This window comes from Aythya marila (genome assembly GCF_965140915.1).
Source record: "Aythya marila genome assembly, chromosome: 1".
NCBI classification, from domain to species: domain Eukaryota; kingdom Metazoa; phylum Chordata; class Aves; order Anseriformes; family Anatidae; genus Aythya; species Aythya marila.
The window spans coordinates 194,589,344-194,711,239 of NC_139042.1; the positions used below are offsets into that span (position 1 = coordinate 194,589,344).

General features: G+C 39.7%; 2 protein-coding genes across 4 annotated transcripts in view; one reads left to right on the forward strand and one right to left on the reverse strand.

The window, feature by feature from the left end:
- Positions 1-5,070, reverse strand: part of GSAP (gamma-secretase activating protein) — a 48,600-nt gene extending 43,530 nt beyond the window's left edge. For all 3 annotated transcript variants that reach the window (XM_082762089.1, XM_082762088.1, XM_082762087.1), the window contains exons 1-2: positions 4,352-5,070; positions 1,094-1,167 (exon numbers count right to left, since the gene is read on the reverse strand). In XM_082762089.1, coding sequence (XP_082618215.1) covers positions 1,094-1,167; positions 4,352-4,436 — 159 coding nt within the window. In that variant the 5' untranslated portion in view covers positions 4,437-5,070. The remainder of the gene's footprint in view (positions 1-1,093; positions 1,168-4,351) is intronic.
- Positions 5,071-41,782: 36,712 nt separating this feature from the next.
- On the forward strand, positions 41,783-119,967 carry PTPN12 (protein tyrosine phosphatase non-receptor type 12). Its single transcript, XM_082784906.1, has 18 exons — positions 41,783-41,979; positions 73,965-74,073; positions 77,601-77,677; positions 78,677-78,772; positions 79,569-79,607; positions 80,376-80,447; positions 84,368-84,427; positions 88,122-88,264; positions 89,592-89,658; positions 90,309-90,386; positions 90,468-90,566; positions 99,798-99,883; positions 108,602-109,569; positions 111,320-111,397; positions 112,601-112,689; positions 113,688-113,718; positions 115,738-115,854; positions 116,467-119,967. The coding sequence occupies exons 1-18, from the start codon at positions 41,881-41,883 to the stop codon at positions 116,526-116,528; spliced, it is 2,370 nt and encodes a 789-aa protein (XP_082641032.1). The 5' UTR covers positions 41,783-41,880; the 3' UTR covers positions 116,529-119,967.
- Positions 119,968-121,896: the final 1,929 nt, after the last annotated feature.

A 121,896-nucleotide genomic window follows, 5' to 3' on the forward strand; every position in this document is an offset into this window, starting at 1 on the left:
GCTCGGTGTGATATTCCACAGGTGCTGGACAGCAGCGACATCACCCATACATAGATCTCCTTTAAGGAGCTAGGTAGATTGTCTTTATTAAATCTTTAGAGATTTGAGTAATATTAAAAGAAATGACACTTTGTTGAGCGCTGTTTTTATGACTCCTGTTGCCTCACAGTCTCCCCTCCCCTCGCTGTACCAAAGGAAACATCCACCCACAGCTGAAGCACACTATACCTTGCTGAAGGCCTCACCTCTTCCCTTAACCCTAGTGAAGCTGGAGAGTTTTAGCGTTGTTGAGCCAGAGGGGAATGCAGGACAGCCCTATCCTACTGGAGCCTGCTGTCTGCAGTCATATTTCCCAAGAACCAAGACCCTCCAGAATCCAGCTAGGTTTCCAGATTTCTCTGAGCTGCACAGAGAAGAACCACAGCTTGTCCCCTCAAGGGGAAGCCATCCCAAACCATTTAGAAAAGCCTTGGTACTACATGAATTTCAATCTAAAAGCCATATATATGCCATGAGAGCAGAACCCTATATTAAAAAGGACAGCGCTACATACTTCAAAACATCAAATAAACTAAGATTACTTCCTAGTACTTGCAATGAAGTGCTACAGATGTATCTTAAAGTAACAAAGAAGAAAAACAGAAGCAGAGTTAGTGTTACATATATGGTATCTTAACATAGTTATTGGCAGGATTAAACCTTTAACTGAAGCAGTGCACCTGATTTTAAGAGTCAGACCTCCCTAAGAAACTCCCAGGGAGAAAGAACATGCTGCTTATGAAGAGTTTATCTGTTAAAGAAATGTTTTTTTCATGCAGGGTGAGATTCTGGCCCCAAAAAAATCAACAGCAAAAACCCTATGACCTGATCGGGTCAGTCAGTACTTTACTCTCTGTTTCATCACTCTTAACCTTTGTCTGAAGTGGAGATGGGTATTTTCCCATCGCCCAAACCTCCAAGTAACCAGTCAAGTTTTCATGTTTTAACCCCTCCAACCCCCCAAAAAATTAAGATGCAGAGACTCAAGTAAACGTAGGCACACACACAGTGATATTCTCAGGAATATTTTCATTAAGCTCCAAGAGAGATTTACCTTCCAGGTATAAATAATTTTTCCATTTCTTTCAACATTTACAACGCGGAGTGCTGATGAGTTCTCAGAAGTATCTGAAATAAGTATCAAAAGGCACAAGATTTTCACTTGAGCATGTATATCATACATATGCACAATTTATGCAAAGGTACTAAGTACATTTTTACATATAAATGCTTATTTGTACATGCCAGAATTACCACCTTCTTTAAAGACAGACAGAATATTTCTTAGACTGTGATTTAAACCTCATAAACTTCAAAACAAAATAGGTACAGTTTCAAAGCACACAGAAAGTAATTACATTTCTAAATTCCTAATGCCTTATTACAATTGTGATCCAAAATTGCCACAATCCTTTCTGATGAAAATAGAATGTGATTACTCAGTGGTTTACACTCCCAGAAAACTAAAATTGCATTTATCCATTATACACATGATTCAAACAGTTAAGTTGCACTCAGAGCAGTACAGGGAGATAAAACTAAGCATGAGAAAAAGCATCACTTGTCCAATCCGCCCCCTCAGCCCCCAAAGGAATACGTGGAAATAAACCATGTCTTCAGAGATTAGCTCTACAGCAACAAGACCCACAAGATCAAACAAAACATATATGCAATATATTTACAGCTACAAGGGAATTAAGCAATGCAGGTAGGACAAGAAAACATTGGGGGGTTGGGAGGAAGGAAAATATTATACTCCACATGCCAGAAACGTATCTTGTCCCCATTCTGCATTCTGTTTTCTAATCACAGGCACTACATACGTATTGATCCCAGATGAAACTCTTATTAGAAGAAGGAATTTTGCTCTTAATAAGCTTGAGAGATGTATGATTGGCTCTAGTTTTAAGATACAGGTCGCCTGTATTTCAGTAAGCATGATCAAGAACTCTCCACAACTCCTGGCATGTATTTAGTCAAGTTCAATGCTACTTCAGTTATCACTGTGCCTTGATAGGAGTAAGCAGCATGAAAGTTAGCTTCAGGAGCCTGATACTATGAATTAGCTCATACAGCTTGTGGTGACAAGAAAAATAGTGTTTAGAAATATTGTCAGAGGCAAATAATTTAATTGTGAGAGGACCAAAAAAATCCTTACATGCATAAAACACATCACCTTCTCCTAGTTTCAGATCACTCGAAGTACACAATGCCACTATGCTAAGGTCAGCCAGTGACAACTGAGAAAGTCTCAGCTAACCATACATTCCACTCTTCTTTTAGCAGAAGCTTCCCAGAATTTAGCAACCACCACAAACTTTTCAAGGTTACAACATCCTCTAGGCAAATCACGCCTCTCTCACAAAATACTTTCTCAGAATAAAATTTAGCTAGAAAAGAAGGTCCACAATAAATCTCTGTGCCAATTAATCTAAGATCTCTATGTTGGAAAATCAAGAAAGATGTTGAAGAAGTTCTGCTTTGGAAACAAATTTAATGTCACTGAACATTGTTGGTGGGAATACGCAGCCAAAGAAGAAGTGGCAACCATCCCTGCCCTTGGGAAATCCTGCAGGAGAACTTTGCATGCAGAATTAACACTTCTTCCTCATCTCCACAGCTTAGACTAGCAGATGAAGGGCTGAAAAAAAAAAAAAAAAAAAAAAAAAAACCAACCCAACCTGCCTGCCCAGCAAACAACTCTTATCAACATACTCAGGAGAATGCAGTTTGATTTCCTGAAGGCCATTATACGCAGCTTGTACAAAAATAAATGGAATAGAGAACAAGGCTGGTTCTCTTCACTTACCACTCCCCTCCCTTGATCACAGCTACTCCCAGCTCCCAGGCCATTAGAAATTCTCACACACTACACCAAGGGGTTTTCAAGTCCACAGCAAATAAAATAATAAATATGAATAACTATAGCACCTGAAATTACTCACAGAGAAGTGTCAGAACTCCTAAAAATTAGTTGCTTTCTGTGAATAGGTATTCCTTTGATGGTTAAATGAATCTTTACAAATTCCCACCTCTCACCTGCACGTTCCTAAAAAAATGAGCATCACACTAGGGGAGGGAAAAAGTCTTTATACAGAAAACTTAAAACACAATACGGAAAAGTCAGTCCTGGCTCAGATGCATCTTCCAATCTAAACTCTGTATTATCAGGTGTAATTACTGACCAACACGTCTGCATTGCATTTTAGAAAGCCTGAAACCATTGTCCCTCCCCCAAACACAAGTCAGCACCTTTCTGATATCTTTATGACACAGATGCATAGGTGAATTGATTACGTTCCAAGATTTTCAGAGTTTTACCTCAAAACCCTTCAGGGGATAGCGCACTGACTGTTTGTCAGTAAACTGCCTTGTATCCGTGAAATAACTTTTAACGGATTTTGTCATAGACAGCCTGGCCATTAACTTTGTTTTTATAAAATCAAAAAAATATATATGTAATTTCTGATTTACAACAAAGAAGCTCTGAAGAAGTATTTGATCACAGCCCCCTAACACGTGAGGCAAGTTAGCTAATGCAACCGAAGGACTTGAGGTTTGGAGTTCCCGACACGGCGCATCAACCACCATCTATTTCTATTGAAGCAATTGTTACGGGGTTGCAATTCTCTCTTTTAGACTACAGTTTCCATCAGTTTTTGAGATAAGAGAAAAAAAAAAAAAAAAGAAAAAAAATCAGCGCTGAAACGACATGCCTACAGACGAATGAGAACAAACACAAGTGAAAAACCACAGGGCCCAGAATACAGTGGGGTCATTCTTGTTTTTTGTTGTTTTTTTTCCAACCACCACACCAAGCGCTCGCTAATTTCGCTACTGCGCTATGGCGTGACAACCAACGCTACCTAATTTTAATTAGCGCTCCTTCACCGCGCAGACGAAAGTGTTGTTTTTTATTATTTATTTTTGGCTGGGGGGAGGTGGCGGGGGTTTCTCTGCTCAGAAAGGGTAGGAGGGTGGGAGAAGCGGGCATAATAATAATAAAAAAAATACTTTTTGAGAAAACGAAAAAGAGTCGAGGAAGAAGAAACTCGCTGTGAGGTGCAGAAGAGCTTTGGGGGTGTAAAAAGCGCCCTGAAGCCCCCATAATTGTCGCCCCCCTCCCCTTCCCCCGGCTGCACGGACCCGCGGGCGGAGCCCCCCTCAGCGAGGCTGGGCTCTCGCCCTGCCCCGGCTGGGGGCAGCCCAACGCCGCCGCCATTACCCGCGGCGCCGAGGGGAAGGGGAGGGGAAGAAGGAGGGAAAGGGGAAATGCCGGGGCTCTCCTCGGCGCCCCCCGCCGCGGCGTTACCTAGAGCCGCAGCCCAACCCCGCTCGGCCAGCCAGGGCCCCACATCCCTCTGCAGGTCGAACTCGGCCGCCAGGTGCAGCAACATGGCGGCGCCGCCTCCTCACGCCGCCATCGGGCAGCCCCGTTCTCCCCCCTCCCTTCCTCGCTCCGGCCTCGCCGCTGCCCGCTTCCCCCCAGCCGGCTCCTCGCGGGGCGGCCGCCGCCACGGGCCGGCCCCTCGGGGCAGCTCGGAGCGCATTGGGCCCGCCTGGTGTCGCTCAGCCGCCGGCCCGCCTCGCTCCGGCCCCCGCCGGGGAGCGGAGATGCGGAGCTTGTTCCCGAGTGGGTGTGGGAGCAGGGGGAGCCGCAGGCTGTGGGTTGTGTGTCGGAGCTGTGGAGCTGGAGTCAGTGCTCCTCCGTGGTGTATCTCTGCTGTTCATAAGCTCGGCTGACTCACAGCGCCGTGAGGAATTGCCTGTGGAGTCAGTGTCAAAGTGGAGTCAGCTGGTGGCCGCTGGTTAAAAGGCTCTGGTCACCCGCTACCAGTCTCACATTTAGCTCAGAAGTGTTAGGCGTTTCCCATTAACAGTCCCTGTTTTGCCAGGTTGCACATTACAGTTGTTCCTCAGTCAAGCTGAATCTCTACAAACAGCATTTGCAGCCCAGCTCGGACCTCAGGCTGTCCTCTCAGGCCTCTCTGGCATGATCCTGCTGTTCATCCACCTTGAAATCGTGGAAGAGCAAAGGAGGTAAAGCCTAGTGTGAACTTCAGGACTTCATTCTTTTTTAAGCGTTTGAAAATACTCACAGTGCTGATAAGATGCTTCTTCGTGGCTATCTATAGCACGCCTGTAATTACCATTTCCCTTCTGATGCTGTCTGATGTCAGCGGCTAAAAGTGGCAGAAAAAGTGGATAGGCTGTAATAGCACACACCAAACTACCGTACTGCAAGTACAGAACAGCTTGAACCAGTTCTAAGAGGTAATCCAGTACCAAGCTTTTTCCTTCCTTGCTAAGCTTTATAAAGGCCGGATCAGACTCTGGTACAACTGCAAAATCCAGATGAGAGGCAAGTTGACAATCAGCTGCAAAGCAAAAGTGCTTTCTCTCAAATTCCCTTGGCTACTTTTACAAGTTTATCATAACTTTCATAATCATCATTTTTCTTAGAGCTCATTGGATCAAGTGATTGCGCAAGAATCTGGAATTTTTATTTTAGAGACAGAAAACAGAGATAGGATCCCAAATGGGTGCATTTTGTAAGAGATGAGGTAGGGATAATTCATGATTATGAGTATTTGGAGTTGACTCAAAAAGATTTGGAGTTGATTCAAAAAGAGAAGCAAGCAAAGGAGGGAAGCCAAGCCAAAGAAATGACTGATTCTCTAACTATGTGCAAAAAGGGAAGTTTTCACATGGAGAAAATCTCCTGTGCCCAGAGCTACAGAGTTCAGTTAAGGCCAGGATGAGGCCAACTGGCAGATTTTACATTGGCCTACCGTAAAGCAAAAAATGTGGAGGTGCGTACCTATAACAAATTTTGTTCTCCAAATGCAAAGGAAAAAGAAAAAAAAATATATAGCTGCCCAGTCTGATGGTCTTTCACTGAAAGAAGAAAAAAAAAAAAAAAAACCTGTCACAGTTCTCTTGTTTCAAAATCAGCTGTGTCACTTAGCACAGTTCTTGAAAGACAGCCCACATAGCTGATGGATGAATTATTCTCTAATGTTTACAGACAGAATCATATGATGATGCTGTTCTTCTAAGAAGAGTATCTTGTGCAATATGTGAAAGGCCTTTCAGTAGGAGTTAACCAGAGTAACTGCTGGCTCTGCCATGGGACTTAAGCTGGTCAACGCAATTAAAAGAAAATGAAAATGTTCTCATATGATGTAAGCTGGTGAGTAGCTATACAGATGAGTGGGTGTGGAGGAGAGCTGTTCGCTCTTGGCCTGTGCATAGCATTTGTTCCACAGTCCTTACTCAGGAAAATTGCTGTAAAAGTTTGTACAAGTAAAGGCTTCATAGTCAGGTGTGTAAAAATCTGAAATAAAGGAAAGACCTTTCTTGTTGAGAAAATACTTAAGAACAAAATTTTCTCTGAGACTGTATTTTCATTGCAAAGGGCCTGCTGTTCATTATTTTTGTATGACCAATATATTTGTGTTATCTCCCTAAAGTTAATACATACTCTTTTTCAGACTCCTGGGATAGAGTGGGACCTCACCTCTATTGTGCTCTCCTGAGAACTTGGAAGATTCTCTGATATTTGTCCCTGAAACCAAGGCAAGAGCTCTGAGAAGTTTCCCTGTCTTTTCAGTGAGAAGAAGGAGGAAGTGGTAGCTTGATGGATGAAAAGATTTGAGAAACAGGACAGGATGAGGTGATACATGACTGTCAGGGTTCAGAGACACAGAAACATGAGAAAAGCAACCAAGTAGAGCTGGGGGAGACATTACCAACAGGAGCTGAAGGAATTGATAGGAGCACAGATCCAGAACAGAAGGGACAGGAAATCTGGAAAGACAAGACAAAGGTTTATAACCTGTGTAGAAATGAAGACAGTCTTCCCAGAACTGAAGCTGTGATTCCTGAGCTTCTCTGTTGTCCAGCAAATTATTTAAAATCTACTGTTCTCCAGTGGCTTATCCCTATAAAAAGATATTACCTCTGCTCATTTTTTTTGGTTCCAGTGATAAAGGTATGTGACTCTTAAATGCCCAACAGTGCTGATGACTCTTGGAAAGTGCTTGGGAATTTCATTTGGATTCCATTAAGTAATTAACTGCACTTTTTGTTCTTCCTCAAAAAAATTACACACACTTATACGAAAAAAAAAAAATAATAATAATAAAACCACTTTTGGTTCAAATAACAGTCTCATTTGTTATATCTCCTTTCAGTTCTAAAACATGATCCACCCTATGAACCAAATAAAAGTGAAATATTAAGGAACAAGAGTTGCATACTACAAGATGAATGATATTTCAAAGACAGCTATCTAGGATGAACAGTGTATTAGGCAATTTCTAATTTCTGAGAGCTTAACTTTGTCATTATAATTTACAGTCATGATGTAAGTTAGGAATACCTACATCTGCATTCAGCTCCTGAAAATATATTTAATAAATAACAAATGTTTTGCCTGCCTGTGTGTTTGTCTAATACAGAAATACTTCCAATCAAATAAATGAGCTTTACAGTAAATGCAGAAAGTGATGCAATTTCTGAATTTAATTTTACAGTAATTTTTATTTTTAATTATCATAGGAAAGATTATAAAATGTTGAAAACTGGTGTCAGCATTAATCTTAAAGTGAAACTCAGAGTGCCTATTTTATTGACATGTACAAGTCACCCCATCTTTTAAAAAACAACAGATAATAGCAGATTTGGGGTTTCACAGTCTAACACTTAAGGTGCGGCAGAGCAAACAAACTGTCCTGCGTGAGAATTTGCAATGACACAAAGGAAACTTAATCTGCTCCTGCTCTTTCTCCTCAAGATATTCACTAAGTGTTTGCTACAGCAGCTGTCACCTGAATAGTGCCAAATACTTCTAACTGGGACGGTGTTTCTTCTTTCTCTTCCTGTGTTCCCATTGTTACCTGCTGTTTTTATTTTCGCACTTCCACCTTTAATGTTCAATGCAAATACCCATTTCCTTCACAACTGCAAAAAAAATAATTCACAGATTTAGATCTCATTCGATAAAGCTCATGATTCCCTGAACTGTCAGTCTGGCTCTACATGTTATAGGCCGTGTCTGCAGAACCAAATATCCAGTCTGAATTCCTAGAAGCACAACACATTCCTCAGAAACCACAAAACTGACTCATTCGGCATACTTCATGTAATAGTGCAGTTTAAAATATCACCTCGATCTACATACAGAAAATTAAAAGCTTGATGAAAATTCTTAAACATCTTAAAAACAAACAAACAAACAAACAAAAACCCTCAGCAGGTTTTGAATTAAGACATAGGTCCTGATGTAGTCTTGATAATATCTGTCAGCTTTGCTAGATGGAGAAAGATCTTGGTTTGCAAAAACAAACAAACAAACAAACAAACAAAAAACACCAATACTCATCTGTGCCGAGTGAAATCAGTGTTATAAGCCATTTCTGATTTTTGCTTCCTTTTTGCTTACATCATGAAAGCAAATCATGAATTTCACTTTCTATTTATATTTTTTTCCCTTTCTGATGATCATAGTTTAGGTTTGAGACTAAAGCTGTGTGTAGGCACAGGAGCCAATCCTGATGCAGCAACTTGCGGTATAGGGATGTGAAAATAAAGCTCTTAGAAAAAAAAAGACTCATTAAATTTTTCTAACTTTTTATTTTAAATCAGGAATCTGTTCCTATCTTATTAACAGGAGGATCTCCATGGAATTTTTAGCTGAAGTGGATCTTGAACAGAGTCAGGATTAATAAGCATACCCCCAGCAAGGGATAGTGGCCCTACTGATCATATTGTAACCAACATCGGGATATTCTGCCACAGACAAAAGTTGTTGTGCTAATTGCATATGTACCTATCTTTATTTTACAAAAAGTTAATCTGGCAGGAATTACAAAATCATAACTTTAAGCAAGCATGAGGCTACTGTGGCATTGACTGCCAACTTGGCATTAACCCATGCAACATACTTTTCAGCTCTCGACAGAATAAAGGTTCGTTCATGGTGAGAAGAGAAGGAAAAAGCTATATAAAGAGCCATAAATCATCGATGTGTTCCGCATCAGAAAATTATGCTTAAGACTTCTTATCTTAGTGGGAACCACCAGAACGTATATCTCAAATAATTATTTAAACTCGTGACAGCCTGGCAAACAGCTCATAACTGCTTTTGAAAGCGTTGCTTACCAAGGACAACCTCTTTTCCCACCACTCTAGCAACAGAGGATTTATTGTGATCTTGTCTAGACAGTTGTTTCCTTGAAGAATGTTTTCAACCAGTTGAACACAGAAAATATAAATAAGTTGCTTTCCTGATGGAGGTGGTCAATATGTTTATTAAACACAAATAAGATGCAATTAGAAAACAGAATTTTTACAGTAAAAATAAAGGCCATAATTCAATGGTGGTATAGTAAAATATCTTTATTTCAGTGTAAGAATCACATCTTATTCAGTATCTTTAATCAAAGAATATCAACATAAATCAGAGTAGTTCCTCTGAAGTCAATCAGCATCCAGTACAGACCCAACGCTTCATGGACATGTCTTTTCTATGCTTTGTTTAATAATTAATCATAGGATATAGTCTTTTAACTACTAATGAAAAAAAGATCTGTCTTGCTGTTCATGCTCATACTGAACTGTACCTTATTCTTTAAATAGTTTCATTGAAGTCAATAACACTCTCAAGCCAGTAACACCTTTCAAGTTGAGGAGACTTCAAAAACAATTAAGGTATTCCTCAAAGTGAGGGAGGGAAACAGACCAGGGCCAAACGCAATCTGTGGCCATATCCCAAGTGGCCTTTTTGTTTCCGCCAGTTCTGTCTTCATGGCCCGGGCTCTAAGGCTCCTTTGTTCTTTTCACAGAATAACCCCTACTAGCTCTGATGAAAGCTCTGCGAACACACATGGTCTCAACAGCTGTTGAAGGAACTCTTTGCTCTGTGTTTATTCTTCCAGCTACAGCCTCATTAGGACTAGTCAGTAGTGTTTTGAAACTTGCTCTTTTTTCCTTTATGATCTTTCAGTTTTGACTTCATTTTGCATTGTAAATGGACACTGTCAATACTCTTTAACAGATTCACTACTGTTTAAAAGGAACAGATATAATAATGTGTTTATCAGCAGATAATTCCAATTCATTTTTAGATGTGCTGTTTTCATTTTCATTTTCAGTGTTGTGTTTATTTAAAAAAATTAAAGATATATTTAACACAAATGCATTCTTTCAAAATGCAAGGCTACAGAGTGGTATAGTGGAGACTACAGCCAGAGACAGCACAGGATGAATGCATTGGTTGAATTTCATCTTATTGAGCTTCAACAGTCTTGAAAACAGGGTTCTAGTATGACTTCTTTGTCTAGGCTCCTGCTAGTTAATGAAAAAATATAAGAACCCCAGAGGGCAATGGAAAGGTTGGACGTGGTGCTTAGGGACATAGTTTAGTGGGTGACATTGGTGGTAGGGTGATGGTTGGACCAGATGATCTAGGAGGTCTTTTCCAACCTTAATGATTCCATGATACAGCCTAAGTTTGGCACTTATTTTAAGGCTCATTTTACAAATCCAACCCAATTGCGGTTGCTGGGCCTTGCCTCCCCTCCCATCTGCAGTCATGCAGATGTGCAGCTGGAGGCCTGGAGGAAAGTGGGACCGTCCCTTCCAGTGTCTGCCTGCAATTAGATCTCATATAGCGTGCTATGAGAAGGGGCCCTGACGGTGTGATTTGATGAGCAGCTGATCTAACAACTCCTGACCATTGAGAGGATGATGTCAGATCTTCCCTAGTTTGATTTTTTTTCTCCTCTCCTCATCCCCAGGTCATCCCATCTCCATGTTTGCCAGCTCTGCTGCACATCTGACACCTGTGATCCAGCTCTACTCATGAGCCCACATAAAATCTACTGACTTTTAAAAAAATGATTTTATTTTCTGTCAGGTGATTAAGACAGAATCACAGAATCACAGAATTTCTAGGTTGGAAGAGACCTCAAGATCATCGAGTCCAACCTCTGACCTAACGCTAACAGTCCCCACTAAACCATATCCCTAAGCTCTACATCTAAACGTCTTTTCAAGACTTCCAGGGATGGTGACTCCACCACTTCCCTGGGCAGCCTGTTCCAATGCCTAACAACCCTTTCGGTAAAGAAGTTCTTCCTAACATCCAACCTAAAACTCCCCTGGCGCAACTTAAGCCCATTCCCCCTTGTCCTGTCACCAGGCATGTGGGAGAACAGACCAACCCCCACCTCGCTACAGCCTCCTTTAAGGTATCTGTGAAGAGCAATAAGGTCACCCCTGAGCTTCCTTTTCTCCAGGCTGAACAAGCCCAGCTCCCTCAGCCTCTCCTCGTAGGACTTGTTCTCCAGGCCCCTCACCAGCTTCGTTGCCCTTCTCTGCACCCGCTCAAGCACCTCGATGTCCTTCTTGTAGCGAGGGGCCCAAAACTGAACACAGTACTCAAGGTGCGGCCTCACCAGAGCCGAGTACAGGGGGACGATCACCTCCCTAGCCCTGCTGGTCACACTGTTTCTTATGCAAGCCAGGATGCCGTTGGCCTTCTTGGCCACCTGAGCACACTGCTGGCTCATATTCAGCCGACTATCCACCATCACTCCCAGGTCCTTCTCCGCCTGGCAGCTCTCCAACCACTCATCTCCCAGCCTGTAGCTCTGCTTGGGGTTATTGCACCCCAGGTGGAGGACCCGGCACTTGGCCTTGTTAAACTTCATGCAGTTGACCTCAGACGTCTCAGGTCACAGAAGGTTTTTACAAGTGCTAGAGCCATTGCAAAAGGAAGTAGCGGTAACGTGGTGCTGGCAACAGGAAGGGAAACAGAACTGAAGACTTCCCTGTACTGGCAGCTTGTGAGGTGTTAGACCTGCACAGCTCATTCAGAGCCTTTGCTCTAGTCTGACAAACATTTTCCTCTAGCTCTCTGGTTGAACAAAACAGTCATTTTTCCGCAGTACTGCTCTTCTCCATTGCCCATCCACCACAGGCATAGTTTCCAGACCAGAGAGGTGATCCCACTGAAAAACAACCCTGAGGAGAGAAAGCAGGCGTTAGGAGGGACTGGTTTCAGTAAAATCACCTACCCACCAAGTATACTGAACCCTTACACCCACAAAAATGAGGATACCATACAGAGGTGGCAACAAACCACACATGGTGGGCAAAGGCCCTGGGGGACCCTGCTCTTCCCAGTGTTGGGGCACAGTCAGGCCTGCTTCAGCTTCTGCCGGCCTGATTGTGGGGTTATCTGCAGAGGTACCTGCTTCTCTTCACTTACAGTAAGAGGAGTCTTATATCAGCTCTGAGCTGATATAAGTCAGGTGTGAAAATCCCATTCTTAGAGTCATTTGCCTGATTTCCTGTTTCCGCTGGAATCCACAGAAACCACTAGTTTTTAATACCTTATTTGTATGTTGCAACAACCTTTCCTTTGATAAAGTACAAGTACTCTAAATACATTCAAATTGTTCTCTCAAAATCTGAATACATTTCCCTGGTACGTCCTAAAAATATATTTTATTTATTGTACACATTAGTTCCAAACAAATGTCACATTAATAAATAGAGAGAGTTAGGGAGGTGTACTTCGTTAGTCACCCAGTAGTTTTGTTTTGTTTTGTTTTGTTTTTCCAAAATACTTTCAGAATTCAATCTGACTCCTTTCGACAATGAACTATATATAGGATCTATAAGGGCCTTATCCTCCAGCCCTGACTCAGCCAAAACTCACCACTGACCTTGACCTCCCGCAGTCTATTCTTATAGCCTTGCTCATGTGAGGAGCTTTTATTCACTGACCTGACTTGGGGAGTGTATTCTCATCAGTATGATGGTGCAGGCTTTACGCCAGCTCAGTTGGACTTGGTATAAATGTCACAGAATCAAGTCCTGAGGATGCATGTATTGTTTTTACAATGTTATAAATGCAAAGACAAGAGAAAAAACATGCAGCTTAGTTCTGCTTCTGGTGCCACAATAAACTGAGTGCACTTATATTAGGTTTTTACATCTACAAGTGCAACCACTGAATTCTCCTTATTTTGGGAGAAAGTTCGTTTGTTTTTGGAAGAAAGCAGTCACCAAGTTTCTGAATCATAAGAATTATTACTAAAGAAAGTAATTGTTTTTTCTCAACAAGACATAATCATTTTTAAGTTGAATACTGATGCCCAGTTAGGTGACTACTCTAGCTCAATATGACAATAGCAAACTGTGTTATTTGATGTCATAGTTATGTCAGTATTGCTACCCATTGGGAAGAGCCAAATCTTCTGGAAAATTAATTTAAATTATGAACATTCATAATAGCATACGATTATAACTCTTTTAAAGTGCTGTGCAGTCATGACATAACCAGTCAATCACAAACAACATTGTTGGAACATTTCTGTCATACTGCATTAGCTCAGTTATCTAGCTATATCGGTATCATAGACCTGGTATTGTTAGATGTTAAAGGAAAAGATGCAAAAAATCCTTAAAATACAGAAATAAAAACTCTTGATCTATAACTAGTATTGTTGTCCCTAACATTTTTTTTTTCTTTCTGATACAGATCGATACCTTTTTGGAAGCAATTTTTTTGTCATTAGTGGAGCTGGGTAGCAAGGTGGGTCTGTATCAAAAACACTTTCATCAGTCTACTATCTTTCAGTTTGTTTGAATGACTCTTCCATTTATAAAGATGCTAAATAGATAAAGTCGATGCGTCCTCTTTCCAAAATATATTATGTTACATATCTCTTTCATTTCCTTATTTTCTCCTTTTAAAGTAGAAGACTCCAACTTTTCAGGTGCTTTTGTAAGTCTAAGGTACTTTTTTTTCACTCACATCTGAAATATTTATTTCTATTTTCCTATATTTTATTATACTCATGGCAAATGTGCAATTATTATCTACTTGAATCATCAGTATATTATATGATGGTCTTTTGTAGCTCCTGTGTTGTATTTGTTCTTTTGAATATGAGTGGACCATAAATGGGTGTCTTCAGCTAGCTGTCTATTATAGTGCCAAGACCTTTTTCTTGAGTGGTTATGGTAAAGGTAGAACCCCTTATGTTTATGAGGAGTGGAAGGACTTCCTTCCAATCACCACAGTCATGCATTTATCAGCATTTGACTTTGCCTGTTAATATTGCCTGTTGTGCTAGTTTCACCATCTTTTTCTCTTTTTCTATAGTTCTAATCAACCTGTTTTGAAAAACAGGTCATCTGCAAATGTTGCCAATTTAGAACATGCTTGTTTTTCTGGGTATACATGTTTCCTTTATTTTGAAGGCCCACTAACAGTAAGGACATGGTCAGAAAGGACCACGTCAGATATTTTGGAAGCTGAGCTTCAGCTTTTTTTTCTTCCGAGAGCAGGCCATGGCCATGATGGAAAGCAGCCCATGTCTGCCCCCATTACTGGGATCAGAGGAGAAGGCTCCCTTACTGTACCCCAAGACAGTTCTTGTCAGCCAATATTTAGCAAGTTTTATACTCCCAAGCAGTATCTACAAAGGGACTTGCTATCTTACCAGTAGTATGAAGGCTCCATGTCAATAAACACTAATTTTAGAACTGGATTAGCTCTTCTACTCATTCCAGCTCCCTTATGTAGTCCTCAGGTACAATAGCAAACACCATTGAATCCAACATCCTAGAAGTAGTAGTCTTCTTGCCTTGTCATTTCCTTTCTTTTTTATTTATTTACTTACTTATTTATTTACTTACTTACTTATTTATTTATCTATTTTTAGTTTCTCTCCCTTCATTCCAGGACACTGCTTCCATAGATGTCTGTGCCAAGTTCCCTACAAGCACAAACTGGCCAGCCTCCTCTCTCATCTATTCTCCTGCACTCCGTTCCTTGTTCTTTCAGAAGCAGTCAGCTCCAACAGTGTCAGGGAAAGGTGCAAGAAGCCCTGCGGTTGTCAACTAAAGATATTCTGCACTTGCTTTAGAAGTTCGGTTTCATCCTGATCTCAAAATAGTCAGAGACAGATTTATGGCTCAAAGTTGAACATTTAATATTGCAAAGTATTCGGATTAATTAGAACTCAGTATCTTCATATAATCCATAAAAATGTTTAATTCCTTTTTAAATTTTGGCCTCAGTGATCTTTTTTATCCACAGTCTAATTAGTGAGTACATGTGAAGTAAGGGAGAAGTAAGAAAGAGAATTATTTAAGAAACTACCATCATTTAATTTCTTTGAATTAAATTCAAACTCCTGCCCTATCTTTCCTATGGTACTTTTTAGTCTTCTGTGTTCTTTTCTTTTCTAAGTTAAACACAATCAATCTTTTCAATTTGTCTTCTGACAAGATGCTTTCATGCTCTGGATCATTCTTATAGCCTTTCCTGGATAACTTCTGAAGAAAGACTTCAAAAAATTTTCTGTAAAAAACAGAAATAAGGTATATGCATGTGTTTTTCCATTTCATCATCACTCTCAGATGATAAGGAGCATGGTTTTCCTTCAGATAGCCAGAGCTGTTTGTCCTATCATGCCACGGGTAGGCCTTTTATAAGTCTGTCATTAGACAGTGTCTAACACCTGACCTTGTCATAAAGACTCTCATTGTATCCTAGAAATCTTTGTTAGTGTTAATATTGTAAATACATACACATGCTGCACTACAGGCTGGTAAAACTATTAGATAATTAGACAATTTAAATGAGAAAGATTGTATGTTAACTCGTGAACTTTTTCATTCTTAAAGTGCATTTGGATATATCCTGCTGGTTTCCAATTTAAAATTTATCAGCTTATAATAACATCTATGTTATTTATTCTGTATTCCTCCCAGTGTTGCCTTATTTTTATTTCAAGTAAAAGTGTTTCTATCCAATGTTCTCTACTGGGAAAAAAAGGCTAAATGGGGGTGATTATTTGAAACTTCAGATTAACCGTGACTGTGTGATCAAAGGTCCATCTAACCAGCATCTTGCCTCTTGACAGTAGCCAGTCTGAGATGCTAAGAGAAAGCATATATAACAACATAAAAGGTTTTTTTTTTCTTCTGTTGTAACTCTCAGATTAGAAAAAATGGGGAACAAAACGTTTCACTGGAACAGGCTGCCCAGGGAAGTGGTGGAGTCACCATCCCTGGAAGTCTTCAAAAGACGTTTAGATGTAGAGCTTAGGGATATGGTTTAGTGGAGGGCTGTTAGCGTTAGGTTGGAGGTTGGACTCGATGACCTTGAGGTCTCTTCCAACCTAGGAAATTCTGTGATTCTGTGATTCTGTGAAAACAATCTGAAAGTTACTGATTCTTTTAGCACCCAGAAAATCCTGTGACAATTAGTTTCACGGTGGGGTAAATGTGAAAAAGTACATCTGTGTTTTCAATTCTCCTGCCCCATAATTCTGCTTGCTGTACTCTAGTTTTTACTTTAAGAAAAACAGAGCATAGTCACACTCTAATCAGGATTTTATACGTATTTATCATGTTTACCTTCCCTACCATCTTTCTTTTAAAGCAAGGAGTCTGTTTAATGTCTCCATAGGAAACCTATCCTCTACCTCATATCATCCTTATTTTGCCTTTCTATGCTTTTCTCTGACTGCATATTATACAGACTCTTTATTCTTTGTAATTGTTTTTTATTTTGCTGGGAGGGTCATGGATTCATAATTTGTTTCTTTAATATTGTAATAAGATTCCCTGTAATTTGTCTTATGGCACTACTTATTTGCTTGTCAAATTCCTTTGCTTTTCTAATTTTCATTTTCTACTTTACTTTTCATAAGTATCTCTTATGAAGGCATGTAAACGAGTGGCTTGCTTTTCATAGGCACAAAACCCACCTAAGGTTAATTATCAATTGCAGATCCCATGTTGCTTTTGTGCTGCAGTTCCTGTGTTTGTCAGGAACTGACAGGAACTGAAAGGTAGCGCTTGTCTAGGACAGCAAACTGGTGGGGACAGCAACATCACTAGAGAAGCAGACTGCACTTGGTGCCCTCCACACAGATCGGGCTGGGCTCATGCAGCCAAGAGGTGATCTGAGGAGCAGAGTTTGTAGCTTTCAAATGAGCAAGAAGCTAATAATCATGGGTATTGCATTTCAGCCTTTTATTCTGTGTCATTATATCTAGAGAAGGGATCCCCAGGGCATCACGTTCCCCAGGCCACAGAGATCCTTCCAGTGCTTTGTTCTAGATGGGATGTCTGGAACACCCGCCCTTCTCCAGAAGCATCCCTGAGATTTACGGGGATGAGTGTGAGGAGGGAGGCTTTATCTTCTCCAGTGGAGACTACAAAGGAAATTTTAAAAACAAAGCCAACTTGGTTGAAAACATCCAGTCAGTTGAGAATTACCTAAGAAACTAAACTTCTGAAACCATTAAGTCAATGGAGGGGGAAAGGAAAGATTTGTTCTTTCACAGGGGCTTTTTAAACCACTTGTCCTGTAACACAAGGCCATGCAGGCAATGTGAGTGAATAATGAACTAGCAATACAATTACAACCACATGTGGGGCCTGCTGCTGAACTAAATTGGGCTCAGTAGGCTGCTGGGGGAACAGTGTGTGGTGGTTTTACTACTGGGCCCAAGAGATATAACTGCAAATTTTAGCACCGACATGCATGTGTAAGGCATGTATCATTTTTGCTTAAAACAGGGTGGTTTTGAACAGTAAGAGGTAGATATATTAGGATCCACAAATACCACAGTATCTTCTATTCTTGTTTGTCTAACGGTGTAGACAAAGTGATAGCAACTTATCTTATTGATCTCAGGCTGTCTCAGATGTTATTACCCCACAAATACATGTAGTTGAACTTACAAGGAGTTACATTTTACAGCATACATTTTAAATACCATAATCAGATCTTTTGGTAGATTTTCATCTCTCCCAACCCATCTAGAATACAAGAGAAATGCAAAGTGAATTAGAGGCAAGTGTTAAAGACTTGGAAATAGTCAATGAACAAGTCAGCAATGTGCCCTTGTGGCCATGAAGGCCAGCGGTGTCCTGGGGTGCATTCGGAAGAGCATTGCCAGCAGGCCAAGGGAGGTGATCCTCCCGCTCTGCTCAGCCCTGGTGAGGCCACACCTGGAGTATTGTGTCCAGTTATGGGCTCAAAAGGGACAAAAAGGACATGGAGCTGTAGGAGTGAGTCCAGAGGAGGGCTACGAAATGATCAGGGACTGGAGCACCTGTCAGGAGGGCAGATGAGGAGAGGCTGAGAGTGGTGGGCCTGTTTAACTCAGAGAAGAGAAGACTGAGGGGAGATCTAATTAATGTGTATAAATAGCTGAAGGGAGGGTGTTGAGAGGATGGGGCCAGACTTTTCAGTGGTGCCCAGTGACAAGACAAGAGGCAATGGGCACAAACACAGGAGGTTCCAGCTAAGTATGAGAAAACACTTTATTGTGAGGGTGACAGAGCACTGGCACAGGCTGTCCAGAGGGGTTGTGGAGTCTCCTTCTCTGGAGATATTCAAAACCCACCTTGATGTCATTCTGTGCAACATGCTCTTGGTGACCCTGCTTGGCAGGGGGGTTGGACTAGATGATCTCCAGAGGTCCCTTCCAACCTCAACCATCCTGTGATTCTGTGAAATAAAACTAATAAATATAAAAGCTGAGAAAAAAGATGATGTGCAACAAAAATAAATTAACATGATTAGTGTAGCATCTTTAAACTGTTTTAACTGAAACAATGCAAGAATTAAAGTCACTTAAGGCTTGTCTTCAGGCCAGGCTGACTGGAAAATGTTTCAACTTCAATAAACCACTGTTTGGTTTAGTCTAAAACTGGTAAGACGTGAAAAACTTCAACAAAACCTCATTTAAATATAGTAATGTCCAATTTCGGTAATGTAACATGTATAAACAAGATGTCCATCAATTTAGTTGGCAATTTTGAAAGATTTCCACTAAATAGTCTGCAATCCTCTGAAGCATTTGAGAACCACAAATACTGTGCACTTATTTTGTCTACTGTCTACTACTTAGAGAATAAATGTAGCTTACTTTCTGCTTTTTTTTTTTTTTTTTTATGCTAGTGTTTTTTATCCTTGCTTCAGTGTGGTTAGTGCAGCACTTTTGCTGAGAGCTCAGCTATAGACTTTCATGCTCTTGGCTACTGTTTGTGCCTTTGACCTGTGCTGGGGATCTACTGGTGTGAAACTGGAATGTAATTTGGTTTTGGTGTGGACCAGAATTTTACGTAATGTTTGTAATTTTTTGCATCCTATTTGCATATTTTCAGACTATACTTATGTGGAAAGTCTGGATGCACATTTAAAAATCTGCTGTTAGCTCTCCAGAGTCTAGCTGGACAGGCAATTTTACGTGTGGGAATAAAATCAGGATTTTAGGGGAACTTTCATGAAGTTTATCTGCTGCTTTTTGTTGTTGTCATTTCCTCTAAACTAGAATAGCTGAGTATTTTCAAATGTGTCATTCCAGCTTTCAGTTTCTAATTTTACAACATGAAGTGGTCAATACTGTATTCAACTCCAGAGTCTGGAGTTTTACAGGTGGTCGTAATTTGTGCCATGAAAAATACATGTGAAAGCTATAGCTGCAAATTTGCAAAAGCTGAAGAAAGCTAAAGTTGGGTTTATACACATCAAAGGAGTAGCACCACTGGGGCTGAGCTGTGGCTAGTCAAAAGGCTTTGACCTGTCTAAAGGGGTGATAAGACAAAATGGCTGCAAAGAGGCAGCTGTTCTCGGTTTTGTTCATTTAGACCATTTATTTACCGGAACTGTAGGCAGTTAGCCATAAGGGTGGACAAAACAGGAATGTATTGTTCAAATGTTTATACAATCAAACAAAACAAGCAGAAACCCTTCAGCTGTTCTGTCCCACTTTGTAAAACTGCCCATAAGTCCTGTAAAGACAGGCTGGTGTGAAATATGTTGAATTTACAATAAAATGTTCCCAGAGAAAATTCTGAGGGCATAAGCCACATTTCTGAAAATTGCAATGACTCAAATGACCTCTTGTTCTGACAACTGCAATTTTAAGCCTCTGCTGCTCAGGTCTGTAATCAAGATAGGGGAAAAAGAAACAGTGATGTGGGTAAAACAGACAGGACTGGATTGCATCAGAATATGGCATTTGTTTTTTTGGTTGACCCAATATAATATGCAACTTGGAGATAAAGGTTAGGAATAAAACTGTAGGGGCATTTCCTTTCCCTTAAGTTTATTCACTTGTATAATTGTTTCAAGTTAGTCATTTATTTCCAGGATCATTTGCACTGCACCAGTCTACAGACTGTCCTGCTCCTGAGGATTCACAGCACAGAAAAGCTGGGTGGGACTTCAAGGATCAGTGGTCCCCAACCTGTTCCTCCCCACCCCCCCGCCCCATGCTAAGCTGTCCTAGATGACCTTCAATAAAAGTAAGCCCAACTGTTCTTAAAATTTGCCGGTTCTTAAAAACTTTCTCATCTATAACTGTCTGACCTATCCTGTTTTGGTGCTTAACAATCCTTTAGGCTAGAATTATTTTGCTAATGTCTATACTAAATCTCCCATCCTATAAATTAAGCCAGTTATTTCTTGTTTTTCCTTTTGTAGCCATGAATAAGAATTAACCATCTGTTTTTCATTTAAGGAGAGGTTGTTTCATTAAAAATATACATATATTTGCAGTTATTTAAATATATATTTTATATGATAAAATGCAATAATAGTGGTAGGATGAGGAGTTGCTGTACTGGACCCAGCTAGTGCTCTGTAGGCTCAAAATGTGTGAGTTTGTTGCATGTGTCAGTTTTATCCCACACGGTAGCCCCTTACACAAGACTAACCTCAAAATGAGAGCCTGACATCTTGACTAACCTCGAAATGAGAGCCTGCCACTGGTTGAAACTATGGAATCCTGTAAGACCACAGCAATGGCTTTGCAGATCAGGACAGAATTTGATTCAAGGTTTTAACCTCTTTAAAATATTTGTAAGGACTGAAAGCTGTGTTGTGTTATCATGCCAAGCTGGAGAAACTGAGCTCTGCTGAGCTAATCCTAAGGAACACCACTGCCTGCAAAAACGATTTTGACCAGAAATATGAAATGCTGTCTAAATGGTAGGTATTAATGGTATATTGATTCCTCTACGTGATGTGGATATTTTCTGGTGGTGGCAAAAAGTTTTACTCCAGCACCCAAGATCTTGTCTCAACGCAAGTTACAAACAGTGGCTCTGCCCCATGGCCATAGTCATGATGCTCTTTGTCATGGGGATCTGGTACAGGTGTTCGGAAGAGGAAAAGCTTAAGAGCAGCTCAGCAGAAGCAAAGTTTGTATATTTCTGCCTTCCTTTCTGTCGCCTGACAATAACACCTTTACACCACTTCAGCAGCAGTATCGTATACGTGTTTAAATGGTGGCCTTGACCACCACATACACCCTTCCCTGGTATTACCTGAGATGTGACTAAAGCAGGCACAAAGGGCAGACTTGCAAAATCTGCAGCTCCAGACCTCCCTGATGAGATGTGACATTGTATTCCTGGACATGAACTGATGATGGTACCTTCCCTGAAGGCAACTAGGCAAACAATCTTATTCATCGCTTTCATACAGTTTTGTACAAATCGAAGTATTCTGTTTATAATTCAGTGGGATTTTTCCAGAAAATTCAAAGTAAGCATGTATTTCCATGTGGGTTGGAAGAACAGAAACAAAACAAAAATGTAAATAACTCCACATCTTGCAGTCAGTACTCTAATGGAAAACCCAGGTCCTCTGTTTCCCAGTAAAATTTCTCAGTGCTAATTTTCCTGCAAATAAATTACTGCTTAAAGTACTAATGTGTCTTTTGCTATGACCTGTGAGACATGTTCTACTGTTTTACAATGCTCTTTTGTAGGTGCAATAACAAACTATTCCATACATAAGATTACATTTCCAAAATGGAGACTTTCTTTTTTTGCTTTATGTGTCATTGTTTCTGCAATTTGAACTACATACAAAAATTAGAATGAAATTTTGTATTGTAAATTGTCTTTTAATGTACAAATTATAGTGCATACATAAACGTTTACAGTCTAAACATTGGGAAAATAAACACCTAAGATGCATTTTTTGAATGAACTGATAGGGAGTTATGCGGAATAGGCAAAAATATGTAAGGGTAGATAAAATGTCAGCTTTGACATTTTTGTCATTGCTCATTTACATTTTTCAAACATGAAATGAAGTTCAATAAAATGCCAGGTCAGCTTTTCTTTTCCTTACTCTGAAGCAGCATTTTTAATACTTAAGCAACATTTTTAGTAGTTAAGCTTAGACATTTACTATGCAGTGAAAAAATGGGTCATCTGTAGTCCTACCTTTAAACTGTTACTTTCAATGAAAGCTTTCCAGAGTAAAGACTTCAAGATTTGTTTCTCCCAAAACATGACATAGGATTCATGGAAAAAATTCTCACTGCTTGGAATGAGCTTTGCTTCTCAAAACAAACAAACTATAGGATGGTATAGCTTTATTCTGTGCCTACTGCAGTAAGTAGGAAATCTGACATTAGCAGACCAGAATCAACTGTGTAGTGAGTGTTATAACCAGTAATAAGCATTTTCTGCAGCACAATCTTGATTGTAAATATTTTTTTCCATCAAACACATGGTCACCAAACAATCTAAATGAATTAGAGCTCTTTGAAGTTGGAAAAAAAACTCAAATGTGGGCTTTGAATTAGTTCCAAGCAGCCTCCAAGCCTATCTCTACAGTTAAACTTTTCTTTGGAGCTCTGCAAATGCATTGTATTAATTTTTTATTAAAATTCTCTTGTGTCATTGTGCATACAATACAAAAGATGAAAAGATGTTTAATAAACAGATGTCTGGATGATAATCAAATATTAATAATCTTGCCTACTTTTGTAATCGATAGGAGCTGGAGTAATGAAGTCTTGCAGGTGTGGTTCGGAAACACAGAAAGGCCATTGAGTAGAAAGCCCATATGAATAGATTGGTAGAAACTATAAAATATAATACAAAAAAAAAAATCAACACATAAGATATGTTGGAGAAAAATCAACAAAAGCTCTGTATGTGATAGGGTGTTTCACAAGGCTATTAGAGACATTGCTTGTCAGACAAGCAATAGTTGTCCAGTGTTGTCATATTATATCTGTGTTTTCAAGATTTTAAAGCTGAGACTCCTCACCAAGCCTTTGAAAGAAACAGAGGTACTGTAAATTAAGAGAGAATGTTCTCATTGGGGTTCTTGACTTTTCAATGAAGGATGTTATGAGCAGTCTTTGAAAGTATCTCTACTGAAATGGATACTGCTTGATAAACCAGTCATCAAGACTCTGAGATAGACAGAGATGATGGTGCTGAAGACTGAAAATGGTGAAGAATTATTCAAGATACTCAAATCTAAAGATGACAGCTGAAATTGGAAATATTGAGCAGCTAGGATAGCTTCTATATGAGGAAAGGCAAAACAGGTTTGGACTCACCAGCTTACAAAAGAAAATTTAAAGGGTTTAAGAAAGAGCTCTAAGCTTGTGAATGCAGTGGAGGCTCATCATCATTTTCTGTGATACAGGGAATGAAATCAAATGAAATCCAAACAGGCTACAGATTTTAAATGAACAAAAGGATGTACTTTTCCACATAACATAATTATATTGTGGTACTCAATAGAACAGGATGTTTTGGACATAACATTTATAGTGTCAAGAACAGAAGCTGGCAAATTCACAGGTATTGTTTCATAACTGTAGCACAGGAGTGTATAGCACAGTATATGGACTAGTGCAGGATCTCCTTCAGCTGCTAAGTGCCAGTGCCTGTGGAGGACCACACAATGGATGTGTCACCTCCTGCATTCATTCCTGTAGTATCCACTTTTGGACACTTCTACAGAGAGGTTACAGGGGATATGGACACAAATAGACTGTGATCTGACCAACTGCGGCTGTTCCTACAGAAAAAAATGTAATATTTTATTAATTGAAATTCTAGGAATAAACACAATGAAATTAAATATATTTGCTGAAATTCAGTCTTTGATTTCTTTGTACACAAAATACCAGTACAAAATATAAAGAGGCATAAAAATAGGCAAATTGTTAATGTTAGGGCTTTTAGTGAGTCTCACTAACTGATCCTTGTGCTGGGAGACCATTAATTATAGCACTGCCCACCTGCTGAATTTGAGGGGAGAGGGAAATGGAGAAGGATTTTAGTGTACAATGCTAGTAGTTGCATGCACACATGCATATATATCAGGTGCATTCAGCAGACCTACACTTTCTGCACTTAAACTGGATCCCTAATCCTTAGAGTTTTATCCTATTACAACTGACATCTTTGGAAAAACTTCTTTTCTGTTCAACTATTTCTCCTGGTACAAAAAATAACCTGAAGACATCCTCTCTACCTGTCTCACAAACAGTTGTTTAAAAATGTATAAAGTAAGATGTACAGGCTTTTTAAAGCTTGGGTCATGAATCTTTCCTATTCAACTTGTAGATGTGAAATCTCTTAATGAGTGGAAGTCTACATTTAGTAACCATCTACCACAATGCATTGCAAGTGATAAACTCAAAGGGTAGCAAGAAGATAATAACTGAAAGTGTATTACCATAAACATTGCTGAAAGGTAGTTGTTTTTTTTCTGGGAAAAACATCTGACATCACTGGTAGGTCGAAATGAAGAAGTGTGCATTAGACGAGTATGTGGTGAGCAATGAGCACAAAAACAATAACAAAAGGAGTGAGAAGATGAAATACTTAGCATCCTTAGGCCTTAATCTATACCCAATAAAAAGAGGACATAATAACAGTATTCGAAAACCCCTACCTTTCCTTCAGAAATCATTTTTAAAACCCCAGGTTTTTGAGACAGATGCTTTACAGTTCTTCACAGAGAAGCAGGGAGTATTTTAAGGTGTTAAAGATTCTATGCTTATTCTTTTTTTGCAAAAAGGGAGTATGATATTCATGAGATTTTGTTTCTGCCTTTGCAAATAATTGCTAATGATGGATTAGGAGTGCACATCAGATTCTCTTAGAGTTTATGTGTGTAAACCTATTCGGTCCTCATTTTCTTGTGGCCACACCACAAAGAAGAGATGCAGAATTCAGCAGCCACTGATATACTCAAAGGAAACAACTGCAGAGCTGATGATGCCTGGACTCCAGCAGCACTATCACTGATTCCCTATGCCCCCTTTCCTGTGGCTGATCTGAACGAACATGAAACTGGTTACCTACCTTCCTCTTCGCAGAGTGTATGGAACAAGATTTCTAAAGGAGACTTATCTCCACTGGCAGAACTACTGTAAAGTACAAAAGGCCACCAACATCTGTGCCCACATTGCCCTGGTAGGCTTTTGGTTTTGACCACCGGCAGGAACTGGGCTGCAGTTGCTGTTGGGAGTGCTTGTTATCAACAAGTGGCGGAATCTGGGGCATTTGTAAGCTTAAAATATGACTTCTTATAGATACAAACTAGGCTCTTCTTTGTTGCTGAATTGCATTTGCTTCAACCTTTAGGAATGCAATGAGAAAAATCTAATAAAAGTGTATAGCCTGGTGTAATGCTTCCTTCTAGAGAAGTCACCCCATTGAAATCAGTGCAGGCTCCAGCTTTTTGGTGTTTGCTTATACTGAGCTGACTGCTGAAAGCAGAGGGTGTGCTGGAAAGCCTGATAATTCCTGAGCACATGTGGAACAAGGGGAAATGCTACTGGTTTCTAAGCTGCTTCATAAGCAGCACTTGGAGCAGCCTTGTGGCAGGAATGGAGCAAATGGAGAACAATGGTGCTGATGCAGCAGAATTACTCTCAAGCACAAAAAGAATTAGTTCACGTTGTCCCCAGATGTCAGAAAGTTTATCTGTGGTCATTCAGCAGCAGTCAAAACCATCAACCTCACGATAAAAGTAGGAAGTCATACTAGTAACAGCAAGGAAAGTTTCCATGTTTTGTTGTGAGGTGCACGAAAATCATAGTGCATCTAGAAGAACTTTGGAGTCAGACATAGTGATAAGGACAGCAAAGATGACAGTCAGGACAAGCTCTGAGTAGGTGAAGTGTGAAATAAATATCTACAAGATATTCTGGAGGATGGTTAGAAAGTATTTCTGAGGAAATTGCACAGATTTGGGAAAAAAAAAAAAAAAAACTCACGTTGGTATTATGCTGACCAGAGAACTTACAAGAATTTAAAAAATGTACAATACAGGGCAGAAATAAAAATAAATTATTTCCTCACTATATAGACAATAGTAAGGAGAAAATTACGATAAGCCTGTGCTGACTTGTGAAGCAGCTGGCAGAGCCTGGGAGTGTTTGGAAATTGAGTTATTTGAACACACATGTGACCAGGAACTGCTCGCAGTGGACTATTGCACTAGTTTTATTGAAGAAATTCAGCCAAGTAATTAGTTAGTCAGTAAGGAAATGAATCACAACAGGACAGCATTAGCGAATGACATCCACGATACACTTACTTCAGATAACAGAACACATTAAATACCTCAGGAATTTCAAATATTTGAAAGGTATGGAGGTTTCATAGTCTGTATTATTCAGAGGTCAGTGGACTTTGAAAACTATGTTGAAACAGCAAAGCAAACACTAACTAAGGCAAATGAAGATGATTAAGACCCTATCTATCTTGGTTTACTTCACTAGAAAGCCACACCTCTACGTTTCAAGAACCTCTTTCACATGCATAATACAGACCAGAAAGATCAGTTTGGCAGAAATGTAGCTGTCTGAGGGTGTTCTCATGAACAGGATTACCTTAAAAATGGCAAAGGTAAAAGAAAAGAAGTTGTCTAACAAACCTTGAGGACCTACCACCAAGTAGAGAAAAGAGGCAACTCATTTGCAGACAATGGAAGCAACCACTAAACGATATTAAACCTGTCTTTCAAGTCAGAGAAGCCAGATTCACTCCAGATAAAAGAGGATTTTCCAGGCAGAACTACCATCCTTCTGTTTCCTCATGAATACGTCTCTTTCTCACTTAGAAATCTTGTCTGGCAAGATATAGAGGAATTCTATGTTTATCTAGGATTTGGGGGAGCACAGCAGACCTTTTTCTGGTACATCTGATGGCTTTGAAATGACGAAGAGCATGCCCAGCTGTGCTTGTAGGCTTTATGTGGTTTCTGAACCCTGGACATTCACAGGACGTTGGAAATTGTGGGCCCATGTGAGCAGTAGGTTTGATGTGTCTCCAAGAAGTGTAGCTATGCCTGCACAGTTGGGCTACAGTACGTGTACAGGAGTAATAACACTGCCCAAAAATCCCAGGCTCACTCTGCAGGCCCAACACTAAGTACTTCAACAGTGGGCAGGAGGGGAGCTCAATACGCCTTATAATCCTAATTCAAGCCTGAATAGCAATATATACAACATCAGAGGTTTGCCTAGTCCTGCACCTTGTTACCAATAGTGACCATCAAGTTAGCGTCCCAAAAATGTTATAGGGATAATATACAGAAGCTTCCCAAAATATTTTCTGAGCATCTAGTGATCAATCATTCTAGGTTTTCCTAAATCAGATTTGAGTTTTTGTACTAAGTAGCACTTGGTGTTTGTTTCCTCTGTAAACTTATCTTTTTTTTTTTTTTTTTTTTGAATTGAGGTATATTTTCAGCATCCACAATTCTCTGTCACAAATTCTACAGGATGATTATATGAATGAAGACATGGCTCCTTTTGTTTGCTGAGAGGCTGGCATCATCTTATTTCATTTGGTGTTTTCCAGATTTTGTATTTAAAAATAAAAATAAAAATAAAAATAAAAATAAAAATAAAAATAAAAATAAAAATAAAAATAAAAAATAAAAATAAAAATAAAAATAAAAATAAAAATAAAAATAAAAATAAAAATAAAAATAGTTATTTCCTATTCACCTTGTCCAGGCCAGTCCTGATTTTATTAATCTCTAGCATATATCTTTTTAGTGTTTTTCATGACAAAAGCCTTCTTTTATTCAATTATTCTTTCTTCTTAACTGTCATCAGATGAAAGCATAACTACAAATGCTATTGAAGATGTGGGTGTGTCATGTATTGGTACAAAAGCAAACTGATGTTTTCTCCTACATTGATTCCTTTTCCACTGATTTCTGGCATTCTGTTTGCATTCCCTTTACATTTCTTGACCGGGAGTTTTTGCCGCCTCATCATAAAGTGGTCAGAAGTTCTTCTGTAAGTCTGCCATCATCTCCAGTCTGTATCACCCTGACTAATTCAGTGTTATCAGCATTTTCATCCCTTTTCTACCCTGTTTTCTGATCACTTGTGACCTGTGTTGAGCAATGCAGACTTCAGCACAGAGCCATGTGGGACACCACATGTGATTTCTCCCTACTGTGAAAGGCAATTATTTGTTCCTGTCCCTTCTCCCTACCCTCTGAACATTTCTTCATGTCTGATTATCTCCCTCAATAGCCGTTAGGGAGGCAACTGCTTGGATGCCTTCTGAAAATCCAGGCAGATGGTATCAAGCAGATCTCTGCTGCCAACATGTTTTACTGACTCTGTCAGAGGCCTCGGGTAGATTTGTGAAGCATGACTTCCCTTCACAAAACCGTGGTGACTTCTTCGCTGTAACGTACTTATCCTGCTGCCTGCTAATGCTATTCTTTATCATGGTTTCCTCTGGCTTAGCCAGTACAGGTTATTACTCTGGGGTATTGAATATCTGCCCTGGAGTCCTCCTTAAAAACTAGCCTCAGGATAATAAGCTTGTCAGTGGCTTCTCCCAGCTGTCCTTTATGGGAGCTGCATTAAATTGATGCACGGCCAGGCAGCTGGTGCTCTGCCCCGTTGCAGTGTGCGCAGGAAACGTGCCATGCTCATGCCATCGCATGGTCGAGCAGCACTGCCGGAGCACCGCGGCTGAGAAGCATCTCAACAAAATCCTGCCGCATGCACAGCCTCCAGTGCGGATATCCACTGCTGTCAGTGTTCTAGGTGAAGAACATTCACGTTTTGTTTAGAATGAAATAAAGGAATAAAAAATAAAAATAAATAAATAAAAGTAACATAAAAATAAAATAAAATAAATTTAAAAAATGAAAATAAAAATAAAAATAAAATAAAAATAAAATAAAATAAAGGTTCAGGTTCTGCCTTCCATCTAGGTATGATCAGGCTTTACAGGATCTGTGAATTTCACAGGGTATATTAAAAGATGTTATATGTGGTTCTACTAGTTTTCCAATACTGTGATTCTGTTGTATTAACCGTGTTTCTATAACAGAAGTAAAGGATACAATTAAAAGCAGTTTGAGGCAGTAGAGCTAACTTCTTTAGTGCTCTGTTTTAGAAGTTGTTTGTGGACCTGAGAGTAGTTTGGTTGTATGCAGTTTTGTATTTAGTATTCAGAGCATTCAGCCTTGATATTACCTATTCATTGCCTCTGCCAGGTAGAGGAAAAAAGTAATTGGCTTATTATGCTACGGGCTCTTGGGTTCTTAGTTGTTTGGGAGGAAAATAATGTTCTCCAAAGAGATGCTAACAGATCCTGCGGGTATTTCCGATAGGACTTTCGATATGCATATGTAACTGATCTGGTCTGTGAAATGTTTGTCAATTACATAGCTTATTCCAGGGGACTTCCTGGCCACTTCTTCTGTAGATACATCCCTCTAACAGACAGACATCACAGTTTGCAAAAAAAAACATCAATAGTCCATGCAGTGTGCTGTAACTTAAAAAAAAAAAAAAAAAAAAAAAAAATCAAACAGATTTGCCTCTTATTTTTGCATGTTGCTTGTGACTATTGCTGTCATTAAGAAGTGCTCAAGTGTGTTCTCCATCATGCACACTTTCAAACTGTCTTTGTTGTTTCTTTGACATATGACAAGATGCTGACTGTAATGAAAGGCATAACTTCATGTTTGCTGCTCTGCCCACATACGTATGCTGTCTTTTTCTTGATACTAATAGTTTCCATACAGTTACATTCTTTCACAAGCAGTGCTTTGAAAGAGCTTAGTATATGCTGTAACACTCCATGATGATTTATATCTTGCTTATTTATTTAGTGAAATTATATTGAGAGAGGAGGGGAAGCCGTTCTCAATTTGTAAACACGAAGTCCCAGGACAGTATCACCATCCAGATGGCAGCGAGCGTGAATTTTGCATTTCGATTGAGACGGTTAATATTGATGTGAAAACAACCACCACCACCAAAAACATGTTGGCAGAAAGTCACTACTGCCTATGCGTCTGGCAATGTGGCAGGTACGTCATTTATTCCACAAGCACAGAGAACATGTTGCACTGAGAAAACAGCCAAGTAGAATGGTTTCTGACTCCAACCAAGTAGATTTTCTTTGGTGATGAATAGAAATAGAGGTGTTCCCTACTTGTGGAAATTGCTGACGACCAGTCAGGAAAAAGCAGTGAGTTGATTTAAAATTAAATAATTTAAGCAGAAAATGTAATATATAATCAATACCACACCAGGTTATGTTAATGCTGAAATCTTAACACTTTCAAAAATGCATCCTCAAAAAATTATAACAAAATGCATGTGCTAAAGCAATTTTGTGACTGACTTGCTTGAGCAATTATTGCATTTTCATACAGAATAGCTAAATAAAAGGAAGAAAGGAGATCATTTTAAAAGACCCTCATGATAATTTCCTTCAATGAGTGATGCTGAAATGTAACAGCTGCATTGTATTCTACTCTCATTCTTTGTGCAAATATCCTTTTATCACAGCTGAAACATTTTTCTTCCTCTCTCTCCTTTAGCTCCTAAATTCATAGATTTTACCATCCATTTATTTTGCTATGAAACAAAGAAGCCCAAAGTCTCTGTATTCAGAAAACAGAATGATATTTAACTGCTGAACATTGTGTAGGTCATGCTAATATTTTTGATCCTCTGAATTCCTTTGTTCTATTAAATTTAATTCAAGTGTCAATATAAACGCCAGCAGGGAAAAAAAATAATCCTTTTTTTGAAAGAAGTTTCCATCACAATAGTTCAATTAGAGAATCCCAAATTTTGTGTCAATTTTTTTAATGGTCACATATGTTATTACACACTTCAATGGTGGTTTGTGGGTGGTTTTTTTCAAGAAAAAAAAAAAAAAAGACAACCTTACTTAACAAACAGGAGATTACTTCAAGGATTGTAAGGTAAATATGAAACTGTCTAAAGCAAAGAAGAACACAGTGGGCTGGCCTTACAAGATGATCTCCTGGGATGCTGCTTACAAGTGGAATTTCTCAAAATTCAGTCTCGGGCACAGTACCATTCAATATTTCTATTCATTGATGAACAAAAGTAAGAATACACTAATGATGTTTTTGATGGCAGAAATTAAAGGCATGCTCAGATCAATAGCTGATGTATCAAGAAGGAAGAAAAACCATCCTTGAGGACATGGGGAATAAGAACGAGGTGGAGGTTCCCATGAACTCCATGGTCACAGTCTTCAATTACATCTTGCAATCATCTTGCCATCATCTGAATGGTGTAAAAACATTTACTCTTCCAAGCCTGCACAAGAATAAGCACATGCACTATGTCAATTAGGTTGTGATTCCTCTTTCTCATGGCAGCTAAGCTATGCCCATGCCATCCAGGACATTGGTAGTGATTCCTGAGTGAGGCAGGCCTGCAGCCGATCCCCTAAGGCAGCTTCAGGCCTGTGACTCCTGGCCCCAGATTTTCAGCTCGTGGCCAAATCTGTCTTAATGGTCCTCAGTCCACGGGCTCTGGCTTTCTAAGGAAGTTCTCTTGCACTTGGAAGGGGGAGAAAATACAGAGCAACTTCTTTATTTACATGCCCAGCAAGCCCAGTGGGCCTGGGGTGCCAGGACTGAATCACACAGACCAGTTTCTGAAAAAATAAATGACTGTTCCTTGAATGCTGGGTCAGTCAGCTTTTTTGGCTGGTAGGTCCTTAACAGTGTCACAAAAACTGTGCAGTGCCACTGCCTTGATGAGCTGTTAATGGAAGGAGCCATTAATGTGTATGGTTAATTGATGCCTGCATCAATAGGTGCCACACTGGTCTCTTTATCCTACTGCTAAGCAGACAGGCCCTAACCTTCCTCCTGTGTTTTCTTCTGTTCCCTCAGAATTGCACCTATTCATCGTGGCTTTTAACCTTCATCCCTGGCAAGCACACCCAGATCTCAGGGAAATTTTTCAATAAAATGTAATCTAGAACTTGGCACATATTTAATTACCCTTGTTCAAGAAAGATGATTCAACTTAAAGAATTACTTCAAGAAGGCCAAGAAGGCCTTTTAGAAGTGATTAGAGGTTTATGGCATAAGAGGAGAGTACAAGTATAGCTTCCCTATATAATACGACAAAGATGATTGTGATGAAGGGACATTTGGCACAGGAAAAAGTGTGCTTGAAAGCTTGAGGTCAGAAGGAAGAAAATCCTGCTGTCATTACGGCAGTGAGGTTTTGGATCGGTCTTCCTGTGTGGCCAGCAGAGGCAACAATATGATTTATTTTGAGATGAAACTTGACAGTGTTATTAACCAGATTATGTCCAGGTTTAATGCGATGGCAGGAGTCTGGACTTGATGACTTTTCCTACTCATTTCCAGTTCATATCCTATGTTCATCTCTTCCTAAATCTGAGGGATAATTGTGCCTCAAAATTTAAATCCCACAGATTACAGCTATACTTGAGTCTATTTTGCCTTTTTTTGCTCTATCATTATTAGCTTGCTGTGCTCCAAGCCTGTACTATGGCATCTGGCATATCTGATGGAGACAGGGAAGTAACAAAGGCTAAATGAATTGCCACGTCTTCTCAGTGTTTTCATTAACAACATTACATGCATCAAACCAGGATATTTAGAACAGTACTGCAAATAGATTTCTGCAGAAGGGAAACTTCATTAATGGCTTGTGTGTAATGTGTTTTTCTCTTGTCACCCAAACACATTCTGCAGAATTACTCCTTTCCTGACTTTCCTTCTGAGATAGGCATGGTTAGAAATCAGAGCATTCATATGGAACTGGGGACTTTGGGGGATGCTGCCGCTGAACTCCACACAATGGTATTGAAGAAACAGCTCCTCCTTGCCACTCTGCAAAGGCTGCTTTCTAACTTCTCATCCCTCTCGGAATAAGATGCCCAATCATTTCTAGATTTCACCATCAATGGATTTATTTATTCTTGTGATGATGTTATCTTTCATCTTAAGTAGAACCTCTTTCTCCTTTATTTATTTATTTATTTTTAAACCTCAATATATTTATGGAGTAGTCAATTCCCTTTTCAACCTTCTCCAGGTCCTTATTATTCTCTGAAACGAGAAACTTTCCATTCTCCTTTTCATCCTATTGGCCCATCTGGATGTGAATACGATCTCATTACAGAAACATTGATAAATCAACAATAAAACTTCTTTTATTATTATTATTATTTGAAATTTTCTATCAGGTCTTGAAATTTTTAAGTTTTAAAATGAGTTTACAGAGCGGATTGGCTTCCTTACCTCTATTCAACCTGTTTATTTTTAGCCGAGTATTACTGAATATGGAAGCAGTCCAGTTTACATCCTGGCCCTATTTCCTGTTTACATGAGCCAGCCTGGTGTCACCACCGTATTTCTGGACCACTCTGGAAGCCTGCGTTCAGCCTTCCTTCCATGTCTGAGCAGTGCTGCCTTACACAATAGAGCTATTGTTGTGCTCTCAGATAAAGAAATATGAATATCGTTCAACGTGGTCTGTGTTGGGTTTGTGTCATTTTGGTTTAGAAAATATAACTATAAACCTCTCATTGAAATCTATGGGAAAACTTGCATTACAAAGACAGAATTGTACCCATATTTGTTTGAAGTTGTTGTAAAAATAGATTTGATTGCATGTAGGGTGTCTCCCTATAGCGCATTTTTATTGGGAATGGCAGAGGGATGTGTGTCTTTTCTTTTCTTTTCTTTTCTTTTCTTTTCTTTTCTTTTCTTTTCTTTTCTTTTCTTTTCTTTTCTTTTCTTTTCTTTTCTTTTCTTTTCTTTTCTTTTCTTTCCTTTCCTTTCCTTTCCTTTCCTTTCCTTTCCTTTCCTTTCCTTTCCTTTCCTTTCCTTCCCTTCCCTTCCCTTCCCTTCCCTTCCCTTCCCTTCCCTTCCCTTCCCTTCCCTTCCCTTCCCTTCCCTTCCCTTCCCTTCCCTTCCCTTCCCTTCCCTTCCCTTCCCTTCCCTTCCCTTCCCTTCCCTTCCCTTCCCTTCCCTTCCCTTCCCTTCCCTTCCCTTCCCTTCCCTTCCCTTCCCTTCCCTTCCCTTCCCTTCCCTTCCCTTCCCTTCCCTTCCCTTCCCTTCCCTTCCCTTCCCTTCCCTTCCCTTCCCTTCCCTTCCCTTCCCTTCCCTTCCCTTCCCTTCCCTTCCCTTCCCTTCTCCCCTTCCCTTCTCCCCTTCCCTTCTCCCCTTCCCTTCCCTTCTCCCCTTCCCTTCCCTTCCCTTCCCTTCCCTTCCCTTCCCTTCCCTTCCCTTCCCTTCCCTTCCCTTCCCTTCCCTTCCCTTCCCTTCCCTTCCCTTCCCTTCCCTTCCCTTCCCTTCCCTTCCCTTCCCTTCCCTTCCCTTCCCTTCCCTTCCCTTCCCTTCCCTTCCCTTCCCTTCCCTTCCCTTCTCCCCTTCCCTTCTCCCCTTCCCTTCCCTTCCCTTCCCTTCTCCCCTTCCCTTCCCTTCCCTTCCCTTCTCCCCTTCCCTTCCCTTCCCTTCCCTTCCCTTCCCTTCCCTTCCCTTCCCTTCCCTTCCCTTCCCTTCCCTTCCCTTCCCTTCCCTTCCCTTCCCTTCCCTTCCCTTCCCTTCCCTTCCCTTCCCTTCCCTTCCCTTCCCTTCCCTTCCCTTCCCTTCCCTTCCCTTCCCTTCCCCTCCATCTGTTCTGTTTCTCAAACTATAGAGCTCATTGTTTCCCTTAAGAGACTATTATAACAAATTTTTTAAAAATCTACAAAACAGTTGAGAATCTGAACTGGCCATCATGACTGCTAATGGTTATAACAAGAGGCAATATAACTCTTGTTATATAAATATAACAAGAATCTCTTAGGGAGCTTAAGTTCACCAGTATATCTAATGCATTAATAGCAGCAGTCTCAGTCCTTGTTATTATTATTTTATAAGGATTTTCAGAATAAAATGTTACAGTATGTCTGTCCAGAGAATGTCAGTGCCAGGTAAAAGAACAGTGATTACTCATTATGGCTCAGATATTGTCTAATCATTTTTACTTTTATTTTTAGTAAAGTCAATTTTTAAATAAGTAGAAATACTTTAACTTGTATAAATTAATATAAAAATAGAGACAAACATTACCCTGAGCTTCGTTTAAGGCTAATATAGATATTGCTACACCAACGGATACAAACCTTGAGTAGAACTGGTAATGAACCGGTTAATTCTTTTGTTGCTGAACCTGGTACACAAAAACTAAGCACAATAAATGATGCAAATCACATTCAGTTTTTATACATCTTTCAGATTCATTGATGCAAGGTTTAAGTACTGAGATTTTGGGCTTATTTTTAACGAGGCACTTGCAACTTAATTTTTGTTTACATAGCTGTTTTCAAAGCCAGCTTCTGAATAAGTGGCTCCCATTGGTACATCCAGATTCTTTCCTTGTGTCTTTTAAATATGCCATTTTTTTAATGTTTTTTTTTTCTTTTTTTCTTTTTATTTTTTTTTCCTAATACTTGTAGGCAAAGCTTTGAGAGCGCAAACACCTCACACGCCCTGTGCACAGGCTTACCTTCTGCTGCTGGTTATTTCCATTTCAGATTTGCTGCTGCTGTGCCTGGGGAATACCCTTTATGAAAGCTTTGTCAAAAGCAGGCAAATGAGGTTCCCCCAGAGCAGCCCACAACAGGGCTACAGCTGGCTGCTGGAGCAGAACTGACCTGCGTCAAATGTACAGTGTCGTCAGGAGACAGCAATACTCCTCTTTTAGAAATGTTATGTCCAATCTGAATAAGGTCAAAAGATACAGATGGAAAACAGCTCCTGATTTTTCTTCTCCTACGTTCAATAGAGAGAATCAGGTCTCCTCCCGATACTAGTGTTCCTACATTAGAGTGAAACATATAAATAACCATCACACCTATCTGATACACAATGCAACCATCAGAAAGTAGCCATCAAAAGGGCACACAGCAATTAATCTGGGGCCCATATTCTATTTATTCTAATACAGTTAAAACCTTGCAGAAAATATTAATTGTATTATGAAACAATACAACACACAAAAAAATATTTATTTATTAATCACAAGATTCAAACAAAATACCTCTGCCGACCAATTATATTTTTTTAATTAAATGGGAACTTTTAAATGATAAACTGAAAAATTGTATGTCTGGACACTATCTCACAGCTGCTTTCTTTTTATAACTGATCTTGGTAGAGGACTGGGCTGATGAGCACAGTGCACATGCTTATTTTACTTTCAGTTGCATGTTAAAAACCACTTCAGACCTGAATGCTGTTACATTAAGTCCCATCGCAACAGCAAAGTTTCTTCTGTTTATGGAAACTGCACACACATGGGGGGAAGGGGTACAAGGGGTACATTACAGTTCGAGGGGAATCCAAGTTATACAAACTGCATGCAAATGGGGAAAAGGGGCATGTTACAGTGAGAGGGGAATCCAAATTATGCACTGATTATGAATGTCAGTAATTATGATCTAAAGTATTTCTCACCTATAAAAGAAATGTCACATTTCAAGTGGTTTAGTAGCATTGTGCAACGAATCCCAGAAGACCCTTTGTAAAGGTGGTAAGCAAATAATTAAAAGCTGAGCAAGCCACATAACATTCAACTGTAGTAGAAATATTTTCAGCGGTAATTATAGAAGAGGAGTCTGTCATTGCCTAACTGAGAGTAATAGAGGCAAATGTCAAGAAATTCAAGGGTCACATGGCACTTAATTAGTATGAATGGAACATATTATAAAGACACTGATCAGGTCTTTATGACTCATTTAAAATGAGATTAGTTTCGGCCTTAAATCTGAAATTCAATTTATTTGTTGTAGACAAAGGTTACAATGTATCTTCCTCAGATTTAATGTTCCTAACGTCCTTTGTGTTCAAAATGGGTGTTTTGAGAATCCGTAGGGATTCCTCTTGGTTAGTTTGTTGCTTGTAATCTAAGTGGCCAAAATGTAACTTGCGATCAAAAGGAAACCCGATAGGATTATTTTTAACCTCCTCAGACACATAAATGACTAAACACAAAAATGTTCTGAGGGTCAGTGTATACAAAAAGTACTTGATGCTGATATTCCCAAATGTTTCAGCTAAGTATTTTCAAGGAGCATGAAACATTTGGACATTTGTGGAGAGACATATTGCTTTTCTGTTTGTCAGATCAAAGACAAATGTTTCATTTGGACTTAGTTTAACATTTTATGTGTACCCTTGAGCTGTTGAACAGCTTCCTGGCTTTTTTATTCTATGTTCCAGTTCTTTCATGTCCTGGGTCCCTATCCCAAATTGTACTGTCTTCAATGGTAAAGACATTTCTGCATCAGTAAATATAAGAATGCTTTGTCTTTGTCAGAAAGCAGAGAAACTTTGGCAAAATTGTTTCCTGTTGAACATTTAACTTTTATAGAAATAACATTTATCCCTGAAAATGCCACTTTTTTAGAAAGTATCCTACCAACTGTTCTTACGTGTATATTCCAGGAGTGTCTTTTTAACACTTATGACTGTTAGCCTCTATTTTTTATTCTAAATAATCTTGACTACAAAAGTACTTCCATGTACAAGATATATTGACCAGAATTTAGTTGCAAGTACAGCAATGCATTAGTAATTGCACACCAGTATTACTAATGTTAATCCAAGCTGGTAGCCCAAATCGGAGAGTGATTATTGCAAGGGGGAGGAGAAAATGGTGATGAAGTCAGCTGTGACTGTAATGCAGTCATGCCAATTTACAAGGAAAACACAAAGTCTTGTTTTGCTGTGCAGAGGAACGAAAACATAGGAGATGATGTTGCTTGGAGTTGTAGGGTTCTCTTAGCTCCCTCCCCAGCAGTTCTTTGATGTCTTTCTGGAGCTCAGTTTTAGGGAGAAATGGTTTTTGCACATGGCTCCAAGCTCATGCTTGAGGACACAGCTTTGAGGATTGCCCGTGGTCCACCGCTGTCCTTGGGAAACCTCTGCATCTGGATGAGCTGGGAAGATTGCTGCTCCCATCCATTGCCTGGGCACAAGCACAGCCTGCATGCCAGGAAATGCATTTTCCAGTCCGCACATGCTTACCCCGTGGGAACTGGAGCTACCTTTGAACAGAAAAACTAGACCTCCTTCCTTGTGGCAGCTGATGTAGTACATGACACAGCAAAATGGGATTGATGGCAGACAAGCTGTAGGTGATCTGCTTGACTTTTTCCAAGGACCGTACTCACATAGATTGTTAAGATGACCACAATTTACTTCTACAGATTTTGATTTCAGCTTCCTGTTCTATCTATAGTGTGAGTAATTTGGCCTGCATCACACTCTTTTTCCGCCGCTCTCCCACAGTTACACAAATACACACTCATGCACACATGCTGCATTGGTCAGGTGTCTGGGTTTAACCCAGGCGGTAAGAGTTTCAGATCAAAAGTCTCTGTTAAAGCACTACTTCTGCTGTTGAAAGTTCAAGTTTCTGTGTTCAGAGCAAAGAGATGAGACGGCCAAGTGCAACATTTGCAGGGCTGAGGGAGATAAAACTGGTGATAAAAAGGGGTTTGTGCTCAGGAATATCTGGCAACCCTAACAAGTACACATGCATATGCAAACAGTGCTAGGCAAAGGTCTCCACCCAGGTATTTCTAATTGCTGTGTTTTGTATATACCTCTGTTTTGGCTAGTAGCACAGGCCTGGATAGGGGGGCTTTTTTTTTTTATTTTATTTTTTTTCCCCTGAGACTATATATACTCTTCTTATCAGTTAACCCAGAGGAAAGGTCACTGTTACACTTGCTAATGTAAAACAGTTTATTACGACGCAACGATCGATTATCAGACAGATTGAAAACTTGGGTCCTTTAATGGAAGGCAATAATGATGTGAGATCCAAGCGCAATAAATTGTGACCTTTCCTTCCCTCCTATCAAGTCTTCTGTAATTCTGTTGTGTGGATAAATGAGTAAAGAAGACCATACCACATTCAAGACTTTTCTTCAGCTGGTTGCTTAGTCTCAGCTATCACTTTTCTAAAATTACATGCCATCTGGCACTGTGATCAGGTTTGCCAGGGTGACTGCTGAGCAAATGAAGCGACCTTCCCTGAAGCAGAAGGAAGTCAAGCAAGGTGCCACGAAAAGGTTATCTGACGATACCAGTCACAGCTATGCCCTTTTCTTTTCTTCTGTATGTGCCTTTAACGCTGCTTGTTGATGGAGGGGAAAGAGGAGGCTTGGAGGAAAAGGAGAACGAAGAGAGGGATTAAAGCAAGAAAAGCAGGCATCTTTGGGGCTCTTTGGGGCTGATACTTAGGGAGAGGGTGCGAAGGACATGAAGAGGAGCCTGGGCACTGACTGCTGATGTGCTTGCGTGGGATGCTCAGACCTCAACATCCACGTGCAGTGGAAAGGAGGTTCCAGTGCAGCGGGGAGCTCTTCAAGCCTCACTGCCTCAGCACAGAACTGTCTCCCTGGCAGCAGTTCCTTGACGTGTCCTTAAGTCTGCCACACGTTAGCCTCCATGAACATCAACTGCTAAAACCCAACCCTTTTACAGGAGGCTGCCGTCTCTGGCAAACCATGCGAAAACGCTAACCCTCTGAATTTTCCAGCCTGCCCCTCTGCCAGAGATGACTGCTTCTGCAGCAGATGTAACAGAAGGAAACGTGTCCTTCTAACAGCTGCAGTTCAGAATCCGACATCTTACATAGCTCAAACCTTCTTTCATGGGGAAGCTGATATTAACGGGCACTGAATTGGCCAAAACATGCCATTTTGCTAATTCTGCTGTAAAGGCGGTGATCTTTGGCAGTCGTTCTAAACCAGTAACACCTTCAACCACCACAGGAAGACCAAGCTAATACGTAGGCTTGCTTCTGTAGCAAAGCCAGCTTAATTGAATCACCTAAGAAGAAAAAGTAGCTTTCCTGGGGGATTGTATCACAGCTCAGTTCCATGGCCTGGTTTATTGCACCGTCCCACAATGGCATGGCACTGCAGCAGGTAGGAGCGATGCTTTGAGGGGATAGAAAGGGGTGACGTGGCAGGGTGCTTTAACCAGGTAATGCTTCTGTGTGGAACTTCATCATGAGTCTGTTACAAGGTTTTATAGGACCAGCTACGCCCATAAAGGCCACACACCTCTTCATTGATAAAACTGTACTTAAAGAGACTTTATGTGGTATATTTATCATGCTGTGAGGCTTTATACAACATACCTCAAATTATTTTGCTTTGCTGAAGCAGAAGTTGTGATGAAGCAGAAGTTATACATGTAATCAAGGCACCAAACATGAAGACAATGCTTAATGAGGCTAATTAATCTTTCCTTATAAAGAATAGGCATGTATTTCTGTACACAGAAGGTGTACTGAAGATTTCTAGTGCCTTTTTTTAAAAAAAAAAAAAAAAAAAAAACCATGCTAAGACAATTTCAGAAGAATTAACTTTAAAATCTCTCTGTTGGGAAGCACTTTTAAAAAAAAAAAAATAATAGACGTGGAAGTTTAATTTTTCGTTTTTGATTTTATTGAAGCCAAATACAAACGCAGCACAAATATTTTAAACATAATTAACATTAATACCAGGTGACAATGAATTCACTTCTTAACGTGGAGAAAAAGGCAGAAATAGCACCCTTTCATCATGGCTCTTAATGCTTCGACCCTGCCAAAACATCCCGTAACGTGGAAGGAGGAAATTTAAGGTATTTTCTGGTAAGGACTGACGGCCCGGGGGGCACCCCCAGCATGGGGCACAGCCCGTGCCCCTCAGCTGCGTGCCCAGCGGTTGGAGCAGCCGCTGCCACATGACCCCCCATGCCCCCGGGCGGCGTTTCGTGAGGCGATTTTTATTAAAAACCGTGCCGAAACGGCGCCGGGGAGCGCTCCCCTCAGCCCCCGGCCGCCATCTTCCCGCCGCTCCCCACAGCTCGCCCGCCGCCCTGCCCGGCCCCGCGGGGCGCCCTTCGCCCCGCCTCGGTCACTTCTCCCCGGCTCCGGGCTCCCCACCCGGCACGGCCCTTCCCCGGCGGGCCGCTACGGGACAGGGGGGACGGCGGGCACCGCCGGGAGCCGGCCCTTCAGCGGGGATAAGGAGCCGGCTGCGCCTACAGGTCCCGGGCATGCCGGCCCCGGGACCGCCGGCACCCAGCGGCGCCCCCATTGTGCTCCATCCGGAGCGAACGGCGCCGCGCTCCGCTCGGGCTCGCTCCCTCCCCCTCCGCCTTCCAAGTGGTCCCGTCCACAGCTCCGCTCGGCGCCCGGCGGAAGGTCCCATCCGTGGGAAACGGGAGGGGCCGGCGCGGCTGGGCGAGGCGAAGAGCGGAACGGAGTTCTCCCCCGAGGCCGGGCTAGGCGCTGATGAGCGTGACGGACGGCCAATAGGATGAGGGAACCGTGGGGGAATAGCCAATGGGAGAGAAGAGGGGGCGGGCCTCTTCCTCAGGCCGGGGCGGCGGGTGCCGCGCCTGCGTAGGGAGGGTGGGGGGGGCAGGAGGAGGAGGGGATTTCGTCGTGTCCCTGTGGCGGCGGCGCCCGGGGAGGGTCGGGCGGAGGGAGGGGAGATGGAGGGGGCGGCCGGGCAGCTCTGAGCGGGGTGGGGAGCCGGGAGCCGGGCCGGCAGGGCGAGGAGAGGCGAGGGAGGGCGGCGGAAGGGGGCTCGAGGCGGAGAACGAGCGAACGAACGAGCGAGCGAACGGCCGGGGCTGGGGGGGCTCCCGCCCGGCGGGGCAGGATGAGCCAGGAGGAGATCCTGAGGAGATTCATCCGGCGGGTGCAGTCCATGAAGGACACGGACCACAATGGGGAAGACAACTTCGCCTCCGACTTCATGGTGAGGGGCCGAGGGGGGGTCTCTGAGGGGGGGGAGCACCGTGAGGTGCCGTCGGGTGGCCCCCGAGCTGGGCAGGGGCCCCCCGTGGTCCCCCACACTCGTAGGGGTTGGTTGGGGGTACCCCTGAACCGGGGGGGACACCCCCAGAACCGGGGGGCTAGCCCCATAACCGGGGGGTACCCTGATAACAGGGGTATGGGCCCATAACGGGGTTATCCCTGTAAATGGGGCTGGCTCCATAACCGGGGGATAACCCTATAACCGGGGTTGGCCCCGTAACCGGGGTGTATCCCTATAACCGCCCCCCTGGGAGTGATGAGCCCCCATTCCCTGCTCAAACCCCTCCCGAGGGGTTGCTCACGCTGAGAGGCAGAATTAAACCCAATTGACCAGGAGCCCCCCCAGCAGATGAAGGGGGCAGAGGAGGCTGGGGAGGGGCTGAGGGGGAGCCCCTCTCCTTGCCGGCCATGCCTACCCCTTCATCTGCCCGGTGAGCACCCCTGCTCCCTGCCAGGAGACGGGTTAAATGCCCTGAGCCTCCCTGGGAGGGATATTCCCTTTCCCTTCCCTTCCCACCAGCTCCCCATCCCCCATGGCAGCCCTGCCTGCATCCCTCGGCCTTTCTTCCTCCCAGCCCAGCCCAGCTCCCCGCCAGCCCCTGCCCAGCGCGGCGGTGTGCTGGGGAGAAGGGGGGCGTTCAGCAGAGGATTTCTCCCTTATGCCGGCTCCGTTTCCCCCTTTTTGATCGGGCTGCGAACCCGCTGGAGGCCATCTGCCTCCTGAATCGCACAATGATTGGGATCGAGCAGCCCCGGCGAAGTCCCTAAAAAGCACAGAAAAACCCGGCTGGACCCGAAGGAGAGGGAAAAGCGAGCATCCCCCCCCCCCCCCCCCCCCCCCCGGTTCGCCTTATTATTACTATTATTGTTATCCTCTGGCGCTGTTTGGGATCAAACCCCTCTGCCAGCCTTCGGAGCTGTCAGCCTTCCCTAATGGTCCGGGAAGAACAAAAAAAAAAAAAAAAAAAAAAAAAAACGGGATGGAAATGTCGCATCGGGGCTGCGGATGTTGCGCAAGGGCTGGGAGAGGGCTGCGGGAGGAAACGGGGCCGGGGAAGGGCAGCCCCGGGCCACCGAGCTGCCAGGGGCTGGGGCAAGCCCAGGGCAAGCTCAGGGCAAGCAGCCGGCCTGTGGGAAAGGCAGGGGGAATGGGGGGAGCCGAGGGGCTGCCCCCGAGTTGGGGCACAGCTCTGGGGCAGCAGCATCCCTGGGTAACGGGGAGGTTAAGGGATGGGTTTCGTGATATAATTGCTATTAAACGCACGCTGACATCTAGTACTGGGGAGTCTGGTTCAAGTGGACCAGAAAGGGTGGCCTAGAAAATGCAGGGCTTCTAATATCTCCTCTGTTAAATGCTGTATGAATTAGATCCAGTAATCAGCTGCTACCATTTCAGGTCTGATAAGCAGCCTAACGCATGCAGTTGGACTGTAACAAAGCCTAAACAATAGTTTTGCCATCCTTTCTCCTAAATAGTCCCCGCTCTGTATGGAAAAGTCAGTTTGGTTTCTGTTCTGTTCCTGACAGCGCATTGTTTGTGTAGCTTTCGGATGTGGAGCCCTGAGCTTTCCCTTTGCTCTCAGAGCAGTAAGGAAAGAATGCTGCTAAAAATGGGAAAATAGGGTCACGGAGACCAACTAGCGAGGCGTTTCAGGGAAAAGGTGTACTGCCTGCAGAAGTGTTAAATGCTTTGGAAAGGATCACGTTCAAGATTTCTTTTGTGCTCTTAACGCTTTCTGTTTCCAACCGGCATGCTGCTTCTGCATAGGAAGTGATACGGAAACCAGGAAACCGGGATGCTGCTCGCTGACAGAAGTGTTCCCGTCAGTCTCAGTATTCACCTGCACGTACCAAAGCAGATACAGATTAGTGTAGCAATGAGAATCGTAATTACCAATTATTTTTCACTGAGGGCATGTCATTTGCTGTTGTGTTTGTTGGTTTTTGTTTTGTTCTTTTTTTACAGACCAATGCTTAGATACTCATTATAATGATTGGAGAGAGGAGGGGAGATGAAGGGGGTAAAAAGCTTCTGTATTATCTTTTCTGTAGGTTCCAGTAGTGATTTTCTGGGGAGGAATTATGTTCTCATTTAAGTGCAGGATGTATTGTCGCTGCACCGCAACGGCAAGTGTGTAGAAAAGGAATTGCTGTTACTCATCGCTTCATTTCCAAGTCAAAATGGAATCTAAAAATAGGAGAGGAATACTGAGTGAATGCAATTGAAAACAGTTCTTTATTTTCATGTCTTTATCGCCTTTGACTGCGTTGAGTAGCTGACTTAGAGAATTATATTTGGGACCGAGTGAATGAACTAAAGGTGCTTGACAGACAGGTGCCATGGAGCTCTGGAAGAGGTGGTAGGAGAGCTACAGCTGTGTGCGGGTAGGCTGTGGGTGACTGAAGGCTTCTGGTTAGCCTGGCTGAATGTTACTGAAAGGCCATAGCACAGATAAATCTGACTGCTACTTCATAGTGCCGTTGACATCCCTGAAGACATGTTCCACTCGGAAGGTGGAGAGGTGACTTAATTATTTATTTTCCCTCTTGCAAGATAAATTACACAGCGTAGGCACCAATAACGAGCCTTTTACTGGCAGTCAAATGTATTTAATTTTAATTAGTTTGCACTGAAAAGTAAGCAGGACTTTATTAGTAGATCACTTGAGCATTATGGGTGCACACAATGAGGTGGAAATGAAGTGTGTCGTTTGGCAGCAGCATATCGCTCATTTGCCAGTGGGTCTTGCCAATGAGCTCTGCTCTGTGGCTCTAGGGGCAAGTGGGCATTTCCTCAAATAATGCAGGTTGGGTCTGGCCAATGTATGGTTAAAGTACATCAAAGCTGACACCGGTATTAGGGCAAGGTGGAGTACAGATTGCTTCCTTGTGTTGTGTCGTGCATTGTATTGTTGTGTGTTCACAAGCAGTCTGGTCTGGATTCTGAATTCCTCTAATGAACAGGACTCATCTCAAACCAGGATTGCAATTCCAAGGTCCATGTGGAGCAAACAGTTCTAGCTTCCAGATTTTAGGTAGACTTCTATAAATACTGTTGCTGGTTTACATTTAATGTGTTCACAGCTAACACATTTATGCAGTAATCCAGCAACAGTGTTCTGCTACTGTCATTGCTATCAGTTCTCTGAGGTAGATTGATATCTTTACAGGACAACTGAAATATGAATGGTGAAAAGCATTTTGTTAAAAAAAAAAAAATCATTTTTTTCAAATGTTTTGCAGAGTATGACAGTTTGACCTAATATTTGGAGTTATACCCCTGGCTAATCAGTTTTAATGGAGCACAGAGAATGGCTGAAGGTGTTTCTGGCTTCTCTTTTGGGTATTCTGTAGGAGACCCCTGGCTGTCTTCTGTTTAATCCATCTAAGCTAACTCATAGGTTTTGAGATATTGAAGAACTTGCGCTGTGTTCTACAGTATGAAAGGGATTTTGAATGGGCCATTCATTTGAAGTGGATGAAAGGTAGACTTTATGATAGATGCCACTCTTAATCTCTTGGTTGTTTTATTTATTAATTTTTTAAGTTTTTATTTTTAAATACTTCTGCCTCTTTTTTTTTTTTTTTTTTTTTTTGGTGAAAAAAGGGGAGGTGGGATGTGCTTTACTTCCAAGGATCACGTCTAAAATACCTGAGATGAGACTACTAAAAATGAAATAACAATCTAGGCTGCTCTAAATTACCAATCAAGGTGACTGAGATATGTAGTAAAAGTCCATGTAATAATGATAAACACACCATGGATTTTGTTCTAATTCCTGTACTGTCTAATACAGCATTAAAGAGATCACAAATAATACATTCAATTGCAACCATAGCACTTAGACAACCTTCTTAAAAGCTTGTCTGTATATTAATGTGCATTTGTGTAAACTTTCTCAATTTAAATACCACTGATGTATCTCAGGTGTATCTGTGAATGTACTTTTCAATTTTATAGAGCAAGTATATAATCAGGAAAATTAGCAGAGAAGGGTAAGACTGCTATGCCTCCAGAATTACATTACCAATTACTTCTCTTAAAAAATAATAATAAAAAAAAATCAATGTCTATACATGTATTTTTTGTGTTGTTTTCTAGTATTTACTTACTGAATGAGTCTCTTGCTTGTAACATAATCTGAAACATGAATTCTCTGCTTAGGCTTCATCCTCTGCATCATAAAACACACGGTGCCTTTTGAAGAGAAATAATTTCTATCTGCTAAGGCTAAAGTAGGAAAAACACTCAGGTAGAGTCAGCTAGACTTTCACAAACAGGTTAATTGTTATATATATATATATATATATATATATATATTTAAGATTTAAAAAGTGATTGGTGTAAAAACAAGTTCTGGGGGAAATTCACGTAACCTGGGGGGATTTTGAGCAACCGTCACCAGTTCTGAGCACTTGTCTTCCTGCGAGCATGCTCCCAGGGTTGATGGCCTTGGGGAGAAGGACGGTGAGCATGCGGTGCAGCGGCACGTTGCGAGGAGCTCTGCTTTTACAGCTGTGCAATGGGTCACAGGCAGCTGGGGCAGCCCTTTGAAGGGTTTGCAGCCTTAAAATTTCAGAGTCGAAGTTGTCTCTGGTCTTGTTCGTCTTCCATATTAGGCATTACTTTGAGCGTTAATGTGTTTTTGAAGTGTATTCCTGCTAGCTGCGTTTCATTGACTGCCGTTGGTTTGGTCGGGGGTGTGGGGGGAAAAATTACTTCATTGTGAGCAATGCTAAGTCATACAGGCCGGCCATAAAGCTCCATTTATGTAGGCTACTTCTGGCTGGAGCAATACGACTGAATAATATTTTCAGTAACCCTTAACTTAAGAAGCTTCTGGAATTTGGTGAAATGCTGTTCTTGAAGTGTTGCACAAAATGCAACTTTCTATGAACATCAATATATTTAAACTTTTTTTTTTTTTGTCATCTCCTGAGGAAATGAGTGCTGCTGCTGCTGTTTCCAAGATGCCACTCTGAATTTTCCTAGGGGTGGCTGAATACAACCACAGAACTCCTGTCATCACCCTGGGGTGTAAGAACTTGCAAACTTGGCCTAAAGTTGCCGTTGTTCTTTCAGGCAGATGAAACTAAAACAACGTGGTTGGGCAACGCTCTGGGTTTTGTCAAATAACTCGCATGGTAACAAGCTCTGTTTGCTCAGCCTCTGAAGACAGCAGCATGCAAGTCTCCTGGTCTTATGTATCAAAGGTTTGTGTACTGATTTGGGGTATTATTATATTATTCAGGAGGAGCAAGTGATAATCTTGACCTTGCACCTTGTGGCATACAGCACACATCCTAAATAATTTAAATGGTGCGTCAAATACTTAGCTTTTATTAAGATTGCAGTCCTACCATAACTTTGGTGTGTGTATATATACATGCATATATGTACAAACACATATATATAGCTATATGTAGATAGATGCAGAGAGAGAAATCTGTAGGTACATGTCTCAGGTGACCACAGTTCATCTATGCTAGGCTCCATGGGTCTGGAGCTCTACATACATGCAGATACATGTGTATATATACACATTATTGTGCTTATATCTATATAATTTCTGCAGAAACAATTTATATTACACAGAAACAGTTTCTTGTTTTGAGGTGTACATAACTAACGTTAAAACTGATATGTGTGGGGTGTTTCTGCTGTGTAGTGTTACTGCCAAACGTAACTCACCGGCTCTGCAGCCCAGGAGAGGTTAATCTGAATACCTGCTTATCTCATGTGCATACATTTGCCCATAGGAAGTTTTTAATAGTTAGGGCCAAAGCTTTTCAAATTCATCTTAAAGGCCTTAATTTGTCATAAACAGAAAAGCGTTTGATTTTCTTGCTTGTCAGTATGTAAGATTGATGGATTTTGTGCTAAAGGGACTTGCACTGCTCCAGTAGTGCTGTAATATGTTCAGTATGTAGGGCACTTCAGCACAGGGAGAATAGTAACGCGTTTGTTAGTGCTGGGGGAAGACAAAACTGTGGTGGTGCCTTGAGTACACAGTCTTAGAACTGAAGTCAGAGCCCAGATGATGATTTTCTTGGTTTCTTAAAAATCCTCTTTACTTAGAGAGAGGCATCAGTGTTAAAGGTCAGGTGTGGAATTGAGCAGAGCATAAGTTAATGGGTAGAGGAGAAGCTCTTTGTGCTGCTAGGAAGTACAGCACTTGTATCCTGGTGTTTTCCCTGGGCTGGTGGCACTCCACCACTGCTATGGTCATGTCCATGCCATCTGGGATAACTCAGCTGTGTATATTTGCTGTAAGCAAGGCATGAATATGCATTTCCATTTCTATTAAGTAGCAAATGAAAGTTGGAAAGGGGCTGAGCTCCTTGTTTTCCTGCTTCATCAGACAATAAAACTTACCAGTAGAAACTTAACTCATTAATTTGTTTCAGAGAGATCTGGTCAGAATGCATCCGTGAAGGAGGACGCTCTGATCCCGCTGTGGAGTTCTTGATCCAGAAGTAGGAGTCACTGGGTGCGGCTGCTTTGGTGGATCTGTCTTAAATCCTCCTGCACCTCCCCGGAGTGATGCCATGTTCTGACCCAGCGCCACCAGGACAGTACAAGAATGAAGCTAGAAGCCTGACTAGGAAGGCTGAGAGCACAACAGCGAGTTAAGCAAAAGATTAGGAGGAGAAAAGCGTGGTGAAGCCCATCAGAGTTTAGGACCATCCTTCTAGGCTGGGAACCACTGTTTCATAGTATCTTTCAAGAGCATGTCAGGATGATTGAGGCGCTGTGAGATTTGCATTGGAAAGTTACAGCTTTTATCTCAGAGGGCCTCTGCTAGCTACTCTCTTGCCATCCACTTTAGCTGTGTAAGAATTTCGTTCATTCTAAAAAGAGAAGGTAGAAAAATTCCCCAAAGGTACTGGATAAATAGAGGTATAAGTGGATGACCTAGTTTGTTTGACCTGATTTTTCCTGCTATCTTGCTACAGACTGAGATTTTAATTCCTTTAAAAGGTAATTTTGTTGGTGGTAACCACTTTGTGGGAAAGCTTACAGCCATCCTGGCTTTAATGGAAGTACCTTTTGAAAGAAAGGCTTAGAATTAGCAGCTGTAAAAAGTAGCAAGCTGATGTAGCCAGTGACTTCAAGAAGGAAAAATAAGTAGCTATTATAAGAGGACTGAAGCTATGAATGATGTTGTCTCATGAACTGAGAGGTCCATGAGAACAAAGGAACAAAAGCAACTAAAGATAAGTTTCATTCATTTGGATTGCTAGAAGGAAGCATCAGCAGTTTGGAAGGAAGTTCTGCCGCGATACTTCTGACAGTTAATTGTGTTATTTATTTTACTTCTGAGCTCCCTTAATGTAGTAAAACAATTGAATTGGCCGGATTTATTAATGTGCCATGGGCAACTAAATCAGGGGACTGAAATTAGTAAGTGCTGTATGAATTGTTTGTCGTGTTCAGTTTTTAGTTCACTGGCAGAGACATCCAACACAGTTCAGTGGTCATAAGCTTCTCCATGTAATTTGGGTTCCTTTCTATTTGGAGGAAGAGTTATAGCCTTAGCTTTGCATATGTTGGAGAGCAAGCCTTGATTCTTGAAACTAATGTATCTCAGTAACGTTTAAGTGTGTCGTGCTACTAGTTTTGTGTCTAAACTAATGGGCTGGAAAGCGTCAGTCTCCTATGGGGTAATTAACTTAGTTAAAGCCATATTGCTTTAAAGAACATATGCACGACTTTAATCTCTTACTTCGTTAAAATACTGAACTTGCAAATTTTAAACAAACTGGTCTTACATTAACTTCCTTCTTAAGTAGTCTTTTAAGTTCTAGCTGGCGGTGTTTATTTTTCTAAGGTCAGTGTTTTGGTGGTGTCGTCTTGAACAATTTTGCATCTTGTTGCATTTGTCTAGTGGATCTGTCTTGTCTTGTCATTCTTATTGGCACATGTGGATGACATCTGCTTTTTGTTTTTATCTAAAAACACACAGATGTCTTGTACCCTTTGTGATCGCAGGAAACGCAGCCTCTGCATGGATCAGTGAGATTAAGAGCAGTTCTTATTTTGGTTCTGGAAAGGCAGATGACCATCTCTCAGCTGTGCGGCAGGGCTACAATGGAAACGAGGGGCCAAGACTTCTTATTCAAGACAAAGCTAACAAAGGAATCTCAATGGGAGGCTCTAAAGACCATGGCACGTGATTGGCATGGTCTGGTCTTCATGCTTTTGTTGGGAATGGGCTGGTAGCTTTGGTAGCAGAGCTGTACTGTATATATCTGCTGTCAGGTCAATACTGGGGATGAGAACTCCATTTCTGTGCTGAGCTGGATGTCTGCAGCTGTGGAGACAAGACTCCAGTCCATGAAGGTTTGGCTGGACTTCAGAGACCAGTAGGCATGCCTCCAAGCTACTCACCACCTTCGAGAGTTTCAGGGGTGCTTTGTCCAGAATTTTTAACTTCTGTTCCATTGTTTGGTTTCCCGGATAGATGTTGGCTTTCCCTTCTGTTAGTACAGCGTTAGTTTTATCTGATACTTCCTCTGGTGGTACTTGGAGGACACAGCTGTCTGTGAACGACTGGTTCCCAGTTCAGATGATGTTATGTGGGTGTCCTTTCTGTGAGCGTTCAAGGGACTTGCCACGTACATAATGCATCATGCTGAAATGCCTCCTGCTGTGGGAGCTGCACAGCTCTTGAGAAGCACAAGTGGTGTTCCCCACAGCTTCTAAAAGCACTTTGTTCCACTCTGCTCCTAAGTGGTTCACTTCTCATTTGACTGTATTTGACTCTCTAATGCATAACCCTGTGGTGGAGCAGTGCCTTTTTCCCCCAAGGCACTCGGTGTCCTGGTAACATGCGTGGTGCCTGCGTGTAGCTTCCTCCTTGCACAGCTTTTATTAGGTTTGTTGCCCAGTATTTGTTCAGTCTTTGCACAGAACTGAATAATTGCCATAAAAAGCTCAACAAACAGCACAAGTGATATGAATAGGGCACTGCACTTAGATCATGGCCACCTTGGATTCATAAGGTGGTGACTTGGTGGTAAATGCATTGGGTTTTGTGTTTTTGCAATGTACTTCTTCTTTTTTCTTTTTTTTTTTTTTTTTACTGATTTTCTACACGTGGAAAGGCAGTCTTAAATCTTTGTTTATTTTGTACTTCAATCTTTGCCCTCTTATATAAAAAACAGGATTGCAAGGCAAAGCTCTGCTTTCGTTATTAGTTACTGCCTCTTACATATTCTGATAATTTGAGCAAGCAGGTAATTGTTAATTGAAATGAATACAGGTGTCCTGTAGGAGCACTCAAGGGAACAATTTAGCTCAAAATAAAACTGGAAAATGAAGCCCTGTTCTAGAGGGAAGGGTATATGTAGGTTAGTTTAACTGCTTCAAGAACTGGGAATTCCTGCAGAAACAAATTTAGAATAAATTGCCTCTCGGGCAGCAGCCCTGTTGCACAAACTGTTAAAGGAAGGAAATAATCTCGTAGATATTGCGAGTCTCCCCAGATCGCTGTAAGTATCTTTTCTTTCACAGGTTTTTTTTTTTTTTTTTTTTTTTTTTTGAGACTTCCATTTTTAGCAGCATAGGTGGCTACCCAAAGATGCGTTTTTATTATGACCAAACAAACAAGTAAAACGAACACTAACTTGTTTCCTGTGAGGTAGTATAAATATAGCTGCGTGTGAATGTGAATGGAGAAAAATGACAATGATTTTAGGCAGGTAAAGTACTCGAGCCTCTCACTGCAATTGAGTTGTAGTAAAGAAATGCTTTATTTTTATAAAAAGCTTTATTTTTCTGTTCTTTCCACTCTTAGCAGAGTAGGCCCAGAAGGGGGGCGTGTGACCTATTCTGCTTTCTTTAACAGCTTTTTGCCATAAAATACACCAAAGCTCTGGGCACAAGTCAGTTCTTCAAGCTGAATGTTCTGCCTTAAGTTGTTGTTCTGCTGGACACTCCACCTTGCAGTCACTCACAAAACAATAATCACAGCCTTTTTATATTTTCCTCTGTAAGTGGAAGTTTTTCAAAGGCTGTTCCATAGAATTGTTGTGGGAATTACCATGAAATTGTTGTAATATTCTGTAGAAACATTGCACCGGATGTGCTTTAAACTGGTGCCAGATATTTTCTTAATATTTTAATGAACATGATGAAATTTGACCTTTCAATTCTTTTTTTAATTATAGTGAAAATGCTGCCTGCAAGTTGTTTAGGACTTCAACTGACTATTTCTGTTGTTCTGGAAAAAAAAAAAAAAGGTAGAAACCTGAATACATGAAACCATGGCAGAGGGAAGAAGCCTAGCTGTGTTTTTACAAATTACATGAATCTGCAGCTTGTAAGTGAATGATTTCAACTGAGGGACCAGTGAAACTTAAATAAAGGTTCATATCCTAATGTCAACAGGCTGTTGCAATAAATCCATTTACAAACTGCCATTTCCTAAGGGGAAATATTTACCGTTAAAATGCTGGCTAATTCTGTGTCTAATTCTAATACAGAAGATCCTGAAGGAGAGCTCAGGTTACCCGTTTATACATTAGTACACATGACAGCATTTTGGGTGCAGAGCTATAGCAACGCATCCTTCGAGCATTTAAAAAAGCATCACGCTGTTTAAGTTGGTGATTGTGTGAAAACGAAGGCAGCATCCTGTTTGTACAGCCGTATAGCATACATAATAGGCTTCCCTTCCTGTATTCGTAGAAAAAATGCTCCATGGCTGCTAAAGCAAGGCAGAATGATCATCCCGTGAAAAAATTGCGTGCGTGTCTAAAACCTCAGTGATTATTACCTTGTTGTACTTCTAGCTCGTACAGATGAAGATAACTTCCAAATGTATTAAATGTGCATCAGGCCAGGATGCATTTAGGTTGAGAAAAGCAGTAGCAAAGTAAAAAGAGAACTCAGTCAGGGATATAATTAAGTAGTGAACTGACTTATTTTGAGAGAGACAGTACCTTGAATTAAATGCAATCGTGGTTTTGGTCAGGTGAAAGGGTCTCATAGGGCTCGTCAGGGGGTCACCGGAATTAGTTCCAGTAAATGAATACAACAGTGAGTTCCTTCTGTCCTTGCATTTCAGTGCTGTGTCCTTTAGGTGTGATGGGGCTGTAGTAATGGCACTATAAAACCTGAAGTCATGAGTTCCTTGTGTCGTACTCGTGTAGATTTTCCAGCTGCTGTTCCTTGCAAACTCTTCCAAGAGAAGTGAGAGTCACAGAAGAGTCAATATTTACTTACAAGATTCGTATGATTATTTTTTCCTTTTTCTGTTAACATACCAGATTCCTGCTAGTGTGCTGGCGGAATTTATTGTTGACTGGCAACAACTGAAAACATGAAATGCTCTGTTGAGAGAAATGTAGCCCACCAGCTCGACGTGCTTGAAGTGAAGATTCGTTTGGATAGAGCTTGCGATTTTCTGTGCTTCCTGTGTTAGGTCAGCGTAGTGGGCATGTCGGTGTCACATGGAGTGGAAAGTATATAAAAATAATGTAGCTTATAAACGGGGCTTGAGAATGCCTCCAGAAGAAACAGTTTGTTGGGGAACTTAGCTTATGCGAAGTGTGTCTGCTGAAGGGCATCTCCTGCAAAAAATTTTCTTCCACGGCATGGTGGAAATGTTGGTGCTTGTGGGCTTCCTTTTGCCTTCCTCTACGGCTGTCTCTTGATTTGTCTTGAGGTTGTTGGATCTGGCTTCTGAGCACTGTATAAACAAGATGCCCTTTGGGAATTGTACGTTTCTGTCAGCCAGTAGTTGGATCACCCCTGCGAAGTGCGTCGTTTTCCACTGGGCTTAGTACGTGTGTCAGATCATACGCAAATTACAGCGTGCGTATTTGATTCAGCACATCTCAGCTCAGAGCTGTCTTGGATATTTTGGTTTCATTCTGCTTTTGAAGGTTTCTCTTTCCTTTTCCACTTCACTCCCGTTCTCCTTACCACTGTAGTGCCGGGATGGTTGCCTCATTTTTAAGCCATCGGTTGTTACTGTTTTGGGAATACTGATGCCATTGTGGGGTGAGTGGAAGAAGAGAGTGGAGGACAGTGTGAATGAGTTTAATGTCTTTGTCCATCCTCATCTTTGTCTTCCTTTAGCCGGGAAATTCTTCAGAACAAGCATTAGCTTATACAGGTTATGGATTTAAGGAACTGAAGGCAAGTAATTGTAGTGTAGTTTGGTACCCTTTTCAGCTGCGCAAGCCATTAATTGCTTGATCAGTTGTTGGGTTATAATAAGAGGGAAGGTAATGAGTCTTTTTTTTTTTTGTCCTGTTTGTTTTACTGAACTAAATGGCCCATGTACAGCTGGCTGCTCTGTTTGAGGGTGGTTTTAAACTCAGTACAGAACAGCTTAGCCATGCATTTTGTTGGTTTTATTATCCTTTTCAACAGAAAGTTAGCTTGCAAATGTTGTTTAGCTCTGATCAACGTGTTTAATAAGTAAAAATCTTAGTGTGTGAGCTCTGGACAGTGAGGCAAGAAGCCTGGGAAGCAGGACAGCGAAGCTTAACCAGACTGGTTAAAAGCAGCTTCAGGGATCAAATAGCTTCTCCAGAGTTATTGTGAATGTAAGTCTGTTTTTTCTGTCTCAGTTGGGCTTTCTTTATTTGCATTGGAAATGGCCTTGGTAAGAATCATCATGCATGCTCTTCCCTATCAGTTTTCATGTTATGGCCTGTTCATTTCACCAGGATTAACTTTCTAGTGTTAGCATTGGACCAGTCAGCTGCTTATGGATCTGTCTCCTCACCAAGAGGAGCCCTAATATTGAACCATATTGTCCAAGCTTGGTTTTCACCAAGGTTCCCAAAGAACTCGTTTGACTATCTTGAAATAAACGTTAAATCCTGGCAGCTACAAGGGTGCAGTCAACACATAGAGAACAGCAGTGCAGTCAGCACTGGGGTCGTGGTGCAACCTTCTCTCAAGCAGCGTGTGCATCGGCGTTCAGACACGAGGTGCTGCTCGCCACAAGGCATGCTGTGTCCTGGTGAGACACTGATAAATCACTGCTGCTGTGACTGGATTCATTTTGGCCTCCCTGTAAGCCTTCCTGTAGTTTGCATTTTAAAGCCAGGAGGTAGTAATGCTGCATGTCTCATCATATTACTTGTCATGCACTTACTGTCTCTTAAGGACAAATGTGTATTCCTGTCTGGGCTCATTAGCATTAATTGCCATTCTCCTTACCCCCTGGAATACTGATGCGTGATGCTAGAAACTGGGAATGAGAAGAAGGTGGCCTTTAAGGGAAGGCAGCACACAAGGATTAAGGAGGCGAGAGCTTTAGAAAAATGCTGCTGTTCTTTAAAGTCAGGCTGCAGCAGATGCTTAACTGGCTGTTGAAATGAAATCGAGGTATTTTAAAACTATTGATTTTTGTTTGGAATGCTGCCTCTTGCATCGAGGGAAAATAAGGTTGAGAAAATTGTGTCCTACTTACTTAAAACATTTTACTAAGTGTGGGGTGTTCTGGTATTTGGAAACAATTTTTTCACCCCAATCCAAACTGCACGCATTATCTAGCTCATTTCCTTGCCAGAAATACTGTAGTAGGCAGTAACCTCGTTAGGATTTTAGAGGTTTTATTTTTTGCTGACTGAAGATTTACCTGTTTTCAAACCAAAAAGCAAGTCAAGTAGTTATTTAATGAGTATAAATAGCAATGCAACCTCTTCCATAGAAGTTATTCAGTACTATGTAGCATCACTTTCCATTTTTTTTTTAACAAAAAAGAAACCCATGCTTTGCTTGCTTTTACTTTTTCCTATCTTAGTCTGAAATTCTAGATTCCATTCTTTCTTGTCTAGCCTTTCCCAAGCGCAGCTGTGATAGATCTGTTCTGAGGAAGTAACTTTGTAATGCAACTTTCCTCATTTGCTCTATTTCATCTACTTATTTTGTCACCCTGAGGAGCCGTGACTGGTGGTTTCACAAACTTTTCCGTTGGCTAAAAGTGTAATTAAGTGTTGGTCCTCTGATTTTGACAGCTGTAAGTTCAGTGCTCTGTAAGATGCTGTAAACTTCAGTTGTTCTTGCAGGAGATCAAAACTTTGTTGTTGGAGGAAAAAAAAGCAGTGAAGAGCAAAAGCTTTAGGAGGAAGACAGTCAAAGGCAGGAGATGCCTTCCTATTTCAGCTCGCTAAAATGCAGCGTCAACTCCACAAGGTATTTGCAGCTTCTTTGCGTTAGCAGGTTAGCAGCCTGCTGCTCGTTCTGCAATGCATGTTGAGCAATACACCGAGCTGAAAGAGGCAGCAAAAGGGTAGCAGTTCTGTTTGTGCCAGGAATTGTCACCAGTATTTGCAATCAAACAAGGCAGAACTCCAGTTTCTGCAGACAGTGAGCTTTGTGATGCTAATCTGCCCGGTGTCTCTCCTGATTTGTTGGCGGCCGTAGTTTCTCACCCTGTCACCTTGTTAATTCTGTCTTTGGCTTCCGTTTTTCCAGAGTCAGAATGTGAATTTGACCACAGCTGTAGTATTTTCTGAGAATTTTTTTGAAATGTATCTATAAACAGAGAAAGGAGGCATTTGGTATTGAGCAACTTTCCTGTTCCTAGATGGGCCAGCGTGGGCTGCAGCCAACGTCAGTAGCAAGTTAGAATAAAAGCAGTATTTGGGCTGATATGGGGAAGGAATTGCAATAAAGGAGATTAAAGTCTTAGGGGAAAAAAATAAAGAGAAGTGAAATAAAAGGCTGAGGAGGAAAATGTTAAAAGTGTCTGGGGCAACTAGTAAGTGACTGATATGTAAAATCTTAAAATTATTGTATAAATAGCAGCTGTAAAAAACATAGTAAAAAGAGTCCAGCTAAAACCTTTGCCTGATTGTGGGTATAAAACTGTGTCCTACCAGTGGTTCATTGTACCATGAGCTGAACAGTCTTGAATTGAAGCAGCAACATGGCTAATACAAAACTTTAAAAACAAACAAAAAAAAAACAACTGTAAAAGTAGGACATACCTCTGTGCATATCTTATAATCATGTAGATCATCAAAAACTCTTCTCCCCTGTATTCCATTTCTTAGCTCTCTTAACATAGGAAGGAGAGAAGTGGGTGAATGCAGTTTGTGCACTTACTGCTCTAATCACAGACGATACAACTTTGTTAAAACCTGAAGTCAGCCATAGGAATTGTATCTGAAGTGGTTACTTTCCTTTAGATTACCTCTGTGATTGGCCTTTAAAATGTAAAGGCCGAGAATCTACTTCTGCTGTTTTATCCTATTTTGCAATACCTTAAAATAGGAAACTGAAGAGTTCCACCAAATGTCATGAATCCATTCGCATTTGTAACTTACAGGGTTTTGATGGCATCTAAATATTTAAATACGGAATAATTAGTAATATAATTACATAATAATCAGCTTAGAAGGAAGTATTGCTTTGTGAAAGTTACTTCTTGCTTTGTGAAGGCTGAGGTGATAGGCCTATTATTTGAACAAAGTAAATGAGTTGAATATTAATAACTCTAATTGTGGTGTTTGGGACAAAGGAATAATATGAATGACGTTATCTTGGGCTGCCTGGAAAGGATCTTAAAATGTTATAAATATTTGTAGTTCTGGCTTGTTTAGTGGCGTGTAAATAAGAATCTTTTGGGCGTTGCAATAAGTGTGATTAACCGGGGAGAAAGGTGAGTGGGTGACTGTGCTGCTCAGCCGTGCCTCTGCTGCCTTTGACCAACCACTGGTGGCAGGGTGGGTGAAGGCAGGGTGTAAATAAGACTTCTAGGAAGTGTTATCTGAGTTGGTGTTTGGTCAGGATGTTTCCAGTATTGCCTTTGTTTTGAAGGGCCACTTGTTCATTTAAATTGTCAAAGCAATTGGCTCTGAAAAAGACAGAGCAGCTCGCACAGCGTTCCTGTGGTGTGTGTGTGCACCAGGGAAGAAAACCCTGAAATCATTTCCATACTGAGGGCAGTTTGGGGATTTCTTTGGGTTGACAGCATACAAACAAAGAGGCAAAATGGTACAAGATGGGTCAGACAAATAGGAGCTGGGTAGAGGGAACACTCCCTTGAAAGTAACTGCCTTACAGAACATGGACAGTGAAAGTGGTATGGAAACTGTCATAAGTACACCTGTGGTATTTGGGACAAAGCAGCAGCATCAAGGAGACTATATTATGCTGCCTGGAAGGGATTTTAAAAAAGAAATCTGTTGCACGTAGTCAGCAATATGTGTATTGCACTGAGAAGGAAGAGGAATAGATGAATTTTTGAATCATAGGGTATTATATGGTTTCTTTCAGAATATTAAATATCAGAATATTAAATATCAAACATGCTCCTAGCCTAACACTTTATTCTGGCTAGTGAATACTGAGAGAGAGAGAGAAAAGAAGGCATCCTCAGTTCAGTCAGTCTGCCACTGAGAGGGCTCCCGGGGCAGTGGGAGGTAGCACTGCCCAGATCATGAGACAGGCCCTGTGCTGCTTGCAAATGCTTTACTTTTTTAGCTCTGTATAATTTCCTTTCATTCAACTTCCTCCTTTTTTTTTTTTTTTTTTTTTGAAGTTCCCATTTCTAAAGGGAAAAGTTGTGGTAAACTTTTTTCTTTTTTTTTTTTCCTGTCTGGCAAGGATACCAAATACCACTGGGGGTGGTTCTGCTGGAGCTAGCCAGGTCCTGTGCCTGCTCAAGTGTACCATTTTTATTATATAACAAAGGGGTTTTCTTGCTGTGGGATGGAGTGAGAGATGTCTCTGGGAAACTGATGTGATACCCTCAAAAAGAGAAGCCTGTACCTTGCAACCCACTGAGTCCCTTCCAACTCAGTATGTGCTGTGGTTCTCAAATTTGTTTTCTCAGCTTCATAGCCTTCCCTATCACCTTCACATGACCTGCCAGGTTTCTTGTACCTGCTTCCTTGATAGCATAGGTCTTGCCCAGTGCCAGGTATGTAAGTGTCTGTATTACAGCAGCTCGGCCTGCCTTGCTTCCACACCTTGGTTGAGTCTCTGCCTTTGTGAGGTGTTAGTGCTGCTTCCCCGCTGCCCTGGCAGTCCTGTGTAGCTTGTAGGTTGGCATTAGCTTCCCAGTGAGCAGTCTGTCCATGAAATTTCATGTCCCTTTTATATCTCTGTTCTCCTTCCAGACCCAAACTTAGACTTGGTCTGAATATCTAGTTTTAGCGCATGTGAATAGAAACACCCATTTCTTCCTCCACCACACACATGTGGGCCTGAACTTTGACTTCTGCTCTCTGCCTCGCAGGGTGTGGTGGCTTTATGCCTATCACGGAGGATTTCACACTGTGCTATGATCACGTAACCTATTGCTTCTGGCCTCTTCAGGCCTTGTTTCGGTTTGGTATAGGTAGATCCTATTCTTGTATTATTTTTTGTACAAAAGCACTCTGGTTTTGTGGTTTGTTTGTTTGTTTTTTGGGGGGTGGGTAATTTGGGAACTGAGAAGCAGAAGTTTCTTTATCTTTCAGCTTCTTTATTGCCGATTTTGAGTGCCTTCATATTGACAGCTGTGCTGTACAGCTCCTCAGGAATCGTCTGAGAAACAGCTCTTGAGCTTCACCCTCTCACCTTACTGGCTAAACCTGAGGACGAGGGCTATATTTATGTCCTGTGTACTCTTACTGCTGCTTCTGTCGTGGTCCAGGTGGCCATAGGGATGCTTTGGAAGGATTTCCTCCTTTACACTTGACCCCAAAACCAAGAAGTGTGGGCTGCCTTCTCGGTGCCACCTGAGGCCTTCCCCTGCCGAGAGGACACTGACACCTAGTGGATGGGCTCCCCAGGCACCGTGCGAGCCAACTGCTGCTTAAGCCCATCTTTCTAAGCCGAAAATGTGCTTTTATTAAGGTTTCTAGGTGTTTTTGTGAAGGAAAAATAAAATACAGAAGAAAAAAAAACTAGCAGTTTTTGTGTAACAACTTCTAAGATGTAAGGGTTACGTTGTCAGACTTGTTGCTTGTTGGGGATATTTTGCTCAGTCCTCAAAATGTGATGTTTATTTTCTTTGTTAAACCTAATAGTTTAGTACTTCCATGTGGTACCTTCTGCTGGCTATCAGACAGCTGACGTGGGCTGAGTGAGCAGCTAACACGCCTGCTGCGGGTCCCTGTTTGATCTCAAAGGATTTAAGGATTTACAGTAATACACCTTCTGGGGGTTTGCTGACCATACAGTAACTTTCTAAAAGAGGTTAAAAACTAGTTTCAAGGCACTTAAAATCAAAAATGAAACCTCCTGGGCCATCCGTGTTCAATGGGTGGAAGAGTTGTCAGAGAAAGCGTAGGCTGACAATGCATAGAATGAAGGTGTTAGACTGAAATGTTTGGTGCCAGGGTTTAAAAGAGAAAATATTGCTTCCTCATCAAGAGAAAGCATTGATTTTTATGCTGAAGGATGCTAAGATTATTTTATGAATTGCTAGGCTGGCATTCATTGGTTACAGTAAAAATATCTTCAAGTAAAACCAGGCACTGACAACCAAAAGCATCTATGTGGGGAAAAAAGTCATGTTTTATATGAAATACCAGGAAAATGAAACTTAAACAATACTAATACTTACATGCTAAAGGGCATTAGGAAATGCAGGCAATAGATAAGTTAAAATTTGCATGTTTCTTTGCTGCAAGCAAGATTTCAGGAGTTTGAAGTTGAACCAAATTTATTTATTTTGGACTCTGAAGAAAAATAGCATATGGTCCATCAAAAAAGAAGAATCACAGCCTCAGCTAGTCAGTTATTGAAATTGAGATGGAAGAAGAAAATAGCTTCTGCCTCCTTTTGGCTATTGGAAACTTACATTGTCTTGTTTCTAGAAACGTTCCAGCATGCTGGACCTACTTGTGAATGTAGCCTGTTTGTCACTAAATATCCTGTTTTATTTCTTTGGGTGACTGCTGTAAACACTTAGGAATTGCCACTTAGTTAATTTAATTGTATACATGTGTCACCTTCATTGTTAGCTTCTGGTATGCCACTTTTTTAGCATTTTTTTAAAGCTCAGTCTTTCTATTGTCCCAAAAGTCTACTTCCTCGCTTTTTGTAACTCTGTCATCTTCCTCTTTATTGATGGCTTTCTGGCTTCGTCATCCAAAAGTCTGTTAGTATGATCTGCTTTTAGTGAGAAGTCATGAATGAAAATTCCAAGAAAATGCCCAAGAAGGTATTTTTTGTGTTTTTCTGTCTTTTCGAGAAGCCCCACTGGATAAATCCTTCCAGTCAAATGGTTTTTTTCTTTCAATGTATTTCTTAGTAAAAGCAGACTGAAGAGACTTGGGTCTTGCCTGAGTTCTTGTAAAAATTCACATGCTCTTCTTTTGAATTGGCACCGTATCAAATCCTGACTTGAGGCTCGGATTAGAACAGCTTCCTTTCCCAAGAAAGGAAATGGAGTCTTATTGCTTTGTCACTTACTCCATAGATGAGGATTGTAGATAAGCATCTTGAGGTTAGATCTGAAGGTATTCCTGTGCATTTCTGAAATACCTGGAAGTAAATCTATCATCCAGAACCTGGGGGTGGTGAATAAAGCTGTTTGTGTTTCAAATAGAATACATAAGAACTAACGAGGGTTTGGCTATTGTTTACCAAACAAACAGTCTAGTTCTGCATCCTGAATTGTAAATATGCAGCTTTTAAAAGCGGCAACAATTGAGGTTTATTTGGAAAAAAAAAAAAAAAATCAGTGCCTTGATTGACAAGGCACTTGCCTGAACCAGACTCACTTTACTTGATGACTTTAGTACCTTTTAATTTGTTGAAACTTGGCACTGTAGAAGGGCTCTATTTGGCACACTGTGTGTGTGACAGACGTATCCTGCAGGGTACAAACACTGAGAGGCTACTTGAGAATTCTTTCAGTGATGGAGTGTATAGTTGAGTTGGTATGAAGGAGACATTTCTCTGGTCTTCAGAATAGAAGGGTTTCGGAGATAATTATAAACGCAATAAAGGCAACCTACAAAAGGGCTGGAAATTAATTTCAAGTTTGACTTGCAGCTTTGATGTACAGAAGGCAAGAATATGTATATATATATGCGTATATATATGTGTGTGTGTATGTTTGTGTATATATATATATATAAAGACTTCATTTTAGATGTATCAGGGATTTAGGTTGGGAGTTATTTTTAAGAGGATACATAGAAAATGTTTGTTGCTTGACCCTTTAGTTTGATGCAAGCTTGTACGCATCTTTTGAATTGAAAATTTCCTCCAGAACATTTGTGGTTTCTAACAGTTAAACTACCAGACTAAAGCAGTATTTTCAATTGGTTTTAGTAACTTCACTGTAAGGTTCTAGCCTCTGGGTGTTCCTGATATGAGGCTGCAGAATAGGCAAGTGTTTCTTTTGCTACTCACTTCTGGGTTTACATGGGTAAATATAAAACCTGAGAATACCCGTGATTAAGGTTACCGCTGGAACTTTAAACATAGATGGCATGCCAAAAATATATCTGAAATCCTTATATTAGAGGAAAAAACTATAGCCTCTTCCTCTTTTAGAAGCAGCTCATGAAAGCAAATGAGACGAGTATTTCCTGAACGAGCGATAGTGCTCTAAGCTGGTAGAAGGTGCTTCGTGTATACCCACGTTACTTTGACAGAAGAGAATTGTGTACAGTAAGGTGTGTGTGCAGATTAAGGGGGTTAAGCTTTTTTTTTTTTAATTTGGCAAACCAGTCTAAATCAGAGTTTGTATTATTGAAGCATTTAACTGTGATATTTCCAGCTCTTGAATGTTCAACCATTAAAATAAAAACTTTGATGGAGAGAAATAGTAAAAATTATTCTAGTGAGTAATTTATTGTCTATGTTTGTTGTTTCTGTACTAGCAATTGCTGCTTTGGTTTCATCTGAGTAGTTGCTTTATGGCTTTGTGCTCTAAGTATGAGAATTTTGTTGGCCATTGCATTCTCTGTTCTATCTCGTCTTGAAACCAGAATTGGCATCATCTGGTTAAAGGTGTATTCTTTTGAACTCCCAGGGATATATTAGTTAGCCAAAATTTGAGAGATGCTACTAATATGAACAACTAGGATACAAAATTGCGTGCCTATCCATAAATATTGTGATGGCTATTAGCTAGGGTTCCTACAACAGAAGTCTTAGTACAAGTTTGTATCTTTAATAAGGCCACTTCCTGGCTCTTAAAACTCTATTGAGCTCCATCATAAATGACCTCTTTATAACTAGCACATTCCTTGGCGTCCAGACACAGCCTCAAAGAAGGGGTGAAAATAGTTTTAAGCATGTTTTCTCCAGATAGTAAACATGTTTTTCCTTTGATACCTTCTCCCCCCTCCTTTTTCTTTTTTTTTAATTTTTCATATCAACTGCATATTTACATCAACTCAACTGTAATTGTACATGTTCCTGCACGGATGTACTGATTTGGTGCCTGTCAAAAGCTTTCTTGTTTGTGTTTGTCTGGAAACATTCTTTTTCCCATTTTTGTTTTGTTTTTGAGGGGGGAGCAATCTTTAAAACCCCGTGAGTGTTCTGCTTGCCGATTATAAACTAACAAAACTATATTACAGCATCCTAATCTTGCCTGCTGAATGCTATGGGCTCTAAATTACTGAGTCTTTACAGACACTGTATTTCTATGTAAGGGTCAAGCCTGCTTCTGGGAAAAAAAAAAAAGACCTGGCAGAAGATGAAACCAGCACATTTTTATTGGAATTGCCTGTCTAACATGAGTGTATTTCACCCTGAGCTCATGTCATCGCATAGCAATTCAGCTGTATGCTAAAGGACATCACCTAACAGAAAGGAGCAGCACCTCTGAGTTCCCCTGGTGTTTCAGAAAGGTAATTTCAGTGAGGTAATTAACCCCAAACCAGATGCTGGTTGCAGTGCTTCTCAATAGCACAAACAGCTGTGCTTTTGGCCAGAGCGTGTGTAAGGCTCCAGCTTTTCAGCATAGAGCCTTTCTCAGTGAAAGGCTTATGGGGCAGTACCTCTGTTTCAGAAAAACAGACAAAGCACAGCTGATAAAGAGCCCGACTGCCTTTTTGGAAGGCGCATGGCAGGACGTGCGGCTGTAGCAGACTTCTTGTGGGGGCAAGCAAGGACAGGATGTAATACAGCTCAACAGCGTGGTAAAAGCAATAATGCAGCTTGAGACTGAACATCATGAAGCTGGACTAAGTATTTATTAAGTGTTGTTAGTTGTATTGCTAGAGGTATAGGTTTAATAAAAGCTTTATGGCTGTTCTCATGTGCCCTTATTTATGGCAGCTTTGGTATTGGGGGCCAGCAGGTAGGAAATCCTAGTTTACTTTTGTTGGAGTGAAAGCTCGCAGTTTCCTGTTTCAGTTGTGATGCTTTTCTTTTGCCTAATATGAATTGAACTGAAAACAATCACTGAACTCATGGAAATGTGTTCCAAGGCGTGGGAAAAGAGGAAGAGTCTTTGGCCTTATGAAGGAAGAGGGAGAAAAACTTTTCAAGTGTTAACTCCTGAAGTAGAACAGACAACTGAGTGAAACCAGAAGCAAGATATATCATTTGTGGCATCTGATGCCTCATTCCACATACTGTGAAATCAACAGCAAGGGAATGGTAAAGAGTGTCAGGAAGAAAACTTTGGTGCTAATAGGTTGTGAAATTTCTCAGGGAGCAATAACATGGTTAAGCTAAATATTCTTCAGCAGAAGAGGTTTAGATGATAGCTGTTCAGTTCCTAATGCTTCTTGTTTGAGCCGTACATGATCTGTATTGGCTGTATAGCTTCTCTGTTGGATGTCTGTCACCGTGGGTTTTGTGCTTTAAGGATGTGGTGTGGGTTAGGGTAGAAGTGCTGAAATGAAGGAGCTGGGGAGTCACTGCCAGCGGTGAGTGGCCCTAGGGCTTGGGAAAAAGCCTTGCTTGAGTTCCTTCTGGCTGCCCGATCAAGCTGGAGTGAAACCTCTTGCCTTTGGGGTGTTTTCAGTGGAGAAAGCCTCAAGCTGTCATTAGACACTTTCTTCTACGCTTCTGTGACTCCTTCCTGGTAATGCTGGTACTCCGGCATACGTCTCTGTCACATCATAGCTATCGGGTTTTGACTTTCCCACCAAAGCTGAAATGCTTCACAAGGGAGGAAGGATGAGCCTCTGCTTTGATCTCTATTTCTGGTGAAGGGCACATGCCTTAGGAGCCTTCACTCAACTCAGATACTATGCTGACAGTGTCAGCATCACATCCAGGACCATCAAAATTTAAGTTGGACTTGAGAGCTAGCTCTGTCTCAATAGCAGGCTGTACCGTGGTCACCTCTCCTGGAGCTATGAAGAAGAGAAAGGGAGGCTTCTGTGGAATTTTTACCTGGACCTGTAATCAGTTCATGGCTTTAAAACAAACAAAATGCCCCCTCTGGCATCGGAGTGGGAAGTTCATCCCATCTTTCTCACACTTGCTCTGCGACGTGCTCCTGGCAAGGCTTTTCAGCAGCCCTCTGCTGTGCCGGCGTTGGTGCTGCAGGTTTGCTTCTCCTTGCTTTTGCTGACTGAGATGAGGGGATCTGTCAAACTGCAGTCTACATCCTTGCATTTTTGGTAAATCTCTGCTTAATATTAGTGAAACCAGTTCTTACTGAGCAGCTCAGATCACTGGGGCTACAACAAGACTGAGCAATCTTCCTCCTGGTTTTGGATGTCTGGCAGCAAGATGTTTGTGTCTTGATTCAAGGTATTTGTGTACGCCCCCAGCTGACCTCTTGTTGTGTTGTTGCTGAATCCCCCAGAGATTCAGAAGGCACCGTAATGCTCCACGGAGTGCACATATAGATGGCATCTTGCATAACAGCCACAAGAAATAACCTTTCCTGTTGTCCCCCTAGTGTGCCTAAGCCCAATTCCGTAGGAAGCCATGGGAGGTGGATGGGTTATTCATCGCTGTACCCTTGTGCGGTGGTACAGGGTTTTCCTGCTGCAAAGGAAATACGCATGTAATGAAACTGGACTGAGTTTGCCAATTCTTCTTGCAAGTTATTTATAGGCACCATGTGATAAGACCTTACATTCCTGGCTCTGAGCTGAATGTGGATTCAACCTAAACGAGACTTAAAATATGCATCTGTCAGTTTCTTGAACGAGTCAGCTAAACTGTTGAAATGCTGGCAGTGAAGTTGTATGGTACTGATAGAGCTGACATTACGGAGTTGTGAAGAAAAGGCTGCAAAAAGGTGTAGAGGTGGGAAAACTCTTGTGCTTCCTTATTTCAAGATATACATTGCATTTAGTAGGTTGGCATGCATAAGTATTCAGCAAACTGTAAGAGTTTTCACATTAGAGGCAGTCATTCACTCATTCATCCAGAAATGAATGGTTTTAGTTCTGAAGACCTGCAGAAGGCTGTATGAAGGACAACTCAAGCCTTTACTTGCTGTCTTAATTTGTAAGTTCAACTGCTTGTGAAAAATGAGTCGGTGAGGAGATCTGGTATAGAAGGCTTACATATGAAGATGGCATATCTTATATGCTACAATTAACCTAGTTTTGTATTGTATTTCATAGCTGTTTGTTTACCAACAAGCTCTTGGATCTTTTTGTGGGCATGTTGATTGAAACGCTTCATCGCCTGGAGTGGGGCAAAACCATTCTCTTAAAAATTATTCCCCACAACTTTCTGTAGGAGCATCCCATAGCAAGGCAAGATGAATCAAAGCTCTGTGTGTTCAAAGAGACTTGAAGGGGAATTCAAGATTAAATGTGTAGTTCTTAATATACCAGTGCTGTCAGCATGTGAAAAATACCGCAACCTAGGACTCCAGGAATAAGAGGGAAGTAGCAAATCCAGTAACTTGGAAATTATGCTCTTAAGCAGGGGAGTTTGTTCTCTGTGAGCTTTGTTTCCTTGTTTATTCAAGTGTTTTGTTTCCTTTTGCTGCTGAAAATCATTGTGGTCTGTTGCAAAAATCAGAGGCTTATTTCTGTTAAGAATGACTCCTGAATTCCTTCAGCACTGCTAAGAAGCACGTTATGGTGTGCATGAACGTGAAACGCATTTTCTGGTTTCACACTGAGATGTGCATCCCAGACTTCAAACCAAAGCAGTCAGGCTGTTTCCTAATCAGATGTTCTCAGATTAATAGAAACCTTCACATTCGTCATTCATAGCCTGTAACCTTGGCTGCTGGTGTTCTGTCAGCTGTGTTGTCCTGCATATTTTCACTTGAAGTGGTGTGTTTATAGCAGTCCTTGCAATAAATTGGTTGTGCGAAGGGATCAGTGTGGTTCAGGGATAGAAAATAGGAGCTTGTGAAGGAATATGCACCAGAGCTTTCTAAAATATCATAAAGAAGATGTTAATAACTTATTAACTAAAATTTGATTATGCTGTAGTAATTTAATGTTTTGCTTTTTCTGCTTGGTTACTTGCTCATCACCAGGCCACAAACCTCTTTAGTCTGCTCCATCCCTGTGAAGCTAGCGCATCACTGACGGTAGGTAGGGTGTTCTGCTATTAGGCTGAACATGTCAACTATAATTGATACCACTGTTAATTTAAGCAGGGATTAATATACAGATAGTATAAAAATAGTTTCAGAAATGAGAGAGGAAAAGGAAGGCTTTTGAAGCAGTCAGCCCAAGTTTTAACAATAGGTCTACGTGAAGGCATCCTTAGTCGTTAGTGGTATGGGATAATACTTATATTATTCTAATATAGTGTAAGTTCTGGTCCTAATATTTCTGTCAAGCAAAATGTTTTATTGGTTTGGATAGATGGAAAGCAAAGGTCTCACTCTGGCATTACCTAATTCTTAAGAGCATGCTGTTCGTGTGTTGTTTTTTACCTGTTTCCAGTGTCAGTGTGCTACTGAAGAAGGTAGGATGTTCACCTTCCCTGGCTCCTCTCAGTACTGGCATTTGGTTTCCCTGCATGTGGACCTGCCAGTGTTGTCGGCTGTGACTAATGCTCGTTGTTGAATCTAAATCTCTAATGAAACAACACGAATTCCCCTTTTTCTTGGGAAAATACCAACCTGAGTTAAGATGACGTAGAACAAAATATGCCATCTAATACTGAAATACTGACGTTCCCGGTTCCCTGGGAAATTCTGGGGGGACTTTCATGGAGTTCACACCAGCTTCTTTGAGCACAGTGGTGTTTTCTAGACTAGTTGTTGACCTGCTATGAAACAGAAGATGGAGTGCCCAAGAGACCTTAGTTATCAGCCTCATATGTTAGTCACTTCAGGAGATTCCCTTGTAGGAGAGCGTAGAGCTCGGGAGCTGGTAGGTGTTGCTAGAAGGGAGGACAAAGGTAACACACTTCTCCCTCTTCACTTCGGTTCTTTCTATCACTTCAGCTTGCAATGTCCTGCTAGGGCTTCATTTCAGATAAATAAGTTAGATCCAGGCTATTCCTGGTAGCCAAAGCCATCTGTAAATGTTAAGATACAGCGAAGCTTTTCTTCTATGGACCTGAATCATTTTCCTTTCATTGTTTATGCTTGATTGGTGTTTGGGAAGGCTTTTACCTTACAGCACGAGGGTTAGGAACACTCAGAAATAGCTGTTTGAAAGCTCACAGGAATATCTGGGGAAAGACTGCCATTTACAGTCAGACAAATATAAACTGTTTTTTAAATACTCCTAAGGCAGAGTGGTAGAAGGGATACTCTCAAAAATTAAGTTTATCTGTGATTTCATGTGTATGTTAAGTATTGGTATCATAACTATTTTATTTTTTTTCCTGCTTCTAGTAAGCATAATGAAAGGTTCAATCTATGCTAGAAATAAATGTCTTAAGAAATGGGTTCATTGATGCAACATTTTTTCGAGTGTTTGCCAGTATCTTTTTATGCTTCGACTACTAAGCGAATTTTTATGGAAGGTTTTCTTTAATTTTCAGGGTTCTTTTTTTGCATATTTAATATGCAAAATTGAAGTGAATTTCGCGAAGCAAAATATGTTTCAGTGTGATTGGTGTTATCTCACGCCTCCGCTGCCGTAGCTGTCCGTGGAGAACTTCCGAGGGCTGGTGCCCGCTGCCACGCAGCGACCGCGCCGTGGGAGCCTTGGAGTGGGTGCTGCTGCTGCACCCTGCTCCTCCAGGGCAGGCAAAACAGCAGTGTGTGCTCGGCTCTGCCTCTTGTTAACAGAGCTGCTGACGGTTGGAAACGTCGGATAAGTCTTAGGAGATTATTTGAGGGCTTTAAATAAGTGACATTATTTGTCACGCTTCCCTTGCGAAGAAGCCTGGAGAGGAGGCAGAAGAGCTTTTATATCTTAAATAATGCTCAGGCTTTTAAAGCGAGTTCTTCAAATCTCAATAAGCAGTATAAATATTTTCTTTAATCCACAAACAGCATTTCTCTGGCATTAAGCCGTGCATCTTGACAGGCTTTCTGAAGGGTAAAATAGACAAAAAGGCTTGACTGGAAGTCAGATGAGTTTCCTGAGCTGCCTGGACTATGTTTTCTTTGATATAGTGTGGTTCCACTTGCTTCATGTCAAGTCTCTTTTTTTTTTTTCTCAAAAACACTGTACTAATTTGTCATAATAAGCTGCTGTAGAGGCTGGAAGCACATTTCTGAAATTCAGGCTACTTCCAAGGCTTGCCCCAGCATCCTGTGGGGTCTGTCCCTGTCCCACAGCCCGCTTTGTAGCACGGTGAAACTAAACTCAGCGCTTCTAATGAAATGAGACCGGTAGTTAAGGCCTTGTGAACATAGTTCTTAAAGTATACCATGAATATTCAGCTCCTTTTTGACCGTTTCAGTCTTAAAAGGCACCCAGGAGAAGATTTGAGGTGCTGCACAGCTGCCTTGTGGATGTAGAAGCATGAGGGCAGGGCCTGTGGAGGCACTGGGCTCGTTTCTGTCCCGGCTCTCTGCGCCCAGGGAGCTGCTGGGGAGCAGCCTGGCGGTTTTACTGATTCAGCCCAAATGTGAGGGCTGCTTTCTGTTGCCCACAGTTGTTTGTTATGAATTAGCATGGAAGTGGACTGTGACGGATCTTGCTGGATATCTTGTCAACAGCTTAATGTAGTCTGAACAAAACTCTTTCTTCCTCTGCCCTGTCATTACCCCGCTCCGTTGCACGCATTTGCCTTTTTCTGGTCACTCCAGGCTGTAGCCTGGGAAGCACCAGATCTCTCTTACATCTTACACCAGCAACGTGTGTCCTTTGCTTTCTGCAGAAGTCCTCTGTTGTGTGCAGTGACAGTTCTGCTGCTGTAGCCTGCATTTCTGCTGGGCTGGTTCATTCAAGGCGTTGTTTTCAGGGTTCTTCCATTGCTCTGGTCAAATCCTTCCCTTCCAAAGCATGAAGTAGATACTATTCTATGTAGCAGACACTGCTACAAACCATAAAAATGCTTATTCTTTTTTGGTTGCTTTCATGACTGTACCTATCTTCTATTACCCAAGCCAGAGAACAGCTGACAAATAAGCATTAAAAGCATGGGTCTTGAAGTATTGTAGGAGCAGAGATGTCTGTTAGAATCATACTGTGTTTCATTTCTGGTCTTTGCCTCGGAGCTGGCCTGTGTTAATCCTCCTTTCCACTCTGTTTTGCAGAGTTACAACAAGTGGGCCATGCAGAGGAGAGGATATGCTGAATTCTAATAGCATCAGTTGCTAGAAATGGAAGCTGGTATTAGGCACTTCTTGGTGTTCTGGCTTTACAGCAGAACCATGCTGTACCCTTGACGCTGGTGGTTTTTTGTGTGCCTTTAAAATAGGCAAAGCACAAAAGGTCGTCTTCCTAGGGTGCTTTTTGTTACCTACTGTTTCTCCTGTATCACTTCCTCAAGTATCTCTTCTCGTGCAAAAAAAACTTCTGCTTCTACTCGTGGTTTTCAGAGGCTGTTTTTTCTCTAAACTTTTCTGCTACTTCTTTCTAAGCACAGCCAGAGTACTTAGCCCAATAAAAATAAGATGAATAATATGAAAAACAAAAACCCACAACCAGGTTGAGATGGGGAACAATATACAAACTCATATTTGTGGCTGTGCTGGGGAAGTATCACTGTTTCTCTTTGTGGGGCTTGGTGGTTTTTTTTCTTTTTTCTTTTTTTTTCTTTTTTTTTCTTTTTTTTTCTTGGATTGGAGGCTTAGAGCCTGTTTTGAACTACTTCAGTCTTGTGGTTGTTAGCTGATATTGCTGAATTATGTGTACTTATTTTGCTATTTTTAGACTCCTGGTTCAGTGTCCAGCCTTGGTAGCACTGGCAGCATGTTTTCCTTTGATGCATGTGAGGGCAGCGTTACGTAGCGTTAGTGTGGCCAGCAGGACCGGGGAGGTGATTGTCCCCTCTACGCAGCTCTGGTGAGGCTGCACCTCAAGTGCTGTGTTCAGTTTTGGGCCCCTCACTACAAGAAGGACATCGAGGCCATGGAGTGTGTACAGAGCAGGGCTGTGAGGCTGGTGAAGGGGCTGGAGCACAAGTCCTGTGAGGAGCGGCTGAGGGCACTGGGGGTGTTTGGTCTGGAGCAGAGGAGGCTCAGGGCAGACCGTATTGCTCTCTGCAGCTACCTGAAAGGAAGGTGTGGGGAGCTGGGGGTTGGCCTCTTCTCACAGGGAACTGGTGACAGGACCAGAGGGAATGGCCTTGAGTTGTGCCAGGGGAGCTTTTCCAACTGCCTGCTGTGTGGAAGCGTGCTGGCTGTGGCGGGGATGGAGTTAACTCTCCCGGCAGCGGCCCACATAGCGCTGTGCTGTGCACTGGCAGCAGCAGCCCTGATATCCAGCCCGTGTTGTGTCTGCTGCTGAGCACTGTTGGCACCGCCTCATGGCTCCTCCAAACCCCACAACTGGCAGGAGGTGGGGAGGGGACATCCCCAGGGCAGCTGACTCAAACCGCGGGGATATTCCATACCGTGTGGTGCCACACTCAGCAGTAAAAGCTGGGAAAGGGGAAGGAGGGGGAGGCTCTTGTGATGAAGATGTCTGCCCACCCAAACAACTGCTACGCATTTTGAGGCCCTGCTTCCCGGGATGTGGCTGAACATTGCTCACTGATGGGAAGTAGAGAGTAATTTTCTTCCCTCTGTGCTTCCATGTGGCCTTGGCTTCCTTTTCTTTTGAGGAGGGGGAGTGAGAGAGCGGTTGTGGCACAGTCGAGCTGCCCAGCTGGGTAAAACCACCACAGGAAGATAGGTTGCAGATTTGGTTTTAGTGGTGCAAAGATCAGTGTAGTCTTCGTGGAAGCTTCTTCCCTGGGGCTGTTAAGATGTCTGTTCAAAAACTGAATCTTTCTGTTCATTGTGGTAATGTTTTCAGATAAAGTATCTAGCACTTGGATCAGCATTTGGTCAGACTTGCTATCCCACCTCCAAATGTTTACTGTTTTTTTTTCTGCGTTGACTGACACTGCCAGTTTTTCAAGAGCAGTGCTTTTTAAGAAAAAAACCCTGTGTGCTAATTCAGTTGCTTTTTTTAGCATTCAGTGGTTTCATCTGAAAAAAAAAAAAAAAGTCCTCTGGGAATTACCTTGAAAATGTGTGCTTCTTGATTTGCTTTATTTTTCTTTGCCATCTTTGTTGCTCTGTAAATACTACTGTTAAGGATTTAGACATTTAGTAGTCAACAAAGTCCACGCAGAATTTTGTCTACTCTGTTTTTTCTCTACATCCAGACAAATTTAATGAAAGCATTTTTCTCTAAGTAGTAGCATAAATGTTAAACTTTTTTTTTTTTTCCTGGAAGAATTATTGGAGAACTTGAATTACCAACTCAGTTTTACTTCTTTGTTAAATTGAGTATAGCGAGTCTCCCAGGTGTTGGTAATCTAAGAAGAATTCAGGAAGAGAAGTGACTTTCCAACCAGCTCAAATTTTACTGATGATGTCCTGCCTGTATGCTGTTGTGCATACTGTAATAAACAAGATGTACATTTCTAATTAACAACCAACCTCTCCCAATTGCAGCCTACCCACACATACACCAGAAAAAAAAAAAAGAAAGCTACAAACATTTTGGGTGTTCAGGGGTGATCACCAGACATCAAAGTTGGTGGGATGGGAAGCGTGAGCAACCTCTGTCCATCTACCTGTGCACAGGACCTCTCAATGGAAAAATGACTTCTGTCTTCATCTTGATCATTTTGTATGCCACCTTCATGTCAGCGTGTCAGTGGAGTGGCTGGTTTTACAACTAAGTTGTTCTAGCTGGAAGAGAGCATTTAGTTTTTGAGGTCTTTCAAGTTCCTTTTTAAATCTGAAGGTCTACGCAATCTAACAGAAGTACTCTTCCTCCTCAGTTGAAGGCTGTAAATGCGTAACTTGAGTGGGATGAAAGAAAGCTGTGTTGCTTTTGTTATTTCCTATGTTGCCAGAAGGGATGGGCGGGCTCTTATTATTAGAGGTTATGCCTGTTCCAAATTTCCAGGATTTGAAATAGATCAAGGGGATTTTAAAAAGAAAAACCGTACTGCTGTGAATTCAGCAGACCTCCTGTCACTCATCTTAATTGGGAATAGCTTGTACCTGAGTGGCAGGAACCCTCTTTTTTCCTAGATGAGCTTGAAACTCAACAGGAGTTCAGTGCTAGGAATCAATACCTGCTAAAACCTAGGTTTTGCTTCCTGACCAATTGTGTGTGGGAAGCCATGAGCTTCAAAGCAAAATAACAGCTGTTCTTAAGCCAACCTGCTCTGTTGTGTTCCTATGGATATTGTGGGCAGTAACAGATTTTCCTGTTCCTCTCAGGTATTCTTAATGCAGTCATTGCTCCCTAACAAGGCAGACGATGTTCTAATTGAAGTATAGCTGTATGACCACATTGTAGTGGCTTATCAAAAGTTCCATGTATCATGAGCTGGTTTCGACTTCACTGTAAACTGCTGATGACCTAAAAGTACTAGATAATTAGTTTTTTTTTAATATATGTATGTATATCGTAGTGAATATTGTAAAAGGATAGAAGTTTTCTTAAATGATCTGCTTACACTTCATAATTGAAGCTGATGCCTAGTGATGTTTCTGTTGCCTTAAGACTTGAAAACATAATGTATGTGTCTTATTTCAGAGGTTAAGAAGATTATCCACAAAATATAGAACAGAGAAGATCTACCCAACAGCCACCGGTGAAAAGGAAGAAAATGTTAAAAAGAATAGATACAAGGATATATTGCCATGTAAGTCTGATTTGTGTATTAATAGGGGATAAAGGGAAATGTTTGTTACTCGTAAGGTATTATAAATTTTACTACTTAGTTATTACTGAAAGGCAAAATTGGAGGTACTTTGAAATAAAACATATAAAGTTTTTGTTTTTAACTGAAAAGGCAAAGTAAAGGGTAATATATTTTCTTAGAAGATCTATCACCTAAAGAAAATGTTAGCTAGGTGCCAAGACACGTAGAGCTGATGCTTTCATTTCAACTCAGAGTAGTCCAGAACTTTGCGATGTGCTTAGCTGTATTTTTTTTTTCTTCAGAGTATGTTGTTAATGGTAGAAGATAAACACATGTCAGCATAAGATCTAGATGAAATTTTACGAAGCCTGAAGGAGCCTGGGTTTGTGGTTCGAAGTACAATAGATCTATCTTTTGCGGGTTCATATCCTGCAAACCATGTCTGAGAGCATTCCGTGCTGGATTATCTTCTGTTTGTATTTTGCTAGAGCCCAAATGAAGTTGTTTCATGTACAAACATAAAATGTGAGTCAGAGCAGAATTTAAATTTTAAAACCACCAATGTATGGGTATAACAGATCTTACAATGATAAGATTGCCTGTTGCAGGTTTGCTTTGTTTACATCATGAGACCATGTATCTCAGCAGCTTTTACTATGCTTCTTAAAATGGACAGCTGACAACAAGATTAAAGGCTAATCTTTTGACAAATGCCATTTCTCATATCCCAGAAAATTAACAACAGATACTTTTTACTCTGCTTAGCTTTCTCAGAAGTGTTTAGAGGCTTATAGGCTATTTGAAGTTAAAAATGGTCTCAAGCATCATTAGCTTTCATTTTCAAGATGTGTTCTGGTAATAAACTTCAGAGAATGATTGTATTTCAGACTGTTGTGTACTTGTTGGTTCTGTTTCTCTGCTGATAGAATCTTTTTACCATCTATCAGAGCTTGGAGCCACACTTAGAGCAGTAAACTTTGCCCTAGAGCCACAGGCTCTAGACTGTTTAACAAGGTGGGCATGGGAATGGGCATCTCCTTCTCACTGCTGCATTGAGATGGTATTAAGCTCAAATGCAGAAAAATAGTTGAATGCCACTGTGTTTTTAATTGTGAGGAAACACGTTTAATTCTGTGAAAGAAATATAAAGTTATTACCATGTATTTATACTCTCCCATCTTCCATGCCAGTGTTTGGATAGATAATAAAAAATACGGGAAAGTATCAGCAGCACCTAAGCTGATTCCATGGGATACAATAGCCACTGTGGCAGTAAATGACTGCAACTAGAGTAGGGGATGAGCTTTGCTTTCATCTATCTATCTATCTAAAAAAGAGGCATTGGGAACCGAAAGGATGCACAGTCAGGAAAACAAACCTCAAAGCTGACAATGAGGAAAACTGAAGGTACACCTTCAGTTAAAACAAATAATATCTTCAAATACTTAAAAGTTCCAGTAAACGTGATGGGAGACCAGCTTGACAGAGAAATGAAAGCTAGGAGATGTTTCCGAGGAGGGAGGGGAATGATTTATTTTTATTTATTTTTTTTTTTTACTTATTTTCTGTAAATCTAGAAGATTACAAATGTAACTTAATCAGAGATTAACACTACTTATCAGAAGTTCTTGCTACTACCAGAGAGATCGGTACCTTAATACTAAATCAACACAGGCTTCAGAGTAAACGTGTGCGTGGTCACGTTACAATTTATGAAGCCCTTCTAAGTGATAATTCAATCAGCCATGGTGTGCACTGACTAGCTGAAGACACCAATTTGTATCTACATACAAAGATAAAAAATAAATAGCAAGCACTTCATTGCAGGTTCTAAGAAGATTGAGTTTTTCTTGGGGAATTCTATTTTGGAGCTAAAACTGTGGAAGAGCTTGAGCTGTGGCAGGAGAAGGAAGTAATAAATAAATGTTGACATTTGGAAACTGCTATAGAATTTTGGATCTACTGTGCTGAGAAGATAGAAGCTCGCTTTAGCCCATTGCTTTAATTATTCTGATCTGTCATGTGAAAATACTTTTTAGTATTAAGTTTGTAACATCAGTTCATGTTCATAGAGTTTGCACTTTTACACGGAGTGTGATAATGTATTACAGTGTAATATGCTTTAGGGATTTCTCTGGGCTGTTATTTAAGAGTGTTGTCTTTATGTTAATCTAGGCTTGTTGTTTTTAGAAAGCATTACATTGAAATCAACTTTTCTTTGCATATTGTCAGGACTCTAGCAAAAAAAAAATCATCTTGGAAGCTTTTTGTAAGAGCTTTCTGTATAGCAGTAACTCTTAGCATATACTTCTTACTTGTTACCATATACTTCTTAGTCTTAGCATATACTTCTATACTTGTTACCAGTGATGTTTTTGAGAGAGGAAAAAAAAAACCCACAAACCATATTTCCTCTTTAGGAATAGATAGACTTCTTTATTAGAGCTTCAAGTAAAGAAGAAACATAAAAGTTTCAGCAGCTGCTCTGTGGCTGAGGGAATTGATCATGGGAACAGAAAGGAACAAATTGCTTGAGCAGATGCTGGTTCTGCAGACGCTCCTGTTCCCCGGTTCAAATCTATAGGGTAATTTTTGTCAGTCTTGATTTCCGGTTTAATGTAATAATAAATTATATAAGAAGCCTCTGTGCTAGCCAGGAAATATTGGTATCAAGAAGAGCTGGAAAGGCTGGCAAACCAGCCGACCACCTACTCTCCTTCCCCCTTAGTAAGAAGCATTGAGTTGTTTCTGTATGAAGATGCACTGATTCTTTCATCGCTGAAAAGAATTCCAAGAGGCTCAGTGTGTTCTGTCAACAAATATCAACTATTTCTTAAAGATTGCTGAGGATCTCCGAAGATCTGTTGTTCTTATAGGAAACTTTTTTTTTTTTTTTTTGAGATCAGGGTAGAAATTTAAGTCCAAGCCCTCTAAATGAAGGAATCAACTGCTGCTTGTTTAACAGGGGCATGTTCTGTGCTTCAGCAAAGTGCCCAGACTAGTGCCAAAGCAATAAACCACAGTGCACGTTTCGTGTTGTAATAGTTGATGGGCTCCTCCTTGGCGGAGACACTGAGACTTGCCCACTGCTTAAGCTATGCAGCGGTTTGACTCTTTCTGCTTTCTGAATGCAGTGTAAGCTTTCCTTTAATTCTGACTATCGTAGCCTGCGGTAATATTGTGTAACTGTCATTTTGCCTGCTTCGGATAAATTGAATTTTGCCTCTTTGTAATGAATCACACTTGGATTCCAGTAATTGGTACTCTGTAAATTTGAGCAATAGAAGCATGTAGTAGTAGGAGCATTCTGCTTATCCCTACCTGAGCTGGGTAATAGTTCATTTCAGTAACTGACTGACTTGCTTCTATGACTTACTTTTTGAGGAACATTACTTGCTTATATGACCTTGGGAAATATTTTTAATGCTTAATTTGTCCTATACACTTCATATATACACTGTATATTTGCTGTTACATACTGCTTTAAATGTTCACATTTTTAATTAACATGTATATTTTTCTTTTAGTCGATCATAGCCGGGTTAAACTGACTTTAAAAACTCCTCCCCAAGATTCAGACTACATTAATGCAAACTTTATTAAGGTATGTATTATTATCTTAACAGCTTTAAAAGTTGTTCTAAGCTTTTATTTCAGATCAGTGTAGTTTTAATGTTATAGTCTGAGATGAGAATTCAAAGCCACGAGGAAAAATTTTCTTTCACTATGGCTTGAATAAATTTACAAACCTAATGCCATTTTATAAAGCAATTTAGGTTCTAATATTGCTCTAAGTTTAAATATAATATGAAATACTTTAAAGTCACAGTCAACCAAATTGGAACATTTTACCTCAGCAAAGTTAAATTTGATTGTTTTAACAGTTGATATCATTAAAAATTCCAGATTTTGGGAAGCTGTTTTAAGAGATCCTAAATGAGGCATTTGACAATTTGTTTGCTAGTATGTACTTCTTGCTGTTTATTGCAGAAGTGTGGCAATGGAATTGTACCTAACGTTCTTAAAACCGAGCCAGAATTTGGCTAAAAAACTTTTAGACTTCAGTTTTACATGGTGAATTTCCTGGCCTTTCTCTGTAGACTTATTCTGATGCTGTTTGTAACAGTAATGCTAATTCAGAAACAGGTGTTCTTGTAAATCTTGTTTCTTGAATATTTAGCTTGCAAAGTTAAACATAAATGTCTTCAGTTCAAGTTTTATATACAAAAATCTTTATTTTTTTTTTAAATATGGTATTTCTTATTTTTTCATGGAGTTTGCTTTGACAGAAATAATCAAATTTTGATCATTAAATGTGTAATAAGTAATGAGAACTTAAAGAGAATGTTCAGAATTGAAACACAGAGAAATTATTAGCTTAATGGTTTCTGCTGCAATCTCTCCCAGCACAGTATCTGTTATCTTAGACCCACTTGAAATCACCAGCAAAATACCTGCTAATGTAAATGGGATTCATATTTCATATTCACCCTTCCTGTTGGATCCAACAAGATCTAATTTTATATAATTGTAAATGAAAACTTCTCATTTAGTGTTGATAAGTTTTCTTTTAAACATTTATTGTTCCTTTGTGCAATTTTAGGGAGTACATGGGCCGAAAGCATATGTTGCTACCCAGGGACCATTAGCAAATACAGTAATAGACTTTTGGAGGATGATATGGGAATACAATGTTGCCGTAAGTACCTAATTAAAAACAAAAATTGTGTATTACTCTATTTCATGGTACAGGGATTGTGTATTTCTTTTTGTCTGAGCTAGCTATTATCAAGAATACTGATGGTGATTTAGTCAATTTTTTAGCAGTAGTTCATCCCAGATCTGAATTTTGTAGCTTAAATAGCATTCTGTATGTCATTATTGAATTTAAAAATGTAAATAAAGTGTAATAATTTAAGTGTATGTGAAATTATGCATTTTTATTAATAGGTCAGTACTTGATTATGTTTGTCCTTTACAAGACCTTACAGCTCTGACTTAGGGTGGACTATCAATATCAGATGTAGAAGCAGCATTTGAAACAAAAGCCTGCCTTTCTAGTTCTGTTAATTTTGGGTTACTTGTTGGTTTATGTTTTCTACATCTCTTCAAATAGTTACTGTCAGGAGTTAACTTCCAAGTATTATTCAATATGGACTTGCCTAATTTCTGCAATTATTTTTTTTTGTTTTACCTGACATGTAAGATGTAGTTACTTATTACTGTAACAAATAGCATATCTTTTGGTGCTTTTTATTGTATTATTTATTGTATTGTATAGTACTAGTGGTGTGGATTATTTTGTATGGGATAGAACTTGGATACTATTTTAGAATTAAAAGAATATACATCTGCATGTAAGAAGATACTATTAATTAATCTCTTCAATAGTTTGAAGTGTACCTGTGTCTTCTCAGTTAGAAGCAAGCAGTAAAGTGTTTGTGAATTTACTTGATCCAAAGCTAGATAATGTCAAATGTTTTTTTTCTTTTCAGATAATTGTAATGGCCTGTCGAGAATTTGAAATGGGAAGGGTAAGTATGCTAATATGAACATAAGTGAGCGTTGCCCATGTAGGGCAATATGCCAATATCCATGAAACCGTGTGAAATCCATAGCTATAAAAGTCATCTGCCAGACTGAATTAGAATATATGCCCTTATATTTCTGTGCAAAACAAATAATATGACTGGTCTTCCTTGTTCTGTTCGTAGTGTTATATTATTATCTGGAAGTTCTATCAGTGCAGTATACATTACATTTTTGTATAAAGAACTGAATTAGTTGTCGGTCTGTGGACATGTTACTTAGGATAAAAGTCCTGCCCTTACTGGAATGTAGGCCAACTATCAAAATCCTGAGTCCTTCAGAATTTCCTGTCAATTGATACAGCTGCAAAAACAATCTATCTTCTTAAGTCTCTGTTGTATTCTTAAGACTGAGAAGGAAAAAAATGTGGTCCAGAATTGTTAACTCTGAACTTACACAAACACTAAATTTGCTTTTGTAGCTTCCCACTGTATGACGCATACTTGCACATATGTAGGTAGTCATGAAGTTCATGTCCTGCTTTGTTTTTTTTGTGCAGTTTTGTTTGTTTTGGATACCAAAAGAAAGGACATGTTAATATCTTAAAAGAAGTTTAGCTACCACTTAATCACCAGGCACCGGTAGCCACATATTAGGAAGCACCGAATAGGCAAGAAAATAAAGCATTAGAGATTATCATCATCTGCTTTTTCTGCTGTTAATCATCTTTCAATATTACACGTTAACTAAATTAGAATTTTTTGTTTTTACAGAAAAAATGTGAACGCTACTGGCCGTTGTATGGAGAAGCAGCAGTAACTTTTGGACCATTTCGTGTTTCATGTGTAAGTATAAAGCTTTGTAAAATAACTTTGAAGGATTTAATGCTTCCATAGCTTAAAATAGCTATTCAACTTGTATCAGACCTTGTATTACAAACAAATACTTCTTTAGTTATTCAGTACCAAACTTTAAACCAAGAATCTCAAAAGAAATCCATGGAAAGTGATGTGTCCCTGTAAGCTTTGTGTTTTTTTTTTTGGATGCTCCATAATTTAAAATAAAAAGCGGGTAACGTACATGCACTGGTTTTGTTTCTTGTGTCATTTCTTTAGATTTAAATCGCGTAGTTTTGAATGTCTGTACCATGCTCAAGAATTTAGATAATAGTCATGCAGGTGTTTCTCTCCATTAGCACTTGTGCATTCTGGATGTGCATGAGAAATGAAAGCAATACTGGAATAGTTTATTTTCTTTAAGGTACATGAAGTTAAGTAGCATGAACAGAGAAAATGGAAACTATAGTTGTTATGTTTTTTTTTGTTTTGTTTTGTTTTTGTTTTTGTTTTTTGTTTTGTTTTTTTTTTTTTACTTCTGTTGGTAATGGATATAATAAATAAATAAAATATTTCCTTTGCTACCGTTGTTGCTCTTCGAAGCAAAACAAAAATGAGTATCGTTAAGGAGGTCTGAAGCTTTTCCTGGAGAATTCCCAAGGTGAACTACTTAAGCTATAAATGCAGAAAGATGAAAGTATGCATGCTTCCATTGCATGTTGCATCAGTGTTTTCAACAGTTCTGATCTCTAAGCATAACTGCTAGAACACCTAGTTTTGATACTAGCTTATAAATGATAACTTAAGGATTTCTGAGAGATTAAATATGCAGAAAGAGGGCCTGTGGATAACTCCTACACTAAGCACAACAGGGAATTGAAAGCAATCATTCTTTTGGCACCTTGTCATCTCAGATTGCACAAGAGTACAATTTCTGAAACCCCAGTGCATCTTTGCAATTACCTATCATATCTAGAAGAAGTTGTATAGTAAAAGAAATCAAGATGTAATTATCACTTCACAAAAGGGGACCACTTACATAGCAGACGTTCACTTTGTTGCTTGTGAGATATTCAGAACATGAGTGTAAATAAGGTATATGGGAGCCTAGTCACAAAAAATAAATTTGGGAGTTTAAGATCAGTGTTCCTTGGATGTGGAATAGTATCTGTTTGACTTCATACATGCCCGTTTATGTATGGTCTTTCTTGCTTTAAATATGTTTGCAGCCAATTTTGTCCCAATTCTGGCTCTTGGAGTTGTGATCACATCAAGATTTTGCTTCCATATGATGCCAGGGTCCATCCAGTCTTTCACAACGTCTTTAACAGTAGAGGAGAAAATAAACTGTGTGTAGGATGATTCTTCTCCTTGTACTTGTTGCCAGCTTTCTAGCAAGGACTTTTTAATTGGGATTATCTGGGTTATCATTATTTTTATAATATAGTGGACCATGAATTTGATGAACTTTTTCATATGGGATTTTTTTTTGTCACCTGTTCTTTCTGATATTCACATCATTGTGGACACGCTTTCTGGTGTCCTTATTTTTATATTTCCCATCTGGTAGTTTAATCAGGTCCTTCATAGTTTAAGTTATGACAAATAGTGAATGACACCTATTTAGCTTCTTTATATCACATTTCCCAGTTTTCTGATTACTAATTTCAAATGTGTAGATTCTCTCACATTCCAGCACTTAACCTATTCCTATGCTTATCTAGTCTGGAAGATGAGTTTCCCATTTTATACCATAAGGGTTTAGTTTTCTAACAGCTCTGGTCACACAACAACACGCAGCAACTTGATCACAACCTAAAGGTAAAGCTGAGTACTGATAGTTCTTTTGATGATGGAATGATTTTTATTTCATTTATTGCTTCAAAGAAGAACTGTAAGAAATAGGCAGGACAGGATTTTTGTCTCAAAATGCTGTTGTGGTTCCCTTTCATTGTATCCTACTGATGTCATATGGATAATTTTGATCTTACTGGTAAGTTAACAAGTCTGAAGGTGCTTGCTGCTTGTAATTTCCAGGATTGCTACAGAATTTTCAGAACGTATAAGTGTATAGTTATCTTCTTAACCTGAGGCTGACTTAGACAACAAGTCTTTGACATCTTCTGTTGTTATTGCTATCCTTACAGATCAGTAGAACAGCCTGAACATAATACTAGTCTAATGTTACTAGAGCAACATAATACCCTTCTTAGCTATTTAAATACTTTGTGGCACTTAAATCCATTGAGATTCAGTAGTGTATTTTAAAGCTGTTATGTCAGCTCATTTGCTTTCATTAATCTCCACAGGCAGCACTTCACATTATTCTCTGTTTCTTCTGTATGACACTGGTGTCCCTTCTATTAAATTGGTATTTCTCTGACACTCTGGTTAGCTTTTTTAGCTACACCAGTTTACAGCAGTAAAAATACGCAGGTCAAAAGTTCCTGGATCACCTTTCTGCTAAGGTGGTTCCCAGTACTGGAAAAATTATGGGATCAGATATGTACCACTGTGAGTACAGGGAAGGAGAGAACAACTTGGTGATCCGGATCTCTGAACAGTTGTGAAACTACACCTTAAAAATGGCCTTAACTGTTATAAAAGCTCTCTTTAAAGCTGGAGGATTTACTCAGGAGCTAGTGATTCAGTATTCCCTGGAGCTTCTGAAACAGTGGAACTGAAAACCCCTACATGGATTGCCAGACTGTTCTTAATTCTCCATAGCTTCAAGTTATCTGTTTGGAACAGAGTTGCTGCTATTTTCTAGTTGATATACTTTAAAAAGCTCAGTTAGAGCTAACATGCCACCTTATCAAGTTGTTATTAATTCTGCCTTGAAGTAGTCTACCAAGAACTAAGTATACTTCAAGTTGATCTTCTTGGGAAAGCATGTATCTAAAAATTTTAGTCCATAAAGCTTCTGAGTAGCTTTTTTCTACCTCAAATTGATTTAAAATTGATTTTTCTACCTAAATTGATTTTAAAACCATTGGGGGGGAGGAGGGTTCCTTTCCTGGATCTAGTGGGTGATAGTCACATACCTGACAAGTATTTGTGAAAAGGATCAAGTGTACATCATAACGGACTTCTGAGTTGTAGCTGAGGATGCGTTACCATTTGGTGCAGTGGTGGTGTACGTGGGCTCCATTGCTGCTAGCTATGCAGTATCTCCTACAAGGTAGTGCAACTATTTTCTTGATGGAACATGGAAAATTCCCACTATGAGAAAAGAACTTAAGACACACATGCAGTCTCTTAAATTCACTGTGGAAAGCTGGAGCGTGTAAGTTTTCTAAGGCACCTTCGGTTAGCGCTCTTACTGATATTTCAAGTACAATAATATTGCTTGACAGGTGCAGTATAAACCTTCTTTGGTGTTCCAAAGGTGGATTTGAAAATCCTAGGAGCCTAGAAGTTATGTTTTTTGGTCACAATCAAGATAATTATAATGATCCATTAACATGCACCCCTAGTTGAAAATAATCAAGGTGGGGTGGAGTGAAAGTGGATGTGAAAGGACAGAGTGATAAAAGGCTGAAGCTGATACAACAGAAGTGTTGGAAAAGGATGGCTGTGGGAGGAAAACTGTTAATGAATTAATGCATGGAGAAATAAAGCAGAAGTAGTGCTTTGAAATACTATTACAAGGACTTTGTTTCAGGTGCAGCGTATTCACTTAGAAAACACCCCTTTTTATTTTAAATAAAAGCAAAATCTTTCACAAGTGTCTTGTGTACAGCAAGCTATGCTGTTGCTGTTTTAGAGTTAACATTGATCGTCCCTTTCTGGGAAAATCATAGATATGCAAACAGTAAATAAATAAAGAAAAAAAAAAAAAAACAAAAACTGAATTTGAATCTTAGTTATTTTACTGCATGCTTCATATCCATCTCTTTATCCATTCATTATTGTTTTCTCTTATTTAGGAAGCTGAGCAAGCAAGAACAGATTACTTCATTAGGACATTATTACTTGAATTTCAAAATGTAAGTATGTGAAAAAAATTTCATCTTTCTCATTTTTCAACTTTGATTTAATGATTGGTCAAAAGTTCTTAAAAATCATACAATGGAGGGAACTGATCAAATCTCCTTACTTTTTTAGGTGCTGGTTGTGTATGTAAATCATCAGCGTAGAGGTGATGTTGAAAGTCTAGTATATAAGAAAAGCATAGTGAAACTGTTTTTTTTCCTCTGATGTATGTTCTTGGTTAGTCAAAGTAATATAATCTTTAATAGCGTGTGTTAACTAGAAAGCTGCTGTGAACCTTGCAGAATTTTACTCGTTACACAAGCTGAAAACATGACTACAAACTAAATCAGACTTGTCAAAAGAAACTGTTTCCTTTTAGTCAACTTCTTGGGTAAAGTGTAAGTATTTGTTAGAATTCATCCCATAAACTTGTATTTATTGTCCAGAGGGTTTTACAATGTTAAAGGGTATTTCTGATGCCCATTAATATGTTTGTACTGACAAATAAAAATAAAGCAAGAAGGACAATGTCATGATCTTTTCAAGTTTTCTTTCTCTTTAAAAAAAAAAAAAAAAAAAAAAGTACTCTGCTCTATGGAGTTCAAATATTTCTGAACATACAATATGTTCTTGCAAGTTAAGTTACGTTATCTTTCTGCTTGGTAAACTTCTGCAAGGGAAACAGGAGAGTGGCGTGTAGTTATATCCAAGGGTTAAGATAGAAATGTACTTTTAAAAGAGAGCTCAGGACTTCTGAAGAGTTTTATCTTCAAGAATGCATGTTTGGTAAGCCAATTCACATACAGTATTTGCTGGCAGTTGAGCATAGTTATAATTAGTCTCTTTATAGAAAAAAATAGTTCATTCATCTTGGTTAAAATCTTGTGTCTCAAAGAACTGCTGTAAATCATGAAACTGACTGGATAAAGCTAAGTATCAAGTGTGTTGATTGTATATAGGATTTATCTGTTCAGTGAAATAAGAGCACTTGCATTCTCCTATAAGGGTTAAGAGCGAATGAACTTAACTGCCAAATTTGGGGTGGCAGTTCATTTTTCTGAAAAGTAAGCCAGTAAAAAATAAATGAAGAGCTCTCCTGCAAAACCACAAAGGTTGACAGTCTGCTTTAAAGGATACCTGTCATCTTGATTGGCATCCTGTAATAAGAAATTGCTTATTACAAGTTAGTTTCAGTTGGGCTTATTTTCTTTAGCAGTACTTTGTTCCGTGTCAATGACAGATCACAACAGTTGTGAAAACCACTTCATTATTAAGTGGTGTTTAGCATGAATTTGTGTTAACTGCAGCTTCCTAGGTGTTTGTAGCAAGACATGAATTTAAGCAGTTCATCTTGTAGTGTTTCCTGAATGCTCAAAACTGACCATGCTATGAAACCTTTTATAGCAGCAATTGTCTGCGTAACAACTGTGGTTTTTGTAACATTTACTGAAATGGTGCACTTAATTTCTTTTCAGTTCTGTTTTTAAAAACCCCAAAGCAGAACCTAAGTTATTTTTAATACTTGAACTTTGTGAGAACTGGCTACTTCAGAAACTGTAGCTTTTCTTATAGTTTGCTTGCATATACTGTAAATGCAAAACATATTCTCCTACAATTTGACTCCTACAATTTCATGGGATGCCTGTGTTACATGAAAACTGCAGCTTTTACTTAGTTTTAACATGTTTTTGGTCTTAGCCCAGAGCCCAGAGTTTACGTTCTTTTAAGGAGTAATGTAGGGCTTAATGAGATACATTGATGTTCAACCTCAGCAGCTGATAAAATGATCTTTCTTCAAACTTACCTAGGAAATTTGTTTCCGTATTTCTGTGAGGTTTTATCTTCCTGTTAGAAACAGATCTATGCTGCATAGATGGGCAGTGAATTGTCGACTTTTCATCTTATCTTGAAGAATTCTAAATATAGGCTTGAACTAGGGAGGAAAATATGTGTTTGTGGTACAAATATCCTCTTAAGATCACTTTCCAGTTTTCTAGAATAAGAGACAAGACAAGTCCCTTCTGTAAACTTTTCAATGGAGTAGCATTCAAAACGCTACATGGAGGGTAAAAAATAGAAAAGGTTATAACTACGTAAGTTAGCATATAAGTTATTCCAATTCCTATGAGGAAAAACAGCTTGAAACCTAAAGATTATTTTAAATTAAAACACCAGGTTCTTTCTTAAAGTTACAATAAAAAAGGACTATGAAGGTTCTTCAGAGTTGTTTCTGACAGTTCTGCAGATGTGAAAAATCAGTCTCTTTAAATGTAATTAACTGGAAGTTCTTGGTGGACCATAGTAGGAAGCTGTAATTTTTCTTCTTCCCTGCTGATGTCATTGGCTTTGCATAATCAGTTGCATTTCTATATAAATTTATTTTCTTAGACTGGGTTTTCTTTTGATTTTACTAGCTATGGTGTTTTCACTGGTTTGATAGTGTCCAAAGTAGCTGTTTCAGGTGTAAGATAAGTTTATGTGCTCACAGACCCACAAGTTTACTTTAAAATAAGTGCAGTAGAGGAAGGGGATTTTCTTCTGAGTGACAGAAAAGAAAAGCCATGGAATGTATGCCCCCCCGATAGGCGAGAGGGGACAAACAGTATCAACAGACACAAAGGCTGAGGTACTCAACAACTTCTTTCTCTCAGTCTTCCCTGCCATTCAGGCTTCCTGAGCCTCTGGGCAGTGGCTGGGCGAGCAAAGTCCCTCCCACTGTAAGTGAAAAGCAGGTTTGAGACCACCTGAAGGAATTAAACAGGTACAAGTCTATGGGGCCTGATGCCATGCATCCCAAGGTCTTGCAGGAACTGGCTGATGGAGTTGCCAAGACTCTCTCTATCATGTTTGAAAAGTCCTGCCAGTCAGGCCACGTCCCCAGTGACTGGAAAAAGGGAAACATCACTCCTATTTTTAAAAAGAGTAGAAAGGAGGACCTGGGAAACTTACAGCCCAGTGAACGTCACTTGCCTCTGTGCCTGGGAAAGCAATGGAACTGATCCACCTGGAAGAGATGTTACGGCACGTGCAGGACAAGGAGGTGATGGGAGCCAGACAGCACGGCTTCACCAAGGGCAAATCCTGCCTGACCAATCTGGTGGCCTTCTGTGATGGAACGGTTGCATCAGTTGTCAAGGGAAGAGCAACCAATGTCATCTACCTGGGCTTCTGCAAGACCAGAATCCATATCCAGGTGGAGGCTGGTGATGAGTGCTGTCCCTAAAAGGTCCATCTTAAGACCAGTGTTGTCTAAAATCCATGGGATCGAGTGCACCCTCGGCATGTTTGCAGGTGACAACAAGCTGAGTGGTGCAGTTGATACAATGGGATGGCGAGATGCCATCCAAAGGGACTTGGATAAGCTTGAAGTGGGCCAGTGTGAATCTCGTGATGTTCAACAAGGCCAAGTGCAGGGTGCTGCACCTGGGTTGGAGCAATCCCAGACATGAGTACAAACTGGGAGATGAACTCACTGAGAGCAGCCCTGCAGAGAGAGAGTTTGGGGTTCTGGTGGACAAAAGGCTCGACATGAGGCAGCAGTGTGTGCTTTCAGCCCAGAAGGCCAACTGCATACAGTATTTTCATACAATAAACAGCTTTGATTGTCCAAGCTAACCAAACAAAGTAAGGAGCCTCACAGAAGTACTTATTTCGTAAAAGCCTCTCAAATATTTATTATTTACACATTTTTCCCTCTATCTCCCTTAGGAGACTCGTAGTGTCTATCAGTTTCATTATGTTAACTGGCCTGACCATGATGTCCCATCATCTTTTGATTCTATTCTGGACATGATCAGCTTGATGAGAGAATACCAGGAACATGAAGATGTACCAATTTGTATACACTGCAGGTATCAAGTACATTTATTTTTAAAGCTTATATACTTCTTTAAATTTAGAATTCTGGTATGAGTTGCACTAGTTTTCGTTTTCTAAGAAGGAATGTTTGCTCATGTCAAAACGTAGCTCAAAACTATATAGTCCTCATGGCCTGAAAAATTCATGCCACGATAAAATTTGATTGTTTCAGCTGAAGACACAATACCTGTCATGAGAGAATTACTCTTTGAAAAGGAAGTAGTTTTGTGGTTCTTAAGACATTTAAATCATCATTAGGACAAACTATGAAGATCATTGCAGGTCATATATGGAGGAACATATATATTTCAACATGGAAACATTTATCAAAGGCTCCTTTTGCAATATGGTAGGCTACAGAGCAGGTGCAGACTAATCACCACACTTTAGCTTCTGAATGGCAAGCCTTTGCTTCCAAGCAGCAATTTCATCCTTGACTTGAAATTTGGCTAGCAGAAATACTGCTGAAACTAACCTGCCATAAAAATGTTTTGGCAAGGTGATGATAAGTTCTCTGGGAAGTTTTTGATTGTGATATTTGAACCTTTTCTTTTTTTTTTTAAACAGCAAAAGTTAATGTATGATATGTGGGAAAAACTGAATTTAAATTAGTAAGCCAGATAATAATCAATTGTTGGAGGCTTATTTATTCTTTATAACTTGGTTGTTCTCTACAAATGTAGAAATCTACTGCATGCTGTTTTAATTTGACATTATAAGTAACTGGAGTCTAAACCCAAAAGGAACTTCTTTAATACTGAGATACATTTCACTTCGTCCTGTTTTTCTTGAATGTTAGTAAAACTTTACAACCATATAATTCTAATCCAACAAAAATACATCATTACAACTTTATCTGTAATATAGATGCATTCATTCCATTATAAAGAATAAATGTGATTGTTAACTGTCATTTTTTGTAACTTGCTTATTTTCTGCTTTTTATCTAAAACTAGATACGATTCTGAATCAGAAAAATGTGGGGACTCTGTGAATGTGTTGTTCTTATACTTTTACAGAATCCCTACTTTTGATGTAGTGGTAACTAGGAATAATGTGAGCAATAAAAATGTCAACATGGAAACATCTTCCATGATTGTGGTTCTGATTGCTGTGAAAAACTTACATTAAAAACGAATGTTCTGTTTTGCACTGCTACATGTTTGATTTTAGTGTTATTGTGATACACTGTGCAAGCTTAAAATAATAGTCAAGAGATTTAATTTTCTTTTCCATGTGGACTCTGGAAACATAAAAATTGTAGTGTCTTTTCAACCGTTTAGAGCAACTTCTAACATAACAAACTGTTTGTGTTCGTAGTGCAGGGTGTGGAAGAACAGGAGCCATCTGTGCCATAGATTATACATGGAATTTGCTTAAAGCTGGGGTAAGGAATCTTTAAAAAAAAAAAAAAATTTTTGTGACATTCTATCATTTCATAACAGTGATGAGCTCCCAAACGTACTAAAATTGTGCAATGTTTCAAAACATTCCAAAAATCTTACAACAGATTGGATATTTAGTTTCATCTTTCATCATTTTTGCTTTTGCGTGAACTTACTTTGTTTTGACAGTAAGTTTTTATCTTACAGAAAAGTAGTTGTAGAATCATACTGTTTGAATATATTTCAATATAAAGTGACTCTGAATTGAACCTTTTCAACGTCTCTGGTTAATCTTGTAGCTTCTGAAGTCTCAAGATTTCAAATGTATAGGGATGAACAAAAATACTGGGATTTCTAGGTTATGCAACATCGTTATTGTTCAAGTGCCTTATTAATCCCACTTGCCATCAATATAAATTGGATGTCTCATTCTCAAAATTCTTTAAGTGTTCTTATCTGGTCTAAAACAAATGTTTAAAACCAATTCTGGAGAAGAATTGTTCTTCAAAAAGAATTCTAAATAGCTTCGAAGTCCAGAGAACAGATTGTCCACACCTACATAACTCAGACATGCAAAAGCTGATAGACAGCCTAAAGTGTTGCTGTTCTTACAAATAATTGTCAATATCATTGACTTCCTTCTGTATTTCAGAAAATACCTGAAGAATTCAATGTATTTAATTTAATACAGGAAATGAGGACGCAAAGGCATTCTGCAGTGCAGACAAAGGTACAGTTTGAAATGGATCTTTCATACCATTGTTCTTTTAAAGATCTCATGCACTAATTTTTATCTCATGACCTACTCTAGGAGCAGTATGAACTTGTCCATCGAGCCATAGCACAACTGTTTGAAAAGCAGCTGCAAAAATACGAAAGTTGTGCAGACTGGAAGATTGCAGATGGAGTGGTATGTATCTTTCCCATATGCGTTTCAATTAGTTGTGGCTGTTAGATTCTGATAACAGTTTTTGCTGTAAAGTTGAATTTTTAAGATTGTGTTCAATTGCACTAGGGAAGATGCAGAACTTGGACTACAAGTGTTTTTTACCTGACTATGGAGTTACACTATACTTAGCTTATGCTGAAGACTTGATTGTAAAAGTTATGTCAGGTAATTGAAAGAATAGTTACCATATATACCGAATGTAACTGCATTGGGGAAAGCTAGAAAGAATTCTAGCATGAATGAAACACAGGACTTCAGTGCAATATCTAAATTGAGAAATGTGCTCGTACCTTGAAAAGGTGATGCTAGTTGACAGCTGCTCTTTGTTCTTTTGCATTGACTAGCATTAGTTACTGCAGAACTGGTATCTTGATAACACATTAAATTTTGTCTAAGCATGACCTTTTGGAATTTATCTGTTAAATAATATAATGAAGAGCAAATTGAAATTAAACAATCTACATGTGTGTATGAACTCTACTTGTTCAATCTTTATCTTAAACTCAAAAGGCAAAATCTTCATCCAGGTTTTCTTCTGCTCCCTTTTCATAGGAACCCAATTTTAAACTAGTAGCCAAGCATTAATCTGATTCTTCAGCTGAGAGCTGGGTATTGCATGGTATTGTGTGCTACATTGGTCCTGTCCCAACACAGCCTTGGTGTAGCTGAGCAGAACTGGTAATGAGTGATCATACTAAGCTGTCACATGGCGTTGAGGTAGTGTTTGCACTGGAACATGTTGGGGAAAGGAAAAATAACTTAAACGCCTTTGTCAGGAAGTTTCTTGCTCTACCCATTTAATAAAAGTGGAAAAGAAACTCAAACATATATACTAATTAATGATCATGGCATTTGAGGATTTTTCTTTACATCTTTCCTTTTTAAACTTCATAGTCCCTGATTTATTTGTTTTTATTTTTTTAATGTTTGATATATTTTCCAGTTTACTGCTGGGCACTACATGAAAAATGGCTTGTATAGTCTGTCTTTTCTTTCTTCCCGTGGTCCAAAAATGCATACTGCCCTTTACCTTTGTTTTTATTCAGGAATTGTTGTAGCTTCTGTAGCCCTTTAAAGGGACTATTAGTAGTGTCTTGAAGACCCTTTGAAATATCTGGAATCATGAAAGCAATTTTAAATCTGAAGTGGTGAGGACTTTTTTTTGGCCCTTACAGTAAATCACGAAATAAGAGATTGCCTTTAACACTCAAATACAGTATTTTCTACAGCTTTCTCAAAGGCTGGACGTACCGCCTTTATTATTTCATCATATTGAGAAAAAAAAGTTTTATTTTAGGGGTTTAGCTTTTCTATATTGTTCTTTCTAGAAAGCCTGAAACTTTTTTCCTTCCTGGAAAGAAAGGCATGCATCATTTTATTAACTCTCTTTAGAATCTGTATCAATTCATGCAATAGTTCTCAGGTCTGGAGTCATGAAAAGAAACTTTGTGGGCTAAATACAATATGGATAGGATAGGCTGTTTTAATTTAAATGAGTGGAGTTTGATATTCAGCCTAGCTGGATTGTAAATTCTCATTTTATTTCTGATGAATGAGTATGATAACCTTTGGAAAGTGCAGATATATTGGCTTTGTACAGAAGGTTCCTTCCCAGATCTTATTCTGCCTAGCAGAAGTGAGCCTTTACTCTTTTGCGCCAAATGTACAGGAAGCCATTTTCCTGTTAGTAGGTTGGGTGAGAAACATTCGAATTCATATATAGGAATAATCGGATTATCTTAGGACAATTCATCCTGAGCATGTTTTGGTGGTAGGAAATCCATAACCCAGCAATGAGTTTGTGGATGTCTTTGTTGTCTTCTGGCTTTGGAACTACTTAGTTTTGGAGCATATAACAGTATCTGAGTGGTGGTTTATATTAGTAACAGTTAAAAATCTGGATCACAGTTTATAGTGGTCACATAGCCTAACTATATAAATTAAGCTGTTTTAGTGGAAATTGTCATGACAGCATGCTGGCTGCAATGTTATGGTAGTTTTCTGTCTACAAAGTACAGTTTTAGTGTGTAGGGAAGCTCCAGTTACTTCTTTCCCCCCACTGTAGTTGTCCTAATCCTTGTGCAGCGTGTGTGTATTAGAAATAGTAGCTATGACTAACTAATATATTGCAGTGTTTCATCATTTATAATCTAAGCTCCTTTATTTGTTACTTCAAAATAGTGTAGCAGTTTGTGCTACACTGCCAGTAGAAGCGATGGGATGTCTGGATTGTTCTGCTTCTCAAAGGTCAGTCAGGAAAACAAGTAACCATTTACATGTACGTGGTCATTAAGAGTATCACATTAAGAGCGATTAATAGGATCATGTTCAGAGTGAGGTCCTTAGGTATCTCTTAAAGATGGACAAAAACTATTTGTGTAATTAAGAAACTTCTTTGGTACGAATCAAAATCCATACTTTCTCAAAGATGCTATAGTGACTGTGGAATCTTGTACATGTGAAGGGTTTTAATTGTATTCTGTGAAAATGAATCCAAATAAAAGAACATGCCTACTTCTGATATAGTGCTGCTATAGGAGGCAGTACGGAAAGGTGAAAGACGACTTCCTCTTTTTCATCCGATAGATTTCTGATAGTACTCTGAAGGGCTGGCCTACTCTGTAAGGTTTGTTCCATGGTTTTATAGTCCAATTGTCTTTCCTGCTTCTAGCATTGCTTGAAACAAATTGAGTTACTTAAGCTTTGTAAGCAGAGTTTGCCAGTAACATCACAGTAAAAAGTTAATCTGATTGGCAATGGGTAGTGGCATTCACAGGGAAGTAGCTTAGACACAATGCCGAACGTGTGTTCCGGTGAACTTGCCAGCTCTGCCCTGCTGGAAACAATACCGTAAAAAGTCAAACAAAAACAAATGAGCAAAACAAAAGCCACACTTAGTGGTTAGAATTCCGCTAGAATTCTATTTTATAAATGCAATTTGATGAATTCAAAACCTTGTAGAAAATGTACTTGTGAAATAGTGTAATAATTGTATACTATTACATTAAGTACAGTAGCACTTACTGTGAATTGCTTACATGATTTAAGTGCTCTTAAAATAAGAGTATGGAAAGCACAAATTATATGAGGAAAAGCCTTCTTCAGATGCCAGGAAGCACTTTGGACTGTCCCAGCACTAGACAAATTTCAGGGCAAAGATTCCTTTGCTTCTCAGAAGCAGGGAATCCCTGACCAAATAAGAAAAGACTCAAGTGCTAAACTTGATATTCACAACTATTCCTTCTCTCTCTCCCTCCCTCAAATAGTAGGACTCTTAATTTCTCAAGTGATTAAAATGGAGCAGAGTCTGGAACGTGGCCCTCCCTCCATTGAAACTCTTGATCATATTGCCATGTATTTGGAAGTCAGTCCATCTCTTTTTTCTCCAGTACTGCTGTAAAAATATTACACTTGGTTTTGTGTTTGGAAGCTGAAACAGATGTGAGCTGATTAGTGTTGATCATCTGATAAGATCTCAATCAATATCGTATGTGCTTCTTGAGGGGCATCTCCATGACCTGAAGTGAACCAAGGTTGTCTTGCAAAATGTGAATCAGATGGATTTCCATCGAGTTGGATGTCCTGTGTGTAGGAAAAGGAAAATAGATTAAAGGAGAAGCAAACAACAAAAATTCTACTGTCTGTTGAGAAATGCTTCTTGTTGAATTTTGTCACTTGACAGTAAGAAACATGTTACAGTACTTAAAGTCTTTGTGCTGTACCCTCATCCACTAAAAGAAACTTTATTAATAAACATTTTCCTTAAAATATGACATTTCTAGTACTTAAAGTATCTCTTGCACTTTTTCCTGTAAAAGTGGCACAATTATATTACTGTAGTGGTTTGTGCTTTTAGAAGCTGTGGAAAAAGCAGCTGCTGTAAGAAGAATGTGGATGTCCAAATATTAGTGGTTTGGAAACTAAGTGAAAAGACTTCACTATTGAAATTCTCTTTGCTGTTTTGCATCTTGGAAAGAGATTTTTAGCTGTTATAGCATTGTAAAAAATCTTGTGTGTCTTCAGAGACCTTCAACTTGCTGCCTATGCTCAGAAAGTTGTATTTAATCTGAGTTATTTGAGTGTATTACTTCAGTCTCAAATACTTCTTTTATCTGGTGATGCTCTGTGGTTCCCATGCTGCTTTATGATAAGGGAAAAAGGAAAATCTAGATTCCTTTTAAGGGAAACCATGAGATGACTTCTGGAAGAGTCTTTGTATTAAATTTTATAGTATTTCGCCAGTACAAAAACCTTCTGAGTGACAGTAAAGGTTTCTATGGTGAGTTTCAAAAGAAAACTATGTATTGCATTTCCTGGACAAAGAGTTCTTGAATTGTAGGCAATGCCTGTGAAATCTCAGTTTAAAACTGATCTTCTATTTACTCAAAGTTAGTGACAACTCAGTTTTGTAATTCAGCCACTGGAGGAGGCAGATGGAGAAAGGGACCCACCCTCGGGAGGAGATAATAGCAAAATTTAGGTCATCTGAGCAAGCTGCATTCAGAAACTGCATTTGCCATGAGAATTCCTTATTTATTTGCACGGACACAGGAACGTGAGTTATTTAGTATGCATTCTTGCAGACAAAATAACCTACACTTCCCATCCAAGTATTTGGCTTTATGAAATACTGCAGTGACAAATAAAAAGACCGTATGTGTATAGGACTTAACACTATATCTAGAAATTCCTAGCTACTGTGAGCATTTTTCACTTGATATCGCTCATATCATGGGATTCGCTCATATCATGGGATTCACTCATATCATGGGACCTCCTGAACTGTTCAGCATCTGATCCTTGTAGAGGTAAACATGCAAAAAGCTTCTATTCTTTTGTTTCCCCACGTACTGTTGATGCTTCCATTTTCTTTAAATGAGAAGCCTGCCACAATAGGACAGGTAAGAAAGCAGGACATTTTGCCAAACACTTACTTAATTGAATAAATTGCATATTTGCTAATCCATTTAAAAATACTAATAATTCTGCACAGTGACCCCTGCAAAATACATACATTTTACTTTTTTTCTAAGCTGATGCTTTTCTTTTTCAAAATTGTATTCTGCCCTAAAATATAACATCTGTTTAGAGAACCAACAGAGTGCTGACTGATGCCAATAAGCTGTGATTAGGAAGGCTGGAAGGCTTTTCCTTAATACTGCCATCTGCTCTTCTTAGTGGCTGAGGTCATCCCTGAGATACCCTACATTCGCTTTTCGAGTTGTACTTCTCTCCGTGCTAGTTGTTCGCCATGCTTACCAATACCCTTATTTAGACATGTGACTGAAGGAGAAATCTGAGAGTAGGTATTGCTCAAGTATGCTTAAAATGCTGGTTGTTTGCTACCGCTCCTGACACAGAACTGGGAACAAGTAGCAGAGTGGCTCTGAGTTCAGTAAGCTGGATTTCTTAAGATAAAAGCAAGGAGAAGAGGTCCAGTAGTAACTGAGCACAATCACTTAAATGCTGCAGTAGCATAACGTTAATGTGATGACTGTTTTCATTCCTATGTGGGTTAGCATATCTGTCTACTGCCTTCCTTTTTGTCATCTTCAGCCTTTTAAGTAAAAATCCTCTCCTTACTAGGATACAAGTTGTGTTAAAGTAAGTGAAGCCTTCACAGAATCATCAGTCAGTGGAGCTAATTAAGCAATGTAGTGAAGTTCCTCTTTTTTGGTGACAATTCCTGTAACGTTCTTGCTCCTGACATTTGAGGTTGGACATGTTTCTAAGTATATCAAAGTGTGTTTTACTGCTAGTAGCAAAAATGGTGGAGCGCTGCCTTGTCCCTTGGATTACTTTTGCCTGTTTCAAGCAGAAACTGAGCTTCTCACTGTATAGATACAGAGCCTAAAAAAAATCCAACTGGCATATGTTAGTTTCTTTAATAAGCTCTTCCTTCTGCCTGGGAGAAAAGTGTATCTCAGGCAAAATTCTGTTTGACAAATGTTTCACTTTGCAAAGAGAGCAGGGATGCAGCTGCTGGTTTGTATTCTGGACAAGTTGGTCTACATTGCAGCAGGCACACCCTCTCCCTTGTCAGTAACTCTTAAAAATCTAGTGCTTAAACATGCTATTTGCGTTCCTTAGAACTTTTCTGCTGGTGTGGAACTGGACCAGAATACTTTTCTGGTTTGTTGTAGGGTGGAGAAGTTAGTGGCAAGGGTGGGAAACATTCTCTGTGGTGTCTCACTCTACATTCTCTGTGCCTGATGAAGCTTTAAAGTGCTGTGGAGAAGCAAGGCAGAACATCATGCCCTTCTCCAGGATGCAGTTGCATTAGTTGGTTATAACTCTGCTTGCTGATACAGGGTCTTATTATTGCAATCTTGATGCATTTAGGGCTATCCGTAGTAATGACTACATATGGGAGAAGATCAGAGATAAATTTGCACATCTTGAGGTGAAGGGGACACAACCAGTGAGCTGGAAACAGAATCGCAGTTTTGGGATACTGCGAGTGTCCCCATCTTTGGCACCACCCTTCTGAGTGCTGCTGCGCCTGAATGTGGGCAATCAAGTTAGTTTTTATGTAGGTTAAGGACAAAATCAGTCTGCATAATTGCTCACTACTTGAAGCCAAAAATGTGGAATTGTTTTTTTTTTTCATATTTGACAGGAAGGTAGTAGAAGGATCAGAGGTCCCTGGTAGCATCCCCTTCCATCAATGACTAGAAAGTGATAGTAGACTTTTTTTTTTTTTTTTAATTAGCATGTCTGGAGTAGTTTGCAGCTAAATTTCAGAAGTCCTCTGGGCGCTTAATGTTTTTTCATGTTGTGGAATGCTGACAAAAGACATGCAGGCACAAAGATACCCTTTCAAACTAAATGAGGTTCTGCTTTAAATTTACAGATCAAGCATGGCATTAATGGTACTTTTTTCTTAATATCTCATCAGCCATTTCAGTTGCTGTATTTTCTTGAACAGTGGCTTTTTGGGCAGTGTGTTGTATTGTCAGCACTTTTAGCTAAGAATAGTGATTGTTAGGATGGTGCTGATGTGATAAATCTCTGAAGGTGACTTGATAACAACGTAATCCACTGAGAAGCTAGATTGATACAAAAAGCAGTGCATTAAATCTATTTAAACCTAATTTGTTATGCATTTCACTTTGAGAGCCATCCAATTGATAATAATCCTTGTGTAGTAAGGTACAACATGATTAACTGATCAGTTACAGCTTTTAGTTTATGCATTGCCAAAAATTGTTACTTAGAGTATTCAAGTGATGGAGGTTTAAAGAGGAACAATTCATTGTGATACACACTCAAAAAGATCTGGACTATTGGGCAAGTTGAGCAAGAGTGGAGCAAGTTGGTCGCGTACTGGAACAGGCTCCCCAGGGACATAGGCACAGCACTGAGCCTGTCGGAGTTTAAGAAGGTTTGGACTGTGCTCTTAGTCATATGGGCTGAATTTTTGGGTAGACCTGTGAGGAGCCAGGAGCTGGACTCAATGATTCTTGTGGGTCCCTTCCGACTTGGAACATTTTATGATTCCAAGACTATACTTTAATGTTGAAAATAAATAAATAAATAAATAATAATAATAATAATCTGGAAACCAAAAAGGGCAAAACTTGGTTTGGAACTCAGAATTTGCTTGTGATGTAGGTGTCTAAACTCCAGATGTAGTCAGTAGAGCCAACTGATCTGTTCCCTTCTTCCCAGCATTACTGGCTGGTTGCTAGAATAGTTCTATGAGGTCTCCTGGCTCAGCACCAGTCCAGCTTGGTTGGCTATAATGGGAGCTTCAGTTCTGGCCATCTAAATGTAAGTGGCTTTTAGCTACTCACTCCAAAAGAACTCGATAGTTCCAGCAGTGGTCAGCGGGACAATGAAGTCCCTGTGTAATTTGTCTGAAAGGGCTAGCACAATCCACCAAAGCACAATGGGACATCTATTCTGGAGTACTTCTGGAATATTGCATTTGGCAACTAATTAATAGGAGTGGGCAGGGGAAATTTCAGTGAAGAGCAATAAGGATGATTAGGAGACTTTTTTTTTTCTTTATGGGAAAAGTTTCACTTGGGTTAGTGTACTGCAAAATAGAATTTGATGATGGACTTCACACTAGCAGCCAGTGATATGGCAGTCATTTTAAAAGGCTAATAATAGGAAGGAAAAATACGTGACATGTTGAATCTAAATTTGTGTGAAGGTGAGATCACTTAGTTATGATTTGTCTTCCAAAGTTGAAAATATTTATCAAATGCAAGTGCAACTACTGGATTTGGAGCAGCAATTAACTCGGGGTTCTTTTTGATTGTTTTATAAGACTGGAGAAGGTCTGTCTGTCACCCAATACAAGCAGGTAGTCTGAAAGAAGGCAGAAGCCCCACTGTATGAACTTGATTTTGTGCTTTGAAAAATAATACACCGATAAAAGATTTTTTTAAATTTATTTTAAAGCACTTCTCAAAAAAAGCTCCTTCAGGGGAAAGAAAGTGAAATGTGTATTGAACTCAAGATAACACTAAGGTCCTCCTTGGTTTTGTTTGATCTTTTGCCATGGCATGTGTATGGAAATGGTTTATCAGCCTTAGAGTCTTGCATGCTCTGTTTATATAGAATATATATACATTCTACATAACTGGAGATGTATAAATATGTACAAATATGTATGTATATATCTTATATACTTGTGGTACTCCTGAAATGTGCTTTGCCAAATAAGTTAAACTTATTGTAGACAAATAGATGATTTGAAAGTGTTTTAGAAGTATATGTTAAACCTGACTTGTAAATTTATGGTTAGTCAAAAATTTAATTTTGTTACTGCATAGTAGATTAATTTTATGTTATGTTAACTGATTGTACAGGTGAAAATTATTAGACTGACTAGAAAATAAGCGTTCTTAATAGGAATAATTTGAAGGATATAGAGAACCTTGCTCATTAGTAACCTGAAAGATTAATTTTTGAGAATTTTCTGTGGTGGATTACACTATTACATGTGAAATGTGATATTTGGTCATAAAAATTTGAAAACATGTAACAATGCTGCAAAATTAGAATTGAAATTAATCTATATGTAATTTGAAGTCTTTTCTATATGATAGTCAAAAAAAAAAAAAAAAGTATTGCAATACGCTGTTTTCATGTACTGTTATGGATCCTCAGACCCTAGAGTCAAGTATTGTGCATATCAGCTTTACAGCTATGAATTAATGTTTTTTTTCTTTTAATCAGGATGAGAATAACACCGAGAATGCTGTCAGTTCTTCAGATGCTCAGAAACAGGATTCTCCACCACCAAAGCCTCCACGGACCCGCAGGTACTTAATTATGAGGACACACTATTTCAAGCTGGCAGATTGACCTGCTTTGTAAACAAAAAGTAGAATTAAACTACTGATACTGTGAAGACTTTTAAGATGGATTTTTTGCTATTTATGAACAGAGATATGTATAATACAAATAGATGTCTTGTAATTGGCTTTGTAAATATATAATCTTAATATCTTTGCAGATCAAAGTCTGAATTTACTAATCTTGCAATAAAGGAAGACAAGTAGACAGACACCCTTTTATTAGACAGATCTGTTAGATTTACTACATACTTCAAAATAAGCTCAAATAATGACTCAACGTTAATTTCTGGAGTAATAAAGACAATGAAAAAATATCTCTTTGTTCAAGAAAATATTACCTCACAAAAGGACTTTTAGTGACTAGGGTATGTCATCAAAACGTTCTTTCTTGCTTTTTAGAGGAAAAAATAGTCTCAGCAGTCCGTTCATTCAAAAGGGGAAAAAGAAAATTCTCTCTAGTTCATGAAATGCATAGACTTGCCTTTAAAGAAGTTAAAGGTAAAAGTGAATGGACAGACTTTGTCTACCTGAAATGGGTACCCAACCTGAGCATTAGGCAGCTGAAGAAGCAATCCTGAGTTTGCTTTGCTATCCTGAGTATCCTTGCTAGTGTCTGGAAATATCCTGAGTTGCTTTGCTAGTATCTGGAAGGATGCCCACATCCTGATCTTGCCTGTGCTAAATTATCTATAGTCAAATAGATGAGATTTTCCTTTGGAGTTCCTTCAGTGCTTACCATGTAAGCTAAGCACTGGGGGTTCGTGAAGTTGTAGAATGGCACAAGATACAACCAACACGTTAATACTCGTGCATAGCATTTAGTCATATAAAGAAAGCAGTTTAAGAGTTTAAAAATATAATCTAACTGCAGCAGTGCAAGGTCATCTCAGTAGTGGGAATTCTTGCTTTCAAGTTTTGCATTTAACAGGGCACGAGTGATGTCAGAAGATGACTCTCTTTGAGGGGCTGACAAGAGCAGTGATTAATAAATAAATAATAATAATAAAATAAATATTAAATTCTGAAGTTTTTAAGGTTTGATAAAGGTCTATGTATGTGTTTATGTATTTAAAAATATAATTGGACATAAACATTTGAAAATTGGTGACTCAAAATGGGAAGCAGTGTGCATGTCCAATATTGCAACATCTTTGTTTAAAGAATAAACAGTTTAAAACTGGGTATGTAAGTATTCCACTTCAGACCAGATCTAGAATACTGCATGCAATTCTACTGCCTGTTTACTGAGCATATCTACAAAGTACTAAAGGCTTTTGTCCTATAAGATAGGCAACCTGCTCAGGGAGGGATAACTTATTCTTGTAGTGTTTATCTTGACTTGGAGGTGTCTGGAGGAAGGAGTATGATAAAGTATAACTTAAAACTTTGCTTTTTAAGCTTTTTATGCCTCAAATCCTCTTTTTGGAGGTTACAAGTATTTTCAGGCTATTGATACTAGATCAGTATTTAATTGGAAATTTTTTACTGTTATCGTGTCAGCATGAAGCATCTAGCTTCACTTTTTACAGAGCTTATGGAATCTTATTGCCTCCCCTTTAATTTTATCAACTTGTAATGCTCTATGTAATTCATGTTTGCTGTAACACTTGTGAACATAGTCACTTAGATTGACATGTATTTGCATTTGATGTCAACATTATATATATTTATAATAATTTATAAATTACTAAGATTATAAGATTTTATAAGATTATTACTAAAGTGAACAAGAACAACTCATGCTTTGAGTGCATGCATCAGCACCATATTCTGGAGACTGGCTTTGCAGTTTGATTACTTGTGAAAATCACCTTGAAACTTAAGTCTATGTTAAATTGCTTTGGAGGACTGGGCGGATGGAAAAACATTCTTTTGTTCTTTGTTAGACATGTTTGACTATTTTCAGGTTAAGGCAGGAAGAGCGCATAAGTAATTTTTGTCTTTATTGTTAGATAGAAGTCCATAAATAACCCAAGTTCTTTTGAATTCGCTATTTAGAACTGTACATGGAAAGTTGGAGTTTCTTTTATTTCAAGTCCACAAGAGATAATTGGTACTTCAGAGTTTGGAGGGAGTATCTTAATACATTTAGTGAACAGTCCTTGAAACATTTGTGTGATCATTAGTTCATTCCATTTGGAAAAAGGATTAATTTTAATCAAGTTGGCTATGGAAAATTCTCAAATGCCCACAAAAGATAAGGCAACTTGAAAGAACTGGAGAAGCTGAGGCATAAACTCTAAAATAAAAATGAGGTAACAGCTTCTTGTACTACTGCAGTGTAGTGAAGACCAATGTCATACTCTGAAGGATAAGAGACGAAATACTTCAGCAGTCTGACTTGGCTTTCAATTATGTTTATCCTTCTGTCTGATGACATTAAAATGCAGTACAAGTGCTGTGTAATTCCACTTCACCTCAAGCCCTATGGAACCCTCCTTGCGTTTGCTAAAATCCAAGATAAAAAAACATGGATATTCCTTATTAGTTAGCAGTTTTTAATTTTTATGTCATAAATACATTTAAAAAAAGCTACAAAAAGAGCCTTATAACTAAATTTTACAAGAAAAATTCACCAGTTCTTATTCATTCATTCTACATTATATATATATATCTATATCTATCTATATCTATATATATAAAATGCACTGCTTAAGTAGAATAATGTGTTTGTCTAGCTTTAACCTGCTTGTGCAGAGTTGAATTTTCCTATTGTGAGGAAGGATGTAGAGCTTGGTATCTATTTTTGGTTGATCATAGCAGCCACATTCAATGACCTTGGCATTGCTCTTTTATTTGATAATAAAACCCTATAATATGCTGCACATAATAATGGTGGATTACAAAGTTGTTTTTTTCTTTTGAACACAGGCCAACCTTCATTTATACTTGAACCCTATGGTGCTCTACTTTAGGGCAGCTACTTTATAGCCCTTTTGCATTAAGGCTAGAAGGGCCTTTAAAATATTCTAAAGGTTTAGAATATATTACAGGAAAAGTAGAAATCAAGACTGTCTCTGTTATTTCTTTGGGTTTTGTTTTTTTCTGTGTACATTTTTGGAGTAGAGTTGTGGGGGCTCTTTTATTTCTTTTGCTTGTTTATTTGTCAAAATATTCTTTGAAGCATTCAGCATGATCCAAGACACAAACGTTTGGGAAATTTTCAGCAAATTGCAACCTTATTTGGTTTGCGTGTTCCTCTTTTTTTTTTTCCCCACTGGTTTTCTGTCCTCCTCCAGACCACGTCAAGCCTGGAGACAGTATCTCACTTTCACAGACTGTGAAAGTAACCTGTGAATAAGTCAGGGTTCACAAATGATGTACTTTCAGCTATTATGTAAATAAACAGCACTCATCTCAAGATTATATTTATAATGAAGGGTATTTAATGAAGTTGAAAAGGTCCTAAATCTTTCAGTTGGGTTGTTTAGAATCATAGAATCATAGAATATCCTGAGTTGGAAGGGACCCTTAAGGATCATCAAGTCCAACTCTCGACACCGCACGGGTCTACCCAAAAGTTCAGACCATGTGCCTAAGTTCACAGTCCAATCTCTTCTTAAATTCAGACAGGCTCGGTGCAGTGACCACTTCCCTGGGGAGCCTGTTCCAGTGTGCAACCACCCTCTCTGTGAAGAACCCCCTCCTGACGTCCAGCCTTTAAAATCACAGTGGCTAATATCAGAAAGTATTTTCCCCATAGGAACTCTTTTTGTTGTTGTTTTGCTATGAGCTCTTATTTTGTTACCAATATAACCATTTTTGTGACTTCCAGAAGGAATAAATATGTGCCTTCGAATTTTTTACATTCTTCTAACAGTTTGCTCTAAGATGTTTGTTCAAGATTTTGGGGGTGGGTGCCAAACTGTCTGAGTGCCAAACTTTTCCTGAAACAGGAAATACATTCAACTGCTCTTCCTACCCCCGTTCCGTGCTGTCACTTAGCAAATAGCTAAATGTCCTATGCTCCTAAGCTTTTATCACAGCTGTTCAAATTCTGTTTCTTCAATAAGTCTCTAAATGGTTTTCCAGAAATATGTTCACAATTTCCACACACAACTTCCCACCATTCATTTTTTTTGGCCTGATCAAAGCTCAGAGATGACACCCAATGCATGGTTGACCTATAAGCTGAGAAGCCATTCATTTTGAGATAGTGGGACGTGATGGATTTGCTATTCAGACTGTGCAATAAAAACACCTAAAAAGCTGTCTTGATCACCTAAGAAGAACCCATAGACAGTTACATATGTGGAGTGGTAGTGGAATTACAAGATAATCAGTAACAGTTGCGTGTGCAGAGACATGGTCAAGGTCAAGTTATGAGAAGGCTTTCTGTTTTTTGTCGCACAGTGTGATTGTACAAATATACTTGAGAAATGCTTGCTTTTGCAGTATGTAAATGCAGTGCAGGGTTAATTTGAAGAATTTAATAGAGGAAAGCTTATTTTCTTTTTCAAATGGTCTGACATTCTTCAGTTCACTGAATCTTTTCTATCCCAATATCCTCTTTCATGAGCTTTCCATTAGTTTCCCAGTGCTTTCAGTCAAGCTATTTTTACTCTACGGTCTCATGTTTCCCGTTCTTTGGAATAATATTAGTAGTTCATCTTCAGATAATTTTCTGCCTTTGGGGAGAGAAGTGTCTATAGAGCACAGCTGTTGAAGAAAGGGCCCAAAGAAAGCATTATGCATCAGACCATAATGCCCAACATTTTCTGGCAAGACTTCCAGAAATAGCTACTGCCAAGCAAAGACCTTTTAAAGGTATACATATCCCAATGTTTCTGCTATCTAAAAAGAAGCAAAAACATTATTTGCAGTGCAGAATACGTGTGGTGATAATAATATGATATTGTTAAAACAGAAACAATCTGTTACGTGCCCAGCGAAAACCAGGAAATCCTGGGTGGCATCTATTTCCTTTAAGAAGAAGAAAAAAAATCAAATGCTATTTGGTTGTCTTTTTTTTTTTTTTTTTTTTTTTGAGAATGGGTGGATATTCTTAATATTAATAAGGCAAAGAATTATTTTTATATGGAGCATTTCTCATTTGATCACTCTACGCTCTCATTTAGGAGTGAAGGAAATGTATATTAGGAGTGAAAGAAATTGAAAGTGGAAAATGCATGTAACAACTCTGTTACGCTGTATATAACGAAGATGATTAAACAAGGGTGTGAATTTTGTGTTACTGACTGTGTAGTATTGTCTCTATCATCTGTTCTGTGCATGACTTTGAGAGGGCAGTTTTTATACATGTGATTCTTTTTATTAGGGAATCAAATTGGAAAGAGTTCATTAAATAATCAGTGAAGAACTTAATGAATTTTGACCTGTATTATGGGCCTGTGATCTTGTCGTATTCAGTTCAATACTATTTTTTTATTTTATAGCTAATCGTAACAATTAATGATATGTGTGTACCAGATAACAAGTTAGTTTTGTTGATTGTGAGTATAATGTCAGGAACATGAGGTCAATAAGGGAAAACCTTGTTTTCAGTAGCAGGAATTAGTGGTGATTACTCCCAAGCATCACTGCTGGTAAAAGAGAGCATGTAACCATTAAAGCAAGTGAACTCCCCCTCTTCTGGCATAGAGAGAAATTGAAGTGAAATTCTCCTTTTGTCTTAGTGTGTGTTAAGTTGGAGCAAGACTTTTATTTTGCTAAATTCAAGCAAATAACTTTATTCCCAAGCTTGCCCATTTTTCAAGAACATCTAGAGGCAAAACAGTTTCTAAATGCTTTTTTGATTAAAATGTTTTGATGTTCTTTGTATTCCTCCTATCTTAAAAGGTAGTAACCTGTGGGAGATAACTGGAAACTGGAGAGCTTGCAGTGCTTTCAGTGGGTGGGGATGTTGGTAAATTGGAAACTTATCAACAGTTTTCTTCAGTCTGGAATCCCTTGTGTGAGGTACTTAAACCCAAGCCCAATGTATTCTTCATTCCAGTGTAGTAGCATGTTTCCTTATGAAGTGAAACATGAAAAAACATGTCCTTAAGGAAGCGGTAGCTATTCAATTTTGTAGCTGTTGGGGTTTTCTATTTTGTCCTCTGCGCTCTCCAGTAACCTTTCTGAAACCATGATCAAGATTTCTGAGTCTTTTTGCTTCCTCTTTTGCTCTCCGACAAAGATAGGTGTATGTGCCCAACGTGTGACACACGTGAGCAGTGTCAGAATAAACCTCACTATAGATTGCTGGGTAATACAACACTGGAAGGATACTGAAAACAGTTTGGTACTTTGCATTTGCCTTGTAAGACTTTTTAATTATGTTTTTATTTTCATGCTTTTTTTTTTTTTTAATTAATACTTCCTTAATCTTGGCTCAGGAGGTAGAATATTCTTTGGCCTTTGGAGCCTGTGCTGCTACTCCATGTTCTCTCAAAAAGGCTTTTTTATTCTTCTGATCACAACACAAGGAAAATGAAGACTTGTTGATTGAGGCATTCAGGTTTCCAAGACAAGTGCGGGAGACTGATACTAGACTTTATCAGTCTTTGAAGTGATTGATTTATGAAATTTCAGTATGTCTACTTTAAAGTATTTTTGTTGACAGCCAAAATGTGATATAAATAACAAGCCTTTTTTGCATTTTGTCTGTCAATGGCTCTAAACACCCTTGAAATGTTTTGGTAGCAGTGACAGTCTGTCTGTACAGGTAGTTGTCTGATTAAGAAGGACTTGAAAGACATTCATCTTATTTCTGATCATTGTACGTGAGTGACTGACTGTGATGATCCAGCCAAGATTTCTTGGAACCTCTCCTGCAGTTGCTGAAAAGTATTTACATTAGGCTTCTGATTTTGGTCAGGGCTCCCTCCATACAAGATATTTGGGAGCAAGAGAGCTACTGGTAGAGCTGGACACTTTCTGATAGTTGAATGGCAAACTATATTTGGATACACCTACAAACTCCAAAGGCTTTGTTTCATTATGTTAGTTGATGGCACATCGTGAATTTTTTCTCTTCCATAAGATCTTTCAAGTCTCATTCTTCATTGGAGATAGCAACGTATGATTGACTGCTACTGATGGGATAGCAGTTTGATTTAAATAGCCTAAATGCATAGGGTCTGGGGAGTATAATCTGCCTGGCATTCTGCTGGTCCGTACGATGTGAGATTTATTATTGGCACACCTTCCAGGTCTGCTAGATATGATCTCCTGGGTTTGGCACAAATGCAGTGGGACAATAGTAGCAGGTAGTAAGAGTTTTTCAATTTTTGAAAGCCTCTGCTTTCTGGCTTTTGGTTTGTAGCCTTGTAGATAAAACCATATTTCATGGGAGTACTGTGAACACTATTCTGAATTGATTCAGTTCTTCAAGGTGTTGGCTTACAAACGGAAGGTACAGCCCAAGGTTTACAGTTGACCTGATTTTCAAGGGAAAAGAATGTTCTGCAATAACCGAATCTCCAAGAGGAGCTTCCAAGTCTCCTGCTGGGGAGCTGGATCTGGGTGCTTTGTAGTGTCTCTGACATAGATTACCCCCAAAAACTAGAGGTATATGGGATTTAGATGACTCTTGCTTATTCAAGGTTATTCTGCTGCCAGGACCACCTGAACCTCTCAGTGAAGACCCTACAGCCTTGGGAACTACATGGGGGGCTGGGAGCATCTGTCTGCTAAATGCCACTACCATGGGCATTATGTGCTGGCCCATGCAGGGGTTTATTACTCCCTCCTGAAGGGTGTCTCTGCCAACACTGGGCTGGTTTCTCAGGCCACACTGAAGCCCTCTGCAAACTGTAGTCCATCCTGCTTTGATTTGTCTGCCTGGGTTGAAACTGTCATTTTGTTACAGTACTTCATTGTATTTCTGTTTTTCTCAGACATTTCTTTTGCACTGCAGTTACTAGTCTGCATAATGAAAGGAAACACTTTAAAGGTTCTGAATGGAAAATGCTTAATTCTGGTTTGTGGACTAGACCTTAGTTGTGCAAAATGTTTGTAGTCAAATATTCTGTATCTAAGCTGAAAGTAAATTGTCTGTGTGCCTGTGGAGCTTCTCCTTTTAACAAGCTGAAGATGAGCTGCAATAAGTGCTAATAATCTTGCTAATATGCACTATAATTTGGATCATACTGTGAACATTTTCATAAAGTGTGTATCTCATGCCAACTAAGTTTGGTCTGGATCATTAGCCTAACATCTGTGGAGAAACTATTAAATACACAAACATCAAAACCTCCTGGACATGTGGATAAAAAGAAAGGAAGATGTTTGGTATTGGACAGGCTGTATGTTCTGGTTCACGTAAGGTCTTTCAAAGAATTTTTTCACGGCTTTTTTTTTGAAAATGGAATTCCGTATGTTGAATTCCTTTGAGCTGCTGCTTCAGAATAAAGCAAGGAACACTGGAATCCTGCCACAAGAGGGCCTGTCTGACATTCTCTGAAAGAATGCTTCTGGGAAAGGATGTGAGCAATCTTTAAAGTATCAGTGAGGATTATCTGTGTCCTGAATGCATGCTTCTGTTACTCTGAAAGACTTCTTAAAGTGTCTTGGCTTAATTCTTGCCTGCCACATTAGTCATATTGTATAACTGTTGTCTTGGTGTAGTGCAAGTGCGTCTTGGCACTTGGTATTGGTATCAACGCATTACTGCTGCAGACATAGATACCTAAAACGTTGTCAAAATGCAGGAAACTCACACCATTGTTTTTTTTGCAGTTGCCTTGTAGAAGGAGACGCTAAAGAAGAAATCTTGCAGCCTCCAGAGCCTCAGCCAGTCCCACCGATCTTAACGCCATCTCCTCCGTCAGCCTATCCAACAGTCACTACCGTGTGGCAGGACAATGACAGATACCATCCAAAGCCAGTTTTGCACATGGTTTCATCAGAGCATTCAACAGACCTCAATGAGAATTACAACAAGGCAACAGAGCATTCAGGGAAGAACGAACCCAGTGAACGCGTGGAGAAAAGGCTGGAGCGCAACTTAAGTTTTGAAATCAAGAAGGTACCTCTGCAGGAGGGGCCCCGGAGCTTTGATGGGAACTCCCTCTTGAACAGGGGACATGCGATTAAAGTGAAGCCTGTGTCATCCTCCATAACTGATAAGAGCTTTAAGTCACAGGAGCAGTTTTCAGGGGATACGTTTGTGGATGCTTCTAAAAACTCATGCGTGGAATGCAGCGTGCCCCAGTCTAACACAGCCTTAATACCTTCACCGGAAAGTCCGCGGAGTCAGCAGGTTTCTGATACTCCACCACGACCAGATCGCCTGCCTCTAACAGAAAAGGGACACGCCAGGTGGTCGCTGCACGGGGCTGAAAATGCACTGCGTACTTCTTCAGTGTCCGAAGACACGTCTTCGGACGTCTTGTGTCATGGAGCTAAAACTCTCTCTCTAGTATCAAACACCGCAGTTGAACTTCCTTCCAGTGATAAAGTTGATCACACTGCTCTTTCTGTTCGAGCACCCCTCTGTTTTACTAATCCTCTTCATTCAGATGATTCTGACACAGATGAAATGAACTTTGAAGGAGCCATGAGCAGAAGCGCATCTAACGTTTCAACCGCAAGTGCCACAGTTTCTGCTGCCACTCACACTGAAAACATTTCTGCCAGAAAAGTGTTGCCAATGTCTATTGCTAGGCAAGACTTAACAGCTCTAACATGTTCTGAAGATGGCAAAGGTAGGTTTTACTGTGTTTCGGAAGTGCTATTTGTTAACCTGGTTACATCTCTAGGACTGGACAATGTAAGTTTCTATACTGTGTGATTTTTTTTACATGTAAATTTAAACAGTATAGTATGGCAGCTTTAGAAGGGACATAACTCTTCAGTTTTTATTTTGTGTGTGAGCTATGTCTGTTACGTTACTGCAACTAGGGACCTTGATAACATTTCAAAAGCACTATTATGAGGTGTGATTGTATCGTTAATTGCAGGTTTCTGTGTTATTGGTGGCCATGTATTTTTCCCTCATGCTAGGATTTTACTTTTTAATTCTTCACTGCTATGATTTCATGGAAGTGTCTATAGTAGTGGCAGTTTCAGGTAGCCAAAGTACAGTATATGTGAAATTCATGCTGACTGGTTGATGCACTGATCCTAGCAATGTGGATGTAACTTTTTTAACTGCATCAGTCTTTGAAGTTGCTTGTTATTTGCCTCCTGCATTTTCATACCATTGTACGTATTTAGCCCTCTTTTCCTGTATGTGGCCAGGAGGACACACAGTAATATTGTTGTTCATGTAAAAATCCAAGTTCTGCTTTAGTGACTATTTAAACTGCTGACTTGTGCAATGCTTTGAAAAATCTTACTCTTTTGGGGGAATTTTTGAGCAAGGAAGGTTTGCTCAAAATAGGGCATGACTGTTTCTGCAAATAATGTCAATATTGAAGGTAAAAGGGTCCTAAGATGTGCAGCTTTGGTTTTCAGTCGGGCTGGCATGCTTAAATCAGATGGAGGCTGTAACTGGAAAGACAAATTAGGCCTCAGCAGCTGGCTATGCAAAGTCCAACAAAGCACATGGTAAGGCTGTGGAGCTCTGAAAGGTTCACATGTGCTCCTCTAACTAGATCAGACTCTTGCACTAGAAACTCCTTACAGTGATGGCCTTGCTTCAGGAACCTGTGTAGAACTACGTGACTTTTTCTGTGGTGGAATTGGGTCTAGTCTATGATGCAAGATGCGGTTGGCTGATCTGAAAATATTTTGTGAACTAAGTTTTTGTCAAAGGTCAGGTACTCAGAAATGTCAACTATTTCCAACTTGAAAAACAATCTGTTTCTACAGATTGTGATGTTATTTATACACACAAAACAATACGAGCACAAGCAGTTGCAGTTTTCAAATCTGAGACACATTAAAAATGTTCTATATGTAAAGGGCTTTGCTGTTGCTGTCATAGTTACTTTAACATTTATACCAAGCAGTCGTCCTCAGATCATGGAAGATCTGCATGATAAGGTATCTTTCTATACTTGTTGTTTTCCTTCTTTCCCCAGGCAATCATTATTTATCACTGTTAGGAAAGTGCTTCTTCCCTACACATCTCTTTATGTAGATGCTGCAAGAACATGCAAACGTGTATTTTTTAAGTGATAGTGCATAAATATGATAAAGAATGGGGAAAAATGTCACTCAATAATTTTTCATGTAACTGCACATCAGAAACATTCTGAAATAACAGGACAGCCTTTGTGCTGCTGGTATGTTGTTGATTTCACAGGAACAGCTTAACTTTTCTTAAATTGTTATTGTTTCTTTTTGTGTTCAGTTCGAACCTATTTCTTCTTGCACTAAGTTGATCTGTATTATTGAATGCTTCACAGTTTAGGGTGATATCATATGATATCAATATGAGATTTTGATATATCAAAAAACCAACTTCAAAATGTGGTTTTTTAACTTATCTAAATGTTGTATTTGATTTAGATGCCGATACTAGTGAAGATTCCTCTCCCCCGCTCCCAGAAAGAACACCAGAATCGTTTATATTGGCGAGTGAACCGAGTGAGTTTTTATGTTGTGTGATAGTTGTGGATATAAGATGTAAAATGCATTTCGGTATTTGAATGCCCCTGGCTTTTGGCTAATTTTGAGGTGTTAAATTTGAATTTTAAGAAAAAATTGAATGAAACCTAGCATATTTAATGGCATATTTGAGCTTGATGGATAACTTTCACAAGTGCTTGAACACAAACAAATAATTTCTCCATTTCTGACTAAGCATGCTGTTACATGATAGTTAAGTATATTGGAGACTTCAATATTGATTTTAGTGTACCTGTCTTTCAATCTGAAATACTGAATAAGGTAGTATTTCCATTTAGAGGATTCCCTAGCTATGTTAAGCAACATTCCTACTACTCCTGGATAGGGAACAGGAAAACATGGGGCTCATCTTGGGATGAGAGAGGAAGGAAAGATGATGACAGGTCATGCTGTACTGCATTTGGTGAACAAGTCCAGTTACTTTAAGTTTTACATACTTTACTGTTAATAAAGTCAAAAATTAGGATGATGCTTGGTATCTTCCGAAAACAAAACAACAAAGCCCTGGTGTGAAGTAGTTACTTACCGAGGTTTTTGTTTAATGTCACTGGCTTTCTCAAACTTTCAGGAAGTTCTAGCTAAAGAGGGTAATACAGGTACTTTCAGCAGTGTTGTCAAGCATAGATAGTTCTGAGTCATTGATTCTTTCTTTGGTTATTATATTATGTTAGGGAAATACGTAATTCTTGGATTTGCTTCTTTTCTGTAAGAACACATTAAAAAAATCTATGGGGCTGGAATCACTAGAAACGCATCAGTTATGGTTGTGTTTTGTCTTGATGTCAGCGTCTGACAGGCTGACTCAGCAAAAGCAGAGTGTGACTGTTCTGTTTTGTGTGTTTTCTTTGCATACGTTTTTTTTTTTTTTTTAGATCTACTATTGTTGCAGAGCAAAATTCTGAAAACATTATTGAAAAAGTAGCTAATTCTTCTCTCAGTTAGGAACTCCCAAATGTAGAAAGTAGAAGCCCACTGTGAAAGCACAGGACTGCATTGTTTGCACTTACATTGTAGAGCCTTCTCTTATCTTAAACTCTTTTCTGCTTGTCCAAACTTCTAATTAGAATAAGTTGCTTTTATATCACACTTCTACTGGCTGCGTTCTGATGCCCCATCATGCAGAGAACTCAAGTATGATAAGTTTGATTTAATTTTTCCTAGGCGCACCCTTGCCGAAGCCAGTTATGATTGCACAGTCTGAGTGGAGCATATTGCGTGATCAGCATCTCCCTGAACAAACAATCTCTACGGTACGTAAAGGAGACAAGTCTGTACTGATCATTCATTTCTAGTTGTGTTGGGAGCCACAATAGAAAACAAAATATACAGCTGTGAAAAATTAGAGCTGTTGAGTATCTGCAGCTACCTACCTAATTGTTGTCCTGCGATAGCTGGTGAACCAACGCGTGAAGAGCATGTTCACTTTCCGAGAAAACTATATTTTTTTTGATGTCCAAGAACATTTTAAGAAGTCATCCTTAATATAACTTAAATTACAATGTTAGTAATGTAAGTATTGCTATTTAGTATTGCTATTTATACAGAGCTTGCTCCTGTCCCTAATGGAACATAGGATACATGAATGTTCAAGGGAGTTGCAGTCTCCCTTGAACCTCCTGCACAAAGCAGGGTGTCAGACCAGGCTGCCGAGGGCTTTATGCAGTTGGGCCTTGAAAACATCCAAAGACAGAGATCTCGTATCCTCTGTGGACAACATGTTCCACTGCCTGAAAAATGTTTTTCACTATATTTACATTTATTTTTAAATAATGCTTTTCCTGCACATTAAATGTCACTTTTCACCTCAGTCTACTAGTTGCTCCAAGTCATCCAGCTTAAACACCTGGTAAAATTTCAAAAACGTGTATATTCTCTTCACATTCATGCATTTTTTCATGCATGCCCAAACACTTCACAGCCACCTTTACACACTAAAATGTTGTCAAAAATGGTAGATGTGAATTTTTGGGAACTGTACATTTCGTACAAGAAGTAAACTACCTGATTCTGCAAAAAGTCCATAATGTGACAATTTCAACTTCTTATGAAATTATGTAAAACTCTGATAGTGAAGTATATATAAACTAGCATAACATTTTCAGCGCTATAGTAAGTCATAAATGTAGGAGGAAGTAGGTATTCCCACATTTTCTATTTCTTGAAGACTTAATTCCATCATCTTAAATTTCTGATGTTCTTTCAGTAGTTTGAAAATATTTTTACTATTTTGAATATTTCTCATTAACAGGGTTTGAAAACTACTTCACCTGTACTACCTGGTAAGTGATGGAAAAGAGTTTTTTTGTTGTTGTTGTTTTAATATGAAAAATAATGTTTTTTCCACTTATCAGTTTGTCAAGTAATCCCATAAGAGTAAAAGTTTGAGTAACCTAGGTACTTGAACTGATAGTGTGCTGGGAGTATTTCTATTAGAAGATTGGAAAATAACAGAGGACCTTTTTCTTCTGGAAATTCAAGTATTTCGTGATCTAACTTTGGGGAAAAAAATAGGATTACTTCAAAAAACTATTTCCAAACCAGGATGCTATAATTTAATGTTCAAACTTCTAAAAATGATAGCAGTCTTGCAATAAACCAAGCTCTTATTTCAAAATACCTATATTCTACTGAACTATTTTTTTTCTGAACTTGGCTTCAGCTCAAAATATTTTAGACATATTTTCAGAACACGGTTGTTTCTGAAAGGGCTATTTCTAAAGTTTTTAATGTTTTCTGAGGAAGCAAGTTGTAAGTCAAATGTAAAACTTATTCTAGCATACCAAAATTGCTGAATTTTCATCTACATTACAATAAAAATATTTTTTGCCCTAATTAAATCCTTCCTGTGTTATGTTCATTAATTTATTCTGTGTTTATTCCTGTCATTACAAAACAAAGTTCAGTGGTGAGGATTTGTGGGGGAGTATGTATGTGTTGTGCATATATGAGCCAATGACAATGAGCCATTGTCAGCTGAATATGAGCCAGCAGTGTGCTCAGGTGGCCAAGAAGGCCAACGGCATCCTGGCTTGTATTAGGAACAGCGTGACCAGCAGGGCTAGGGAGGTGATCGTCCCCCTGTACTCAGCTCTGGTGAGGCCGCACCTCGAGTACTGTGTTCAGTTTTGGGCCCCTCGCTACAAGAAGGACATCGAGGTGCTTGAGCGGGTGCAGAGAAGGGCGACGAAGCTGGTGAGGGGCCTGGAGAACAAGTCCTACGAGGAGCGGCTGAGGGAGCTGGGCTTGTTCAGCCTGGAGAAGAGGAGGCTCAGGGGTGACCTTATCGCTCTCTATAGGTACCTCAAGGGAGGCTGTAGCGAGGTGGGGGTTGGCCTGTTCTCCCACGTGCCTGGTGACAGGACGAGGGGGAATGGGTTTAAGTTGAGCCAGGGGAGTTTTAGGCTAGATGTTAGGAAGAACTTCTTCACTGAAAGGGTTGTGAGGCATTGGAACAGGCTGCCCAGGGAAGTGGTGGAGTCACCATCCTTGGAAGTCTTCAAAAGACGTTTAGATGTAGAGCTTAGGGATATGGTTTAGTGGAGGGCTGTTAGCGTTAGGTTGGAGGTTGGACTCGATGACCTTGAGGTCTCTTCCAACCTAGAAAATTCTGTGATTCTGTGATTCTGTGATATTTACCAAAACATTAAATATATCTTTTGAAAAGGCTTTGGTAAGGGGGCAGTCTATCAATTCATGTTTAATTTTGCAGCAACCTGATTAAGCAAACTGCTTCAGCTGTAATCTTACTTTATCTGCCATGTATCTTATGTATGTATATACTTGAATGGGCTAGAAGACTCCACTTCAACCCACGTGTTAAATGCTTAGTTATTTTAACTTAGTTATTAGATAGTTATTTTTTAATGAAATCACTTTCAAAAGTATTACAGATTTGCTCATTGGAGGTTATGCAAGTAACGTAGTGTATAGTCACTTAACCTGTACTCTTAAGCACCTTTAGTTTAGAAGGAATATGGACAAATACATTTATATTGATGCATTAAATGGTACTGTGAAGTCTTGTAATTTAAAATATGCTTTCAAACTTGTTTAGAAAGAAGTTCTATGTTTGGTAAACAGCAGTGTGTCACTGGAATTGCTGAACATCTGCATCAAACAATTTTGAAGTGCATTTTTAAGAAATGAGAAAAATGTGCTGCTTAATCTTGATTTTTATAAACAGTATTTGATGTAAGTTGTATTTTAGACTAAGATGTTATTAAAAATAGCTTTCATGAAGTGCTGACTAGAAGAATGATACATTAAGAAGTGTATATATTTGTGTGTGTGTTTTCCAGGTCGTCCTGAAATAAGCAACAAAACACCAACTGATACTTTACCTCAGATTTCTTTTTCTGGTTCCGCTGATACAAGAGGTCAAATCTCAGAATTTCCTACAGAAATAACAGATATGGGTAATTACAATTCATTCAAAACTAATCACCTGATATTTTAAACACAAGATTCACTAACAATATTAGTTTGGATAGCTGCTACTAGTACCTTCCTTTCAACTTACTGACCAGAAAAACCCAGACAAATAAGCCTGCCTTGTTTCTTCAGCATCATTGACTGTTTTACTCAGAATGAGGAATTTAGGCTTTTATTTAAAAAAAAAAAAAAAAAAAAAAAAAAAAAAAAAAGATTTTTAGGACCTAGAGAATTAGTCAACTAGGATAGAACTTCTGTAGAGCATTCAAAACTTTCAGAAATAATATCTGGGAAAAACTACTTAAGTACACAGGAGGGGAAAAAATAACAAAGGCTGTAATACTGTATCTTCTGAAATGTACCTCCCAAGTGAGGTTTAACTAGTGAAATATAATTATATACATCTTTTTGTGTTTTTATTTCTTATGGCCATAGTGCCTTTAGAACTCTTAATACCCACAAGCTAAGTTTTTAGCCTTGAGGGTAAACCTTTTATGTAAGAGCTGGAGCATGTCTTACAGTGACATGCCCCGTCAGTATTTGTGAGGTTTTGTTGTCTGGGTGGACAGAAATATTTAATATATGTGTTTCTTTAGGTTTTGGAAACCGTTGTGGAAAGCCTAGAGGACCAAGAGAGCCACCTTCAGAATGGACATGATCCAAGAACCAATGGACATACTATCAATAAATTATACTGGAAAACTCAAGTGCCACTGAGAACTAGAAAAACAGTATTCCACTTCTTTGAGGGGCAACTAACACAGAGCAGTGTAGATCTAACGACCAAATGGTACACTTTTACAGTACATCCCACGCAAAACCTTAAACATCGTTCACAACAGTGGATTCCAGTATTACAACTTAACTTTTTGCTGGGGCCATCTACCTGCCTTATTACACTTAGGAGAAAGTATTACATATGATTTATTTTGTAACTTCAAGTATTATTGCCTTAATGTCTTTTAACCCTGTTACACGCTGCTTGTAGACATATGTTAATATAGTAATACTTTTGACAGATTGTGTTTATGGACTACTTTTTGCTAACGTTTGATTACCATGTATGCATTATTTTGTATATGTACAGGGCAAGTAAGTATATAATTTGATAAAGTTGCAATCATAAAATATTAACAGAAGATGTAAGAAATCTCTGCATGATCTAAATTTTTGTGTACCTTATTTGTAAATTATTTGCCCTGAAGTTTTAGAAAATAGTTTTTTTGGTTTTGTTTGTTTTTTACAAAAATTGCTGGACACACACATCCAGAGTTGCAGGTTAGCAGAGATAAAGATTGTAATACATTTTGTAAATTGTAAGCAAAAGGTTATTTTTATATTATATACTGTTTAATTGTCAGACCTAATTTGTTCTGGTTTTCATCTAGTCATGGAGATTCAGTAAGTGCCTTGGAACAATATTGAATTCTCTTAGCCTGTGTATGTTACTTCAGTGTTTTGAATTCATCTGGAATTAGATTATCAAAAATATTTGTAAGTTTCTAGTATATTTGACCTGCCAGTAAAAGAGAAACCATTCTACATATTCAACACTCCTTAGTTTTCATTTTAACATTTGATCAGTTGCAATCAATAGAAGATTCATCTCTGTCAACTTTCTGTATAGTAGTTTTACAACTTCAGTGCAGCGTATTTCTAATTTGGGGAAAACCAGAACACACTGGTAAAAGGACTGTTTAAATACCACTGTCTTCTCTCACAATGGTGAATACCATTTTTGTTGTTCAGCGACTGTGTATGTAAAAAGCAACTTATATGAAGGTTCACGTAGAGCCCTTGCAGCTACACTGTATCTTGGCAATATATTATGTCAAGAGTTAATCCTTATAAGGATTCCTTACTTAAACTTTTCTGTAATAGAATCTTTAAATTAAAGAAAGTCAAAATCTCGGTATGGATGTTTTTACTCTTAGGGGGGAAAAAAAAAAGACTACTCAGAAGGAAGCCTAAGTGAAGCCTAAGAAGGATGGAGGTCTGGCTTAGCTTGTAACTTTTGTACTTGAGCACATATAGTGACCCTCAGGACTTTATTTTAAGTAACTACTCAAAGCTCTGGCTGGCAGTAATGCCAGATAAGTGAAGAAGCATCTTCAGAGGAAAAATGGTTATTTTAGCTAGTGGAACTATCTATTAGTCTAAACTTTAGCCATGGAAACATTAGGTCTGATTTGCTACTTGTAACTTCAGGCATTAACTCGCCTTTAGCAGAGAGGCCCCAGATAGCTACCCCGTTACCACTTCCCGAAAGGTGTGTAACTTGCAGGTACTGTTTTTGATTATGGAATAATCACTGTGCATTTGGTACAGCCTGCCTAGCTCAGGAGCTTTTTTGAAGAATTGAGCGTGCTATAAATATTTAACTTCCCCTGGATATCGTTCTACAATTGTCCATTTAAAAAAAATCAATCTTATATGCCATTTGAGCTAACCTCTGTCAACTGGCTGCCTTCTGTATAAACAGTTGAGAAAAATGGAGTGTCTTGCAGCTGGAAGAGTAAAGTCAGCCTGAACTTTGTTCCCCTTCACGTGCAGTGAAGCTTCAGCTTTGGCTGTCTCAGATCTTTTACAGTTTTGCATGACAGGCTGTCATTACCACTGGACAGTCCAAATCACTAACTTTTTTGAAATAGCTGTTAAGTAAGACTTCCAAATTTAAATGTATACTTTTTAAGGAACGTTTACGCCTTTTTCTATCTCAGGAAAATGTAAAACTATAGATTGTAGATAATATACTTTTCATATTAGAATTTCATTTAGAGCAATGGCTGACAAAAATCTGTGTGTAGTGTGTACAGGCCATCTTGGTCATGTTTAATTATGGTACATCTATGTTCATATTTGTACAACTAGGTTCATATTCTGTAAATTTGCATGGATTTATATTAGGAGGAAGAGATTTATATTATTGGGAAGAGTGGCTGGGAAGCTGCCTGGCAGAAAAGGACCTGGGGGTGTTTGTCAATAACTGGCTGAACATGAGCCAGCAGTGTGCTCAGGTGGCCAAGAAGGCCAACGGCATCCTGGCTGGTATCAGGAATAGTGTGGGCAGCAGGACCAGGGCAGTGATTGTCCCCCTGTCCCTCTGGTGAGGGCACACCTCGAGTCCTGTGCTCAGCTTTGGGCCCCTCACTGCAAGAAGGACATTGAGGTGCTGGTGCATGTCCAGAGAAGGGCAACAAAGCTGGTGAAGGGCCTGGAGCACAAGTCCTGTGAGGAGCAGCTGGGGGAGCTGGGCGTGTTTGGTCTGGAGATGAGGAGGATCACGGGAGACGTTATCGCGCTCTGCAGTTACTTCAGAGGAGGCTGTAGTGAGGTGGGGATCAGTCTGTTCTCCTGAGCAGGAAGCTATAAGACAAGAGGATATGACCTCCAGTTGCACCAGGGGAGGTTTAGGGTGGGTTTTAGGAAAAATTTCTTGACTGAGAAGGTTGTGAGGCATTAGAGCAGGCTGCCCAGGGAAGTGGTTGAGTCACCATCCCTGGAGGCATTTAAAAGCTATGTAGATGTGGTGCTTAGGGACGTGCTTTAGTACTAAGTTAACATCAAGTTGGGCTTGATGATCTGAAATGTCTTTTCCAACATAAATGATTCTGTGATTCTGTATCATATTCCAGATTGAGTCCATCGTAGGAACTCCTCAGCTTTGCTTTAGCAATATGAAATGGAAATTGTCCTCTGTTGTTTCTTCTATCCTTTGACAGGTCTATTTTGCAACTCACTGTTGTGGGCTCACATTCATCTGAATTTTATATTTTTACCTATTTTATTACGCTTAAACTGACAGTTCTAAGTGTAAGGCAGGGCCTGCCCAGTGTCCTAACAATTGTGGGTGGTAGAGATAGGCTTAGGGTTGGGTGCTGCATGCTGGATAGTTCTACCGTGTAACTTTGAAAAGTTATCCAGGCTAACAACTTCAAAAAAAAAAAAAAAAAAAAAAAAAAAGCCCTTTCTTTGCTGTGGTTTAATTGAAATTGAACCAGAGAGGCTTAGAATGTTACACTGGACTTTGCAAATTATCACTGACATCCAGTTCTAGACCAAAAAATTTCTCCATAAGTATTGAAATCAGTCACGGAATAGTCTTTGTTCCCCCACGCCCCACCCACCCCAAAAGCACTCTTCAGTTTAAGTCTTAAAACCATTTTTATTTCTTTTTGTTTGCTAGGAGAGTCTGCATTTGCATGCAATTTTTCTTAAACAAGTTTCTGACTTGGCAACTGTGCAAAACAATGAAAAACCTGAAAGGTTTACCTCTGGGTTTTGTGTGTTGAAATCTTGGATTGGGTTTCTCTGGGGGCGAATTCCTAAAAGAACTGGTGCAGATGAAGTGGGACATAATGACCAGGCAATGGTAACTGCATGCTGCTGGAGTAGTTGCTTTTAGCTGGAGGTCGTACTGCCTTCACGCGGTGTTCTGATGCCTGAATGCCTGTATATTTGGATCTGAACATTAAAACATCTGTTTGAAGCTGTGATCCCTACTGTGCCACATAGCACTTGGTATGAAGTGGTGATGTGCTATATAATTAGTGCAAATTCCCTGTTTTTAAGAGTAACGTTATCACTGATGGTTTACTTCTAGGTCACTTAACACATCAATGTGTTTTATCTGTTTCACTGTGCTGTTCACGTTCCTGGTCAGATTGTGGTGCTGGTGACAAGTGGCTCCCCCTGTGTTGTTTGGAGGGCTGTGGAGCAAGCAGAGCTACTTTAATCAAAGTCTAGCAGGGTTTTGGGTTGTGAAGGAGGAGCTGGGCAATGTCTCAGAGCATCTGCTCTTCAGTCAACCTGAGGACTGAGAAGATAATGGTGAGGAAAGGGAGATGGCAGCGTTAAGGTTATTGAAGCTCTGTGGGCACCCTTGGGATTCCTTGGCCAGTTCTGGGCAGGCCAAGGAATCTTGGAATCAAGGAATCAAAAGTTACTCGTCTCCTGGCTGGTGTGTACCTGCTTCATGCGAGGCAGTAGGACAGTCCAGTGACACAGCAGTTCCGATCATTGCAGCAAGGGAATAGCCATGTGAAAAGACGGCTGTGACACTGGTATCTGGGACAAAGCAATTTAAAGTTGGCTTTTAGTGTTTGCAGTCTGCAGGTATTTCTGTTGCTGACCTTCAAGAGAAATGAGGACTAAGCAGAGGTAAGCCCTGGCTCATACAGCATGCTGTGGACACGGCCGTGTACCTCCCAGCCTGGTTTGGCAGCTCATCTGGGTTGGGAAAAGCTTACAAACCTGTCAGAGTTATCCCAAGGTATAACAGCCCAGACAGAAAGGCTTTTTGTTATTTTTCTGTTGACTTGTACTTAGAGGGGGAATAGAATAAAGAACTCCGGATTTCGGTACAGAAGTAGTTGAATCAAAATATGGTCATATATATAAGTACCTCTTAAAAGAATTTGCTTTAAAATTAAAATCTGTGTTGCCACTACTCAGTATCCCAATTTCATACTTGGCCTTTTGAAAATGTTCTGACACGACTGACAGTGAGCAAGCACAGGTTGCAGAGAAGTGTGCCTGTGTTGGGCGGTAGCTGACGGGGAAGTGGGTGAATTGGCCAGAGAATAACTTCAGAGGTAATTTTCAGTGTTAGCTGAAGGGTTTTTTTTTCCACTTTTAGCTTCTCAGAATAGTTTGAACAAGTAACATTAAGCAATTATGAATGTAAGCTGGCTTTATATGCAGCAAATTATTTGAAACTGATGAAATTGTACCACAGAATATTTCCCTTGAGAATAACGTGCAGAGGCAACCCGTGGATTTTAGGCCTGCACCCCGCCTCCACCAGGAGGTGCCCCTGCCCCAGCGCTGCTGGTTGCAGGGATGCTCCCAACCTGCTCCCCACTCAGCTTTTTCTTCTAATCCGCTTGAGGGGAGTGCGTTTCTTTCCAGTAGCCTTGTTGTCTGGATTTTAGTTACTTGAGAATTTGCTGTTCTGGTTTTCATTTTGCCTGAATCTGGCACCTGCATCTGTGTTTCCTTTTCAGCCATCTGGTGGGTTGCTTGTG

Excerpts from the sequence above, each read along its gene's own strand:
- PTPN12 (XM_082784906.1), top strand. The coding sequence starts at position 41,881 with ATGAGCCAGGAGGAGATCCTGAGGAGATTCATCCGGCGGGTGCAGTCC. Across the intron at positions 79,608-80,375 it reads GAGAATTTGAAATGGGAAGG|AAAAAATGTGAACGCTACTG; the intron begins GTAAGTATGCTA and ends TTGTTTTTACAG. Across the intron at positions 90,387-90,467 it reads ATTCTGCAGTGCAGACAAAG|GAGCAGTATGAACTTGTCCA; the intron begins GTACAGTTTGAA and ends GACCTACTCTAG.